This window comes from Hyaloscypha bicolor (genome assembly GCF_002865645.1).
Source record: "Hyaloscypha bicolor E unplaced genomic scaffold K444scaffold_183, whole genome shotgun sequence".
Lineage (NCBI taxonomy): Eukaryota > Fungi > Ascomycota > Leotiomycetes > Helotiales > Hyaloscyphaceae > Hyaloscypha > Hyaloscypha bicolor.
In genome coordinates, this window is record NW_020194685.1 from 3,152,110 (window position 1) to 3,290,628 (window position 138,519).

The window sequence follows — 138,519 nt, forward strand, 5'->3', positions numbered from 1 at the left end:
TAGGCTTATTAGAAATATAGAAAATATTAATAATAATAAAGTAATTAAAACTAATATTATTTCTTAGATTAAACTTGAATTATTCCGGTAATTATTCGAATTTCTGGTATTATTTATAGTATTTTATAAAGTATTTAAGGGCTTTTATATTAATATTATAGCCTACTTATTCTAGTACATTTTAGAGCTTACTAATAAATAAATAACTAAAATAGTAATATAGATATTATAATTCGACTTTTATAAAAAAGCAGGAATTATAAATAAAGAATTCGGAAATAAAGCTTTATAGTATAGTATTTTAAAATAAGAAAAAATATCTAAAATATTATATTATAGGTATAAAGTATCTAATAGAAATAATGAAATAATTAATAAGATTATTAAAGCAAATCCTTAGCTTGTTTATATTAGCTAAGCTAAATAAAAATAAAGTTTTTATAAGTATAATATAAAATTATACTTATTTAATTAGTATTCTTATTACTATAAATCTAATAGAAAATATAGATCCGATATTAAACTAGATATTAATTTAATTTTTAGTAATTTTATTAAGTTTAATACTATTATTAGTTTATTATAAAGCTTGAAATTAGTTAGAACTAGTAATTAAGAATCTAAAAGCTCTGGTATTAATTATAATTCTATAAAAGTAATAAGTATTATATCTTAATATATTATTAATTATAAATATCTGAGTATTTTCTATTTATTTAATAGATTCTAAAATATAGTTTTTATTTATTATCTAATAAAAAATTAAAAAAAAAGAGAAATAAGATTATTTATAAGAGTATTAGTTATAGAAATAATAGAAGCAGGAGTAATAAAAGTAGCTAGAAAGCTCTTAATAGAAATAAAATAAAAATCTAAGTAATATTTCTTTTCTTTATTTATTTCTACTAGTAAAGCTTTAAAAGCATTATTCTCTAGTTTGTTTTTATTATTCTTATTATTTCTTCCTTTTTAATTTCAGTAATATATTATATATAAGTATTATTAAAGCATTTATTAAAGTTATAGAAGTTTCGGAATTTAAATTAATAAATATTTCTATTTTTAAATCGAGTCTTTTTAGCTTTTTATTTCTCTAATATATACTTCTATAAATAGTATTCGGGTCTCTTATATATAAAATACAACTTCGAAATATAATTATTATAATTACGAGACTTGAAATAATTATTATAGATTCCGAAGTTATAGCTAGATTTATATTAATAATTTCCGGATAAATAATAATTTAAAGAATTTTAAAAATAGTATTATTAATTAATAAAAAGAATCTCGATATTAATTTATTATTTCTTCTTATAAATAATAATAAATAATTAAAGCTTATTAATAAGTTAGCCGAGATTAGAAAAAGAATTCGAAACTATATATTAATATATTAGTATATCTTAATAAAAAGTAATAATCTTATTATATAGGAATTCGGTATTTTATAGAATAAGTACTAGTCTATATTATAATTTATATAGGTTATTAATTAGTAATTAAATAAGTTTAAATATTTTTTTTTTTAGAATATTAGACTATTATAGTTATTATTATAATAAAATTTCATTTATTTAAATTTTAATATTAGAAACTAAACTCTTTAAAAAAGCTATAAATATTTATATAGGCCTCTTTATATATATATTAAGAGAGTTAGTTATTATAAAAGTAATCTTATATTAGTTTCTTTAATATAATAAGGAAAGATTTTATTAATATCTTTTATAAAAGCTTTATATATTAGTAAATATTAAGAAAAATAGCAAGTTTTTAATTAAAACTATTATTAGTTCTATTATATTTCTATATTTTAGTATATATTTTTACTATTTCTCTAATTAGTTTTATAATAAAAGAATTAGTTAAAGAACTATTTAAAGATAGTAAAAATAATAGAAATCTGTTATTATTAATTTTCTATAATCTAGTACTAGTAAAAGTAATTATAGGTAATAAAGAAATATAAGTAATAATTAGTTTAATATATTAATTTCTTATAATACTATTATTAAAAAATATATATAATAAGATAATAGAACTCGTATTAAGATCTAGTCTAGTAATAATAATATTAGTTATAATTTAGATATATTATTCTTTTTCCTAAATAGTATTAATTAAAAACTATATAATAATAAGTTTCTTATTATTTTATTTAATATAAATACTATTATATTATAAAATAGCTTGTAATTAATATAATATATATTAATCTAATTAATTAAATATTTCGAGATTAAAATTACTAAAATTATTTTTAAATAATTCCTAGAAATTATTATTAGTTAACTTTTCTACTTTATATTAGAATAGTCTAGTATTAAAATAATTTAGAACTTTCTTATTACTATAAATAATAAAATTAATATTATTTTTCTATTTCTTTATTTATTTTATAATTCTATTATACTAAATTCTTAAGGCTAAGCCCTTTCTAATATATATATAATTTATAATAAGAAAGATTTAAAAATAAAGTAATTTATAATAAGTTTATAAAAAGAGTTTAATAATAAAAGTATTTAGATATCTAGATATTTAATAAAGATATTAAATATCTAATTTAGATATCTAGTTCAGATATTATAGTATAATAGGCTATATTTTCTAAAAATTATATTATTTTAATAGTTTTAAGGTTTTATTTATATAGTAAAGGCTATAGCCTTTTATATATAACTTATAAGAATTATATAAAAAAGCTAGTTTTTCTATAATTCTAAAAAATAATTTCTTCTAAGTATTTAATTAATTAAGCTTTTATATACTATATACTATTTATATTTTACTATTTATACTTTTAATTTATTATTTTACTTTTAAGTTATATTTTATACTCTAGTATATTTTATATAGGTTTTTATTTTATTATAGTTTTTTTTTATATATTTTATAATAAGTAATATAAAGAAAATTAAAACTTTATAATTAAGGTAATATTTTTATAAAAATTTAAAAGATATTTATAAGGCAAATTATTAGCTTAATAAATTAAAGAAAAAAAGGGCTATTATAATACTTTAAGTCTAAGGCCAAAATATTAAAGATATATAAATATTAATTTTAGTATCTTATATTAATTTCTAATATATTTAGTAACTTAAATACGGGTTAGCTATAAGATATAGTTATTAGTATAATATATAGAAGTAATAAAAATAGAGACTAATTATAAAAAGAAAAAAATAAAGGAAATAAAATAAGAAATATTATACTAAAATAATATAAATTAGACTTTAGTTAGAAATAGATTTTAGTATTCGGAAATAAAGTTATACTATTAATTTATATATTATTTTTAGTTATAATAAAGATTAGAATAAAGATAGTATTAGTTTTAGTAAAAAAACTTATTTCTAAATGTGAAAAAGATATTTAAAAAAAAAGAAATATCCTTAATTTTAAATAAAATAATAAATAGAAACTAGAAATAAAAATTAAAAAGAAATCGGAAATAAGAAATTATATAAATAATCTAGAAAAGCTTCTAGAGAAAGAAAAGAAAAAGAATTCAAAAAAGTTAGAAAAATTAGAAAAATTAGAAAAATTATATTTATTATTATCTTTAATAGTATTATTAAATATATCTAGTTTAATAAAAATAAGGAAAAATACTATAGGTATTAAGCTAATAAAATAGAAAAAAAAGTATAAGTAATAGAAATAAGATTAGAAAAGCTATTATCTTATTATTACTAATATTAAAACTTAAAACTTAATTATATCTATTATTATTAACTAGTTTCTTTTTAATTCCGGTTCCTAAATTAAAAGATATATTTAAACGAGAAATTAGTTCTTTAGAAACCTTATTAATAGAAGTCTCAGATATAGAAACTCTATAATTAATTATAGAAGAAATTATTAAGATTAATATAACTAAAAATAAATATATACTAGTACCGGATTTAAATTTATTACTTATAAGAGCTTATAAAGTATTATGGTTTTAAGACAATAATATTTCTATATTCTTGAAATAGTATATAAATATATATAAGAACTATTATATTTCTAATAATACTAAAAGAGAAAGAATTATTTATTATATCTCTCTTATTTATAAGAATTAGATTAAGGCTATATTAAAATACTATACTAATAATTCAGGAAATTATTAGAAAACTAAATTCTTTAAGGTTTTACTAAAGAAATTCCGAGAATATAACTAGGAAATACTTAAAATTAGCTATAACTTTCTTAATTAGATTATTATATAAGTCTAGAATAAAGAAATCTTTTCTAAGTCTTATATTAATATATTTAATAAAGTATTAAAAAAGTTATTAAAAAAGTTATTAAAAAGAAAAGAAATAAAAGAAATAATTTAATACTAAGAATTTATAAGAGAATTATTTATTCTAATAAGAAATTATATTCTTAAAAATATAAACTTTAAACTTATAAATATTTCTATTTATAAATATAATAAAATATATAAGAAAATAGTAATATTTTATTAATATAAAGAAAAGAAATACTATTTTAATATTACTAATAGTCTAGATATATCTAGATTTAGATAAGAATACTTAAATATAATAGTTTATAATATAGTTTCTAAACCAGAAAATAATTACTTTTTACTAATTTTTCTTATTATACTTCCTAAAATAGCTATAAATATAAGTAAGAAGAAAACCCAGCCTATAGCTAATTATATAAAACTTATTAAAAGTAATAAACCTAAAAGAAATAATATTAACTAGTTAATAAGAAGTCTAAAAAAAACTATCTATTATTATTATAACTTAAAAGAACTTATAAAAATAATTCAATATAGCTATTATTATAATTCGGGAAGATATCTATAGCCTATTTATATAATCTAGTTAACTATAATAATATTAATAGTATTAATAGCCTAATAAATATAATTCGGGTTTTCAGAAAAAATATATTAGAAATTATAATAAAGGTTATAAAGAATATTATAATAGCTATAGTAAATAAACTAGAATAAATAGAAAGTCTAAATTATTATATTCTAGAAAAAGTTAGTCTTAAATATAATTAAAGAATATTATTTAAGTTAATATAGCTTATAATATAAATCCAGAACTAAAAGAATAAATTTATTATAAATACTATAATAGAAATAAGAATAATAATATTAATCTAGAATATATTTATATTTCTTAGTTCTATTACTTACTAATAAAAGAGCTTATAAATTATAAATATATTTACTAATTTAATAGAAAATAGTATAAAGAACTATTTAAGTCTAAATAAGAAAATAATTCCTTTTTCTTTACTAGTAAATACTAGTAGTTTAATTAAATTATTTTTTAAGTCTAAAAAGAAGAATTCAATTATAACTTAAATACTTGACCTAAAAATATCTAGAAATTAATAGGAAATACCTAGTTTATTAAGTAAGAAAAAGAAAAGGGAATTAGCTAACCGGAATCTATATATAGAAATAAATAAATTATATTTAGGAAACCTAAATAGCTACTTTGCCTTAAAAGAAATTATATTAGAATTACTAATATTTCAGGTTCTGGAATTAATAAATAATATTAAAATTTAACTATAAATAGTATTTCTATTAATACTATAATAAATTCTTTATTAAAAAAAAAGAAAAAAAGAAATAGAAATAATTAAAAAGGTTTTCTAAAAACGAACTAGAGCTAAAAAGAAGCTACTTTATATAAGAAGCCAAAAAAAATACTATTTTAAGAAATAATAAATAAAAGAATAGCCTAACTAAGAATATAAATATTAATACTTCTGGAAATAAATAAAACAAATTAGTAATCTAGTATATTTTTAATTATAATAAATATAGAACTTTTAAAATTAATAATATTCTAATAAGATTACTAAAGAAAGTAACTATTTCATTTCTAAAAACTTAGAAAGAAATAAGAATATTTATTAATACCTTAAAAATACCAAATCTAGCTATTATATTTTAGAACTAATAAATTAAAAATAATATTTCTTATTTTATTATTTTATAAATAGGAAATGTTATTATATTAAATATAATTAAATATATTAAAAGATCTATAAAACTAGTAGCTATAGCTTATATAATAAATAAAATATTAAATATAAAGAAATAATTAATACTAGAACTAAAGTTAATATTTTCCTTAAAAAGATTTTTAGAAATATTAGTAAAATAGTATATAATACTATAGATTATTAGGGCTAAATTTGAATTTATAGAAATAATAAAGCTTAAAACTGAAATTATAAATAGAATAAAATATAATAATATGTTTTTTCTAATTAAAAAAGCTCTAAAAATTCTATTTAGTTAATTATTTTTAGTAAAAATAAAAATGAATATTATATATAAAAGTAATAATTTATAAGATAAAAAATTTACTAATCCTAAAAATAATTAGAATATTTATATTATTATAATTATTCTATTTTTAAAAAATATTAGGAAATAGAAAAAAGTAATAGTTTAAAAGTATTAAGTTTCCAGAATTAAGGAATTAAATAATACGAAATAAGAAACTAAAAAAATAAAAAAAATAGAGCCTAGTATTATAACTAGTAGTAATATTAGAGAAAATAGGAAAATACCGGAATTTCTTATTAATTTTTTTATTTTAAGTTTAGAAGTTTAGGAAATTAATAATATTTTTAGGGAAACTAAAATAGAAAAGATTCTAATTAAAATATTATTAAAAATAGTTCTGGATTTAATAGAAAAAGAAATAAAAAGAGTATTAAATAAAAATATTTCTAAAAAAGAAATAGAATAATATCTTCTAATAATAAAGAAATATATTTCTAAAGCTAAGAAATATAGAACCCAAAATTAGAAAGAATTCTAGAATATATAAAAGCTTAAGGAAAATATATTAAAATACTAGATAAAAAGGCACTCTTTATATTTAAATAAGAAGAAGCTAAATAAGAAAGTTATAAACTTTAGAGATTAGATAAAAAGAATACTAGAGAAAATAGCTATAACTCTTAAAATAATAATAATAATTATAATTTATTTCTAGTTATAGAAATATATAAAATAAAAAATAAAAAGATTTAACTAATAAATACTAATAATAGAACTAGAAAAGGCCTTAGTAAATATCCGAACTAGTTTAAAAAATTTAAAACTAGAGAATATTTATAAAAATATATTAGGAAATATAAGAATTATTTTTTATTAAGAATATTAGTTATTTTAAGAGATTTATAACTTATTCTAGAATATCTTAAATAATTAGATATTAGTAACTAGCTCTAGGAAAAGAAACTAGCTATATTTCAAGAATTAATAATTAATTAAAAAAGTATAATTATATTTAATTAGAAAAAAATAAGAAAAGTCTATAAGAATATTAGTTTACCTATTCTAATTAAGACTATTAAATATAAGGCCTAGTAAGAAAAGAATTTCCTATATCCTAAAGCTCTAGTATTAGTAATAGTAAAAATATTATTAAAATATCTAAATTATAAAGTTCTTAAGAAATATAATAGACTTTACTGGAATTTATAATTCTTAGTTATAAAAAAGATTACTGGAATTTACTAACTAATTAATACTATTATAAAAATGAATTTAGTAATTCTATAAGATACTAATCTATTTCTATTTACTAATAAGATTTTAAAGAAATTTACTAAATATATTTATATTTCTCTAATTAATTTCTTTTTCAAATATAATTAATTTATACTAGATACTTATAATAGAGATTTAATTATATTTATAATATTTCTAGAATTATTAAGAATAACTATATTATCTTAGGGAATTACTAATTCTATTATATAATTTATATAGGTTATTATAACTATTTTAGAAAATCTATTTCCTAAAATTACTATATTATTTATTAATAATATTAGAATTAAGAAACCTTATATAGACTATAATAAATAGCTTATTTTATTTAATATTTGGTATTTTATATTTAAATACCTTTAAAATCTAGATATAACCTTAAATAAAGTTAAATAAGCTAGAGCTAGTATTAGAAAAAAATCGCAATTCTATTATAATAATATAATTATTATTAGCTTTATTTATAGAATACTTAGAAGAAGCCCTTTAAGTTTAGGAATTACTAAGATCTTAAAATAGAAATATTATAATAGTATAACTAAAAGCAAGGCATTTATTAGATTTATTATTTATTATTATATTTGAATTAAAGGCTTTATAATTATTACTAAACCTATTTACTACTTAATAAAAAAAGATATAATATGAAATTAGAGTAATAAATAAATATAAGCTATATAAATTCTTTAAGAAAAACTTATTATTATTTTAATACTCTATAAGTTATATTATAATTTATTAGAAAGTTAGGAAATAATTATATTAGTAATAAATACTAGTCTAAATAAATAAGATAGAACTTTTAGTTAATATAATAATAAAAAGAAAAAGAGAATTATATAATATAAGTCTGGAATCTAAAATAATACTAAATAAAAATATAATATTACTAAAAGAAAATACTATAGTTACTATTAACTTATATTAATCTAAGCGAGGTTTTATATTAAAACTCGGCTATAATACTTTTTAAACTAACTATAATATAAGGTTTTTATAGTAATTTTCTCTAAATACAATTATTAATTAGATTATTTCCTTTAATTCTATTAATTCTAATATTTATAAAATAGTATTACTATAAAGTTATATATGCTTAAAGTATAATATAATTATTTAATAGTACTTTTATATTAAAATTCGCTTAATTTCTTAGTAAAAATTATATTCTCGCAATTATAACTTTATTATATAAGAATAATTAATTTCTAGCTTATTTCAAATTATAAAAAAGCTTTATCTAGTATTAATTACTTAGTATTTATATTCTTAGAGAAATGTATACTAAACGGGCATTATAATATCTCAAGTAAAAGTAAGTAAAAAAGCTGTTTTTAGTAGGGTTTCTTCGGTTAATTAATATTAGTTACCTAGTACTATAAGGGCTAGTAAAATATCTATAGAAAGTATAATTCTAGTTATATAACTAAATAAAGCAGCTATAGATCTTTCTAGAACTCTAGTAATTTACTAGCTAGTATAAATTTAATTATTTAATTTTAAAGTCAAGTATATTAAAGAAACCAAATATATTACTACTAATAAATTATTAAGATACCTATAGTAAGAAGGTAATATTAAAGATAATAAGAATATTAATAAATAATTAGTAATAAAGCTTAATACTATTAGAATAGTACTTATTAAATAGAAAGTTTAATTAAAAAAAGTAGTTCCGGTTTAGTTATATAATATTATTTTAAGAAATTAGATTCCTAAGACCTTTATTAGATATTTAAATAATAGTATTTAGTTACTAGAAATTAATAATTAAAGCCTTATTATATCTAGAAGCAAATTAGTAATATTAAAAAATAATAATATCCGGAAATTATATAATAAAAGCTATAGTCTTTTATATATAACCTCTAGTAAAATAGTAAATAATAATACTAACTCCTATATTTTACTTAATAACCCGACTATTTTACTAAATTCCTTAAATAATAGCTATTCTAAATAATACTAGAATATTATATAATATCTTATAATACTTTCTAAACTAGAAAAAATATCTAGAACCGAGTTTCGAAAATTAAATAGAAAAGCTTTAAATTATAATATAAGAGATTAATTACTATAAAGAATTATATTTAAAATATATTTATTTTAATTTATTATTAATAATTAAAAATAAAGAGAAATTATTATTAAAGAATTATATAATAAGATTAGATATACTAGAAAAAAAAGTACTTTTTACTTAATAGCTAGCTATTATTACTAGAAAGATAATTATAATTATATATAAAAGTATATTAATATTTATAAAGTTTATTAATATAAAAGTAAAAGAAAATAAAAAGAAGTTCTATATCTAATAAAAGCTATATTTCTTTTCTATTATCTTGAGATTAATATAGTTAAATTACTAGATTATAAAAAATATAACTTACTAGTTATTACTAGAAATAACTTCTTAAGATAGATTAAAACTAGATCTTTAAAGAACCTAATTAGTAAGAAGATTACTAAATTTATTTAGAAAGAAATTATTTATAAATATAATTTATTTAGATAACTTAAGATAAATAATAAATTAGAATTTAAAGAAATAGTAATTTAGAAACTTAATAAGCTAGAAATTAATAGAATTATTATTTTAGCCTATAATTCTAAAAGAAATAATATAATTAAAAAAAGATATTAACTAATTATTTAAGTACTTATTATATTTATAATAGATAAAAAGAAGCCTTAAATGAATTTATTATTATATATTATATTTACTAACCGAGTTATAATATATAGTCTATAATAAAGAAACTATATTATTTATAGAAATATACTTTCTAATCTAGAGAATACTTAAATAAAATAAAGTCTATAATAGAGAAATACTTCTAGAAATATATATAAAGCAAATATAAATAAGAAATAAAGATATTAAAAAAGCTAGAATAAAGAAAAATAAAAAATACTAAAGGAAAAAGAAATAATTTAATACTATTTACTAGATTTATTTAAAGCCTATTTCTAAAAAGAATCTAGTTCTTATATATAATATTAAATTAATAAATTAAGACAAGTTAAGAAATATAAAGCTACTATATTACTAGCTTGGCTTATATAAAGTAAAATATATAAATTAACTAAAAAGATATTATATATTAAAAAAGCTTAATAGTATTATATTCCAAAGAATATATATTAGAATTAATTTAAGTAATTTATTAAAAGAAATAAATTCTAGTATTTCTCTAAAAATAAAGTTAATAATAAATATTTTAAAATAAATATAGAATTAGAAAAGGAAATAGTTATAGAATACTATAAGTAAAATAGTATCTAGAAAATTAAAAAAGCTACTAGTATTATTATATATATTCTAGAATTACTAGAATTAGAAAAAGTAAAATATATCTCTTTTATAAAGAATTAGGAAAAAGTATTTAATAATAGAAGCTTTTCTTAATCTAAAATAAAGCTTATTACCTTTAATTCTTTATATATTTTTTAATTTTTCCTTTCGACTATTATTTGTAGTCTTTAGAGAATATTATTATTAGATTACTATTCTAGAAATTAGATAAGCTTTACTATTATTTATTTCTTATTATTATTTAATTATTACTATTTAATTATTACTATTTAATTATTATTATTTAATTATTATTATTTAATTATTATTATTTAATTATTATTATTTAATTATTATTATTAGATAGTTTTCTTAATATAAGATTCTATTACTAGATTTTAGGAATTAAATATAAAATATTTCTTTTAATATAAAAATAAATAAAGAGTTAAGAAATTATTTTATAAACTCTTAATTCCGAATTATAATACTTTTCAAAAAGTTCTTATAATATAAATAATAACTATATATAAAGAGAAAAAAAGAAAAAAGAAAGAAAAGGGGCCTTTTATATATATTCTACTAAACTAGAAACCTTTTAAAAGCTCTATTTACTCTTTTAACTAGCTATTCTTGCGGCTTATACTAGTCTAAAACTAGACTATAATATCTATAAATCTCGATTTTAACTTGAATTACTATTATAAATTTACTTATAATATTTAAATAAACTTCCTAATTAGAAGTCATATATAGACGAAATAGCTAAACTAGAAGCCCTATAAGAGAAAAGAGAAATCTTATTAAACCTAATAATTATTTCCGAAAGTATTTAATAATATATAATTCTAGAAATTTCTTAGATATTAAATAAACTAGATCTATTTATTTAAAGCCTATTTTATATTTAGCTTATCTTAAACTAAGAAGTCTATCTTTCTTCTTATATAATTATAACTATATTTAAAATATATATTAAAGTTTAATTAATATATTATATATTCCTAATTTTATATAAAGAGAGCTTCTTTTATATAGAATCTATTCCCTAATTAAAATACCGTTTTATTACTAGAAACTAATTACTTCTTTAAAAAGCTAGTATAATTTACTAATTCTTGCTATTAATCTATTTTTTACTATTAAATATTATCTAAATAATTAAGAAAATACTTTTAATATTATATTCTTAATACTAATTCAGAATATTTAATTTTTCTATATTCTATATTAATTTTAATATTAATTATTTCAAACTTAATAATAATACTATAAACCTTATTTATACTATTTTATAATTCTTTTTTTTATAATCTCTAAAGCCTTTAATATTACTTTTATAAATATAGATATTATTTTAAAGTCCTAACTAACTAAATAGTTTTATATTATATAAAGTCTATTTTAATAAATACTAAATAAATATAATTAGCTTTTAGAAAAAATATAAATTAGTTTTAAAAGAAATAATATTTTATTCTAAATTATTCTTTAATTCTATTATTCTAACTTCTTTTCTATTAATACTTACTTTATATTTTTCTAATATCTTTAATATATTTATATATATATTTTTTTATATATTTCCTATATTATTTCTTTTCTTTTATATTATTCTTTAAGTTAATAGAAATATTTCTAAATAAATAAGAAATTAGAATATACTTATATTATAAAATTTTTATTATTCTTTTCTATATTCTAATATTTTAGATATTATTATTATATTTATATTTTTATTATATTATATTTTTATCTTCCTATTATTACTATTTAGTTTAATTTACCTTAATTATTTTCTAGATTATATTTTTTTAGATATATATATTTATATTCTTTTTTATAATAAAAGCCTAATTCTATATTTTATCTTTTATAATTATTTCTAATTTATAATTATATTACTTTAAATATATCTAATTATTATATCTATTTTCTCTATTATATATACTACTATTTTAGCTTTATTTTCTTATTAGAAAAAAAGAAAAAACTCAAATATATATAATATCTTTATATAATTCAAGTCTATTTTAATTCATTCTTTATTTTAAAAAGTATTTAAAAAAATTCTTATAATCTCGAAAACTTTTAATTTTATAACTTATAATTATTATACTAATAATATCTTTATAACTTCTTTAAAAATAATAAAATAGTTAAAGAATAGATTCCTTAAGCTAATAAAGTATAATAATTAGTTCTTATAAGCTATAGTATTATTAAAAGCCTATAGATTAATAGTATTAAAGTTTAGAATATTAAAGAAGCTTAAATAATTATAAAAGGCCTACTAATACTAGAAAAGATAGCTATAATTATTAAATTTAATACAAATATTCTAAATAAGCTAAATAATATATATAATAAACTCTTAAAATAGAAAACCTTTATTAGAAACAGAACTAGACTAGAATTAACTAAAGAGAAACTAAAGAATTACTAAGCTAATAATAGGAAATTCGAGAATATTATTAAAAGTATTTCTAAAGGCAAATAAGAAAAGCTTAATAAAATTAAAACTATAGTAAATAGTCTAGAAACCAAGAATTAGAATAGAATTATACTATATAGTAAAGCTTTTAGCTAATATATTAATAATATCTATAATAACTTTAGTAAAAACATTTATAAAAAATTATATATTTTTTTTAAAAATAAAAGCTTTAGTATATAAAGCTATTTAGTTAATTAATAAAGCTACTTTAGAATATATTAAGAATAAAAAGTATTAAAATACTAGTATATTTACTAAATTAGATATTATTAAGGTATTTAAGTATACTAAAGCTATTTTGGAACCTAGAGAATTAGTTTTTAAACTATTATTAGCTAATAATCTTAAAGCTAAATAATATATTTTTAATATTTCCGGAATTCTAATTAAAAGAATTTATAGTAATAAGCCTTTTTCTGCTTTCTAAAATAAGTCTAAAAAATAGGCCCCTATTATAATTTCAGCTTTAACTTAATTAGATCTAGCTAATAAGAATAAAGCTAATTTAATATAGCCTAGTAATAAATCTATTAGTAAGATTAGTAGAACTAGTATAATTAGATAAGAAGAACCTAGTAAGAAAGGAAAATAAGCTAAGCCTAAGACTTTTAATAAATAGTAGAAATCTAAATACTAGTTCAAGTATAAGGCTAGTAAAATAAAATAAAATAAAAATAAAAATAAAAAGAAACTTTCTATTTTAAAGAAAAAAATATTATTTAGAAAAACTCTTGTATTTATATCTAGAATTAAAAAGTAGAAAACTAAGAATATTAAGTTTAGAGAACTTAAAAGTATCTAATATATTTATAAAATATTAGCTAAATAGAAGTTAATACTTGCTTAATAAAATAAATATACTTTTAAAAAAATATATAATAGTATTTTAGAATCTATTTATAAGCGAGAATACTATAGAATTACTAATGAATTCCTTAAAGCTCTTTATATAATATATATTTAATAGTTTACTAATATTCTTTTTATTAATATAAGAGATATTAATAATATTAAAAACTCTCTAAAGCTAATTACTAAGGTCTATAAAGTTACTAAAGGCAAGAAATATATTTCTATTATTTGGATAAATAAAAAGATATGAGATTTCTTTTATAAGAACTAGGAAATTAAGAAATATAAATATAAGTATTATATTTCTAATTAATTCCGCTCAAATCTATAGCTTTAATTTAATACTATAGTTTCTATTCCTGAGTCTGGTATTATTAATCTGAATATAAATAGTTATATTTATAAAAAAGATTACCTAAAATAAATTAAGAAGCTTAGAATTTGAGAGCTTTTAATAAAAAAAATAGAAATACTATAATTCTATTTTTAAAAAGATAATATAATAAAGTATAGAGATCTAGATAATAGTTATTTTATCTTAGCCTCTTAATTCTTAATAACAGATTTATTAATATAACTCGGATTTTATAAGGTATTAAATAAATACCTTATTTATCTAGTTATTTATTTTTAGCTAGCCTAATATTATATTTCTGGAAATATTAATTATAATTAGTATAAAGATAATACTAAAGATCTAGCTACTATTAAAGCTCTAAATAGCGAATTCTATTTTAGTAAAGAGTATCGGAATATTAGCTATATTTTTCTTATAAATTATAAGAAGGCTATTATTTTTAATAAGAAGTTCTTTAAGAATATTAATTATTTCTCTATTTCTAATAATTTTAAGCCAGAAATAGCTAAGGAAATAAGCGAGTATTTACTAAAAGTAATAGGAAAAAAGACTTCGAATATAGTTTATTTAACTAAATAAATAAATACCTTTAGCTAGGTAATCTATAAGTCTGGAATTATAAATAAATAATAATTCTCGAATAATATAAAAGCTAAAAAATAGCTTAATAATAATTTACTATTTAATAGGCCTTTTACTATAATTCTAATAAGTCTAGTTATTATTAAGAACGAAATATACGAAAATAAAGTCTCTTATAAGGTTATTAAAGCCTTTTATCTAGAGCTTTCCCTTTTTATTAAAGGTTAATTTAAAGATATTATAGATAATATAAAATTCAAAGAAGCTATTTATTTAAAGTATATTAGTACGATTTATAATATGATTTACTATAATAAGTCTCCTTAATATCTAGTAGTAAAGGCAGAAATTAAGTAATAGTTAAAGGCAGATACTAATTAATATAAAGAACTATATTAAATTTAATATAAGAATATAATTAAACGGGTTCGGATTACTTTTAAATAAGTTTAAGAATATGAAATAAAACTATTTAAGAATAATAAGTCTTATTTTAGGTATATTAAAAAGAAATTAGATTAACTAATAAAAGAAAATCCTAATTATTTTATTATTTTAAACTCTAAATAGGATTTTTCTATTATTTTTAGTATTTAGGAAATAAGTATAAATAAATAGGGAATTAGATATAATATAGTAAGTTATACTTTTTAAAAATAATATTATTTTAATAGTTTTAAGATTTTAGTTATATAATAAAGGCTATAATCTTTTATATATAATTTGCGGGAATTATATAAGAAAGCTAGTTTTTCTATAGTTCTAGAGAATAATTTCTCCTGAATATTTAATTAATTAAGCTTTTATATACTATATACTATTTATACTTTATTATTTATATTTCTAATTTATTATTTTACTATTAAGTTATATTTTATATTCTAATATATTTTATATGAGTTTTTGTTTTATTATAGTTTTCTTTCTATAATACCTGGTTTAGATATTAGATATCTAGTTTAAATACCTGGTTTAAATACTAGATACCTAGATATCTAGAAATATTAAGGGTATTAAAGCAAATATTTTATTTATAATAAGAAATTTAGAAAGTAAAATATTATAATTCCAAGAAAGTCTAAAGTTTTAAAAAGCTTTAAAGATATATATATAATATATATTCCAGAGAAAGAGTTCTATAAATACAAGTATTATATAAGTAAAAAAGATAATTTCTAAGAAAATAGTTTTAAAGCTAAAAGAAATTAGTTTTAAAAAATAGTAAATAATTAAATAAATAGATAATTAAATAACTAATTACTTATTAATTAGTAAGAATTAAACTTTTTTTCTTTAGGCTACTAGATACTTTTTTATAAAATTAATAAGTAATTTCTTCTTTTAATAAAATAATTATTAGTTTTTAATAAAAGCTAGCTATTTTATTATTTAGACTACTAAATACTTTTTTATAAAATTAATAAATAATTCTTTTCTTTAATATAAACTAGTTTAATTTTATTATAAGCTATTAAATATTTCTTTAGCTTAAAAGATTCTATTCTCTAATCTATATATATAAATTAATAAGTATTAGTTTACTAGTAATATATAATATTATTATATAATTACAAAATATTATTTATATAAAATTAATAAAGTTATTATTATTTAGAAATAGAAAATATAATATTATAATATTAATATATAATCTCTAAATCTACTAAGCCTAATAGGATCTAGTTTACTAGTTAAGTTATTTATAAAATATAAGGTTATATAACTATATCTTATATTTTATATTCTATTATTTATATTTTATATCTTATATCTTATAATTATATATATAATTCCTAAAGAAATAGCTATACTAATAGTTTAAAATAATAATAAAATAAGAGCTTAACCTATTTAGCTTATTAAAAAAAAACTTTTTAGTAATTATAAAATATTTTAAAATATAGTAATTAGAATAGATCTTAAAGAAAATATTTTAAAGACTTTTTAGTTTAGTTTTTTATTTCTTTAATACTTATATTATAATAAGTATTTCCTTATTATATATATTATAATTAAGCTTTAATAGAAGTATAGTTTTAGAAGAATAAGCTATAGAATACTAAAAGTCTATTTCTGAATTCTATTAAAAAGTATTTATAGAAGTTATAAAAGCCGAAAAAGAATTATATATCCTTAATTATTTTTAGGAATTACTAGTTATATATTATTTTAATTTTATTAGAATTTATTTTAATATTAAATATAGAAATAATAAAGCTCAAATATTATATATATATAATTTTAAATTCCGATTTATTAATATTTATTTAGAGGCTAGTAAAACATAAATAATTTAGTATTTTTTATATATATTATTTATATTTTACTAAATTCTCTAACTAAATAAATAAAAATATTATTAAAATATATTATATAAAAGTTATTTAGATATTTAAAAAGTATATTATTTATATATTATTAATATATAGCCGGGCTATTTATAAGACTTTTCTAGAGAATATTATATTTATATATTCTATAATAAATATAGAATATTATTAGTTTCTAAAAGTTCGAATTTATAACTATATAATAGAAAGCTTAATAAATATTTAATTTAATATAAATTTTAGCTTTAAATAATTAATTTAAAATTTTATTAATAAATAAAAGAAAATATTAATTCTTTTAGATAATATTATTTAAATAATAGAAATTAATATAAAAGTACAAATCTTTATTTACTTTTTTTTATAAAAAGAACTAATAAAGTAAAAAAAGCTTAATTAGCTTTATAAAGGCAAGTAGTATTAAAAACCGTTTATTTATAAAAAAGCAAAAAATACTAAAATTACTATATTTAGAATATTATATTAAATCTTAATATAATATCTAAAAGTCTTTAAAATAGTTTTATAAAATAAAAAGAAAACAGATATAACTTTTATAGAATTTTTATAATTATTAAATATAATATGAAATTATAAGAAATTCTTATTATAAGAATTAGAATTATACCTGTATTTATTTAGTAAATTAGACGAATTTTAATACTATTTATCTCTAAAATAAAGCTTTTAGCTAGATTATTTTCTAAGAAATATTTAATTTCTAAAAGCTTTTAAATAAACTATTACTAAAGAGATTAATATCTAATACTTTTAGTTTTCTTTAGGCCTTTAATCTAAATCTTATAATTATATAGTTTATAGAAAAGAAAAATATTAGATTTATTTTTAGAGAAAATAAAGATATATTTCTTGAGTTTAGAAAATAATATTTTCTAGAATTATTAAAGCTCTATTTTTTCTAGTTATTAATTCTCTAAACTAGAAATAACTTTTTTTCTTAAGTTTTAAGCTTTTTATTAATCTTATAAATAGAAATTTAACTAATAATATTATTTTCTTTTTTAATTATATAATTAAATATTATAGAAATAAAAATAGCTAGATCTAATATTTATATTTTATTAAAGACCTCTTTCTACCTCTTTGGCTTTTATAATAGTACTAGCTAGAGGCTAAAGAGAGGTAACTATTATATAACCAGTTTTATCTAGCTAGCTAGTATTTTAGTAGTTTTAGCTAGTATTTCCCTCCTTTTATCTCCTCTCCTTTTCTTTCTTTCTCTTTTTTCTTTTTAGCTTAGTTTTTTAATATATGAGATTCTTGGATCTTTAAGCCCTAGCTATTGCCTCGATCCCGCTATTATATTATACTAAGCTCACTTGACTCGGCCTATAGAGGCAATATAATACTGCCGGTAAAGAACCTATACTTGTTCTTAGAAAGCAAAGACAGAATACCGCTTTTAATATTTAATAACCTCCTTGAACTATAAAGAACTAGAGAGCTTAGCTAGAAGTATAATATCTTCTATAACCTAGTCAATCTCAGAGTCTGGCCCTCGACTAGAGCAGATAATGCTCCCCTCCTAGTAATTAGTTCTTTACTAACTTAAAAGAAGAAAGATATGTCCTCTAAGACCCAGTTAACCTCGGAGTCTGGCCCTTAACTAGAGCAAATGACGTCCCTGTCCTCTACGACCTAGTTAACCTCGGAGTTTGGCCCTTAACTAGAGTAGACGATACTTCCTTAATATTAATAAGAGTAAAAGAACTGGTACCCCCCTCTAAGAATCGGCGATCCTCCGATTTAAAACAAGAGACAAGCTAATCGGTTTCGGGTTCCCGATTTAAAATGGAAGAAACCCGGTAATCGGTTCCAGTTCGCCGATTTAAAACAGAAGTAACTATCTCACGTTCGCCCCTTCCTCGCTCGCCCCTTTCTCGTTTGCCCCTCTCTCGTTTGCCCCTCTCTCGTTTGCCCCTCCCTCGTTCGCCCCTCCCTCGTTTGCCTCTCATACGGCCGCCTCTTATACGATACTACTTCTCTGATTTAGACGATTCGGATAATCCCACTCTAGGAAATACGATGTCCTCCTGCTAATAATTTATTATCTAAGGAGACCGAGAGCCAGTGTGGGCTCCAATAAATTATCGATCGGGATTATCGATTAGTAATCGTTATTAGCTAATTGATCGATAAACGATCGATATTAATAATTATCGTTAATAAAAGTGGGCCCCAGCTATTAAGCGAGCCCTATTACATGAATATCTCGCTTTCTAGTTTAATTATAAACCGATTAGTATAAAGATTAGTATAAAAGTAGACTATTATTACTATACTATTATATTTCTATTTAATAGTCTATTATATAATATAGATAATATAATTATTACTAATACTATTAATGCAATGGGGCTCGCTTAATGGCTGGGCCCGCTTTTATCAATAATTCCATTAATAAAAGTGGGCCCAGCCAGCCATTAAGCGAGCCCATTAATAATTCCATTAATAAAAGTGGGCCCGCCAGCCATTGAGCGAGCCCATTGATAATTCCATTGATAAAAGTGGGCCCAGCCAGCCATTAAGCGAGCCCATCGATAATTCCATCGATAATAGTGGGTCCCAGGGCCTTGGCAATACTACAGGGCCACTACAGGGCCACTACAGGGCCAATACGCTATATTTACAGGCCTTAGACCGCCTTTACAGTACTAAATCTATTAATAATAGTAGGTCCAGGGCCTTGGTAGTACTACAGGGCTACTACAGGGCTAATGCGCTATATTTATAGGCCTTATACCGCCTTTACTAAATCGGAATTCTGCTATAGTAAAGAAAAGGTGGTATGAGGCCTATAAATATAGCGCATTGGCCCTGTAGCGGCCCTGTAGTGGCCCTGTAGTATTGCCAAGGCCTTAGTTCGATAATTATCGTAATCGATGGTCGATTATCGATTATCGAAAAATTAGTGCGATTATCTAATCGTCGCTTATCGAGCTTATCGGAGCCCACACTGCCGAGAGCCGATAAGATCCTGGCAAAGCTAGCTCTGGGGCCGAGATTAAGTCGGATATAGAGACTGACTCTGCGGACGGTTCTATAGACGGTTTCCTGGACGAGCTCGGCTCTCTGGACGGCTTCCTGGACGAGCTTGGTTCTCTGAATAGCTCTATAGACGAGTCTGGCTCTGCAAACGGTTCTATGGACGGTTCTATAGACGATTCTGGTTCTGCGGACGATTTTGGGTCTGAGGCTAGTTCTAAGGCCTCAGGTAGAGATAGAGGTGGCTATTAGTTAGACAGTAACTATTAAAAGCTGGCCGTTTTGGGGGTTTTCGTCAAAAGCCCTATTTTCTTTATATACCTAAATAAGGGCATTCAGACTTGATTTTCCGGGGGGGGTAATATAACGGCGCTGGCTAGGAGCCAAAGGGGGATGGCTGTTACATGACCGGTTTTACCTAGCTAGCCGGCGTTTTAGTAGTTTTAGCTAGTATTTCCCTCCTTTTATTCCCTCTCCTTCTCTTTCTCTTTTCTTCTTCTCTTTAGCTTAGTATTTTCAATATATAAGATTCTTGGATCTTTAAGCCCTAGCTATTGCCTTGATCCCGCTATTATAGCTTTTATTTAAGTATTATATTTTAATTAGATTATAGAAGCTCTTTTTCTATAGTTTTATATAATTTCCTTTAATTAGTTTAAAAGAAAGAAAATTGCTTAAAAATAGAAGATTTCCAGAAATAGCTTATAATAGAATTTTATTAATTAGTATCTTTTTAATATTTCTTATTAAGTTATTTCTCTAACTATTATTAAGAAATACTAATAATATAATTAAATTATATAAATTTAGGCTCATTTTTTTAGTTATATAAATCTATATTTTCTATAATTAATTAGAATATTAATATATATAATCTATTTTCTATTAAAAATAATATTATAATTTCTAAGATTTAGAATAATTATAAATATATTAATATTTTATTTATTAATTAAAAATAAGACTTTTATATTTTTTTTAGTAAACTTAGCTAGCTTTTTATTAAAACTATATATAATATAAAATAATAGAAAGAATTATAGTTTTATTTCTAGAAATTACTTTTTAAGCTAAATAAGCTTTATATTAATAATAATATAACTATTAACTCTAGTATTAATAAGAGAAAAAAACTTGATTTCTAATTTATTTATATTAATAATATAAGATATTATAAGAGCATTTTCTTTTATTAGATAAATTAAGTTAATTTCTATTTAATTTATATAATAAATTCTTAAAATAGAATTTTTTTTTAAAAGAACTCGTTTTCTAATTTTATATTAAAATTAGAGCTTGAATCTTTTAAATACTTTACTAAAATAGGAACTAAGTATTCTAATAGAATAGAAACTAAGCCTAATTTAATTCTAGAAAGAGCTATTTTAATTTTCTTATTATATTTAACTAAATAATAATAAGTATAATAGCCGAACTCGTTATAATTAAAGTATTTAAAAATTAAGAGATCTTTAATTTTTATAAGATATTACTTATATTTATAAAAAAAATATATATTTAATAAAAGTAATTAATATAGGCTCTTTGAGTTCTTTTTTAGAAATATAAAAGAATATAATACTAGAAATAAACTTAGCTAAAATAGCTTCTATTTTTTAATATTTTTTAATATTTTTATATATAGCTTTAATTTATTAATTATTAGTAATATAATACTAAATAAAGCAAATAATATTAATAAAAGAATTATTATAATATATATATATACTAATTTCTAAAGCTTTAATAAAAGCTTCTTATTTAGTTTATATTTAATATTTTAAAAACTAATATTACTTTTTATAAATAATTATAAAAAAAGAATATAGAATTCCTAAAATACTTAACTAGAATATATTTAAAGTTTATTAAAGTTATAATAAATATTCTATATTTTATTAAGGTTAGAATATAGCTTTTTTAAATAGAAATATAGCTCTAAGAACTAATAATACTAATTCGAATTATTTTTATTTATATAAGAATTAGTTAGAATAAAAGTATTATTTATAAATTTACTAGAAATATAAATAATCTTAAGATTCTCTAGGATTTATAAATTAGTATTTCCTTATAGCTTATTCTTAATCTAAACTAGCTAGTTATTAAAAATAATATAATTTCTAATAAAGAGAGTTAGATCTAGAAGCTTAGTAACTCTAATATCTTTAAAGGAAATATAAAATATAAGAAATTCTAGATAGAAATAAATAAGAAATAATTCGAAATTCTTTTAAAAAAAAGTTCGAAATAGCCAGAATTATAAAAATAATAGAAATAAATAAAATAGAAATAGCTAGAGCTATTATAAACTAATTTATTATAGCTATATAGTATTTAATATTATTCTCGAATTTAGTATTATAAAGTTTAGTATTCTCAAAAAGGCCCTTAATATCTTTATAATTTATTTTATATAAAATAGCTTTCTTGAAATTCTTCTAATAACTAATAATAATTAAATTAATATTTAAAAGCAAATAATTATTTTCTTTAGTCTATTTATATAATTTTTTAATAGTAATAAGCTAATTAGTATATAGAAGCTTTTAATAAAAGAAAAAGCCTCTTTTTTATAAATTTATTTAAAAAACTACTAGAAATATTAATAGGATATTTAATTCGAAAAGAGCTACTAATAAGATAATCTAAACTAATAGAAATCTTAAAAGAAATAAATATTATTTCGAATTATATAATATTCTGAGAAATTAATCTATTATACTTTTTTTCTATTATATCTTTTTTAGTAATCTCATTATTAATATATATATATAAGGCCTATAAAGTTATAGAATAGAGCTTGAAAATAGTAATTAGATTATTAGTTTATAAATACCTATTATTCTAAAACTTAATTAAAGAATAGCCTTTATTAAAAGTCCTTTAATTTTCGAGCTTTTAGAAAGATTTCTAATATATTATTAATATATATTTATAAAAATATAAATATTTGATTTCTCTAAGAATTCTAAAGCTTTTTATTTCTATTATTCTAGAATCTATTATTTGTATCTCTAAGGTTCTATTATCTTAATAATATCTATATTTCTAATAGTTTTAAATTAGTTTATTTGAAATTCTTTATAGAATTAAAAAAAATAAGTTTTAAATACTATTATAAATATAATATTTAGGGTTTAGAAAGCAAAATAGAAAATTTCTTATAAAAATAATTTAAAGCTAAAAAAGAGAAAACTAGAATATAAAAGACTATAAAGAAATATATATATTTTATAATATACTAGTTCTAAAAAAACTTAGTTTTCTAAATATCTCTAATATATTTCAAGTATATTTTTTTAATAAAGCAATTATATTATATATATCTAGAAATTATAATATTATATATTTCATATATTTCATATATTTTATAAAGTTTTCTAATAAATTTAATACTTTTAAAATTTAAAATTATAATAAATTATTAGCTAAATTATAGGTTTTTTTTAAATATCTTTTATATTTCTAGTAAGTTCTTAATTATTTTATAATAAACTATATTTTATAAATTAAATTAATTAATATATAAAACATATAATAATAGAATATTATATAAAGAAATAAGTAAAATATAAAATATAAAATAAAATATAAAAATATAATTAATTTTAAGAATTAGGTTTAATAAATAAATTAATTAATACTTATTTTTAAAGCTTTTATATATCTTTATATATATTATTTAGTATTTTATTATAAGTATAAAAGTTTTAGTTTTAATTAGAAAATATAACTTTATATATATATTAGCCAAATTAGATTATTAATATATATATTATATTTAATATAAACTTTAAAGAAATATAAAAGCTTTTAAAAATAAATAAAGCTATATTTAAATAAATCTAATAGCTAAAATAAAAAAAAGAATTTCTATAAATTATATTAAGGCTTTAATAATTTATATTAAAAAATTAATTAAATTAGAGAATTAATTAATTAATATAATTAATATAATTCGGATTTTTTTTAATTAAATTAATTAATATTTAATTAATTATATAAAAAGAAAATTCCTTAACTTTTTTATTTTTATTTATTAATAATTAAATTACTTTATAATTTATTAATAATACTATAATAAAGAAGCTAAATTAAACTGAGAATTAATTAATTACTTTTTTTTTAAAAAAATATATTCTAGTTTTTTAAATAAGATATTTTCTTAAAAATACTTTTATTAAATTTAATATATAATATAAATACTAATAAAATTATTAAAGATTTTATTAATAGATATTAGAATTTATTATATATAATTTAAAATTACTAAAATTACGAATTTATAATTTTTATTTTCTTTTAATTATTACTTTTAATACTTAATATAATACTTATAATATATTATATTTAGTAAATTATATTTTTCTTTAGCCTAATAAAAGAACATAAAGCTAATATTATAAAGAAAACGCGATTTTATAATACTTGAAACTATAATTATAATAATAAATTAATATAATAAATTATAAAAGATTTACTAAATTTAAAAAGCTTTTAAAAGTTATAAAATTATATATTAAATACTTATTAATTTAAAGTAAAATTTAGTTTATAAATAAAATATTATAATATATTTATTTAAAAGAAATAATTATAAAGGAAATTAAAGAAATACAAATATATATTTATTAAGAAAATAATTTCTAATTTCCAATTTCTAATAAAAATATAAAAATAAACTAATAAAGGATTTTTAAAGCTATATATTCTTTATTAATAAAGTATATATTAATTCTATATTATAAGTAATTAAAAATATTTTATAAAAATAAAAATATTTTATAAAAATAAAAATATTTTATAAAAATAAAAATATTTTATAAAAATAAAAATATTTTATAAAAATAAAAAAGTATTATATAAATAAAATATATAAAATATATAAAAAAGAATAAAGAAGCTAAAAATATACTTTTATATTATTATTTGAGTTATTTAATAAAATAATATAAAGAAATTAAAGTTTTATAATAATAAAGAATTATATATTATTTAGTCTATAATATTTTTAAAATCTTATTAATATTTAAAAATTAAATTAGAAAATAAATATTAAGCTAAATTTAAGAATTAAAAGACCTAATAATTATATAAGGCAAATATTAAATTCTAAAATAATACTATAATATAAAAGTATTATAAAAAGGATTTTTTACTAGTTTATATTAAAGTTATTTATAAGGCACGCTTATAAAACTCAAGAAACTAGCTTTTATAAAAGAATAAAAATCTTTTTTATAATATAAGAAAAGAAGACTTAATAATTAAATTAAAAGAGAATTATTAATTTATTAATTTAAAGTATTTTAAATAGAGTCTTAATCTAAATCTAATTAAGGCTATTTGAAATATTATTAAATAATAATTATATTAAAGAATCTTTTTTTAAAAAAATAAAGAAAGAAAGTATTATAAAATAAATAAAATAATAATAATAATAATAATAGAAATATAAAAGTATATTATTTAAATACTTATATAATATAAGTACCTTATTAGAAATAATAAAAAGCCTATTAAAAAAGTATTATAATAATATATTTAATTAATTTTTAATTCTTCTAATTTTTTAATAAAATATAAGGCTATATAGCAAGTTCTAATACTTACTAATAATTCTAAATATTTCTTCTAATTAGAACTTTTTTATTAAATCTAAAGTATTTATTATTAATAAAAGTTAATTTTTAATTATTTTATTTATAATTAATATAATTTATAAGAAAACAGGGCGAGAAGTACTAAAAACTGGAGGTTCTAAATACTTTGCTTAGCTTAGTAGGCGGCCGCTTAGGCGGCCGTAGCCCTAATACAGTAAAGCGTACTCCTAATATAGTTAGACTAAACCTCATTTTGGCCTTATCTCGGCTTCTAGCCCTCCGACGTTATGGTGCTACTACGTGTCTAATCACGTGCTTCATTAATCAAATTAATCAATTAATAATTAATTAATCTAATTAGATTATGATTAGAATATAATTAATTGCGAAATCCTTTGATTAGATTAGATTAATGCCCATTAATCTAATCTAATCATTTGACACACTGATGCTAGGTGCGTTACAACAGGCAATTGGTCGCAAAGTCTTCATACGGCACCATCAGACAGCTCTTAGGTGAATTTTTGAGGTACGATGAGCAAAGAGTGAGACCAAATCCAAGTCGAACAGAATGGAAAACGAAGGAACTCTGCCTCGAGAACCCGAGGAAGTTCGAGTTTCGGGCTGTGGAAAAAGACATCGAGGCGGAGTCGTGCGCAGTCAAGCCTCTCGGAGAGAATCTGCCTCGTGATTGGCTGTCAATTCCCGAGCGTTTCCAATCGCTGCAACTGGAGGGAGCCTTGTATGGGATATTCCGCCCATGAAGATTATGCCGCAGGGGGATATTTCCGAGGCGGTGAGTCCGCTTATAAGAAGTGTCCGATCTCTCTCCCAGTATCGAAAAGAATCAGTCGTTGACTGTGCATTGTCAAAGTCCGTACAAGTGAACACGGTGCCAACAATTCCGAAGTAAGAAGCCAAGATCTCCCTCGAATTAGTCTAGACAATGCCGAGCGCGTTAGTAGCGGTAAGCGTTGTGGCCTTTGCATCTGTTTGTTCACTCATTAACGAACCGTAAAGAACGTCGACTGGAGGGTGTGGAAGCCTCCAAAAGATGAATCAGAGGACCCCACTTTGAGTTGCAGTAAGAAACATATCTTGAGCTTCTCAGGTCACCGGTCTGACAATTATATATCAAGGCCCTCAAGAGACTGATGGTGAGCGGGATCCAGACTATGGAAATTGATGTTGGATTCTCAGACTCGAAAAAACTTTGGAACGTTGGGAATTTGCGCCCTCGTGGTAATAACTCTTGAACGTAGGAAAAAGGGCTACGATTGTCAGCTTTCAGAGCCGTTTGTGTAAGATTGCATAGACAGAATAGGTTGGGATAGATAACTTGACCGTCCTCTCCTCAACATAGTCTGGGTTCAATAGTTCCAAATTCTGCGCTCCGATGATGCTATTGAATAATCTCAAATTGAAGAGCCTGGAGGGGAAGAAATGCCCATCGTTGTGGCTACCAGCTCTGAAGCTTACTGGGCAGGAGACTGCACCCTGACAGCCTCTCTGATTGGCGTATGCGAGCTGCAAGAGATCGAAGATTACAAGCCACCACCACGCCACAAATTCCTTCGAACGAAGACCAACCAGCTGAAACATGCTGGTGCCTAACCGCCTCAAATATCTTCGCGCCATTATTGTTCTTCAAGTTTAAGGACGCATCTTTGGCCTCGGGAACCAGTGTGACTCGAATTTCTTCCAAGCAATGCGCTGCGACTTATTCCACTTCTGAAACATTCACAACCTCATGCTTTCTCTTGTTCAGAAGGGACACGTCCTGATTTGACAGAATACGAGGCAAATTTCAGCATGGAGGACATCCTTGGTGTCACTATACTTCACGACCTGGGTCAAGAAGCGAGCTTCGAGTAAGGATGCACCCCTCCCGTCTTCCTTTTCTCTCGACGAAGTAGCATGACTGAGCGAGCTAGTCTAGTGGCAGTCCACGGAATTAAAGGTCATCCCTATCACACGTGGACCCACCCGAACGGAGAGAATTGGCTGGAAAAATACCTCCCGAACGATATCCCCAATAGTCGAATCATGACATTTGGTTACAATGCCCAGGTCTTCACATCCAGCAAAGGCTTTGTAAACGACTATGCGGAACAATTGCTACAGCACTTAACAAGCACCCGACGGTCAACAGACTCAACGGTCAGAGATACCCTTTTCTTCCTTGCAACAAGAGTGGCAAAAGTATTGACTTGATATAGCGACGCCCTATAATCTTCATCTGTCATAGTCTAGGTGGTCTTGTGTTGAAGAAGGCGAGCTGTCATTCTAGATAAAGTTGGAATTCCACGAACAGTTCTGACGATTTGTTACCAGGCTCTCCTTTTGGCTCAAGAGTCACACGATGCCGTTGACATCAGAAAATCTACCATAGCAGTGGCTTTCATGGGAACACCCCACAGAGGTTCTCCACTTGCTTCGTATGCAGATATAGCAGTAACTTGCATCAAGGCTGCCGGATTCAAGGCAAACACTGCGAATCTCCATCAATTGAGAATGACCTCCGACAGCCTTGACGATATAGGCTCACAGTTTGGATCGCTCTTGCAATTGGGGAGAATCAAAGTGTTGACATTCTATGAATTGAAGCCCATGAAAATCGCTGGCCTCGCGGAAGCTGCGGTGCGACGAAGACTTCCTGACACAACAAGCATCAAGCTAACCACTTGCAATTATAGGTCGTGCCTCCGTGGTCAGCTAAGCTAGGACTTGGCCCTCCGCTTGAAACGATAATTCCAGTTGATGCAGATCATCGCCAAATAGCCCAGTTTGCGAGCAGAGATTCTAAACAATATGGTGTTGTAAGATCGAACTTGTTGTTCATCATCTCCTCGCACAGCCAGAAGGAGCATAAAAATGGTAAGCCGACTTCAGCGACACGCAGGGGTGCTGCGTTGAGGTTCCCCTAACCCACTCACAATCAAGCGACAGTGGGATAGGTTGCTTCCTCATTGCTGCTAATTCTAATACAGACGCTAATGATTTTAAAGGCAACTCTTTGAAGGATGCGGACTGGAATGATGTTCTCTTATGGTTGGATTCGCTTCGGACCCATTTAGGATCCGCTCTACACAAGGAACGAGCTCAAAGCACTTGCCAATGGGTCCACGAAAAACAGCCCTTTCATCATTGGAGAACTTCGGGACAGTCCGAAGGACTCTGGATTTTTGGAAAACCAGGTAGAGTGACCCGAATCACTGACAGCACGTTCGGCTTGGATTAAGAGAGCTAGGCTGATTAGTTTGTGTAATTCAGGAGTCGGCAAAACAGTGCTCTCGAGTTACATTTCAGAAGCCTTGAAGTCCGAGAATAGCCAGATAGTCATCACCCTGCATTGTCATTCGTATCGTTCACTGAATGACCCCATCCACGCTCTTATCCGCGATATTCTTGTTCAGGCCTTACAAACTCCATTTCTGTCTGTCAACGTCAAACGCCGACTTTTGGATCTCAAATCGCAGACGACTGCCATGTCGGATATTGCCTTCGACGCACTTCTCGAGGTTATCCATGACACTTTCCATGGAGTCCCAGATATATTCCTCATTGTTGATGGTATTGACGAAATCGATCAACAAGCAGCAGAGCTCGAAGCTTTCTTGCACGAACTCGAGAGTCTTTCGCAATCAGCAACTCTGTGCAAAGCATTGATCGTGAGCCGCAATACACCAAAGCTGGAAAAATTGCTTACAGGTTGGAAAACAATGGCCATATCCTCTTCTGACTCCCTTCGCGACATCTCGGTGTTCTTGAATGAGAAGCTCGAAAACATGACACATTTGGGCCAACGCCGAGATGAAATCATCGAAAGGCTTGTTGAAGGTTCGAAGGGTTTATTTCTCTGGGCTGATCTGGCTGTGAGCGAACTTGACCATTTGAGAACTTGGAACGAGATCCAAAAGTTACTTGAGCATGGTAATCGTGGATTGGACATGATATATGCGACCATTATTAAGCAACTAGACACATCATCCGAAGGATTATGCCGAATACGAGCCAGAGCTCTTCCACTGGTCGCTGTTGCCTGTCGCCCCTTTCGGCTGGAGGAATTAACGGAATTGTTAGCCGTGGAAGTCTCGAGAAGGTTCGTTGATCCTGGAGATAGACTTCTCGGTGGCTGGACTACTTTGTCTCGAGCCTGCGGGCCGTTCCTTCAGATCAATGAACTTGGCGCCATCGAGCTTATTCATGTATCTGCCAAAGACTTCTTACTATCTCACCCGTCGGCGATGGCTTCGCCGCAAGAATATCTCCTGGATGGTTCGGCCGAAACCGAGATGGCATGCCTCTGTCTCTCATATCTCAATCTTACCGTTTTTGGTAGAATGCCAGGAGAAGATGCGAAAATGGATGCCAATACCCTAAATCAGCAACATCCATTGTTGGAATACTCTTCGCAATTCTGTGAGTACCGCTGCATCATCTGGAACCAACAAGAGCTGATTATAGGATAAATTTAGGGCCGGACCATTTCCTAAGGTCGGACACCATAACTTCCTTGCAGCTGGGGCTGCTATATCAATTTTTGAGCTCTCCCAACAGTGTCACCTGGACTACGACCTTCTATCCGCATTTCTCTATGAAATGCGGGGAAACTTTCGGAACAGTACTCAGTTCTCAACAATCAATCCTCGCAAATTTGCAGAAGAAATTGAGACTTTCAGTGGGCGTCGATGCATTGCTCTCTAAGCGCTGCATTGATAAGTGCGGTCGACTCTTGCTAGAGTCAACCCAAGATGCTCTGCGTGTGGAACAGTTTCATTCAGGGCCCGCGGCAAGGGAAACGCTTAAAAAGAAATTACGATTAGCAGAATGTTATTGCGCATTGGGCGAAATAGATGCAGCAGCCGAGATTTCTTCAGAAGCTCTTGAGGCTGTACTCGACACGTTTGGTCGCATGAATACCCTAACTCTGCATCTTCGGCGCATGACACTTTATGTGCAAGTGCGAATCCACCAGAGGTCATCTAGCAGGGATGCGCATGACGTGATTCCACAACTCAACGGATTGGTCGAAGACCACATCGAAGTATTCGGTCCAGATCACCACGAAACCCTGGGCTGCCGCCACGATATTGCACTTACACATCTTATACGACGGGAATTCACAGAAGCCAGGACAATTCTCGAGCCTCTACATCGAAGGATGGTTGAGATCCTCGGTCGAACTTCACGAGTAACCCAATCAGTTGCCAATAACTTGGCTGCATGTGCAAACATGCAAGGTGAATATGACTACGCAGAATCAATACTTTACACAATCCCAGGACTTTCGAAAGCTGCTGCCGAGCCTTTGGAAATCGACATCACAAGTGTTCCTTTGGCCACTCTCCATGCTCTGTCCATTCTTGCAGCGGTGCTCGGGGCGAGGAGCGAAGACAGGAGATCCGAAATTCTACACCAGCGTGTCATTGACGCATTTCTGGTTGTAGCGGGCCCCAAATCCAGGAGAATGTACGAGAGTGCAATTAACAAAGGGCAAGCATTGCGGGATCAGTACAAATACACAGAAGCTCGAAAGCACTATTTGGAGTGGCTGAAAAAATCAGATCAAAATTTCGGACCAGATTCAAAGCACTCTCGCGAGATGAGAAAAAGGCTGATCGACTTAGATCATAAAGAGAGAAAGTGGAAAGAGATGTCTAGGAGTTTGAAAAGTCCGGTTGTTCCGGGACTACCTGCTTGGAAGAAGTTCCCAAAATTTAGTGCTGTGGCACTTATCGTGGCGTCCGTGGTGGCTGTCTTTATTTCGATATATTTTGCTTAGATGGCGAGTTCTTGTTTTTGTTTTAGCCGAGTTAGGGCTTAGTAGTGTTATACCCGTGCCGGGGTCTTGCGACCTCAGACACTGCCACCGGGAGCTATATTACGGAGTCGAACCCCTTTACTAATATTGCACTATTATTAAGTTATTTCAGAGAACGAGTTATAAGAAGCTATTAGGCTTTTTATATGTCTTCTCTCGTATTTAGTAATTTAAGTACTAAAATTATTAGTATTACTACTAATACTTATTATTAGTTATAAGGTCTAAGTTAGTAATATAAACAAGTTTGCTTAAATATTTAAACTTGTATTTAGAAGACTTAACTAAGTAATTAATATATCTTTAAGATTCGATTTATACTTCTCAAAAACTTAGAGAATATTATTTAAAGAAATAAAGAATAAATTTACTTAAATATTTATTATTAAAAAACAAGTAAGCTTTCTTAATACTCGAAAATTATATAAGTTTTATTCTTATAAATCCTTAAACTTTAATAAATTATAATTTTTATTAAAGTATATTTTACTTATATTCAGAAATCTATTTATTATAATTGTCTTTTATATAATATTTAAGAATATTATAAATATAAATTTCAAGCTCTAATATTAATTTAATTTATTAAAACTATATAAAAGTAAAACTATTTATAAGTATTAAGCCCTTATTAAAAAGAAAACTTGTTATTTATATTTAGTTATATATATTTTACTTTTTAAATTAAGAAATATAAAAGCTATAAAAAAGTTTAGAAATATAAGATTTATTTAAAATATATCTTTTTTTTAAGTATTTTTATAATTCTCTTACTTTTTATTATATTACTTTTATAACTTTATATTTTCTTTAAATATAACTTTGAAAAATAAAGTTCATTTTATAAATAAAATAGTTTTAATAATATAATAAATTTTAAAAAATACTAGTTCTAAGAAAAGATTTATTATAAAAAATTATTTAAATTAAATTATTTATTTTATTAATTATAAGAATAAAATATATTTAGTAACTTATTTTAATATTACCTAATATATTTCTTTTATTAAAATTAAAAATAATTTCGAAGCTTAAATTTAAGCTAATATTAAAGCTTTTAAATTTTTTGAATTAAATTTATAATTATATATTATTATTTTATTTTAAAATATTTAATTTATTATTCATTAAAATTATTTTTAATATTTGCTTGCGAATTAATTTCTTAATTAAAACTAAATATAATAATTATTTCTTTAATATTTTTAAATCTAGTTTAGAAATAAAATTAATAATTAAATTTGAGTTTTAATTTATTTCTTAAATTATTTTTAATTATTTTAAAGTAAAATTATTTTTATTAAATAAAAAACTCTAATTACTTTTAATTATATGCGTTTTATAAATAAGAATTAAAAGAAAAACCTTTATTTAGTTTTTATAAACCTTATAGCTTTTTTTTAATAATAATAAGAATTTAGAAAATAAAGTTTTTTAAATTAAATTAAATTTTTAAAGTATAAAACTTAAAGCTTTAATATTTTTTATTAATATAAACCTTTCTAAATTAAATTAAATTTAATAATAATTAATTATTATTAAATTAATTATAATATTTATTAGTATAGCTATTCTTTCGGGAATTATATATATAATTATAGAACTCGAAATATAAATAATAAAATATAAAATATAAGATATAGTTATATAATTTTGAATTTTATAAATAACTTAATTAGTAGCTAGTTCTTATTAGACTTAGTAGATTTAAAAATTATATATTAATATTATAATACTATAATTCTTATTTTTAAATATTAATTATTTTACTAATTTATATAAATAATATTTTATAATTATATAATAATACTATATATTACTAGTAAACTAATACTAATTAGTTAGTACTTATAGATTAGAGAAAGATTTAGCTAGTTAAAAAAGTATTTAATAGCCTAAAATAAATAGTTTATTTCTAGTTAAAGAAAGAAATTACTATTAATTCCGGAAAAGTATTTAGTAGCCTAAGAAAAAGATACTAGATCTTACTAATTAATAAGTAATTAGTTAATTAACTATTTATTTATTTCAATTTTTATTATTTTTTAAAACTAACTTCTTTTAGTCCTAAAATTATCTTTTTAGAAATTATTTTTTCTATTTATATAATACTCGAATTTATAATATTATTTTTTTAAAATATATATATTTATATATTCTTAAAAGCTTTTTAATTATAATTATTATTTTTTTATTAAATTAAATCTTTTAAGCTTTAGACTTTCTCGAAATTATAATATTTTATTTCTTAAATTTCTTATTATAAATAAAATATTTATTTTAATTAATATTCTTATTACTAAATCTCTTTTATAAACTTATTATAAATTATATATATATATATATATATATATATATATTAGAAAGAAACTAAACTTAATTTAATATAAATAATAAAAAGGAAAAGAAGCTAATTAAGAAATAGAAAAATAGAATTAATATTATTAATATTATAAAAATAAATCTTTGCAAATATCTAAATATTAAGCTATATTAGTATATTTTATATAAAACTTCTAATAAGAATCTATAGGATCTATTTAAGAATAACTTTAAGAATTTTAATAATATAACTTTTAATTAATATAATTATAGTAAATTATAAGGCCTTTAGAAATACCTTTAGTATAATAATATTTGTATTAAATAGAATTATATATATTTTATTATAATATAATTTCTATTTAATATTATTTAGAAAAAAAACATATTTAATATAAAGCTAATATTATTAAAAACAGCTTAATTAGAATAAATTTTCTAAAGAAATCTATTATATTAGTTTATTTTATTTTAAAGGAAACTAAATAAAAGGAAATTAAGTATTCTTAATTAATTAATTAAATTAAGATATTTATTTATTTTTATTACTTTTATTAGATTTATTAAGTTTAAAGAACTCTTAGTTAATATTTACTATTATTACTAGAAAGCTTATTAGAGAAATATTAAAAATATATTTTAAAATATAAAAATATAATAGAACTAAAAGTAATTTTAATTATAAACTTAATATTTTTCTTAATATTTATTAATATATAAAACTTTTATAAAAGGTACTAATAAAAGCTTTCCTTATTATATTAAAAAAACTAGTATAAAACTACTTTTATAATAATTAGTTCTTTTAATATATATATAAAAAGATCTATATAAATATTTATAGCTTTTTTAAAGATTCCGGTTTCTAATATCGAAATTTAAATAAATAAAATACTATTATTTTAGTAATTATAATAGCTAAATATCCTGGAAAAAAATATTTAAGCTTATTTAAATACTAATTAATAACTTATATTAATTATAATATATTTTTATTTTTATTTTATAAAATATCGAATTTCTATATAATAAAATAATTATTTTTTATTAAAGTTTACTAATATGCTAATATATAGTTTCAGACCCTAATTAATAAACTCGGCTAATCTATTAATTAGCTTTAATTATTTATTACTATTTATAAAAAGAAGTAATAGATTAATACCAAAATTTATTTTATTATTTAATAATATTACTTTTAAATTCTTTAAGCTATTATTTATTCGGAAATTATTAAAATAGATTTAATTATAATTTCGAAACCTATAATAACTATTTCAAGTCTTATAATTATAATAATTATATTTCGAAATCTTGTTTTATATATAAAAGATTCAAATATTATTTCTAGAAATATATATTAAAGAAATAAAAGATTAAAAAGACTCGATTTAAGAATAGAAATATTTACTAATTTAGATTCTGAAATTTCTATAACTTTAATAAATACTTTAGTAATACTTATATATAGTATATTACCGGAATTAAAAAAATAATAATAATAAAAATAATAAAATCAAATTAGTAAATAATGCTTTTAAAGCTTTATTAAAGAAAGAAATAAAAGAAAGAAATATTATTTAGATTTTTATTTTATTTTAGTTAAAAGCTTTTTAGTTATTTTTATTACTTTTATAAAGTTATAATTAATACTAGAGCTTTTAGATATTTAATTACTAATTTCAACTAATTTCAAGCTTTATAATAAACTAATAATAATATTAAACTTAATAAAATTATTAAGAATTAAATTAATATCTAGTTTAATATCGAATTTATATTCTTTATTAGATCTTTAATAATAAGAATATTAATTAGATAAATATAATTCTATATTATATTTATAAAGACTTTATTTTTATTTAGTTTAATTAATATAAATTAGCTAGGGATTTACTTTAATAATTTTACTAATTATTTTATTATTTTTACTAAATATTATATATTTATAATATAATATTTTAAATGCTTTTTTTTGCTTTAAAATATTATATTATAAAGCTTTATTTCCGAATTCTTTATTTATAATTTTTATTTTTTTATAGAAATTAAATTATAATATTTATATTATTATTTGAATTATTTATTTATTAATAAGCTATAAAATATACTAGAATAAACAGGCTATAATATTAATATAAAAGCCCTTAAATATCTTATAAAATATTATAAATAATATTAGTAATTTAAATAATTACTAAAATAATTTAAAAAATAATATTAGCTTTAATTATTTTATTATTATTAATATTTTTTATATTTCCGGTAAGCTTATATTTTATATTATTAATAAAGGTACTAGATATTAAATTAGTTAATAGCTTCAAAATATTAGTATAATATATATTTGAAATATATTTAAATAAAACTAGATTAATAATTATTTAGGCTTTTTTAATTAAATTATAATAAATACCGGAAAGTAGTTTATTAATAAGAAATTTATTTAATTTATAAATATTATAAATATAAAAATTAAAATCGTTTTTATAAAAGTTTATAACTTTATTAAACTTATAGAATATTATTATAAACTAATTTAATATATTTATTTTATTATTATAATTAAAATTAATAAAGATATTATATTTTAAATAGCTTTTAAGGCTATTAGTAATTTTATAAAACTTAATAGTATTTTATTTCAAATAACTAAATATATTACTTTATTATTTATTATTTTATAATAATTAATAGCTCTTAAAAAAGCAATAATAGAAATTCAGAAGCTTTAAGCTAAATATTAAATTACAAATACTTTAAATACCTAAAATAATTCTAATATAACTAATATTCATAAACTTTTTTTAAATTTGAATATTTTTATATAATATAAAAGAAATATTAATTAATTTAGTAATTGAAATAAGCTATATAAACTAGTAGCTATTAATAGAAAGAACTATATACTAGCTTTATTATATAATAATAATATTTTTTATTTAATCTCTATAAAGCTCTTTTATATAAAAGATATTAAAATTAGTATTAATAGCTTTAAATCTAAACTCGAATTTTATAATAAGATTAAAGAAAATATAAATATAATTTCTTTTACTATTTCAGCTATTTTATTAAAGTATAATAAAGAATACTTTTATAAGAATCCTAATATTATAATATTTCTATAGAATAATAACTTATATAAGAAATTTTATTAAATTAAAATTACTGGCTTTCTAAAGAAATATATATATATTTAAAGCTATTTTTAGATCTCAAATATTAAAAAATATATATATTTTTAATTTCTAGTTTATTAATAAAATTAAAAATAAGAATATAGAAAAAGAGCTTAAGAAATTAAGACTAGTTATTTAAGCTTATAATAATAATAAGAAATATATAATATAAATATAATAATTAGAAAATTATTCTTAATATTATAGAATTATATTTATATAATATCTTATAAGCTTATATTTAATTATAATTTTTATATTAATTTATTTTATAAATTTATTAGAAAACTAAATCTAAAAAATAATTCTATTTTAAAAATTATAAAACTATTATATAATATATTAGAAACTAGAAATTATTAATTTAAAACTTATTATTTCTATTATATTAATAAGCTTTTTATAAAATAGTATTTTCGAAAATAAATCTATTAGAAATTTTATTATTATAAATTTTGCCTTAATAAATGAAATTAAAAAAGAAATTATTCTTTAGTAATAGTTAATTATATAAATATATTCGTAAAAATAATTCTTAGTATTTAAAAATTCTAAAATCAAATAAAAACTAGCTAATAATTAAATCTAATATTAAAGAATTTATTAAAAAGTTATTAGTAATAATAATAAAAATATTAGAAATCGGCTTTATCTTTAATATAATTCTTATTATTAAATTTATAATAAATTCAAAATCAAATATTAGAACTAGATTTAATTTCAGAAACTAGTATTTTATAATTATAATATTTAAGTTTTTTATTAATAATACTTTTTATAAAATATATATAAATATAAAATATTTAAAAAATAGCTATTAACTAATTAACTCGATATCTTACTTTAAATTATATTAAAGCCTTTATTAATTAGAGAAATTAAAAGCAAGATTTAGTTATAGAAATATATAATATTAAAAAAAAAAAAATTCAAATATAAATACTAAAACTAATAAGGTTTTAATTAAGATTATAAGAGAAATATATTTTATTAGTAATCTAGTAATAAAGCTTCTTATTAATATAAATATTATAATTTTTAAGAAATCTAAATATATTAAAAGCTATAATATTAATATTTTAGATAAGATTTCTTAAAAGAAAGATATTTTGAAATCTCTAGTTTATATAATAATAGGCTTTATTATTCTTGCCTTTATATTAATAATTATTTCTATTTATTATTTAAACTTAATAAAATACTAGTAACTTTATTTATTTAATTAATAAATAGTAATATAAAAATAATATTAGCTAGAAATAATTTAGTAAAGCTTCTATTTTTACTTTATAACTTTTATTCGAAAAATCTTATAAATATTAAATATAATAATAAATTTCCGGTTATAAATATAAAAATTACGAATTTAATAGCCTGTTTTTTGAAAGAATTCTATTATAAAGATTTCGAGATAAAAATAAAATATTATACTAGTATTATAATTATAATAATATAAAAACTACTGGAATGTTTTCTGATTTTCTAAATTAGTTTCCGAAAAATCTTTTTAATAATATTAGATTTATTAACTTATTAAAGAATTATTAAATAAAGATTAATTTATATTTTAATTAAATAAATAAAAATTTATAAAGCCGGAATTTATAATTAAGAAATTATTAATAAAATATATAAAAAGCTAGAAGCTTAAAACTAACTATATTAAATAAAATAATAAGTTCTTATAACGTTTCTAATATTTATTATTTATAAGTATATATTTAGATAAAAATAACTAATAAATTAAGTTATAATTAATATATAAGAATTAAATAATATAATAATTCCGGATATTTATTTAATGCTTTTATAAAAGAAAATACTTTAAAGAATTATAAATTATAAATTTATTATAATAATTAATATTACTAGCTTTTTTTATTAATAATAAACTTATTCGAAAAGCCGGAAATACTTATAATAGTTTTCTTAAAAATAACTAAATAATTTAAAGATAAAGTTTCTTTTTATATATATATTTCTAAACTATTATAAAATAAAAAGATTAAATTATTTAAATAACTTCTTTTTTAAATAAATAAATTTAAAGCTTTTATTATTAGAATTATAAAATAAATAAATAAAATATAAAGTTTAAAAAATACTAGTAATAAAGCTATTTTATAAAAAGCTCAAATACCGAGTTTAATAAAAAGAATAAAATTTAGATTTAGAATAATATTTTGTATTTTTATTAAATAATAGTTCTTTAGCTTTTTAAAGTTTTTATAATAAAAACCTCAAATATTTAAAACTGCTTTAAAACCTTTCTTATTAATTAAACTATATTAAGAATTATATAATATAAATAGAAATTCTTTAAGTTATATATAAAAAAAACTCTAGCTTTTAATATATAACTTATAACTTGAGAATTTAATAGAATTTATAAAGCTCGGAAATAAGCTCATTTTAAGAAAAGAAGTAATATTATAATTATTATAATATATAATACTAGTAAAGATTAGACTAGAACTAGCTAAATATATAAAATCGAAATCGAGAAATACAAATTAAGGTTATATATTATAACTTTGCTTAAGCTAATATATAGGCTTATATATAGCTTATAATTATTTAGATTTAAAGCTTTTTTAAGATTCTTTTCTTCTTTTTTAGCTTTGAATTATTGAATTAAAGATAGTTTAATTATATCTTTTAAGCCTTAAATCTTATACTTATAATAAGTTATATCTTTAAAAAGAAAAGAATTAGGAAGTTTAATTAAATATTTATTTTCTAAAATAAAGAAATCGAATATTAGCGAGTTAATAAATTAAAGAATAAGCTTTTTAATAATAGCTTTATTTTTTTTTATAAAGCATACTTGATTTCTTTTAGCTAATTATAATAGTTCTTATTATAAATAAAAATATTACAAGTCTTTAGAATTAGCCCAATAATTTCTTTATATAAAGCTTTTAAGTTCTAAAATAATTTTTAGAACTTTGCTTTTAATAAAGCAAATTTCTCTTCTTTTTTCTTCTAAAAGAAAATATTTCTTTTATTATAAGTATTAATAAAATACTCGAATCTCTTAAAAAAAACTTAATAAGAGGCTCTAGTTTACTTTCTGGTAATATACTAGTAATATCCCGTATTATAGCTTTTTTTAATTTATTTAATTATTTTAGAACTTGCTTTTTATAAATCTTTTTTTAATAATAAAATTATTAATTTATTTGCTTATTTGGCTAATCTAGAGCTTTTTTATTTAATTATTCTAGGGCTTTCTTTTATTTTAATATTAATTAATTAGTATAGAAATAGTTATAATATAATATATTTATATTTATTAAAAGTTAATTAAATAAATATTATTTAAATTCTTTATAAAATTAAGAAGTAAATAAGCTTTAAATTATATTATAAATATAAAATCTAGGGCCTTAAAGATATAATTAGATTGTTTTTATTTTAATAATTTAAAGCTAAAGAAAAAAAAAGATCTTAAAAAAGCCTCAAATTTAAATAATTATAAGCTATATATAGGCCTACATATTAGCTAAATAAAATCGTGACACGTAACTTCGACTTTATATATCTAGCTAGTTCTAGTCTAATTTCTATTTATATTATATATAATAATTATAATAAGAAGTATTAAATAATTTAGAAATAATTTAAACCTTAGTATTTTATTAAATATAAGCTTTATATTAATAATTAAGAGCTATATTTATAGCAAACTTGCAAGCTATTTAATTTTATTTAAAGTTAATAAAAAATAAAGCAAATATATATTTTGAATTAAAAATATTATAAATATACGAGCCGGAATTAATTTAATAATAATACAAGAAAAAATAAAACTAATATAAGCTATATTTATAATAATTAAAAGCTTGGAAAAAGAGCTCTAAAAAGATATTAAAGAAAAGTAATATAGTTAGAGGCTCTAGTATTAGTAAGAAGTAAGCTTTATATAAATATTTTCTAGAAATTAATAATTTGGGAAAATAATATATACTAAGTTTATTTGAATTAGAAACTAATATAGCTCTTTAAAATTTATATATTAAACGATTTTCGCTATTTAAAAGCTTTCTAATTAGATAAAACAAGTAGAATATAATAATTGTGCCTTTTTAAAATATGTATTATAATGAGAATTATTAATTTGGGACTAATATAATTGCTTTATCTAATTAGGATTTATATACTTATATTCTAGAGCTTTATACTTTACTTGAACTCTTTTCTAGCTAGTTTATTTAACTCTTTTTACTATTTAATACAACTCTCTACTCTATAATCTTTATATATATTACTTTACTTCTTACTATTATTAAAAGTATTACTTTTGAGTACTTAGTTTATTACTTCCTCTTTACTCTCTTCCACGCATTCAAACACCTATATATGGTCCGAAATCCATATAACAATCAAATCCCCATTATAATAGTAGTAATTAGCTAAATAAACGAGCATATGCAGGGTTTAATAATAGTGATTAGCTTAAGCGATAGTAGGGATCAATTAAACCCCCAAGGTCGACAACTCTCTTGCAAGTTCTTTCCTTAGAAATCAGCTCCTTCCATTTTCCAGCAATCCGCATAGAGCTTGCCATGAAACTGCACTGAGTAGATCGACTTCAAAATGTTGCCAGCCTAAAAACGGAGATTTTGGGGTCTGTCGACTCTGAATGGGAGGATTCAAAAATGAGATGCGATTGTGTACAATCATTTCTGTTGCCCGCTTGACTGCACTTATGCCAGAAACAACTCGAAAGTATGGCTTGGTGCTCTCTTCCAGAATAGTTGCCCGAGTAGTCCTTGTAGTTTGTGGCTGAAACGAATCCAATCTGGCTCGGCCGGCTACGACGACAACGGCATATAGTATCGGGAATACAGGGCATTAGGAGACTGATAGGCTCTCTAGCGTACAGATTAAGGTAGCAAACTCGCTATCCGTTACGCTGCCGCCAGCTTTACACTTCGTGCTCAATTATACGCGCAAAATTGCAGCAAATCAGAAGGCTCAAACCCGAATTTTGGCTCTCTGATTTGCTAGATTTCCTCGCTTAAAAGTGCACGGTCCAGTGTAAAGCTGGCGGCAGCGCAACGGATAAGGCCCTATATTTCCAGGCCCTTCCCTAAAAGCAGCATATGCGCCTTCGATAAGGGCAACCACACCCTTTCAGGGATTGTCCCCTGTACTTACAAGGCGGCCTTCGCTCAAGAGGCCTATAATTATTACTCGTTTAGCGAATATCTTATAGCGTCTCATTAAGTTGATTTAGGGTGCACTACCTTGTGTTATAGGGGCTTAGTTACCCATTTATACGTACTCCTTTGAACGCCAATCGATTACTAGGATGTTTGAAGATGTGATTCATTACATCCAAGTAAACGGCCCTCGAACTCATGTTGTAATAAACATCCGAAGAAAATTCTTCGTCATCCTGCACCATACCCAGGATTCAATAAACTCTATCTCTTGGGTCCTGGCAGTCAAAGTACTGGCAATATTCAATCAGTCTTCTCAGGGGTTGAGATTCCAGTTCTATCAGGTCGCGGGTTGTCCTGAATCCCTTCACATTTTGACATGCTATTCGCGCTGGATTGGGGACAAACAGGCGAAACCGGGCTCCTGATCCGTGCCAGCGACGATCTTCACCTGCAGAGATATAGGGCCAAGAAACATACGTAAAAATCCTTGACGATACACGTAGCACTATCGTAGCCTCATGTGTACCTATTAACTAATTAATAAACAAAATCTTATCAACAATATCCGCACCTCCAACATTCGCCAAATCAAGAAAACACTCCCAACAAACCTCCCCCCCAACAAGCACCCTATCATGCCTCTGCACACCCAAAGCCGCAGTCGCGATTCTCGCCAACCAATTTTTACTCGCCCTCACCACGGCTGGTCCCTCAGGCCGCTCCAAAAACTCCTCCCAGCTCTCAATAGCCGTCATCGGATGCATATCGCACAGATCCTTCGCACCCATCGTATACTCCCTATTCTTTGATTTCTCATGCTCGCATCGAGATTTGTAGTAATAATCATGATCGAATTGGCTGCATCCGCGCTTGAATGCCGAAAGGATGTCTAGATCCGCGATCCAGCGTCCGTTGTCGTTAACTTGGATAAACCCTTCCACCAGCGAAGCTTCCACATCTCGCCTTCCCTGACTGGAAGTCCCAACATCGATAGCAATGCTCCAATCCGAGAATCGCAAGTGCAAACTAGTATCTGAGAAGCAATTACTAGTGGTACCATCATAAGGTGCTCTGTTAATCACACGCCAGCTGTCGGCTGGCAGCTGCAGGACTTGGGGCTCAGTGGGCGGAACGATCAGGTTAATTCCCGGACGCCCGATGTTGCCGATTATGTGCCGGACTTCAGAGGGTTGGATGGCTTCTCCCGGGTCGCCGAGGAGAGAAGCGGCTACGTAGAGCGAGTCTCCGGAGGAGATGGCGAAGACATTTTGGAAGATTGAGATGGGGAGGTCGAGGGTGCCAGTCTCGAGCATGGTGATGCAGGCGAATGTCTGTTGTCGAGAAAGGGACTTTGAGAACAGAGTCCGGTCTACACCGAAGTGGTCTTTCAGCCATTTTGCATTGTGAAGCGGTCGTAGTACCACTTCGGTGTTGATTGTTGCGCTTGGGAGCGATTGATAGACGTCCTGGATCAGGGCCAAGGCACGAAGAGATTGGTAGAAGGGTTGTGGTGATTGGTCGCGGAGGAAGCTGTCGAGGCTCTGTGCACTTATTCCACCTTTATATAATGCGGTCTTCACATCGTCAAGGTCGATTTTCTTCTTTCGCTGGATCTTCTTGGATGCCCAGTAGGGTGCTCGGGCTTCCATTTGGTACGAGGCAAGGACCTCTGAGGTGACGTATAAGGCTGCCACTTGAGGATCTCCCAAAAAGTACTCGAAAGATGTGGAATGAATAGCTGGTTCGGTTTTCTCATCGTTCGGCTTCGAATTCTCATCCTTGGTCGCTCGAGCTTCCTGACTTTTCTGTTCGGACGTCCCTAAATCCATGAACAACCCAGGATCTTCAGCTACAATGGGATCTTCAAAACTTTCCCAGGAATCACTTCTTTCCAAGGAATGACTTGATTCCCAGTGAATGCCCTGTAGAGTATCGATATCCGTATCGTGGCTTTTAAGAAACTTGAGCACTATTGCCATGTGGTTCGGTAGATTTCCCAGCTGTGTCAGAGTTTCGCAGGTTGGTACTACTGCAGCCGACGAAACCAAAGAGTTTCCACCAGAATCTGTCGTCGAGGTAAAGTCCTCGAAAGGGTTGCTTCCCTCCTCAAAAGTCATCATATAATCTGAAGTAACCTCGGATCCAAAATTCGAGGGCAGCGGTTCGAGTTTTATCATTGCCTTTGTCTTATTGAAGATCTCTTCCACAGCGAATACCTCCGAGAAAGTAGTGGTCTCGACTAGAGGCCCAGGATCCAGTCTTGAATCAATCCACCTCTTATACCTCAGCATCCGCGGAAGATTTGTGGCGGCCGGGATCTCCGCATCAGGCAGACCAGTAGCATACTCGTAGGTTTGTAGATAATGCTTTTTATCTTTTGCAATTTCCACAGGCTCTTCTGAATCATTGAGAGATAATTTAGGCAAATTTTGATTTGCAGGCGCAGACGTCCCAGCCTCAACGCCATCTCCCTGATTCTGCTCAACCTCCTGGTTCTGAGAGGTACGGTCATTCGTAACTGTGGTTGTTTCCTCGGCAGGTACTTTCTTGGACTCTCGGCCTAAGTCTGGTCGATAGCGTATAATGACTTCCCAGGGTTTTGCGTCTGGGAAAAACCTCACAGCATACTTTCGGAGTAGTGAAACCCTATCCTCATCCCTCTCCAGAAGGGGGATAAAATTCTGGAAATCAGGGATACCAAAAACCGGAGGTGGGAAAGATTTAGGATCTTCGATGAACGCTGAACCTCGTCCATGTCCGAGCGCAAAGAGTTTTCTGTGAAGTTCATGATAGATGTCGGTTCCGGTAGCCATAGAAGAAGTGAAGGAGTTTGCCGCTTGTCCAAGTGATCGAACCCAATTTGACTCTGTTTTAAGTTTTTCAACCCATGCATTAGTAAGGAGTCGTTTCTTGGCTAACTTTTCTCCCGGGGCCATGAAAATCGATGATCTTTTGGATGCCGTCAACAGATTCTTCTCCAGAGCAATAATCACATCGATTGCATCTACCGCGTTGTTGACTTTGAATCCCCAGCCACGTAGAATGGAGCCTAGGGCTACTTGCATTAATTGATCTGCGGATAGCCTTGACGAAGTAGTTGCAATACTTCTTTGCAGGTGTACTGGAGGCCCATAATATCTGTATAAATCGTTAGTTTACTCTTAAGAGTCCAAGTTCATAATACTATATACCTCATATGGGCTAATGACATGACCCAGTAAACGCCACTCTGGTCCTTGTCAGAGTTTGCAGATCTTTCAAGTCCTAAAGTGAGTTTGCCTTCTGTAGGGACTAGCCGATCATTTTGAAAGGCCGTTTTATGACCTAATACCTGAGAAGAACTGTGAGTATATTTATCGTGCAAGGCGTAGGCTTGATTGTCTGACTTACAATCAGATCTGGGTATAGGTGCCAGCAGGACAAAGCTAGCAATAAGCTTCCATCTTGAATACCTTGTGGCTTTCCACTGAGCAACTCTTCCATCATATTCAAAGCAGTTGTCCAAGCCGAGATAACACTTGCATAAGTATTAATCTTCGCATTTACAGCAATGCTCAGATTATTCAAGATAAGCATTAGCCGAGTTTGCTCCTTATTCTTTGCTTCATCAGCTCGCCTGAGCCAAGCTCTAGCACTGTTGTCCCACTCAGCCAGCTGGTTACGCTCGATCACTACTTGGGCTGCCAACATATGAGCTAATTTGATTGGTTCATCTGTTGATAAGAGTGCCATCTCCTTCTTCCTCGCTTCGACAATTTCAACCCAGATTGATATTGCTTCCCCAACACTGAACATACGGGCTCTGCAAATCGATCAGCATGGTTAATTTCCGTTCCGACAGCGGAAGGCACTCACAGCATACATCCCAACAGATGGACAGATATAGCACTACTTCCCGAAGTAGCGGCTGCCCAAATTGACGTTCCGTCAGCTCCGGTATAATCTGCAAAAATTCCATCGCTCAAAGTAGCCCGTGGATTGGCGGTAGCAGAGTTCGCAATCTCAGAGACTCTGGTTCCATATGCGTCAATGAGATATGGCGTGCGGGGAATGATATCTTCGAACAGAGCTCCTAGTTTCCGCGCTGTCACGTGCGTGCTGCCAGCCTCAGCAATTTCACGGCGCGTCGGGGTCAAGGCTGCGCCGAGTCCTCGGAATTGAGAGGGCGCTTCCAGCTAGAGATCCTCAGTTGTGTCCTTCCTTTGTAGAGAAAAGGGGATAAGTACCTTGACGAGGCTGAAGTCAAAATTAAGTAAACCGAGAGTAGCCACAAGCTCTTGCGATCCAGACAACACCGAAGCTGTTAACTTTCCGATTGATGTCATTTTAGCTTTCTAGACCGGGCACAAAAAATTGCTGGGAGGAGAGAAATGGTCAGCGGATCAAGAAGGCTTAAGGTCTTTATGTGTGTTGTCCTGCTGCAAGCCGAAGCAGGATCGAAGCACAAAGGTTGCACAAGATACCGGGCCGCCCTATTAGAATTAGCACACGCAGCCCCCGACCCGGAATTTGCCGTGGCCTATCTTGTCCCCGAATAAAAATTCCTTATTGTCGAAACAGTTGCATTGCGAATTTAGGGGTCATGTGACCTCGCGTCACATGCGTGACTCAACCGGTAGATTAGTCCTAATTAGGCTTAGCAGATTTAGGGGAAGCATATCAACACCACGATACTGCACTCCCTACTTCTAAATAATCAACCACTTCACCAATTACGCAATCAGCATTCCGCGCATATTACGTGACGGTGCTACGCGTTACTGGTCAGTGTGTCAAAGGATTATTCAAGTTATTCGAGTTATTCATGAATAATTCATGAATAACTTGAATAAAATAAGAGTAACGAATATCTTAAATAATTTGAGTAAAATAGAATAATTATTCATGAATAACATGAATAACCATGAATAACCACGTGAAAGTCACGTGAAAGTCAATTAATTATAGTAAATTGACATATATTTAAATTTAAAAAAAGAAACTGAGGTATTTATTAAGCAGCCTTATATAAGCTAAGCTAATACTTATATAAGGCTACTTAAATACAGATTTTCTATAATATATAAACTAATTATCGCTAAGGTTCGATCCGCTTACCAAGCGCCACTACCACCTGATTGGGTAGCGAGGTGGCGCTAGGGGGCGCTAGGTGCGGGCCCTCCCGGAAGCCCTACCCGATTAGGCTAGCTCAATCACGTGCAGAGATCACGTGCGTCATTTAAATTATTCATGATTATTCATGAATAACTTGAATAATATATGAATAAAATAAGAGTAACGGCCGTTATTCTATTCTACTCTATTCATTTGACACACTGTTACTGGTGAACCGACACTTATATTACGTTTAATGAACCAGTATCGAGTTGTATTAATAGTAGTATGGTATGCTTAATATAAAGTTCTCTTTAAAATCTTCGGATTGGGAATGGATGAAATAGGCTTCTTGGGGAGAAGATGAGTTTTTATGTAAGGAGAAGAAAAAAGGGTAGTAATTGAAGGGTTTGACTATTCCCATGAATTACCATCAAGCCTATCGCTATGCGTGAATGGCAGCGACTTCTTGGTTGATACCTAGGGTAGGTGGGTCAGTGGTGAGGATCTTCACTTCGGAACAGTCATCCACGGCGTAATTGTCTTTATTTCTGTCACTATTTGATCTTGACCGTGAAACCATCCGCAGGATCTCCCGCGAGATACCGATGTCTCTCCAGCAGCTCAGGATTTCTGCTAATATCTAGCGACGTACCTCCCTCATGGTACCACAGAGCCTGCGAAGAAGTTTATGATCAATGTCAATATGGAGAACTTGATACAAAAGCTCAACTTCGTGTCCCGGACTATTCCACAAGGGCTAAGTCAACTCAGACTGTCGAATTTATAAAAAGGGTCCAAGCTGTGACATGGAATAGACGGATGGCGATCTTGAGAGATGGCTCTTTGGCTTTGGTTCCATCTAAAACTACCAAAGAAGACCATTTGTGTATTTTATTTGGTTGCGATGTACCTGTAGTCCTCAACCACATGAGGACGGCTTTTGGGTACTCTTAGGAGAGGCCTACGCGCATGGGATCATGGACGGTGAGGCTTTAGATCGGCGCTATTACGGGCAAGTATTTGAGATAGTATAATAGCCAAAGCAATGTAAGCCTATATTTCCGCCTCTTTTTTAAGGAAAACCTCGAGGAAAACGGAGCTCAGAATATGACTATCGGTTGCTTGCTTGTGAATACGAGATCTATGTTTTCTTATTCCGATATGGAATTGGTTGGGATTTTCCTAACGCTCTAGGTGAAGTAATAGATGTGAATTTGGTAATTTCTGTTCTGTGTGCTTATGGTTTGTTCTTGCTGCTTTAGGTCCAATACTATCTTGGGCTCCAAGAAGAAGGTAAGCTTCAACCTCTATGGGCTGTTTCTTTATCCCCTCTTCTTATCCCAGTCAACACTTGCGAATCAAACGAGGCTTTCCTGGATTACCCCAAATGAATAGCTACTAGGGAAGATTATGAGACGCTTCTCTATATTTCGTGCTCTGACACTTTTTTCTGGATTGGCCATATCTGATTCGCCGTATGCTTGATCCCCGAAAACGCATCATAGCTGCACAATTGGTTGACAATGTTGCAGTACTGCATGAGTCATGGACAAATTGACGGGCGAAATAAAAGGAACCCAGGTGAGACCGTACCTTCAAGGTTGAGTTTATCTACTTTAAGACTCGATGTGTCGCTTTTACTGTCATCTAAAGCCCAAAATGAAGCTCCTCAAGAAACGGAAGTGTATGCTTCAAGTTTCTGCGGTGTTTCGTTGGGTATCGATCAAGACATATGCAGAGAGCGTCGATCTAAAGAACTTGTTCCAATAGGATGTTTTGAGAGAGTTGACTGCCAGGTGAAGGTTAGGTTTCCATATATCTTAGTTCCGATGTAGGCGAACTGAGTTGTTGCTCAGTACCCCACAAGTAGGACATGGCTTTGTAGGCAACTTCTCGATGTAGAGACGCTGGATCCTCTCATACAAGCTTCCTACATTACTCACCCCAGTAGGACCGATCGACTTAATTTGTTGAATCTGGAATGTAGCTGAGGTTACCAACTGGACCCTACCAACCCAAACCCGGTCGTTGTTCAATGTGTATGAAGTGGTGGGAGTCAAATCTGGGAATTGGCGGCCGGTTTCTCTGCTGGAAGGATATTTACAACTAAGGCAGTTTCCGTGAACTCTAGTTCACACCCCTGAGATAATAAGGCTGTTGGAAGGGGGATGTTAGTCCCTCACGCACCTCCGGTTAGTCGTGGTACACCGAAATCTGGGCCGAAAATCAAACCCCTCATTACTTTCTTTAACACCCAGCACACTTGGGTTCCCTTGAAAATAACATCAATTAATGCGCAGTCCATAGGATTACCCTCGATAAAATTGTAAAATTTTTGAATGTCACTGCTATGGAAGTTGATATAAAAAACATTGATTTCCGGCCCGGATTTCGGTGTGTCACACTAACCGGAGGCGCGTGTCCCTTTGTTTACGAAGTACGACTAGAAGTATCCACTAGCCAACCGCCCAAACCCCCATCCGCCCACGCCTAGAAAATCGATTTTTAATCACACCTTCATTATAATTACAAATCCTTTAATATATTAACATCCCATAGTATTTTCAACATCCTGACAACTATATATATAATTTAATCTTATGGTGCGGCTAGAATCGCCTGTTAATATTAATTTTTTTGAATTTTGGGAACCCCCCCCACCTAATAAAAATTAGTAAGCCCGGCCCCGAACAAAAAACAAAAAAAAAAAATATTAACAGGCGATTCTAGCCGCACCATAAGATTAAATTATATATATAGTTGTCAGGATGTTGAAAATACTATGGGATGTTAATATATTAAAGGATTTGTAATTATAATGAAGGTGTGAATAAAAATCGATTTTCTAGGCGTGGGCGGATGGGGGTTTGGGCGGTTGGCTAGTGGATACTTCTAAGCGAGGGTGCTGGTTTTCAGTCAGCTGCATATACAGTACGACGACCAATAGGACAAGGCGTGGTAGGCCAAGTGCTTACCCTGTAACTTGGAGGCCGACCCGCACGGTATATAAGATAATCAAGACTCCCCTTCAAAATGCATCTTGAAGCACGAGTCAGCAATTCGCCTCGGTTGTGCAAAGCGAAATCTGCAGGTTTTGGGTCGCGGACAATGTGTTGATCCTCGACTTGAACGCAACACCTCGCTTAGGCTTCAGGGGGCTCATCCACAGCCTCAGCGGATATTCGAGGCATTCATCACACCTCTGTGGCGTCAGTGGTTCCTTCGGTTCAGGAGAGTGCTCAGGGGATCATGGCTCTCAACCCAGGCATCATCGCCATCGCCGTAGGAATCCTCAGCGTATTGTTCTTTCTCTGGCGCAAGGCCGATGCTTCCCTCGATCCGGACGAGCCTCCAATCGTCCTCTCCAGAATTCCATTTATTGGGCACATCTTAGGCCTTGTGAGGTACCAAATTGGATACTTTGAGAACCTGAGGTCAGTAGCAGCAATCTATGTATCTGTGTACAACCTGACCTGGACAGTCGTACTACCCACCCTGTCTTCACCCTCAAAATCTTCGACTCTCGGATTTACGTGGTGAAATCTCCCGAGTACGTTGCCCTTACTTTGCGGGAATGGAAAACCCTCACGTTTGATCCGTTCACTACCGCATTTGTCAAGAACGCCCTCGGTGCTCCCCCTGATGTCGTCGAAGTTTTCGAAAAAACGATGTACCTCACCGAGATCCACACGAAAATGCACGGCGCGCTTTCGATCGGTCCTGATCTCGCCAAATCGAATGTTCGGGTCCTCAACGTCCTTGCGAGGTATCTCGTTCCTCAAGAGACGAACCTGTATTCTCTCCTTCGCGAAGCATACACCATTGCTATGGGAGAAGCCTTTTACGGCCCTGACAATCCGGTTCCTGGCCTCATTGATGAAATTTGGTATTTAATAATCTTTTCCTCCTTCGCCATCCTCACACATTCTAACTTTCTAGGGACTTCGAAGATGACCTCGGTCTTATGATGATCGGTTTCTTCCAACGGATCGTAGCAAGGAAAGCCTGCCGCGGCCAGAAACGTGTCTCGAAAGCCTTCAAAGCATACTACGACGCCGGCCTCGACAAAAACGCCAACGAGCTCATCCAGGGCCGAGCACGAATCGCAAGAGCCTACAATCTCGACAACACCGCCCTCGGCATCTTCGAGATGGCCATCTGTTTCGCACCCATCACGAACGTCGTGCCCACCGTCTTCTGGATGCTGACCTACATCTACGCCGACGCCGACCTCCTCCGCGCCCTCCGCCACGAGCTCGCCTTCCTCGGCAACCCGCTTGATACGGACAAACTGCGCTCCTGCCCGCTCCTGATCTCCACGTTCCAGGAGATCCAGCGGCTCAAGCAGCACGGCAACGCCGTCCGCTGGGTGAGCGCCGATACGCGGCTCGACGGGTATCTCTTGAAGAAAGGCGCCGTCATGCAGATCCCCTCTTCGGTGCTGAACACCGCCTCGTCGGTATGGGGCCCGGACGCTGGGTCCTTCAATGCTCGACGGTTCCTCGACTTGGACGATAAGAAAACGCGGCAGCGCGGCTACATCCCGTTTGGCGGTGGCAGGAACCTGTGTCCGGGCAGACACCTCGCGTTTACGGAAGCGTTGGGGTTCGTGGCGGCGTTTGTGCTGGGTTTCGACATGCAGGGAGCAAAGATAATCGGAGCGAGGACCCACAAGATTGGGTTTGGGGCCAGGAAGCCGGAGCGGGACTTAAAGGTGTCGATAAGACGGAGAGCGGGGTTTGAAGATGCGAAGTGGAGCTTCAATGTTGGCGGAGAGAGGGATGCGGCACCTGAACAGAATGTATAAAAGGGGGGCAACACTTTAAATAGACCAAATAGAACTTCAATGACCTACACTAGCAGCACTCATTGCTCGGGGGTTGTAGGCTCCTCTTCTACCACCTTCACTACTTCCCGCCACACCTCATCAAATTCAAACATTGAACATCGTACAAACCAAACATAAGAAAAAGGGGTAAAAGTAGAGAGACAGGTATAATTTGATCATTATAGCAAGCAAAGGTTCCGCCGGCCGATCTTAGCCAACTATATATCAACCCTCGGGCGAGCTACTGTATCGTACTGTATCCTATGTCATTTCAAGTCCTATGCCAAGACGCCATGACCACCAAATAACGCCACTCTCCTCTCCCCTTCCTTCCCCGCCAACCCCCTTCTCTCCTCAGCGCTCAGCATCCAATCCATCCAACCCACCTCGACTTAAACCAACTCCCAAGAAGCCACGCCAGCAAACCCCATACTTCCCGGCTTCCCCTTCATTCCCAGATACTCCCTTCGGGTCATGCCCCTCATATCCCGTCCGTTAACCGTCGTAACCGCGTACAATGACACAACTTGTCCTGGCGCCCCAAGATCTCTGGCCTTAACATCGCCCCACCACCAAAATTCATTCTTCTCGAGCGCAACAAAATCTTCCTTGCGTCCGTCCACGCCGTGGATCTTGAGGATGAAGCAGTACGGTTTGCCCTGCCCGTTCCTCTCGTGGTCCCAATGCTCGCAGATCTTGGAGAACTGGAATCGAATAATTTCCTTGCTGTGAACCCGAATCCTCTTTTGGGGTGGGGAGAATGATCGTGCGGATAGGCCGTGGTCGTCCAGGTTGCTGAAGAGTTGTAAAGGCTCCTCCCGTGATGGACCGAGTATGTATTCTTCCCAAGTAGGGATGCGTCCATCGGCTCGGAAGAAGTTGCCGCTGTCTTGGGGGAAGTGCTTGAGGCCGAAATCCTCATTTGACATCGTGAACTCGCAGGGCGAGAAGTGCTTGTTGTATTTCTCGTCGCCGACATTGCCGGCACCCCAACAAGGGTCGACGAGCTTCCATTCTCCGCCGTCTATGCGTACTGCATTCCAAGCGTGACCGGTGGGATCCCGTGGTGGAGGGCTCTCGCCGGGTTTCAGGGCGGTGTGGCCGTAGCCTTTGCCGTGCCCGCCTACAACGCGGCATTCGAGGCCGGCTTTTAGAGCGATGGCGGAGTAAAGGCCAGCGTAACCAGCACATACAGCCAGGCCGGAGTTGATGGTGTCTTGAGGCTCGGCGCTTTTGACTTTCTTGCCGAAGAAGGCGACGGTGTCGTAGGCGATGTTGTGGTGGAGCCAGGTGAAGATTGCTCGGGCTTTGTCGGTGGCGGATGAGAAAGGGCCACAGAGTACATCTGCGAGGTAGTCCGTCTGGTCATGACTTCTGGGAAGTGATTGTCTGGGATATTGAGCCGCTACTCCGTCGGGTCCTTTGAAATCTCTGCAAAGTAAACATCCAGAAGTCGGTGGCGCTGCGGGAGCTGCTTTCGCTTTTATCGTCGCCCTGACTTGTGACATGGATGGCTTTGAAGCAAAATTGATAGGAGGTGGAACAGCACTTGGTTTTGGCAAGTGAGCACCATCGGCGACCCTGATGCCGGTTTGTTCTTCCAAGAAATCCGTCAATGGCTCCAGATCCCGTGAGTACTGATACTGCTGTGGTGTGGGGTCTGTCCCATCGAAGAACATAATGGTCGGGTAACCTTGGATATCGTATCTGCTCAAAAATGTCTTGTGGGCGTCAACATCTACCTTGGCAATGACCAGTCTATCAGAAGCAAATGCAAACGACTCGCCAAGCTGTTTCCATATTGGTTCCAGCTCAACGCAATACTTGCAATATGGAGCGTAGAAGTCAACGAGTGCAAATTTCCCAGCCGTCACACTATCGAAATTCCTTGCCGTCAGTTCCTGGACAGCTGATCCTACAGGGCGAGCATGTGTTGGTGCTGGTCTAGAGGCAGGGAGTGCCGGTCTCGATGAAGAGATTACTGGTTCATTGCTCGTTTTGTTTCCGAAGCCCATTGACAGTATTGACCTCTGGGCAGCTGGTGGTGGTATTCTCCTCTGCGGCTGTGGGTGGTGGACTTCGTCTTCGGTTATAGTGTTCGCAGCAGTTTTCACAGGTCTCGACGGCATTTTCGGTGGGCCAGTGGGTCTAGGAGGCATCTTGGGAACTAAATTGCGGTCTATCACAGGCGGAGCTCGAAGAGGCACCGTTGGCGCTGACTTGGTTGTAAGAAGAGGCGCCTTCGCAGCCTGTGCTGCCTCCCGTTCTCGCCGCGTCGGTGGTAGAGGTGGAAGTATCGCCTCTCCCAGAGCAGGAGGGAGTTTCCTCTGCACCCCGGTGTCCACGGAACCCCAACTTGTGGCGGAGGACTCTCCCGACTGCCCCGAGAATGTAGAGTTGAGCGATATCATCGACTCGTCCGATCCCCGTCGTACCAATTGATGGCTTGTGTTTCGGGGAGGAAGGGAAGGGGTGAGTGTGAGTTGTGATGACAGGGAGCCTTTCCGCCCTGGCAGTGGAGGAGGCACATTGTTGCGTTGCGGGAGAGGAGGTGTCAGAGAAAAGCCCGGGCTATTCGATTGAGGTTGGTCTCTGTCGATGGGAGGAGGAGGAAGAAGCGGCAGGTCATTGACACCAAGGGGGAGATTGTCCGTCTGTGGCAATGCTGAAGAGCCATATGTAGATATCGGGGGATTGTTCGTCGTCTGGCCGCGAGATGGAAGCGGAGGTCGATTCTTGGGCGCGGGAAGAGGTGGAGGAGGTCTTTTACCCGTGGCCGGTTGTTGTTGTTGTGCGTTCAAGCTCTTTCCAACACCCTGCTGATTCAACGCAGCTATTCTCGCCGACAGCGACGTGAACTGCGGCTCCTCCTCGAGTTCGGTCATCGTGGATGATCGTGATCAATACAATTGCGTAGGTTTTCGCAGTCTCTGATGGAGGGAGCGAGTGTGCCTGAGTCGCGGATGGGGCTGAGGTCGGGGCAAAGGTCGAGGCAGGAATACGATGTTGGCAAATAGTTTGCGTGAACTCTCGTGATGCAGGCAGCGGGGGACAAACAGCGGCGCAGTGAACGAGCGAAGGGAATAATCAACAATGAATGAAGTGAAGGTGAAGAGAGGCAGAGCGAAGCTAGAGCACTGGCATGCTGGAAATTGTCGATGAAGAAACCAGGCACAGAGGTCGAGATGTTGTTGGTCGTTGGTCGTTGGGTACGAAGCTGAGTGGCCAGTGGCTATGCTGCGGTGCTGTGGTGCTGTGCCGCGGGATTTCGCTGCTGGCTGACTCCGATCCTGAAATGGCGCCAAGGGCCCAAGAGGACGCCGAGCTCACGCCCAGCTCTGCGCTCCACCCAAAGGCACTTCTTACGTGGGACGTTAAGGGGCTCCTATTCACGCGGAGATTGTTCGCGATGTTGAGAGAGAGTTTCAATTAAGCAACTCGACGTGGAATCCGTGTTTCCAGATACTAAGGACTCTGCACGTAGTTTGGCAGGTCTGTGGGCTTCGGGACACGGCACGCCGCGTCACAGCCAACACGGACGCTTAACCGGGACCGAAGGGGAAGTTGTTGCGATGGAGGCTTCACGTGATTCATTGCATGTACTGTATAAATATACTGTATAAATATACTGTATAAATATTGATTTGTCTGGACTCTGGAGACATTCGCCGTTCACGGTGCATTCAAGAGACTGTGTCACATTCAATTGGCGTTATCTGATTCTTCCCGAAGCTTTTGTTCGACGAGACTTGCCAATGACGACTGACACGCCTCAGCGAGGCGAGGCGAGCCATACGTTTGGAGAAAGGAGAGTCTCAGATCTTAGACATTCTCCAAAAGGAATAAGGAGCCGCCAAGTAATTATTTTTAGCGGGCTTCTTGTTAGACCTGCCAAGTAAAAATTCTTCCGGAGTTCAGCACTGTCTCAAGAGACTTTGTTGGCCTATGAGTTCCTGGGGTGTAGTCGATTCGGCGGCATGGGTTATCATATTCAGGATGCTACTGTTACGATGCTCTCATATTTGGAGATGGACGTCATGTGTGCTACAATGGAGGATACAAGGGGACTTGGTGGACGTGCCTCGAAACCCAATCCTCCCAGCCGAAATTCTCCCCTCAGCGCCGTCATTAAAGATCATGCCCTCAGTGCTTACCGCCTTTTCCGCTTCCCTACTTCCCAATACCCATAGTCCACATCGTACCACCCTTGTTCCACCTCCACAACTGTTCCGTTCGCGGCCCTTCGACGCTTCCAGAATCAACCCTCCCTCTCCCAGAGCAGCATCGCAACATCATTGGGGTTGCTACCACAGCAACATATCAGAGTCTGCCAAACTCCATGGCCTTGTCAAGCCTCGTCCATTTGTATATTGTGTATGTGCCGTGGTTTCGCTCCACCGTCCTTGGGGTTTTCTGGAGGAGTCGTTTTCGAGGGGTAAGAGCATCATCCGCAGTCGCACATGCGGGAGGGTGGCGGACGAGTGTTGTGAAGGCAGATGGTCTGAATGCCCTGTATTGAGGCTGCCGTTGCAGCTTCGAGGGATCGGGAGGGTTTGTCGTACCGTTTTGTTGTTGAGGCAGATGTGCGGTGTTTTTGGAGGGTTGAACCTAGTTGTCGGGAAGAAAAGCCGAAAAGCAAGGCCAGCGAGGCTGATCTCCTTCCTCACCCTTCATCAACTTCAAACCGTCCCACCACCATGCCCTAAACAAGTATCAGTCTCCCAAAGGTCGGCCTTGCATCTTTGCAAGATGTTCCATCTCTCCCCACGGTTGGATCGCGGAGAGGGTGCTTGCGGACGACTGAATTCCCGGTTCGTCACGACAGACGTTCACTGCTTCAGCCCAAGTGAAGCTTGAAGCTCATCGGCGTCATGTTTCTACTCCAATTGTGCAGCTTGTGGTGGTTGATCTGGTGAAGATGCCATGCATAAGAGTATCAGAGAGGTGAGAATGGATGCTCTCCGTTTTGAAAGCTTTCGTTCTTTCGACTGTTTTGTTTCATACTCGTTGCCCGAGTCATAGAGCCTGGTTAGTGCTGGAGATCTTCGACCTTGTTGTTTTCATTCATCGCCTTCCGATTCATCTTTCATTGTCATTGTGATTATCTATTTGTATTGAATTTCAGGAGATTTCCCCAAATTTCCTAAATCACGCGAGTGGCTTCATAGCTGCCGGAGAGGGGCTCAACTGTGGGTTTCTTACGATGTCCACTTAAGTGGGAGGATTTCAGTCAGCGTGCATATACGACGACCAATAAACGGTGATGCATCTCTCTCTTGTGTGACGAAGGCTGACAGCCCAAATTATAAAATGATCAAAACATCCCTTACAGACTGAATCCTGGCGTTTAACTCCGTTCGCTCTTTTTTTGGCTGCGTACTTTGTAAAAGTGAGGCATCGTGAACAAGAAGATCGTCTTTCGTGTTAGCGAACTCTCCAGCATCTCGTTTAAGATTCAGGGGTTCACGAGCGGTTGTAACTACCAGTACTCCTTGTCAAGAAGTGGCCGCCGTCATTTGAATGTCTTAAGCTTCGAGGTCGAATCTTAATAAGTGATCTGCTCGAATCTCCTTTTCTTGGAGAGCAATGTCTTCAGAGACGGAGCCCATGGGCCTTTGGCCGACTCAGATTTCAAATCAGCAGCTGCTCGGATGGACGAACCTCGCAGCTCTTCTCGGGCTCTACTACGTCTGTAAAATCATCTATCGTCTGTATCTGAGTCCTCTGTCTCATATTCCAGGCCGCAAACTTGCCGGTATGTCTTATACTTTTGATTCTTCCCCCCAATCAAAGTTGCCACCCTCCCCGGTCTGCATCCCCCCCTGACCCCGGACAATCTCTGATTCCTTCCTCACAGCTGCATCACATGTCTACGCTTTCTACCACAACGTCGTCTGCCGTGGACAATACATCTGGGAAATCGAGAAAATGCACGCCCAATACGGTATTTTCCTTCTCTCCTTCCTCCCTCCCCCGTTTCCCCTAACGTCAATGGCTAGGTCCTATAGTTCGAATCGGCCCAGACGAAGTCCACATCAACGACTCCAACTTCATTGACACCATCTTCGCTGGTCCCGGCCACCGCCGCGAAAAAGCGCAACTCACCATAAATGGGCTCGGTTCCTCGCCCACCGCCATCGCAACCCGCTCCCACGACCTGCACAAGTCTCGCCGCGCAGCACTCAACCCCTTCTTCTCAACCAAGAACATCCGACGCCTAGAGCCCATGGTCCACGAAGTGCTCTCGCAAATATTGCAGCGCTTAGAAACGGCGAAGAAGGAGAAGAGGTCGGTGAATATGAGTTTGTTGTACAGAGCAGCGACGCATGACTTGATTGCGGATTATGCCTTTGGACAAGGCAGTATTTCCTTCAGTAGAGAGGATCTGAATCAGCCTTATTTCCAAGCGTATCACGAGATGGTGCTCACTTGGCATTTTGGGTGTTATTTTCCCTGGTTTACGCATATCATGCGGAGGCTGCCGATGACGATTCTTACGACGATGGTGCCGAGCGTGAAGCAATTTATCTCAATGATTCAAGTAGGTATCTCTCATCTGCCTCCTCCTCCTATGCCCTTTCGTTTTAATTTAAGAAGGACGGGGTTGATAATTAATGCAGGCAGCTATGGTGAAAATCGATAAAATCAAAGCAGCAGCTTCGACCGAAGAGCCAGAGAGACCAACAATCTTCCACGGACTGCTTTCCTCCTCCCTTCCCGACTCGGAAAAGGACTCCACGCGCCTAGCGGAAGAAGCGAACGTCCTTTTGTCTGCAGGCACAGATTCTTCCGCCAACACATTATCGGCAATCACCTTCCACCTCCTATCAAACCCGCCAATCTTGAAAAAGCTGAGAGAGGAATTGGAGAAAGCAATTCCGGATAAAGATGAACGCCAGTTCCCGAGCTTCAACCAGGTCGAGCAACTCCCTTACCTCTCCGCCGTGATTCAAGAAGGGCTGCGCTTGCACCCAGCCGTGATAAGCCGCCAGCAGCGCGTTGCTCCCTCTGAGGACTTGGTCTATGTCAACCCTAGTACCGGTACAAACTACAGACTGCCCAGAGGGACGGTGATGGCCATGAACCCCCTTCTGCTCGCGCGCATCCCTGCTCTCTATCCGAACCCAGGCGAGTTCAGACCAGAGAGGTTTCTGGAGGATAAGAGGTTGCGGGGGTATGGGCTTACGTTTAGCAGGGGCAGCAGGATGTGTCTTGGGATGCAGTTGGCGTATCAGGAGATGTATGTCATTCTTGCGGGGCTGTTTGGGAGGTTTGATTGTGCGGGGGAGAAGGGAGAGGGAGGGGAATGGTTGGAGTTGTATGAGACGGATAGAGGGGATGTGGAGATGGTGAGGGATTTGGTGACAGAGGGACTTAGGGATGGGAGTGTGGGGGTTAGGGTGTTGGTTAAAGGGCTCTGAATCTGTAAGAAGATGTTTGTTTAAAAGACGTTATGAGCAGCTACTCGGTGGAGACATATCTAATTCGATTTCGGGCATAACATTAGATCAAAATTGGCTTGTCGGTAGTTTGTTTGACCCGTAAGAGCTTTATATGGAGTTGTATTAGTATGTTACTCTAATGGGTCTCATTCTGTGGCTCCCGTGTGCTCCCGTGCCTGTTCTATGTTATAGTTTGGTTGAATAGAAAATCAGTGTGCCCCTGCTAACCCCTGTATACCCCCTTGTTCTGCTCGCGTAGCATTCCCAAAACAGGGGTGTCCGCCCAAAGTAGTAATTTTCGATCTCAACCCTCTTTAGGATACATGTAAGCACCCCAGGGCAGCCCTGGAAGGGTGCTTATGCAATTGAGATTTTCATTCCCTTCTAAGCCACTTCCCCCGCGCTTAGAAAGCTGATTTTTGTAATGTTATTGTAAAGTAAGGTTTTGTTTTTCGGCTATTCTTTAGCCCCACGCACGCGCACATAAGGCGGGCAAGAAGCAGGTCCCTCCCTTCCCTTGCTCTTGTAATCGCTTAAGAAATATATCCTCAAAGCACACACGTCCTGGCCTGCTCGGGCACGTGAGTGCACTCCAATTATAAATGCGCTTTGCACGTGACTGGGTGCCCCTAACCTATTAAGGTCCCAGTATTAGTAGAGATAAGCTTTAGAACTCCCAGAAATTAGTATAATGGCTAGTTCCAACATTTGCTTTTGGAGCGAGCATAACCTTTTCGGCGTTTGTTTCTAAGTATAGTGCCAATCTTCCTCCTCTTTGGGGAGAAATCCCCCAACCAAACATGCTTGGTAAAGTCATTGGGTCGCATCTAGTGAAGCCTTGTCCAGAGCGAGTGCTGCGGTAACACAATCCACGTGATGCTCTTTTTCTCTCGGAGATGTCAGGCTCCAGCCTCGATGTGAAAGGTAAATCTCCATCACCTTGGACTGAAACGCACATACTCCCGAATCTTTTTGAAGACTCCTATTTTTTTGCTCCCTTAGGCCCAAGATGGGCGATCTACTAAGCGTCAGGGCCAGCATCGTTGCTCTGGCCCATATGAGCGAGGCTGTGATTTCATACCTTCGCGAGGTTAAAGATGTCCGCAAAGAATGCAAAAAGCTTCTTCTTGATCTCCACTACATTCGCGGGTTGTTGGATATCCTCCAGGAGACCGTTCAGGATGTCACAAATGGCGGGGAGTGGGGACCAACGATGAAGGTGCTTGCGGGTAACGGCAGCCCACTCGACTCTTTGGAAAGGATTCTGGGACCTTTTGAAAAAGAGCTGGAGAATCAATCGTCCGCAGAGGGCTTGAAAAGGTTGGCGAAGTCGTTACTCTGGCCGCTGACAAAGGAGAAAACGGAAGGAATCCTTCAAGCCGTGGAGAAGCAGAAATCTTTACTTCTGATAGCACTGGAGAATGACCACTTACTTCTTTCCGCCGAAATTAAGAAGGACACTACAACTATTCGTCAAGACCTTGGGTATGTACAGAAGGATATCCAAGGCGTCGCAGACACAATTTCGTCCCTTAACAGGAACCTGCATGGTATAAAAGCCTATTCAACCCCTTCACGACAGCGGTGGTATGGAAAGAGAGCTGATAGAAACTTTGCAGAGGATACGGTATCTAAGGCCTTCAACTGGCTCTCTCCTCTTCAATACGAATCAACACAAAATGATACGTTTAAGCAACACTTTGCCGGGTCATTGGCTTGGTTCTTTGAAAGACCCGAGTTCCAGTCTTGGTTATCGGGAGACGGCAAAATTCTGTTCTGTCCCGGCATACCAGGAGCAGGGAAGACTGTTCTCGCTGCAACTGTTGTCCATTATCTGCACAAGCATATTGCGCCAGATGCAGACAGCATCGCTCTCTCTTGGACTTATTTCAGCTTCAAAGCACGAGCATCGCAAACTCCACAAAATGTTCTAGGGAGTATTTGCGCCCAGTTCGCGCGCAAGAGAATAGATTTGACGGATAAAGTTGTCGCTGCCTATAGAATAGCCATGTCCAAAAACGAGAAGACGAATCCGGATACCATTCAACTTCTCCGCGAATTCCTTTCAAAGTACACCAAGGTCTACTTGATCATGGATGCAATGGACGAGTACAGCGAAGACGACATGGGATGGTTGGAGGTTTTCGATCCGCTCCGGAAACTTACTGGGCATCTCAACATCATAGCCACTTCAAGGCCAATTGCTAGTATCGAGAGGGAGTTTGCCGCAGCGTTGAAGGTGGAGATCTCGGCTCACGAAGCCGATATTCTTTCATACGTCCATGCGGGTTTGGAACAGCGTGTCTTTAAAAAGCATACGAGCGCTGATAGGGGACTGGAAACATATATCGAACAAACGCTACTGCAGAAAAGTCAAGGAATGTAAGTCTCCGCCTGTATCCTCAAAAAATTATATCTATTAATCCAATCAGGTTCCTCTTGACCAAACTCCACATGGATACTCTGATGAAAAAGGCGAGATATAGCAAAATGGCTATTCGTGACGCGGTGGACAAGTTGCCCGAGAAGTTGGACCAAACATACCAGGATACCTTGCAACGAATAACCTCTCAGGACGACGATGATGCGTTGTTAGCTAAGCAGATTTTGGCCTGGATACACTTCTCGCATGCGTTCCTGTCCACGCGAACACTTCAGCAGGCTTTGGCGAAGTTTAGAGGGGACGATCCAGAGAACGATGATTGCTTAATTGACTCGGATCTGCTCGTCTCGGTTTGCGCTGGTCTTGTCGTCATCAATGAGGAAAGTCAGGTTATACGGCTAGTACACTATACAGTCGAAGAATATTTTCGACGATGCTTCGATACGTTCTACCCCAATGCCGCAAGAGAAATCAATTACTGCTGCTTTCGTCAAGTACAAGAGTCCAGACAACTTGCAGCATGGATGGAATGGAAACAGTTGCTGGGTGAAGATTGGTGGTGGTACTTTGAATTCGAAGAGGAGAGAAATATGAATGAGCATGGCCGACAGTCACACTTTGCGAAAGTTCCTTTCTCTCGATATGCCTTGTTTCACGTCGAGTTCCACGCACCGGACTTGATCCTGGGATTCCCAGATTGGCAAACGCCAGGCAGCTTCCATCCACGATCAAAGATTCAAAATTCGGTGATCGAACTGTCTTCGACAAATCTCGAAGTGGCGTACAAACTCCTTTTTTGAGGTGTGCGGCTCCGACAACTTGAATCTAAGAGCGGCAGTATTCTTTGGAGACACAGCTGAAGTTGGCAACGTTCTGAGCTCTCAAGACTTCACACCCTTTTCCGATCTGAGATCACGCTGCCGTGCCTATGCCACGTTCAGAGGTAGCAACGGAATAGTGAAGCTCCTTCTTGGATTGAATGCGTGTGCCAACTCGATGTATCAATACACAGTTGATTACTATGGGCTGGCGAGTTACCCTACAAAGTGCAACAGTTAGGAATTATAAGTGCTATCCTTACCTAAAGAAAACCGGACCTTTGTTTCAGGGGGAGCTCAATGCGATAAAAGCAGAACTCGAGAAATCTATTAAGAGTCGAAACTCAGAATTATATCTAGTAGTCTAAGTAAAAAGAATCTTAGAGCTATAGCGAGTACTACAATATACTACTTCTTTTTATTATTATTCTATTTTTATAAAGGCTAAAAAAAGATAAAAGTAAAATAAACTTTATTACTTATAAAAATCTTATTAAAAACCTCTCTAAATAGTAAAAGCAACTTATAAACAAATTTAGAACTTAATATTTAGAATATCTTTATATAAAGTATAAATATAAATATTATTATTAATATAATTTGTAATTTTAATATATTTTATTTTTCTTATTTAATATATAAAGAAGGAAATTTTAATATAAATCTCAATAAAAGAAATAATACTAATAGTATTATTATATTAAGTGTTTAAAATCTTTTATAGTAACTAAATATAGCTATATAAATACGTTTTCAAAAACGCTTTAAATCCGCTAACTAAACTATATTTCTAGTATAAAGGCCTTTCAGATTCCTCTAGGAACTATGCAAGTAAATTTGAGTAATGCGGACTATAAGAAGCTAACAATGGGGTCAGGGGGATTATCGGGAAGCGGTATTGGGAATGTGGTTCACGATGCGTTAATAATACTACGAAATGACTTTCGAAAAGTATGCCTTCAGAAATGAAATCCTACTCCTATTATACGAATCTGTCGCGACTATTCAAGATTAAACATTTACTCATGATTTCATAAGGTCACTCATAACGGTACAGAAAAGTATAACCGCTATTCACTCTTTAATAAAAGGGCTATGGCAATGATTGGGCGTCAAATTGCTGCAGCGAAGCTCGCTGAACCATCTTTATTAGCGGTAGAGGTGTTGCATTTCCGATAAATTCAAGCCATCGGTCAGCAAAGGTGATTTCGAGAAAATTATCGAATGGATGGAGGAATTTGGTTCTGAGGGCACTTAATGCTTTCAAGTCAACCTGAGGGAGGAAACTTCCAAGGCATGAAAACTTTCAGTGGCGCACCTTAAAGGTAGCAACAGGACAGGACGGCTCTCAAGAAGTTAGGGCCAAACAAGAAATACAACTTTACACAATGCCGAACGATTAACAATACTATTTACCCAACACCCTCCTTGGATGAAATGATTCAACTCCTCACTTCCTCGTCGAGTCATTAGAATTCCCCATCTTCATGGTTTCTACAGACAGTGCCAAGCCGGAGCTCAAATCAGCGACCGGAACTCCGCAAGGGGAACATCCACCCCGCCCCGGTCTTAGCGTATAATAAGTGGAGCTAAAGTTGCTTCTAAGCACCAAAACATTCGGATCTTCAACCACGGTCTTGGCCTCTGAGCGGTGCAGCCCTGACAGACCGCCTTTTCCGTGTGCCTCCGGAGACCGAAAAGATTGACCAACCACTGAGAACGGAGGTAATTGAAGTCATTATTGCCCGAGCCTCGTATCTTAAGTTAGAGCTTGCCTTGTGCCAAGTAGGTCGATCCTCGCCAAGCTCCTGAAAATAAGCGAGTCGGCTGTAGATCCCCCCCTAAACCAGACACCTTGCAGCTGTTGAGACCTCCAAAAGCCCACGACAGGCTTACGGAGCGAGGCTCCATAATCTGATCATCTGGTTCCGGTACAAGTGGGGCGCTTGAGGCATTGCTCTCGTGTCTGGTATGGAGTCTTTGGTAACCTTATGCTGCCATGCACTGACGTTTGTGGGTCCTGCAGAATTGCAGGTCAACCTTAATTTTCTTCTCTCATCCGCGTGACGTGGGAAATGCCGTTCGATGCATATTTTCAATAGCACCATGTTCATTTTCAACCTTCCGGATCTTGGGATGGGTGGTAATTGGTGGTCGTTGTGCTCCTGTTACGCTCGCCACAGCTCATCCCTACAACCTATGGGTTCCGCCACTGATTCTCACTGCCTTATTTGCTGTAGATTGTGCTCCAATGGCGCAATAGGAAATGTTGGATAGTCACGTCAAGAATCTCTAGGGCCTGGGACCGCAATTGGCTACGAACGCCAACCGGGTTTGTTTGGAGGGCCACGATGCAAAGTACATATACCAAACCTCATCTCGGGCTCATTCAGTTGATAATCCTCAAAAGATCCTTTCTTTTACTTTACCAAGTCTGGTCTTTCGTTCACACAGGTTTCGTTTGATATAATTTTAATTTTAATCTCGACCTCTTCCCAACTTCGGTCAAGGCACTCCTTGACAGCATGAAGTTGACAATCTACCTGACCAGTGTTCTCGCCGGCACCGTTCTTGCCTTCCCCGGCATGAAAAATTTAATGAGAGAGCTCGCCAAACGACAAGCAACAGGAGCACCAGCGCCAGAGATGATCGGAGACTTGGTTCAAGGAGCAACAACTCCAGTAGGGAATCAAGTCAAAAACTGCTTGCTTGGTACCGGAGCTTGTCAAGATCTGACAACCAAAGTACAATCTGCACTCTAAATACATTGATCCAATTCAGCTGATAGCTTAATAATAGACATACAAAGCTCCAGACTTGCTCAGTCTCTCATGCCTTCAAGATACCTGCTGCGTCTGGGACTATATCTCAAACGATCTTGTACAAATGTTCACCAATTCCAATGGTACTTGCAATGATGCCGCCCGGGCAGCCGTCCGTCTCGGCTTCCACGATGCAGGTGCATGGTCCAAGACCTCTGGATCCGGTGGTGCAGACGGATCCCTCGTCCTCAGCATCGACGAAATCAATCGCCCCGAAAATAACGGAATGCAAGATATTCGTCTCAAAGCCATTGCTTTACTCGCCAAATATGCAGCCTGGAGCGTCGGAGCTGGAGATCTCGTGCAATTCATGCACAACGTCGCCACCGTCGTGTGTCCTCTTGGCCCGCGAGTCTTGACGCTCGTGGGACGTAGCAACAATGTCTTGAGTAACCCGGAAGGACTGCTTCCAGACACGAATTCGTCGGCAGGTCAATTGATCGATCTATTTGCGGCGAAGACCATTAATTCCAAAGATCTGATTGCACTTATTGGAGCGCATACAACCGCAAAACAGCGCTTTGTTGACACGACTAAAGCAGGACAATCGCTGGATTCGACTCCTGGAGTTTGGGATGTGAAGTTTTATAGTGAGGTTACGACAACAAGCCCTCCTCCGTAAGTCCTAACCCCGGGATTTAGCTACGCGGGATGTAACTAATACGGCATATCAGTGGGGTTTTCCGCCTTCCTAGCGATCAGGCCTTCGTCAATGATGCAGAGACAAATCCAGGCTTTGGAGTCTTCTCGGTATGTTATTCTCGGACATTTCGTAACTTTGTGTTTCGCTATTACTGTGGGTTTGCTTGTGAAATCTGAGCTGACAGAGCCTCCCGCAGGATCCAACGAATGGGCAAGCAATATGGAATGCTGCTTACTCCACGGCTTATGTTCGCCTTTCTCTTCTCGGAGTAAATAACATTAACAAGCTCATTGATTGCACGAAAACTTTGCCAAATCCAATCACGAGTTTTCCTTGAGTAATGGGCATAATGTTTAAGGAGTTTTTTAGGCGTTAGTCGTTGCAAAACTCGATGGCTCTGGCTACATTATATGTGGAAGCAGACGTTGGGTTGAATGGGGGATAGTACTACGTTATTGTATAATGAATCTATATAATTGAGCCTGGGCATACATTTTACCATATTGAGATCCGGCTTTTCGATTGACGCAGCGGCCATTTCAGCGAGAGAGTAAAAAAAGAAAGGGGGGTCTCGCTTAACCGCCCGGAACCAGTGGGGTCCTTCGACCCCACATTACCCCCCAACTCCCTGTAAGTTGCGGCCTACTCGTTAAATGTTTGTAATTATACTCCAAATCACAAGTGTGGGGGTTGAATCTACTCTCGAAATGCCCGTGACTAGGAAAGTATTAGCTGCTATTAATTGTGCAAGCGTGTATATACGAGAGCCAGATGATGGGCCCCGATGCCTATTAAGCCCAAACTATGAATGTTATGCGAACGTGTTCGCTCTTCGGCAATCCTCAAACATGGGGTTCTCTCCGCTATCATCAACTCCAACTCTCGAAGGAACCGTAAGTCGCTGAGTGCGAGTTGCCGTATTAACAGTTCCGAACTTTGGAACAATCCTCGTACGAGCGGCCGGAGAGTTGGCAAACATGAGCACACATTCCTCATAATCAGTTCAAGAATCTGCCATGTTGCAGCACCATCAGCTGCTTCGTCATCCCATGTCGGGTATATCGTCTCAACAGCGGCCTTCAAAGTGTGCAGGCGAAAAATGGAAAGGTGCACACATTAGACTCAAAATTGGCAAACCAATCCAGAACAAAGCCTGTAGAAGAGCTTACAAGAATTCAATGGTGGAAATGCACATCATTATTACCCCTTGCCTTAAAGTCAATTGCAGCTTGTGCAAGATCGGCAGTGGAAGGATGAAAATTCCGATCTCGGTCATGCTTTTCAAGCTCGAGGTAGTATACTAGAATGTTAAGATTGAGAAGCACCTTCCGTGTATGGTATGCTGGTATCCCAGTATGCTTGAATGAGAATACAGGTAAGGATTGCGGATGAAATATCCCAGAGTTCGTAGACGGATATGAATGCAAGTGCTATGTAGCACTTTCTGTTCTTTCGTGGTGCCTCGGGGATTCGCAGATATTGGAGGAGAAGTGAAATCTTGACGAGAATTTCGGAGGTATTGTACAAGAGAATCACGGTGTATAAGAGCGGTGCAGGTTAGCTAGCTAGGTCTAGACTGAGGCTTGTGTGCAATGTTCACATTTAGACCTGGCTCAACATGTGACACAGGAACGGTCCAAACATGGCGACCAAGTCCAAATTTAACCCCTTGAGAACAAGTTCATCAAGAATTGTATCCAAGGGTCTCGAGATATATACTGAAAGCTGATATGATGGAACGGCCCAGGGCAGTTATCTATGTGGATTGTTAGTGGGAATCCCACATCAGTCTACTCAAGAGGACCTACCCCTGCAAACAAGATGAACCAATCTTCCCAACTAACAGAACGCAAGACAATCCCACGGGTTTATAGCCGAAGGAATATAAAGGATGCGGTTATGTCCATCGAAGAGATACATATCTCAATGATTCGCGCGGCTTTCGATTCATAATTCAAATAGGCGGGAAGCAAATGTGGACGGAAGCTCCGTAATCTGCCAAAGTGGAGATCATTGTGTACTTATGGAAAGCTGCAAGGTCTATTATGCAATGGATGTGGTATTGCTGTAAATGGTTAAGGTGAAATCAACCTTTGACGTTCAGTAGATAAAATGTATTGTCGGTTCTTGGTTCAGATTGGGGCTCTGGCTTGGACGAGTGACGCTATTTGTCTGGAAGGTTTTGGTAACCTGGAGTATCGGTTTTGAAGCTTGAAAGCGGATCCATACGGCAAGCATTTGGCCGAGATAGGTACGGCTAAATTGCGCCATCATATGTCCCGTATTTACTGGGGGCGGTGCTCGTGGATTTTCTTGCCAATGATGGTAATGATGATGATTATTATTTTCGTCTGGAAAAACTAGAAGAAACTAGCTTTCTACTAAACCTCCCATGGGGCATAGGAACGTGCTAAGCTTATAGGATATTTATATACAGAGTCCTGCTTATAAAAGAAGCCAAAAACCACGAGGGGTAAAAAGACGTCCTTTACAAGTAGCCCCGGATCCCTAATCCCGCGGTGTTTCAGTACCCCCGTAAACCTTATAGAAAGCATTTCTAGTATAAGCGAACGTACCAAAGGCTTATAACTGTAAACCTCCCACGGCCAGTTGGGGTGGTAACCAGGTTTCCTTCAGAGCACCCCAGGTAGCCCAAAGCTCCCTTAGACAAGTGCATCGACGCCGTACGAAGGCGCAATATCAAGTCTCCTCTACTTCTCCCCCTCTCCCCCTCCCCTCCCCCCTCCCCCCTTCCCACGATCTCCCCCTCGTATCCGCCACGTCGCATTATTAGGCCTGCCTCTGCAGGAGGATTCCTCCACCGTATAGCCCCCTCAAGAGAGTAGGCAAGTCGAGTAGGCTATGGTATCCACCCCGATTTCCCTCCATAATATATATAGAACGAGTCGTGCCATTGCGCGTCGAGAAGAAGGAGGAGGCGGAGGAAGAAGAGAAGGAGTCGTAGAAGATCGTCGATAAGGGAAAATCTCTTCGTGCAATGCTGTGCGAGCGTTCGAATAAAGCATCGCTTTCATAGCGTATCGATAATTTACTCAATCTTGGCCCTATGCTCGAGAGCATAGGTTGACAGCCTGTACCACGAGGAGGTGTTGAGTCGACGCAGGCCGATTTTCTTGCCAAGGGGCCTCGGGACTCACATTTTCTGTTTGAAAAGCGAATTCTTCCCACAGATCTAAAACTCAAAGTCATTCTTCTAGGCAAGCTGTAGAGGAAACGTCTCTGATACATTGAATCTTGCAATACTTCAATACTTCAGGGATGGGGAAGCTCGAAATTAAAGGCCATTGTGGGAATACGCTAACGGTTTAGGGAGAAAACTTCAAAGGTTCGAAACAACAACTAGCTTTGTGGTTGGAAAGAGATTGTTCAATGCAAATACTAGGCATCTTTGTTTTGATTGAATGCAATTAAGAAGGCTGAAAACAAAGTTTTGTTTGAATCTTTTGAGGCGTTCCAAGCTTGCCACAGCAGATCCCGTGCCGCACTCCTCCAGATGTCGAAAATTTAGATATAGGGAGCTCATATTCACTGTATCTGCAATAATAATTCCTTCATGAAAAATTGGCTTGAAGAATAGGTTAAAATTTAATCCTCTTTATCGAGCCATTATATTTATGCGGGAAAGTGAATACGGGTGAGAGTCAGAAGTGACCACTCAAAACAAGAACTCCAAAGACAACACTAGGAGACCAGAAGTTGCTAGATTTCATGAATTGAAGTTGTAATAGGCTAATACTCGTGTAAGAATTATTTCCAAACCAGAAAGGGTTCTCAGTTATAGTGTGTTGACGGGAAGGCGAAACCATTGCGTTCTCGCTGAGCTTGTCCATTGTTTACTTCGTCCAGCCTCGCTTCGCACACACAAGCCCGATTTTTGATATTTCTTATATTTCCGAACGTCCATCTTTTCCCCACAATCCAACTTGATCACTTAAAGACTTCCGTCCGACAACTCGATCCACCCGATAACAGGTGGCGCACTCAACATGAAGGAACAGGTGATGAAGACCGCGGAGGCTCTTCATATGGGTACAGGTACAATACAGCTCTTCAAACGACCACTTGCGGGCGTGTATACTGACGCGCTTTGTAGACACCGATTCACTTTCAGCCCCGTCGATCTTTGGCAATACAGCGTTCGAGACACCTTTAGCCATGGATGGAGACACTTCCACACATGATGCCGCTCCGCAGCAGCTCAGTAAGAAGGGAAAGTTGGGTGTCGGAGGAGACGTAGCATCTAGAGCGCAAGATGCTACAGAGACACAAGACAACACCATGGGTCAAGGAGCTGCCACGCGAGGAGAGAACGATGTCGCCAATAATATAGAGCCCACCCCCGTCCGAATACCTTACAACAACGGATACGGCGATTTCTTCTTTGGATGTCTCCCGAAGTGGAAAAAGCCGAAGATCACAAAGGATATGTCAGAGGATCAGAAGTTGGATCTCATGGGAATCACAGGTAGTAATGGAATCCCAGTAGTTGAATTGGGTAACTTTCAGAGGTATGCAGGAGAATACTCACCTTTAAAGGAAGTGAAAAGAATGTCCCAGCAGCTGTTGGACATTCCAAATTACTGGAATACTTTATAGAAAGGATTGAAATTATGAAAATAGAACATCAACACTGACAACCTGTATAGATTCGGAACGTTCCCGTACGATAAACTACCTTTCGAGATACGCGAAAAGATCATTCGAATCCTTCTCCAACCAGTCATCTCCAGTGACAATGATCAGAACAAAGGAATTGAGTACACACGATTCCAGCTAGAATTCCTACCGGACCCTTTCTATCACCATTACATGTTCTGTTCAACCAAATGGAGTTATGTACTCTGTGAGGAGACCGCAGAGCGCCTATGGAAAACAGAGTGTTATCCAGGTCGAGAGAACCTGTATCTGCTCACTCTTAATCCTGTCAGGACCCAATACCACTCCGGACCTTCAAAGGATTGGGTGTTTCTCGGATGGCTCCGTCGAGTCTCTCACGTAAGCGCCTCTTTCCGGCACGAGCTGTGTAAAGTTCTATGGGCCCACACCATAGTTGATACTGAAGGTTATGAAGAACCAGAGGATGACTGCGAGATTTACCGAAATTACCGTGAAGGAAAGGAAAATACTATTCTCAGAGATTTCAAGACGTTTCTTACCGAGAGGCCTGCAATTCTAAGGGGTATCAAAGGATTCTCCATTGAGCTCAGCATATCGAGACCTCAAAACCTCAATAAATACGACAAGTTCTTTGAATGGTGTGATTACATCGCTGAGAAACTCGAATTAAGATCGGCTTGGTTCAAGATTGCACTCAGTGAGCGAGATCTGCAAGAATATGTGCATGGAAAAGAGGATGGCTTGCATGATCTGGCAGCAACTTCCAGATTGCGGGTCAGTCATTACTTTGGCTTGGAGTTGTCGCGATTGTATGACGAAAACGACTCGAGTGTCGACGACTGGGATGAGCCACTGGACCCGAAATACCAGACTGCATTGCTGGCGGTTATGAAGCCGTTTAGCTTGAGGAGTCAGGTTAAGGATCCCACGACCGAAGAGGGGAAATACCTCCAGGCACGAGTTGAGGAATTTGGGGAGACTGATAAGGTGGAGGAGGCTAGAGAGACTGAAGAATTGAAATCGACTAAGGCGGACGTAGAAATTGAGGAAAATCAATAGGCTGAGGAGACTGCTCAGGAGCTATCTGAGTGATCGTCTCGAATGGCTGCAACGGTTACTGAGATTGTGGATAGACTGACGCATCTGTGAGTGAAACTGGTTGGCAGTTCGGTCCCTTCAACTTTGATCTTCACATCTTAGAGTGTATGATGTACTCCGTATCCCGTGCTTCCGGGGCCAAACTAGCATGGAGAGATTTATCTTTTAGTATGATTACAAATGAACCAACTCGACCCTTATGGTGAACCCTTGAAGCTTTTTCGGATTACTTTGCTATTTCTAATTATTGAATTACTGCGGAGATGTTTCCGCCGTATGTTTGTGTAGTAATATGGTAAGTTGTGACTCTGATGGCAAGTGACAAGTGGCTTCGGAGGACATATCGAGACAAAATGCTGCTTCTCTGGAAGTTTCAAGCGAATGACAGATAAACCTTTCACTCATTGCAGCTTCGGAGAGACAGCGAAGGGCGATAGAGGCGGGCCTTGCCCTAAAAGGTAATTATCGAACTGATAAGTGCTCCAGGAGGGGGCGGATGATCATTGTCACGTGATCCTTTAACGTTCGTCTCGACATTACGGGCGCAACCATCTTCTTTATCGGTCTTCGATTCTCCTCTTAGCATAGAATTATTATTATCAATATGTATTCCTTTGAAGGGAACACTTCCAATCGTCCAGAGACGTTCAGAGTGCTAGTCACGTGGATTCCAAGCAGTTCCACACGAGAATTTATAGGGAGCTGACGACATTACATTGAAGCTTCATTGAGCGTACTGCCGCCACCCAACGGAGGCTCCAGACTAAACAAGTTGGTACTCGTCTGTCTTCATCCGACAGAGGCTTTCGAAGTTTCTACGCGCTGCGCGGCAACAAAGCTGGAAACAAATAAATGCCGATCTGATCTTGTGGGGTTTCCTGGAGGTGGCGTCGGCCGATTTTTAACATGCCTCCTCCCGTATCATGGTTTTACTGTAATTTACCCCTGTCGCCGCCGTATTACGATGGGTAAGCTGGCCAATTAGCCAACCACGATTTCACCAAGGCTTTATCGCCTGCGAAGACTCAGCACCTCCTCGTGGTGCAGGCCGTCAACCTGAATCTCTTAGGAGTTCAGGGCTAAGACTGAGTCACGAGCAAACGCAGGGAGAATTTCCTTTACTGCCCGATCCGGTTTCACGCAAGCCAGCGGTATAGCGCCTCTACGGGAGCTCAAACTTCTACTCGACGAGACTCACGATCACGATATCGACTCCGACTCTTCCTCTCTCGCTCGATCTACTATATACTTGGGGGAGATATATCTACGGGAACGGCGAGGGAAATCGAGGTGGACACCGTGGCCTTTCCGACTCTCTCAACTCACTCTCGGACTAGCTATACGGTGGAGGAATCCTCCTGCAGAGGCAGGCCCGAGGACTCGGTATTTCTACGGATATAAGGGGGGGTATAGGGTATTGAGAGGATAAGGGGAGGGGTCGGGCTTGGATATTTGGATCGTGGGAGGACTTGGGTAGGAGGAGAAATGGTCTGGTGGCCACCCCACCTGTCCGGGGAGGTCACAGTTACAAGGCAGTTTGGTTATATACAGAGAGTAGCCATAGGCCCCGCAATAGCAAGAAATGCTTTCTAAGGCAAGGGCACTATAACACCGCGGGATTAGGGACCCGGGGCTAGGAGGGAGTCTTTTTGCCCCTTGTGGTTTTTGGCTCTGTTTTAAATAGGACTTTGAGTTCTGAGGAACGTCCTTAGCTTAGCACGTCCTCATACCCTTCGGGAGGTCTCTCGGACGTAAATTAATACTACTACTACTACTACTACCAAGGCTTTATCCATCCGCTGCTGCCAGGAATGTCTTTCGCTAAAAGTTAAAGAATATTAAAAAGTCTCATACTGCGAACTTATTTTACCTAGTTAAATATTTGTACGAATCAAAAATATAATACAACTGCTTTAAAAAAGGTAATTTAGATATCCTAAAGATTCTATTATTTCTCGTAGCAAATATATTAGATTATCAAAGAGAAGATCGGCTTACGAGAGTCATTTCCGACGGGCAACGGAACGGATAGGTACCGGTACATCCCGGGGCACGTATCACCGCCTACCGCGCACTAAACCTTAATTTAAAGCGTGTCTCACTACATGGCAAATCATACCCTCCGTACGGAGTAGATGGAATCACTTACTACGAAGGCGCGCGGCTTTAAAAACCGTCCATTTCGCTAGGCGAGAGTTTTGAAAATCGCTCACTCGCGTTCAAAAAATCGTAACAAAACTCCCTAGAACTTTAGAATAACAAAGCCGTAGGAAAAGATACTTTGACTTCTTATCTATCACTTAAAGCTTAATTCAAAGCATTCGGACTTCGTGGTGCTCCAATGCGCAATTTTCAGAACCTAGAGATTTTGGTGTTCCTTGCCTTAGCGAAAAATGGACGGATTTTAATGCCGTGCGCCTTCGTAACTCCTACTTGGCCGGGGGTTGTAGTTGGGGTTCGCCGGGGGCGCCTGGAGGCGTGAGCCCTCGTATAATTACCTTTAAAAAAATCTAGGACAAGGAAGAAGCCTTGAAATCCAGCGTTGTGCTCGCTAATCGTGCGTATCAGCAATACGGTCAAAAGTCAGCGATACGGTCACTTTTTTTTCCCCTAATAAAAAAAGCCTAGAATTTTTAATAACTTCACAACGGAACACAAGATCCTAAAAAAGTATATAGGTACGCCCGATAATTGCGCAATTTTTGGCTTCTTTCTATTTTTCAATTTTGTGAAATTATGGAAGTTATTACAAAAATGACCGTATCGCGGATTCAAGGCCGTATTACTGATACGCACCAAACCCGCAGGGACGTAAGGGCTTTGGTGCAAGTCGTGGCGCACGATTATTTTGTGTGTAATGCCGTTTTATTGGCTCAAGTAATACGGCGTGCAGGATGCAGGAGGTCAGGTTACGGAGGTACAGCCCATAATGATAGTAATAGCGCTAGCAGGGGTCCGAACTTTTCAACCTGGTGTCGCAACAACAACGTATTGCAAAAACTTGAAAAAAGGTAGTACTACTATACGGCACTGTTATGGATATTTACAGCGTTTAAATGAACTTTTTATGTTTTGTATAGCAAAAGTTATCGAGTATTGAATTCACGAGTTTTCTATTGACCCCTGCTAGCGCTATTACTATCATTATGGGCTGTACCTCCGTGAAACAAAAGATGGAGGGGAGGGCGTAAAAGGAGGGTTGCCTGAGGCACCAAGTTATCTTCTCCTAGGCACACATCACCAATTCTACATCCTCTTTCTCCCACTCCGTTTTATTGAGGGATGTTCAAAAATCGGTGCTGGCGTCCCTGCTCGCGACTTGAGTCGAAATCCACTACTTACTAGTAGGTCTCGGCTAGGGATGTAAAAATCATATAATTTGGACCGTCGTTATATAATAGTGTAATATAATGGGGAAAATACGTTTTTATATTATTTTTACACGCTAACCTATTATGGAAAGGCTAGCGCGCAAGGGAGCAGGGGGTACTTGTGTACCCTGCCCTTAACGAATAGAGACGCCCAAATTTGCTTAATTTATACCTAACTTATGCGTAAATTATACTTGATTTCATAAATCATAATAACAGCGAGACCGTTATTATATAATTACGCCAATTGGCATTATTATATAAATTATATATTACAAATCTGACCATCCCTAGTCTCGGCAGCTATTTCTGTGGAGGGTGTTCTCCGCGCTTGTATTCAATTTGAGTTTCGCTTGTTGGCAACTTCGCTAAGCCTTTTCAAGGTGGACAACGCCAATCGCATTCGTTAGCAAGCCCTGACCCCCTGCGCGGCCGTCCAAATCGGGATAAGAGGCCGATAGTTTGTGTCGATCATTCTCCGCCCCTTACCCCTTTGTGGGAATTGCGCGCGGATTGGTGTGGCACTTGCCGCGCCAATCTGGAGAGTCCAAAACCCGCCCAGAGACGATGCGATGGACTGATCACGTTGCATACCATTGCAAGGGAGCACCGAGGCCCATCCATCACATGCACTTGTAGCACTCACTTGTGTATATCAGGCCTGCTCCACCAACTCTTAAGAGTTTCGAAAAATTTCAGCTTTGCTCTTACCGCAAGCGTCTGTTTTTCGTACCTTTTGTGCTGAATTGTTTGCCTCGAAACCGACCTTCAGTCACACCATGGCGTCCCTTGAGAAGCAACACTCCCCCGAGAGCCAAGTTGGTGCTGCCCACGTTGAAGATGCTACACGCGTCCAGTCGCGCTCGCCCTCCGAGAAGAGAGAATTGGGGGCTCTTGAAGCCCAGACCCCCAATGCCCAAAACAAGGTGAGTTTAAAACAAGCTACAACAGAGACCAAGTATGATGTCTTAGCTGACGGAAAAACACGTCCAGATTACCTTTACTTTCTTCATGGCAATGGTGGGACTCAGTATGGCATTTGTTGCGGCAGAGGTCGTGCCACTCTTCCTCATCACTCTCTTCACGGTCATTGCATACGACCTCAATGCCGGCTCTTATGTTATCTGGATCATCGTTTCGCAATTCATCGCCATTGCTGCAGTCGCGCCTTTCGTTGGCACTATCGCCGATCTCATCGGACGAAGATCGGTTGTTCTTGTTGGTCTCTCCTGCACTGTTGTTGCTATGATCATCATCGGGACCGTCCATAATATATCAGGAATGATCGCTGGGCAAGTGATGGCTGGAGTAGGAATTGGTATTCAACTCCTGACCACGGTCGCCGCCGCTACGGAACTCGTCCCCACCAACAAGCGCGGCTCAACGATAGGCTACATTGTGTGCGGGTTCACCCCTTTCGCTGCTGCGTCTCTCTATGGGCAATATCTCGCGTCACACAGCTGGAGATGGGTCTCTGTACTTGTTGGCATCTGGGCCGTACTCGCTTTCATCGTCCTGGCGATCTTCTATCATCCTCCACCGCGCGTCAATTCTGAGGGTCTCTCGAAACGGGAAATCGTCAAACGCATCGATTTCGTTGGCAGCTTCTTGTCCCTCGCAGGAATTATTCTCTTCCTGACAGGTCTCAACTGGGGTGGCCAGAGTTATCCTTGGAAATCTGGGCATGTCATTGGCACAATGATTGCTGGCGGCGTTACGATAATTATATTCTTCCTCTGGGAAAAGTTTGGTACCAAGTACCCCATGTTTCCCATGGCACTAGCACGAAGCCCCCGGCCGTTTATTGCTGTGAGCATCCTTGCTTTGACATCTGGAATCAAGTAAGTCGCTCTGGACTAGTTCTCCAATCGTCCAGTTTCTGACTCTTAGCAGCTATATTCCCCTCGTCGTCTTTTGGGTCATACAGTTGTACACTGTCTATTATGCGTCCTTCTATCAAGCAGGAGTGTACTTGTTGCCAATCGGCTTCTGCATTGCGGGTGGAGCTGTGATCAGCGCCGTACTTATGAGCATCTTCAGCAAAAGAATTCCCCTGATTCTCATGGTCTTCTGCATCATTCAAACTGCCGGTAAGTCAAACGAACCTACTTTGTTACTTTTTGCACTAGTATCTCACATGAACTCATTAGGCCTCGGCTCAATGGCAGCGATTGACCCAGAGAACATCAAAACTGCATGGGCGCCAATGGTGCTCGGCCTGATCGGCGTCGGTGGAGTCCTCCTCCCCTGCCAAGTAATCTACTCCATCATCACTCCCGACGAGCTTCTCGGCACCGGCGTCGCGCTCTCGATCGTAATCCGAATGATCGGGCAAGTCGTCGGCGTCTCCATGTTCTACAACATCTTCCTGCACCACGTGCACGAGAACGCCGTCAAATACTTCGCTATCCCGGCCATCCAGGTGGGATTTACCTCAGTCGAGGGGATCACCCAGCTTGCGACGACTTTGACGGCTGGTCCGTTGACGAGTTATGCTCATTATTTCCCGGAGCTGGACTCTCCAGAGAAGATTCATACAATTGTTGTGGCTGGACATGAACTGTTCAAGCGTTGCTTCCCGATCTTGTATTTGATCTCGATTGCCTTTGGTGGGGCTGCTATTATTTCATCCTTCTTCTTGAGCGATATTAATAAGTTTATGAATGATCACGTTGCTGTATTGATGTAAATCTTGTCTGCACGCAGGACTAAGATAGAGAGAGTAACGAGTAATGCTAATTTTCATGGACGAAATCGTCTCAACGAGGTTCAGTTGCGATGTGCTGCCACTTCAGATGTTATGAAGCTCTATCTCGCACTTTTCTTCCATCTGCATTAGAGTATGATTCCATTTCGGAGATGTCTAGTGACTGTCTTGGGCTAGTTGGGTGTGGAGTGAATAATGCCCGGACCACAGTCACTTTGCGAGGCGCTGAAGGGAGACTTGCCTCGGTACGCAGATCACGGCATAAAGTGACGGGATTACAGGGCATAATTATATGCAGTCCACTAAAGTGCCCTGTAAGGTCTTACTTGCCCCCTGAAGGCTATTTCGCTTAAAAAAAGGGGCTTGCAGGTGGGGTAAATCACCTGATAAAATTGATCATATTTGAAGATATACTTTAGCTATATACTGCTTCTTTCTCTTGGCCCTTCTTTCGCCCTTCCTTATACTCCTTCCCTCCCTCCAATCTAATTACCTCTTTTACGTAATGAGGAATTGCCTCAATCCACTCTTGAATTTTTCTTTGAGGAAGATCCTCCCAGCATTTCTCCCACCTTACCCTTAGCTTCTTTCTATTACTCGTAGGTCCCCGCTTTATAGTTTCTTTCTTTATATAAAACCACATAGGCTCAATAGCATTAAGATTAGGTAAGTTGCTTGGCCAGAGCATTTTCATGATCCTCCAAAGGTTATAAATCCCTTATTAGTAATGAGATTTGTAGGCTAGTGTATTGTCCTCCTGAATAATAGTATTTGGATAATCCTTTAGGCATTCCTTTGCAAAGGGCAAGAGCTTTGTAGTAAGGATTTCCCTTTGGTATCGGTACCAATTAATTCCTCTACGTCTATTCTTTACTACAAAAGCTCCGGTTTTCTTATTATACTTCCATGTTTTTCTCGTTCCACCAGGTTTCCTGCCATAGACTTTGATCCAGTCCCTTAGCCACTTCCTTTACTCTTTCTCCCACTTCTGTTTATTGGCCTTCTCAATTAAGGAATTCCTTATATCCAAATCAGCTTTTCTCTCTCGCTTTTACTGAGCTGTCTCCTTTTCCTATACGTGGCATGGCCCTTTTTTGTTATATGAGAATGATCCCCAAAACATGAACTCAGAAAAGCCTTTCCAGTATCTCCTTATATAATACTTGTTATAAGCTTCCCCTGGAAGCCTCCAGACCCTTCTTTTCCTTCGTATATTGCCCAATTGCACTGCTATTTCGTCTGTAAAAATCACATTTTTCCAATTTTCAAGACTCTAATACTCGTACTCCAAATACCAGTCTAGCCTCTCCTTTTTACTGAACTTGTTCAAACCAGGCTTTACTATCAGTTTGTACTGAGAATAGCCAGCTGCCGTAAGAACCTTCCAAACTGTCCGGGGGGCAATCTCGTAACCTCTTTTCCTTACTTCCTTTGTAATGACAGTACAGGAGAAACCACGAGTAGTCGAATTTTGAAGTACCACTTGCAAGATATACTTGATTATAGCAGGCGAGATTACTGGCCTACCAGATCGAGGTTGATTGAGTATATAAGAGGTTTCCAGGGGCATATTCTCATACTCTCTCTATCTATACTGCCTAGCAAGGCTTGCAAGCTCATAAATACGAGTTCTGGATACTCCTGTAGCTTTCTTGATATCACCTGCAGATCGTCTTTGCTCAAGTATATAAATAGCTTTGATTCTGGCACCAGTAGAATGCTCTTTGCATACGATATCGGGCATAGTAAAAGCTGTGGAGGTGGCTGTGGAAGGACGAAGAGGGAGGGTAAGGCTTGGTATAATTGAATCATCGTCTTCATCTTCTGAATCAGATAGTAAATTATACCAGGCATCCTCTTCATCTTCAGTAGCTACGCTACAGGCTGATTCGTCTGAATCGGAGGAATCAGGAGGAGAGGAGAGCTCTGATTGGTCATCTGATAAATCAGGGAAGTCAAACAAACCACCAAAGGTAGCCATAATTGCTAAGGGAAAGTGAGAGTAAAGAAGAGAGTGAGTAAAGAGCTTGGGGAGGGGTGAGAAGGGGGGTAAAGCTCACTTTACCCCGCTACCGATTGCGGACGCACGCCTAAAATACAGGGGCTAAGGGCCCTATCAAAGCCTGTGGCTTAATGTAACCTCCCAATCGGGCTACATTATGTTTCAGGGAGCTTTCAGGGGCCTTACGCCTCTATTGGAAGGTAATTACGGGGCTTACAGGGCTCGCTGAGACACTGCAGGCCCTATTAGTGGCCCTATAATTATGCATGCACCTGTAATCCCGTCACTTTATGCCGCGTTCTCCGTACCCCGCTTCGCAAGACTGGATGACTTCAAAATTTCCCGAGGAACCACGCTACCTGCAATCGAGAGAAAGCCAAGTAAATGCATCCAGGTGCTATTTGTTCTCGCTTTAAAATTTAGGGCAATAAATTCTGGGCCGATGAACGGAAGATAATATATTTATGAAGTGTTGGAAGAAGCTTTCATCTAAGCGAAATCGCTTGGTTCAAGGGACGCTTCCGGGTAACCCGAGCACCTTCAAAATTTGGCAATCGCCGCCATTATTTACCGACTATGAGTCGATACATTCAAGGTGTACACGACTCAGACACTTCAATGTATGGCTTTCCTAACCATTTGGCTCCCCCGCTTATGGCCTTTAATTGCTTGCTGGTGTCTATCTCTTCCACTCTTCATCCAATCACGGAACAGGAGAACAAGATAAAAACTACTATTATCGATTAAGAATACTAGTAATCACTTCGTAATGACCAAACTCGGGAAGAACCCCGCTCGACGGGACTCACAGGTGACAAATCACCAACATTAGCAGCTTGGTTCTCCCGGCGCACACGCTCCAAATGATTGTGAGCACCTTCTTGGCCCCTAAGCCTGTTAACAGCCGTCCTCTCACTGCACAAACTCCCCACTTCAGTCGCCACAACGGAGCTATACTCCGGCGGAAGATGGCCCCCATTCCCACCACCAAGCTCTACGCCATCGCTCCCCTCAATGAGATTCTTGGGGAGCTTCTTTGATTTTCTATGGATGAACCAAAAACCAAGCGCTTACAAAGTAGCTAGCTTTGCTACTCCGATGCCGAGCTTCGCATTCCAGTAAAGCCCAGTGTGGGGCTTCTTGGCGGTACTGGAGCAGCTGTAATCGCCGCTGGGAGCGTGACGAAGAGTGTACGCTGTTGTCGCAGGGGCGCAGTTGACGGGCAGTCGCTGTCGATATGTATCTCTTCCACGCTATGGAGAGCAGGGGATTCGAAGCTGCTGTGGTCGGTGAACAATAGGAGTGGACGAGGATTAATCGCTACCTCGAGATATTTGTGCTTAGATTAATAGTTCATTTAGCGAGCTGGTGCATCCGCATAACCCCCTTTCTAGAGCAACTACATTGAACTTGAATCTTGTTCAAGGCTTCAGACTTCTACAAGATATGTAATGGAAAACTCTCTATTAAAAAAAAGTTCTAAGCACATAGTTTGCATACCTCGCCCAAGTTTTGTCGGCACGAGAGTTGAAGCAATTGACTTACAGGTTAGGCTATGCCAAGGTCAAACCTGGGGATATAATGGCGAATGCGCGGCTTGGTTTGTCAGGAAGTGGGAGCCGATAGGACAGGTGTGGCCAGAGCAAACGGGGAATCCACTTCAGCGATAATTAATGATAATGATAAATTTTGACGCCGCACCAGAAGATATTTCCTTTCCAAAATTGTCAGAAGGGATAGGTCATCCTGACAGATTCACAAAGGCCCCCCCCCCCCCCCCCCAAAAGATTCAACTTTTTCTTGAAGCCACAAGTTCTATTTCCTCGAGTCCGAAATCTCAAGCAAATCCCAGAGTTCTGATGCAAGGACGAGGACAAATACAGTGTAGTTGACACCCTCTGGGAGCATATCACGTGATTAAGATGCTGGTTCTCACTTCGGCAAGCACGCGGTGAATCAAGTTCGTTTCGTACGAGAATCCATATTCAGTATCGCAGTTTTCCTTACGTACTTAGTGGTGATACTATGTAGACGATTAGAGAATAAAACCGTCCAATTTGAAGCGCCCCTTGCACGCGACCTGCGGGAAAAGGGGGTTGTTTACATAAGGCAATTCTCACATGCAAAGCTTCCCCAATCAGAAAACTCTGTCAGTATGTCAGCATAACTTCCACATAGTTTTCGCCTTAATATTTCTCGTGTCAACAGTTTTCTCTCTTCGTTGGAAGGCAGCATCACCTAATCCGGGCAGATCCTCGCTGAAGTCGCAATCTCAACATAAAGGAGGAACGCGCTGTTATTTCACAGCTTCATCGACCATCTTAATCATTTAGACAACTCGGATGAACATCTTCGCACTGCCGGTGAGTGCCGTTGCGGCTGTCTCTCATCCTGACTCGCAGACCCAAGCCACAAGTGACCAACGAGCCAAGCCCGTTACAAACGCGTCACATTCACAAATTCCGACTGCTGGAAGACTGGAAGTAAACTTTAATGTCACGTTTCCGTCCTCCTTAGCTCCTACACTGGGTTGCTCCAGGTCTCAGTTGAGGCCAGGTTATTGGTTGGTTCCCCTACAAGCGGGAATCCGTGCGAGTACAAAATTTGTATCAAAACAGTGGGCCCGGGATTAACCCAGTGTAGGAGAAAGCAGCAAGAATCTGTGCGCATCCCATGATGGCTCTATGGAATTTCCCGCCTCCGTGGGAAGGGGAGATCGGAGTTGCATGATCCCATTCGGGTATGGTGGACGCGATGAACAAATTGCAGAGCTCGGCGTCATTTTGTTCCCGTTTGCTTGGTCCCCAGCCACCCTGTGCGTGAGTTCGCGCAGTGGAGTCTCCCCTGTAAAGATCACAAGGTTGATCTCGATCTTGGCTCTATTTCTTTCTTATCCTTCTCTTTCTGGAGGCCCAGAGACGGGGATGCCGGCGCGGTGTCCAAATCTGCTCGAGATTTTTGCACACACGGTACATCACCAGGAATGGCAAACCTCACTCGAATAGAAGCATCCTTCCCTCCCTGTTCAGTAAGTCTCTGAATCCCATACTCTTTTTGCCGTGCTGAATTCCCCAGCTGTCATGCATCTCAACAGCCTTACAATCCAGCCCAGACCTCCTCTCCAACCCCATCACCTCATGCCAGAACACCACCCTCTTAACACCCCTATGGGCCTGCCTCCAACGCTCCTGCAGTTTCCAAGAACAATCGCAATACTACACCGCCACTCAGCCCATCTGTTCCAGACAGCCAGTCCCCTCTCGCGGCCTGCCAGCCCTGATCGAACCCGCTGTTCTCGGTCCAGTAACGCTGCTTGCTGTTGGGGCGCGGCTGTATTCTAGATATACGGTTTCGAAGACGTTTGGCACGGATGATTATCTAATTTTTGAGGCATCTTGCATTTATACCGGCACGATTGTGCTTTACATTTTTAGTGCGTTTCTTTTTAGAGTGTGGGGTAGACAGGGGTACTTGCTGATAAGGGGCAAATACAACGCTTGGATTCGGAAAGCATACCTGGAATATCGACCCTCTGGATATCAGGATTCTCTTACTGGTATGTCTATGATTTCGACTGCCTAATTCTGCTAATGCAGGGGCACAGATATTTTACATCGGAGAATTGTCCTACCTTACCTGTCTGACGCTAATTCGCCTCTCCATCCTCTTCTTCTACGTGAGCCCTTTTCCGTTTTCCTCACGTGTAAAGCTCTGATACCTGTTCATAGCTACGGATATTCATGAAACGCCGATTCCGAGTCACGGTTTGGATAACCATCATTTTCGTCGGAGCAAGTGGTCTCGCGTTCCTCATCGCTGCACTCCTGCAATGCGTACCAATCAGTCTGGCCACTCCCTCATCTCCTTCTTTCCCCCACCTACGATAACTAACCACCTCCAGGCGGTGTCTTCGACCGCAGCATCCCCTCCACCTGCCTCTCCCTGAACGCCGTCGCCTTCTCCAACGCAGGAATCGGCATCACCCAAGACCTAATAATCCTCTTCCTTCCCTTCCCAGAAGTGATCTATCTCACCATGATGACCCGCAAGAAAATAATCCTCATTTTAATGTTTTTGTTGGGGAGTTCTGCTTGTTTGACTAGTATTATAAGACTCAGGTATCTGAGAGCTTTTGCGACGAGTACGGATGAGACAGTACGTTACTTCTTTTCCAATTTTCTTTCTTGGGCTTGAGGAGGGATTGAAAGTGAGGGGATGAGTGCTGATTTGAGGCAGTGTAAGTATCTCCAGCCTTGAGTTCGAAGGAGCGAAGGAAATAATGTTAAAAAGGGGACGACCAATTCGGCTCCCTGTGGCCCTTTGCCGAAGAATCCGTAGCAATAATATGCGCCTGCATGTCAGCAATTCGAAAACTGCTCTCAAATTATCTGCCGAATATATTCGATATGGGCGGTAGCAGCAACAAGAACGATGTACTACAATTCTCGACCTACGGCGAAACTCGACCTGCTTCACTATACCCGATGTCGATTGTGTCTGTGGAAAGGAGATCAAAGAGGATTTCAACAATCCTTACGGGTGATGAGAACTTGAGGGCGGATGCTGAGGGGATTCCGTTTCGATGGAGCGTTGATGTTTCTGCTGTGAGCACAGCTGTTTCCTTGAGCTTGATTGCGCTAAACTATTTTATTAAAGGAACCAGAAGCTTTGGCTTGAATATGGGATATGAGCCGCTCTCTCAATGCTCGAAATTACTCTCCAAGGGTTGCTCAGTCCGGTTGGATTGGATACGAAGTAAGTCGGCAACATTGATTGACGTCGATAGCCAGCTTACAAAGCGTAGACCTGGTGGAATTCCATAACCCTGGAGGGACCGAAGCTGAATTTTCCACCAAGGTGTAAACATCTTCAGATTTGTTTCAACCCCAAGCACGGGGCAGGTTTTGGCGACAAGACTGGCAGATGGGGTGTTTCAAATGCTGCCCACTTGGCATTCTCTTCCAGGAAGCACCGTTGGATATTCTGGAGCACCGAGACAACGTGGGCAGACTTAGGCGATGAAGCTCCGAGTGCCGAGAGTTGGGAAAGAAGTGGTCACTTTCATCCCCGATCATGAAGCGACAATAATAATATACACGTGGGCTATGAGGAGCAGGCCGCTGACCTGCCAGTTAAACGCTTGGCACACGGCACTTGGCATGTGGTGAGGGCACAACGAATCTGATCATGTCAAAAGATCCTCATTTTGAAAATCAGTGTTTTCATTCTTGAGCAGCTCAACTTTTGTAAGGAGCGACACTCTGACCCAGAGTTGGTGACTATTTTTGTGAATGGAGAACCCGACCGCCTAGGACTAACCACCATTTTGTGCGTTGAAAAACTATGCAGAGTATTCCCTCGAGATCCGCAGTCCAACCAACCAACGACTTCACGACGATACCTAGGTTAAACCTAGTGCCATCTACCATCTCTGCATGTGACGAGGAGGTTCGTATTGGTTTCTGTTGCCCATTAGCTCATACCCTTCCAAACCCTGCCTTCAAATCCTGCTCTCCAAACCAGAGAGCAAAAATGTGGAGCTTACGGATCATATTGATCGGCACCCTGTCCTCGAACATAATGCTCATCATACATATGCTCGGCATTCTCCTTCGCATGGCGCTTCGCCTTCTCGCGATCAATGTAATCCAGGCCCTTGGTCTCGATGAGCTTGTCGACTTCGGCACCAGCAATGCCAACGAGGAGTTCTTTGGCGAATTGGTGGGAGACTGTCTTGCCTACAGTTACAAAGTACCATTAACTGGTGTGCCAGTATGTAGAGAAGGCTATGGGGAGGAGAAGAGAGTGGAAAAGGGGCGAGGTTGGGTATAGTGGGGTAAGGTAACGCACCCTCCTTGCGTTGATGATCCTCGAAGATCTTGAAGGCGCCGAAAGAGGCAGCTCCAGCAAGAGCCTCATGTCCGAAGGAAGATTCATGGTGCTGACCCTCTTGAACTTGTTGGTAGGAACGCTCGCTGTCCTCTGTTCATAGCTGTCAGCTGATGCTGGTATGGACGTAATCCGGAGAAGCCGAAGCTGAAGGGCTGAGGAGCTCCAGGATTTGTGAAATAAAGGGGCGAAGAGGCTGGTACTTACCCCATCCAAAAGGCATTTTGGCAAAGTTAATTTGATTTTGTGAAGAGTTGTGTGAAGATTTGAGGTTGAGGTTGAGCTTTTCCGCTGATGGTATGATAGTGGGTTGAAGTTGAAGGTCGGTGATGGAAATGGAGGGGTAGATGATGTTACCCCGTGGATGACTAAGCCGCATAAACCCCTGAATTCACTATTCTAAATCTGTCATCCGGCGTCATACGCTCTACCAACTAGACATGTCCTCTCGATTCGTGCCCCTTTTATAGGAACAGCAGCTATTCTTGTCCCCAAGCACGACGCGAGGCAGTTGTATCTTCATTTATCTTGTTAGAGTACGTTGTTCTCACGATGCAGCACTGGCCATTTTGCCTTTCCCTGAAACGCCACCTCCAGAGGATGCTGCGCAGCATAGCCAGAATAGAGGCATCATTCGCCCCCAGCACTCTAATTTCAGCCTGCCTCCTCAGTGCCGGGCAATGGCGCAGATCTCTGCACAGGAGTGGGACGGCGGCTGCAAATCAGACAGATCTGTGGGAGGGCGGATTCTCGCCTCTGCTTGGCTGGTCCAGCACGCCCATGTTCCAGGTAAAACCGCACCCACAAACTTCAAACGCGCTTTGGTTCTTGGCCAATTTGCACAGCCCTCTCCGGCTCGGTATCCTCACATTGCGAGCTCGCAAGAACATGAACTCTCTTCCTCATGTTCGTTTTACTGAGAGCCGGATCTGGACGTCGATGATATAGATTGGAGAGACACCGCGAGACAAATCTTTGACCAACGAAAATTTGACATTGGAGGGGAGCGCGCGAGTACAGGACAGATCGCGATTCAGCCATCGATCGGGGCCAAATTTTGCCGATAAAACAGGAAGCGATAGAGACTGAAATGGCCGACTCTCCACAAAAGAAATCGATGAAATCCCAGGCGGACGACGATGTCGAGGAGTATGAATACAAGACTGTCAGGTACAAGGACTTCGTCACGAAGCCGAAGTATATACGTGCGTCTCCTGCCCGTCCCTAGGCCCAGCCTTGTGCTGACGGAAAAAGCATGGTGGATTCTGGCGGTTGTGGTTGGGGTGCTCACCATATTATTTGCGGTCAATCACGATAGAATTGTGGAGGTAAGTTCAAATTTTCCCGCTTACAAGACGAGATTTGAAGGAGTGCTAATTGAGTTAGGCTTTAACACCTATATCTAAGAAGATCAGAGCCATTCCAGGAGGCTTCATTATCCCAGTCGCCATTTTGATTGCGATTTCTTTCCCTCCACTATTCGGTCATGAACTCGTTGCTTTACTTTGCGGTGTCGTCTGGGGTCTGTGGATAGGCTTCGCCATTGTAGCAGCGGGGACCTTTGTAGGAGAAAGTGAGTACTCTCCCTTCTCCTCCTGAGATGTTGCTAACCAATGCAGTCGGCACATGGTACGCATTCAAATATGCATTCCGAAGGAAAGCCGTGAAACTGGAGCGTACGAACCTGAATTACGGAGCACTAGCACGCTTCACTCGCGACGGAGGATTCCTCGTGGTGCTCATCATTCGCTTCTCCATCATCCCCTCCCACTTCTCCACGGCCGTCTTCTCAACCTGCAACGTCGAATTCTGGCACTTCGCCGTCGCCACCTTCCTCACACTGCCCAAGCAAATTGTGATCGTATATATTGGCGTCCTGCTCGCGCAACAGCAATCTAAAAACAACACTGTCAACAATGTCGTGCTGGCAATCACCATCACCACCACCGTTGTTGCCGGAGTGTACGTCTACCGCAAAATGGGAGCAACGAAGAAGGTTTTGCTTGAAGAACAGGCTGCGAGATTAGATGCGAAGGCGAGAGATCTGAATCTCAATCGCACGAATTCGAATTCGAGTTCGAGTGGTGAGCGCGAAGGGCTGTGGCAGAATAGGAGTTATAGCCCGGAACGAACGCCACCGAGGACGTATGTGCCGCCGAGGGGGGGAATGAATTATTATGAGATGGAGAATCGGTCAAGGGATGTGGTGTATGGCGGGGAGCAAAATGGGAGGCCGACGACTGTGCCGAGGGATTTTATTTGACCGTGCATGCATTGGGTCGTGTAATGATTTTACGATATTGAGGCATTGGGATATTGGAGCTTGTAGATTCTTTGTATTATGATAGACACAGGGAGGAATAACTTCAAATTGGGAAACAGGCGTTTTCTGCTTCATCGATTTCCCTCAGATGATCCGACTTGATTCTGCCTTTCGATCACTACCAATGAACTTGACTTCTTGCTTTCACTTGAAAGGGTTTCAGAAGCCGTTTTCCCTGTCTAGGCGCTATTAGGGCCATCGTTACCAGACAGGAGGCTACTCGACGCCAGGCTCTTTGCGTGCTTGGGCAGATGTTCCACTTTGAATTGTAATTCAATCAACTTCAAGAAGTGGTTCCTCGCCGATTCCTATACAACGAGGCACTCAATTTGTATCGGTGCTTCGATAGTGAACAGTTTATTCTCGCGTCTTGTTGAGTTCTCTAGGGTGGGGCGGGGAAGCAGGCGGAGTGTTGGAAATCCTGGATTTGAGGGTCGGGTCAGCAAGTCCATGTTTTGTGATAGAAGCAATACAAATGCAAAATCATCTCCAATCAAGGAGTTGAATTGAAATTATGCTGCCATCATCATCGCTGCTCCAGTCGCTCCGACGGTCTGCAGCGCTTCTCTGGGTTGCACCATCTGTGTTGCCGCCAAGTTGCAATTCCCCATCCTACTCGTATTGAGAACAAACGTGGATGCAACCACAAGGAGGGGCAAGGTTGCCACGCTCGAACCACGAAGATTTCGCAAGCGTGCCAAGTGCGTGGGGATTGTGGGAGTTCTCTGGGGAGGTGCCGAGAATGGGGAACATGGTTGAGCTTTCGGCTCTAGGTTCCCTCCAGGTGTCGATTGGGGGTGTTGATTGGGGGGCTAATGTAAGATTACTAACCAAAAGTAAAGGCGCTCGAACAGGAATATTTAAAAATCCAGCCTTTTCTTTAAATTTGATTTGCTTTATAAAGAATTAATAAAATTTAATACTTTATTTTATTTTATTATAAAACTAATTAAAGGCTACTCAAATATAATTTTTTTATAAGCTTTAATTAATAATTAAAGTAAGCTCTAATAAACTATTATTATATATTTAATTAATAATTAATTAAAAAAAAGTAAGTTTAATTCTTTAGTAATAATTATAGGGCTAGTATATTATATTTTTGGTAATTTTATTATAAAAGTAATATAAGAACTGTATTACTAGAAATATAATATATTAGTTTTATAATTATTAATAAAGAAATTAAAGTTATTAGTTATTAAGCTTATTAGAGCTTATTTTATTAATAATAGATTTTTAAATTAAAGAAACTAAAAAGTTAATATTTTATAATCTAATAATAGCTTTAAGAAACTTGACTTAGAAATTAAGTCCTTAAAACTAAATATTAGAGCCTTATAAGCTTTGATTTATAAGGTCTTATAAAGCTTAAAAACTAGAACTTAATTAAGTAATATATAAACTTATTTAAATTATAATTTTAAGAAATCTTTTTATTATAAGTTAAAAAAGTATATAGTTGTATTATAAGCCTTAGAGTATACTATAATAGTATAGTGGGGGTTTTTCTTTCTTATCCCGTGACTACTATCACGTGTTGTACTCTCCAGGCATGCTGGCGCTAGTTTAGGGGGTTATATAAGACTTCCATTCATACGTATAATTAGACTTCCCAATACATCACATCTTGGAGCCCCTTATTTTTCACCTTTACTTTACTTCTTTATTACTATTGAGAGTGTTACTTTTGAGTGCTTAGTTTATTACCACCTTTTACCCTCTCCCACGCATCTGAACGCCTATATATGGTCCGAAATCCATATAACAATCAAACCCCCATTACAATAGCTTATACTTATATTGAAAAATCTAACTTAAGGTCGTGAAAGGGCTTAAGTAGCCAATTATAAGTCGTTAATACTCTGGCCCCTATTCGATACCCCTATTCGACACCTGAAGGCGTGTCGTTTTACTTCCCCCTCTCCCAGGTTCTGGGAGGTCCTCCGTAAGCTAAGCCTGATTGGTTGCTAGCTTCACTAGCTCAAGCTGCAGAAATTACTCCAGCCAACTCTATTTTTACTTCTTCTCGAACGGTTTTTTTTGGTCCCCTCTTGTTCTCTCTGCCAAAATTGCCTCCTTCATACTGATCTTCGAGCATCCTGAGCGGGGTTACAGCTACTCACATGCGAACGACTCCAACTAACGGGATGGTCTTGACCACCTCATGAGATCTCAGCCCCAGGAACCAAGCTTGGCGGAGCTTCTTTGGGGAGCTTGCAACCCGAAGGTTGGTATTTCTCGCTGTCAGATTGGACAGGCCCGCTCAAATCACTTTTTGTATTTAGGTCCCTGTCATTGTCAGCCGGGCCCAATATTGCTTGGTGCGTTGTTCAATAATACGGGAAATGTCACTGACGTCGAGCGATAGGGATGGCGCACAGGCGACTAGTCAACTTTGAGCAGTTCCTGTCACCCCACGAGATTCCTCACAAAGCCTCACGAAAATCGCCCATGGAGAGCCACACAACTATTCTCGTCTGGTTTCTGCCAAGACCGCCAAGTGCCAAGAATCGAGACGAAGAGGTTCCGTTTATTTTGATTCCGTGCAATTGCAAAGTTGAGATATGAACTCAACAGGTTTTGTTCCTTGCAGTTTAATTTGAAGTTTCCAGCGCGGGAGAAGAAGAAGATTGCTGAAGATCAGGGGAGTTCGTCAGGTACCATGCATGTCTCAGTGAGCTTGCAGAGCAAGGGTCTTCACATCCCTCAAAATCTATTGGACTAGGCCTCCCCAAAGTATGGTGATATTGCTGGAAGCCGCCGCCATACCGTCCGAGGCACGGTAAGGCTTGTCTTTGTGTGTATCATCAAAAGCTTGATTCGACGCCTTCGAGGAAGCTGAAATGGCCGGGCCGTTGCCGTAAAATATTGAAATTGTGTTACACAACACCCGTACTCCGTAAATATAGAGCTTCTGTCTTCCTCTGAGCTACCTCTCTATGCCGTTCTTTCTCCTGTCAATTGCTTCACTCGTTTCCTCGCAATGAGGTGGTTACCGTTCCTCGGGCTAGTGGCCCTACCAGCTGTTCGTGGCGTTGCTCCTACAGACTTCCTGCAGGACACCGTACGTATCAGATTCCAAAATAAGCAATCCATAAGCTGATACTGCTGCAGGACGCAGCGCAATCTGGTTATTTGCCGAATCACAACATATCCCCCGCCATTGCGAGCACATTCGTTCTCAACTGGAAAATAGCATTCAATACAAACGAAGCATTTTATGCCAAGCCTCTCGTTTGGACACCGCCAGGTGCTTCGAGCGAGCAAGTCATCGTGGTCTCCAATCAAAATATCATCAGAATTTTGGATGGATTGACTGGCACCGTGATTAACCAGAGAATCCTTGATCCTCCTTTCCAGGCAGCCGACTCCAGCTGTGGAGATATCCCGTTTACCATTGGTATAACAGGCACACCAATTATTGACCCGGTAGGGCTGATACTCATACTAAACTTCTGTCGAAATTGTACAGTACTAATTTCCTCGGCAGGGTACAGATATCATGTACCTTTTTTCGAAGGGATACAAAGGAGGTCAATTTCCAACTTCTGGCGGAGAATTGATTGAACATTACTGAATCACGAATAGGTGCTACTGGATCTGGAACTCTCAACGGTACATCGAGTTTTTGTTTACTTCTAGACTGCTTCGACGCTGACTTGTTACAGGGCAATATAAGTTCTATGCTATCCAACTTCCTAGTCTCAACGATGTTTTCCCCGCAGTCATCATCGATGGGCACTTTGCAGACAACGACCATACCCGTTATTTCGTCGGCGGTACGGTACTTAACCGGCCTGGTCTAGCAATGATTGGGAACACGGTTATTGGAGGCTTCGGTGGGCACTGCGATAACTTTAATTACACAGGCATGCTTGTTGCTATGAGCAAGACAAAGGGAGTCGGAGTAACTAGCATTATGGCAATGGAAGCTAATCCCGGCGCGCCTCAACCCCAACAATTGGACTATACGAAACAAGGTGGTGGTAAGGCTGGAATCTGGCAGTCGGGATTTGGAATTGCAGCCGATACTGCCAACAACAGAGTTTTCTTTGTCACTGGGTACGTTATCCGGCAAAATAAAATTCTCGTTTTATTAACAACATGTAGCAATGGAGCGGGTGGAGCTGGTGACAACGGCAAGGGAACTCCAGCTAGTGGAAAGGTCCCGATTAGTACTCTCCAGCAAGCAACTGTCGACATGGGGTTGTCCGCCGCAGGTGTTTTCTCCCAACGGGACTACTTCGAGCCCTTCGAATATGCTTCTCTTGATGGAGGGGACATTGATTTCGGGTCATCTGGAGCTGCTCTCCTAGATCCCATTTTCTCCGGCGGAGGGGTTAATCGAGTGGTCGTGGCAGGGGGCAAGAGTGGCAAGATCTATTTCATGGACGCCGACAATCTTGGAGGATTTGCCATGGGGAGCGGCGGATCAGATGCTGGTACCTGCTATGTAGCCAACTCTTCTATGTGAATATGCTGACTGAGACTAGTTTTACAAACGATCACGAGCTCGAACAAACTTTTAAGTGGTGTTGCAAGCTACCCAGCAGAAGGCGGATATGTCTAGTTTGTGCAGGCTTTCCTCCACGATTTTCTTACGCTTACAATACTATCAGTTATTGCCCTACTTCACAGGGCGGTACCGGAGCGCTTCTCACTGCCTACAAATTTAATGGAGGTGGAGGCAAGCCTCAATTTACGCTTGCAGGGAAATCTGCCATTCAGTTCGCCGGTGTTGGAGCACCCACAGTCACCAGTCTGAATGGACAAGCTGGGACTGGAATTGTAAGTTCAACAGCGGGAATGAGAACAGAATCTAACATTGCTATAGGTATGGCTGGCAGACGTCAACAACGGCTTAGTGGCTTATAATGCGATCCCAAATGGGAATGTCTTGTCGCCAATCTCCATGGGTTCCACTGGACGTCTGCAGAAGTACCAGCGCCCCTCATTCGGCAATGCAAGAGTGTACACCACCGAGACGAACCAAATCTTGGGAATAGGGCCATCCACAACACCTGCAATCACGTGTACACCCAGCCCAGTTGGCTTTGGAACTGTGGTCGCTGGTGTTACGAAAAATATCAACGTCAAATGCACAGCTGGTGCAAAATCCCTAACACTGAACGGATGTTCCACCAACCTAGACGTCTTCCAATGTTCAGGGGTGCCAGCTACCGTGGCCGCGGGCGGATCTTTCACCATGGTCGTTACACTCAATCTGACCTCGGCTGCGATCGAACTGACACGACAAAACCATAACATCGATGTCAAGCCCGGTGCTATCGCTGGCTCTCTCGCTCTCAATGCTCCCAGTGGAAACATCCCACTTGCTAGTCTCTCGCTGACTGGAACGGTTTCGGCTTCCGGAGGATATATCGATCTTAGCGCCGTTCAGATCGACTTTGGTGGACTGACGATAGGTAGCTCGTCAACAGCCACTCTGGTTGTGAATAATGATGGTGCTGGAACATTGACCTTTACCGGGTTTGCTTACCGGAGTGCCTACAATGCCCCATACACAAATGTCACTACATCTGGAAAACCCGTTGTGGTTGGAGGTGCATTTACGGCGACGGGCTTCCCAACAAATGGCGCCACGATTGTAGCAGCTGGCAGCACTACGATCACTCTCACTTTCACGCCAACCACTACCGGATCCTCGACCTCGATACTAACTTTCTGGTCCAACGGTGGATGGCAGGAGGTCATGCTGGTGGGAACAGCGTCAGCATGCACAACGTCATGCTCTACCACATCAAGTACGAGTAGTTCAGTTATCTCCTCGAGCATTTCATCAAGTTCCTCTGTTTCACACAGCAGCACAACGTCCTCCTCCACTGGCCCCTCCACCATAAGCGCCACAACAACCACCTCCTCATCTACCCTCGTCACCGTAACCTCCTCTTCCAGCACCTCAACGGCAACAGGCTACGCATACATGGGCTGCTTTTCAGACCTGTCAACCGGACACGCACTGCCCCTGCTCCTAGCAAACAACTCCATCACGCCGCAAGTCTGCGGATCTCTCGTCTCCTCTCTCGCTTCCAAACCAACACCTACCATTTACCCCTTCTACTACGTAGAGTATCACCGCGAATGCTATGCTGGGAGCAGTTTTGCATTTGGCACGAGCGCTGTGACGAGTTTGTATGGAAGGCACGCTTGTACGGATATTTGTTCTGGGAGTGTGGGGGCGACGAGCACGGGGACCGCAATGTGTGGCGGTGCGAAGCAATTTAATCTTTATGCTACGAAGAGTAGTGTGCCGTTTGCCGTGGCGACTACTGCGAGTGTGTAATGGCTCTGGTGTTTATTGTGCAGTTGGTTCATGGAGAGGGAAATTTGTATACGATATACCAGTTCAGAGTTGGAAACACCATTTTAATGAAGATATATTCCATTTCCATGTCGTTTGTGGAGCACTAAAGCAACTTGTAAAAACTTCAGATTTTTGCCTGTACGCACAGTTTTCGGCTTTTTCCCTTCGCACCTCTTCTATCAAGTTTAACTCCCTTATATCTTTGTTAATTTAAGTCTAATTATCATAAAAGGTGAATTAAATTACTCGTATAAGCTAGAACGACTAAGATCCTTAAGGGTTTATATTCCTAAGGCTTAAAAGTAGAGTTATAAAAAGTGGCCCAAAGAATAAGATATAGCTCGTAAAACGGCCAAAAAAAACGCTTGTTTTTATTATCTTCTTGTAAGAGGGATTTGACCTGCTATAGATTTATAACTCCTCTTCTAGAGTTTATATAAATCCTTTCTTTATTCTTGCTTTTAAATCCCTTTTACTTGCTTTATTATATTTAACCCTTATTTCGGGGAAAAGTAAAATGGTATTCTCTTAATACTAATAACTTATAATTAGTTACTTTAACTCTTTAAAAACTTTAAGTTAATATATTATAAGATTTATAATATAAATAGGCGCTTTTTAACTTATAATAAAAAATATCTTAAAATATAATTCTAATCTAAAAGGATTTATATACTAATTAATTAAGTTCTGATTTTTAAGCCTTATAATAACTTATAAATTAAGTACTTATAAGGCTCTTATATCTGGTTTTAGGAAATTGTTTACTAAATTCCCAGGCTTTTTTAAGCTTGCCTTTAAGTTATAAAATATTAACTTTTTAACTTCTTTAATTTATATTTTTATAAAAAGCATATATTTAATTAGTTCTTAATTAGTACATAAAATTTTAAAAAATAAGATTTATTAATCCCTTATAAAGTAAATTAAATTTAAAGAGAAAGCTAGATATTGGGTATTCTTACCCCTAATCGTGAACTCGGGGGGGGGGTCGTTTTACATTTTCCCCCTAGGGAGGGCATGAATTTGAAGTATGATACAGAAGTCAATAAATAACAGATAGGCAGCCTGGAAGCTAAAGTTAGGTGGCTGGAGGAGTGCGCGGAGCTGAATAAATTGAAGGGGGAGAAGACGTGGGCTGAAAATAGGAAGAGCTCGGTATCCTCCAAAGTACAATAAGGACGGGGCGGCGTGCTAGCTTGGGAAGGAGGCTGCCTACCTTGCGCATTTGAGCTTGACAGTCGGTAGCTTGTGGAAACTCGCTGGACAAGTGGGAGTTAAAACGGGCTTCACAATTCCCGATAGATATTCCTCTGAATTGATGATAGATTCTCATAGTTGAAGGTGCTTCTATTCACATATGCCAATGCACATAAAAGATATTCCATATCGCATATGGCTTAGAATACGAAGATTGCGGTATGATGTGACGGGATTGCAGGGCATTTATGCGCGCGTAGGGGTCTTAGCGGACTCCAGGGTGTGGTTTAAGGTACTACGCCCGCTAATCGTTCGGCGCTTCCCACCCAGTTTCTCGCTTAGCACGCTTAATGGGTGAGGGCAGCAATACGCAAAACACACCAAAATCAGACCAAAATTTGTATGGGGAACTTATACAGACTACGCAACGATAACGCCTTTATTTTTTGCCTTTCAAATTTGACTTACGGAAAGGCCCATATCTTATTATTAATTGCCACAACTTAAGTAATTATTAATTGTGTTAGGTTTTGAAGGGCGAGGCGGACGATTTTGGTGTGTCCCCACTAAAATTTGGATTTGCGCATTGCTGTGCTTTGCGTATTGCTGACCCTCACCCATTAAGCGTGCTAAGCGAGAAACTGGGTGGGAAGCGCCGAACGATTATCCGTTCCGCTGCTGCCAGGGACGACTTTCGTAAAGCGAATTTTCTTATCAGTTTAATTTGAAATAATTTACCACGAAAAATAATGAAACTTAATTCCTCTTCGGGATTCCTAAAGCACCCTTTTGAGATATTTAAATAAAGTCTTCTTTAATTCCTATACCTATTTAGCCAAGTGAAATGGATTAGCAATGTGAGGTTTTGTGATGTTCTTGACTTTTCGCGAAAGTCGTCCCTGGCTGCAGCGGAACGGATGGCCTTGTAACTCTAGGCCTAAAGCCCCAAATCAGGGCTGTGAGAGATTTACAAGGTCGTGGAAGATCTTCAGGGGGTATAGACTGCTGGCAGAGCAACCGTAGCGCTCGGACTCTATGAGAGGAGCTAGGTCCCTTTAGCGACTTTGCCCTTATGTACAGGGGATATGCCTTCTAAAGGTGTAGTACCCCTGGTTTATAATTTATAGCGTGCTTATAGGAGAGTGTCCTGGATATATAGTGGGTTTTAGTGGGTTTTAGGGGTAGAAAGTGGCCTGAAAGTGAACTTGCGGTACAGTACAAATGCCCTGTAATCCCGTCACTTTATGCCCCAATCTTCGTACAATGACGGCCCCCTCATTTTCCTACAGCAGCGAAAGGACACTTAGTCACTGCTCGCATGGATCTTAAAATGATTCACACACCAGCAACTGCGTGTCTATTTAAGCCTCGCATTTCTCCTGGTCGGCCTTCATTTCCATCTCGAACATCTTCCAACTCTAGTACAACCACCAACACCAGCGATCTCACATCAAACCTTGAATTAAAATATCCAAAATGAATTCCTACGTCTCACTCCATCTCCTCCGTACCACGCTCGAAAATCTCCGTAGTGAAATCAACTCCAAGTCTTCCGAGCAAGGTAAGGAATACGCACGCGAGCTTGTAATTAACGAGCAGGCCATTGCAGCGCTTCAAAAAGAATTCCGCGCCACAGACAAGGAGACAGATGCCCGGATCAGGGAACTGAATAAAACGCTGAAGTTGGTCATTGATGCAAGTGATAGGAGACGGGAGAATATTGAGAAGTTGGAGAGGGAGGTGGATAGGCTGGTTCGTATGGATAGAGAGAAGGAGAATAGGATTAGGGAGTTGGAGAGAAGGTCGAGGTATTGATGAATCTTGGAATAAACTCTTGCTAGCTTCTAGAAAATCAAAACACGTTAGACTTTACCTCGTTATCAAAGAGATAATCATATATTCCCTAGATGTGACAAGTATAGAGTTTCGATGCCTCAGTAGACTCGATTCACGGCCTTAAATCACAGCCTCTCCAAGACAATACAATCACACCTTTCCATATCAACATTCTCAACTCTACTTAAACCCCGATCCCTTCCCAGCCCCTTCAGCTTCAAGGATAAATCAACACTACGAACGACCTCCAACTTGAATTATCTCTCAAAACATGATTAAAACTTGAGAAAGGGAGAATCATGTCCACTCAAAAGACCCCGAAGCAAAGTTCCGTCTTCTCCGTTATCGATAGCCCCTCGACCCCCTTTCCACCCTCTACCGCTGCCAGCTTCTCAGAGCGCCACCAGGAGCATCGACACGGGGACCTTGAATCTGCAATAAACCGTCTATCTGACGACCTTTCTCAACAACGAAAAGCATTTGACAAACTAAAAAGGACATTGGAGGATGATAAGGACCATCAATTGGCTGCAGATCTAGACAAAGATAGAATGATCAAGGCGACGGAGCACGGGCTTAAACATTATTACCGTGGAGATTGGAAGGAGTATCTTAGGGGATATGGAATATTGGACAGGAAGTGATGAGATTTGAGGGAGGGGGTTGCGTGGTTCTGGCTGAGAATGAATATTGACAGCCCACGAGCGATGAGTTAAGAGCAGACAACGTATAAGGTAACCTTGAAAGGCTCGAGTTAGTGGAACATCCACTGGCGCCCCTGGTTTTATTGCCTGCATCGTCCTTTGTATAATGATGATTCTAGATTCAAAGCTTAGGTCAATCACAAACAAGTAAGATGACATTTCCAAATCTATTTAACACCCAAACCCCCCTTTCTCCTCCCATTCTTAGATCGAATCACAAACTAGCAACCTTGTCAACCGCAAAGAAAATCTTCTCTTCTCTTCCACCGACAGGCGAACATGACTCGCACCAAATATTCAAACCCACCCATGTTGTCGGAGTGCGCCCCATACCATCGCCACGGCGATCTGGAAGCAGCAGTAACAGGCTCTCTAACACACTCGGCAAGCTAGCTCGAAAGCCAGAGGAGGATAAAAAACAGCAGGCAGAGAAACTCACCAGCTAACTCGGAAGCTGGACGAGGACAGAGAGCGGCGGCAGGCTACCCATCGGAATTTAAATAATTTGATCACGGCGGTTGGGTATGCACTCATATCCAACCAAGATTCGTGGAAGAGCTATCTTAGGAAATATAGATTGATGAGGTGATCTAACCGCAGAGAGAGACAAACCTAGTTTGGCTGGGCGTGATCGAGAACGCGATATTTGGAAGGTTTGAGTTAATATCACGGTCCACGTCACCTTACTTTATTCTACGACTTCTGTCGTGTCCTGAATAGTACTGAGCTTCGAATATGTGAATCACGAACAAATTACCTCGTCAAAACTACTGAACTACACATTTTCCCTCTTAGACCGCCAAAATCTATTCCCTGAATACCTCATATCCTTTCACCCGACAAACATCTTGGAATACACCAACTCAATCCAACCAAATCCACATAAATCAGATTCACAGAATAAAGACAGCAATAAACATGGGCTACGCTTGAGTCAATTAAATCACGTTGGACTTCCCGTGAATCTCCTGAATTATTTTGGCATGGAGAACGATGCTACCCATAGTTTATATATTCACGAGCCTTCGTAGCAGAGAATCTACTGCACCATCTCATTAGAGCTTCTCCAAGTTTGAATCTCCTGCCCACTAATCTCCCTCAATTTATTGACCGCGGGCGCCTTCCCCGTAACCACACCCTGCGCCATCTCAATTCCCCTACTAACAGCATTCTTCCTCGTAACCGCATAAGTCGCCGTCTTAGCCGTGACCCTAATGACGCCAATCCTTGGGTCCTCCGGTCCACCGTCATGCTTTCCATCACCCAGGTCACCCAGCCATGCTTTCAATGCTGGAGAGTAGTACTTCTTGACGACAGTGCGGTCGGTGACGATCTCCGAGGTACCGGACACGGAGGCCCATTCGCCGGCGGAGTTGAGGAAAGAGATGTTTATGTGTGGGTCTGAGTCGATGTCCGAGGTCTTGCCGGACTCGGTGTTGGTGTGGAAGATGAGGTCGATGCCGCCGTTTTCCTAGTTGAAAAGTTAGATGTGAAGAATACCTGAAGTAGGAGAAAGGGGCGGACCTTGGCTGCTAAGGCCATGCATCGCGAGGCCAAATCTCCAGTGGAACCATCACGGGTGGTCATCATGCCAAACTTGCAGGCAGTGACGAACTCGCTGAGATCCTCGACTTTGTCTTTGATGGAGGCATCGTCGAGGTTCTTTTCCTTGTAGGGGTCCGCTGGTTTATCTCCCGTGTTTGTGTTTGAGAAAGACATTGTGTAATTTCCGAAGAGCTTGGTTTGGGGAGTGCTTTCGGTTTGAGTTCCTCTGGAAACAGTTGTTGTCAATAGACGTAGGGTTCTTGCAGGTGGCTTGCGGGGATGGCCAGGAAGAGGTCTGAAGGAAATACAACGTTTCATAGTTTTATTGAAGAGGTACAAACTTACATTTTATGGATTTGAAGGCGTTTTCAAGTGGAGCGAAAGGAAGAATAGAAGCATCGTCATTGATCTAAGTAAGTGATGGCGGGGTGAGATCTTGACGTCACTGGAAAAGCCCCACGTGTCACCAGTGTGGTCAGAGCCAGCTTAGGTAACGGAGGACGAGGGGCACAAATTCAATCACTGATGGAGATCAGTTGAATCTCGCCAGGAGAACCCTCGACATCGTCGAGCTTGATTACTAGTCAGGTGTTAAAAAGGGGCGAAGTAAACAATGACGTTTTGGCCAGGTCACGTGGTGCGGGGTACTTCGCGCTCTAAATTTATTTCTCGCGACTTCGCGTCCTGGCGCCCGCATTCTTTCCCTCCTCTTCATCAACACAATTCGAGAGCGAAGAGCGCCTCCCTCTGCGTTCGACCTGTTGATATCCCAAACTAACATCCTTCAATACACTGACAGACTCTGTCCTTACAGCTTTCGTTCTCTCTCCCCTTCTATTTTCTACGATCTCTCCTTGATAGGCCCAATTCACTCCGCAGGAGCGATCGCTCCGCCAAAGAGAGACACCCGCGATAGCTCTATCTCCAGACAGCCTCCTCCGCATCGGTGAGAACAACAGGCTCCCTCGGGCACGTTCAATCGGCAACGGTCTGTCGTAATCGACGTTATCAAGTTAAGATGAGCAACCACAATCACCTCGGCATGCCTCCGGCCTTTCGCCATGTAAGTATCAATTCGAGAACAAATAGAGGTAACCAGCTAATCAGAGTCTGCGACCAGGTCTGCATGATGGAAGGCCCCGATCCCACCGCTTCCCTGGCCTCTCGTCGCTATGATGCCCTCGAGAAGGAAAACAGGAACAACCTCGATGAGATCAAGCGATTGAAGGCACTTCTGGCAGCGCACAAGATCCCCTGCGAGCCGTCGGTCAATTTCGCCCTCCAACCTCGCCGACGATCCGCCCGCCGTTCGATGCAACTCCCAAACCGACCTCTCCCCCAACTCCCCACCGAGATCCAGCTTCGAATTCTTGGCCATTCTTTGACAAGCCCAGACCCCATCATCGATCCTTTCTACAAGATTCGCAGAGACAACGTTACGAAGGAAGAGTGGTCGCGAACAAAGCAAATCAATATTCACTTCCTCGCGACGTGCAAGGCATTTCGGGTCGAAGGATTGCAACTTCTTTTTACCAACAATTCGTTCATCTTCACTCAAGCTGCTTCTCTGGAGAACCTCGCCAAGCTTCCACATCACTTGCGTACCACAGTGAAGCAAGTCACTCTGCGAGTCGTTGGTCGATATTATGATGAAGCTGCTGGCAGACGTGATCTTACCGGCAACGTTGATTACCATTCTTCAATCGATAAGCTGATGATCCCCATCATTGCACGACCTCCTGGGATGATCAAAGACAAGGGCATCCAGGCCTATTGCTGGGAGCAACTTGCAGATTTCCTTAAAGCTCTTTTGATGCCTACCCCAGCCTCGGTCTTCCGTCAAAAGTTGCTTCCTGGTCTCGATACGATGCGAATCGACCTCGTCAACTTCTGCGACCACCTCCCTTACGGCGGCTACCAGTTTAGCGCTCTGATTCGTTGGCAACTCGGTAAACTGGTTGATGAGTTGCTGATCACCGGCGCACCGGAAGGAGACATCACCGACGAGGGCTTCACGAATGAGGAGAGAGTACTTCACCAACTCGTGCGAGACGAAGGCCTGATTGGATCGGCAGTTCCATTGTTCGTGTCAACCCCCTCGGGTCTTAGGCCTCTCAAGGGACACGGAATTGCTCAACGAGTCGTTCGGGCTGACATGGAACCCAAATTCAAGTCTGCCAAGACTCTGATTCACCCCAAGGGCGGCGAACCCCCCAAGTCTATGTACAAGCCTGGCAGGACAGTTTGGAAGTGGACCTCCGACTCGCTCACCAATCCCGAGAAGAAATGGATAGAGTTCGACCGACGAAGTGGTATGCCAGCTGAGGATGTTTGTTACGATTCGGATATGTGGTCGGATATTGAGAATTGATCACTTCTCGAAATGTCGCGACAAAGCATACATTTCTCGGCAGAGGCCTTCGACTTGTTCTTGACCACGAATTGACATACATGAGAAATGTTTTGGTCAGGTTCGCTCTCGCATTCATCACCGGCGCCGTTTTGGTGTCATCCTTGCTCTCTCGAGCCACGAATATCATGATTTCTTTCTTCTTTTGATGTATCAACTATGATGCGACGATTACATCACGGCGTTTGGCGAATATCACAAAGCCAGAGTGGCTTCTCATGTCGACGAATTTGATACCCTAGACGCGATGGTCTCAAATGACCTGGATGGCGTTGGTGGATATGATGCATACCTTCCTTTCTCACTGTACCTGATTACATACTTGCACGGCTTGCTTCTCGGGAAAGACTATGGCTTCAGAGGTTTAGCTCCTTTACAATTGACCGTCACGTCATGCTTGCATCTCCAATTGCCTTCGATATTTTGCGACACGTGGTTTATGTACAGTACAACAATTGCATACAGCTAAGCGAGCAAAGATAATCTTTACTCCCTTTCTAACTTCATTTCTCTCCCCATTCATAGTCACTCCCCTCCATACGAAGTAAACCCTACCTCAAATCATCCGCTCATACCACTCCACTAGTGCCCAATAACCAAGCTCACAGGTTCGTTGCAATTTCGGCATCAATTTATAGCGGGCTAAGCCCTGGATTTATAGGCTTTCGTGCGCTGTAAAGCGATGACTTTAGCGGGTCATGAGCCACGAATTTTACGCTGAGGGGTTATTCCACCATGTTTTACTCATAACGCCCACTTCTCTGACCTTTGCAAGAAAGAGGTTTAACCTTATAGCCAGGTGTTTGCACGACTGAAGATATTTCTTATGCTAATGTCTATTCACCTTGCCGTCCCGATTTCCCCTTGCTCTTCAATTCTGACACCAAAGCTTTCCTCTCCGCATCCAAGCTCCTTTCAACTGCTACCCACAGCTCCCACACGCTGCTCATTGGGCACAAGGACATCCTCATCGCATTCCCCATCATATAATCAACTAGGCAAACTCCTCCTCATTTTCCGCACATTTGTCCCATTCTGAGAACGCTTTTTCAACCGCACATTTCTTCGTTCGAGGCCAGTGCTCCCACCAGAATTCTTACTCTTCGGCGCCTTGGGCGAGAAGAAACTGCTGCCAGGTCGAGCGAAGAAGACATTGCATGCCGTAAGCGAGGCACAGATTAGTCCTATCGACGTGTCTGCGGACCTACACTTTATCAGCACATACCCAAACTCCCCTTGTAGCGAAGGATTAGAAAGTAGTCTTACCCCAATAAATCGAACCTCAGAATACTAAACGTCAAATCCGCATCATTCCCACCCTTCACGACCATAACCAATCTCGCCAAACCAGCCCAACAGAACCTCCACTCTGCCGGCGGCCAGAAAGCTCCTGGCCGTAATCTTCTTCTTGACCGGTATGTGCAGTCCCCAGATCGCTGATCTGGAGATAACCAGCACCGCGAGATCAGTGCTTGCAGACATGACCGTGTTCCGATGAATCACGCGTGTTCACTGAAACATGTACCTGCGATGTTGCGGTCCCGGAATGACGGGATGGGAGCGCAGATTTGTATTTTTATGACGACAATGGTGAGGTAGTAGATGAGCATTGAAAGCATGAAGAAGTACGGAGATCGCAGCCATAAGTCTTGCAACTACCAGCGTCGGCGTCACTCCTCGCTGACGTAGCAGGGTCGTTGCAACCAGGAAGCGCTGTAACTACAGGGCCTTACAGGCTTTCCTGGGCTAAAATATAGCGCACAGGCCCTATGAACATCGCTAAACCTACTATTCCTACAGTCTGTCGAGCCCCGGAGGTTCGTTGCTAGGCCAGTGGCATGTGGCGTCCCGAGGCTTGGCATACATCCCTGCCGATTGCAACACTTATGGCCGCGACCTCCGTAGATTGTGTAGGTTATTTTTCGAAGTGTTGAGAAAACCCGGGTAAAGATTAGGAGGAGAGAGACTTGATGGGTTATGCTGTGAGGCAGTAGATTATGGAGCCGCCGTAGTCGAAGTATTGGCGTTGCTGTTAGTTGTTGTGAGGTGTCCTGTATCGAGTCAAAAATAGGATTAGAGAGGAAGAAGAAACGGTACCTTGAGGGAACTGTTCATATCATTATTCGCCACTTCCCACTGATGAAGTCCTCCAAAATGGCCTACTGCGGCTTATAAGTCCTTGGCACATAACCTGTCAGAGAGACTTATTCCAGGTTGCACTAGTGCTATATCAAGAAGAATATCTACGGCATTAGACATCACATTAGTGGCGGAGCTCTGATGAATGGTTTTTGAAGATAGTGGAGGTCTCCCAAGAGGGGGTGAACAGTATGTTAGTTGATGTTAATGTACGTCGTTCTGTAGATTAGGTTTTCTATCGGTCCCTGCGCGTTATGCGGGTGTGGAGGCAATCATGTTCTTCATGTATGGGAAAGTTTTCCCTTGAAACATGAGAACTTTATTGGCAGCTTAAACATTAATACCGACCATGCATTTCAGAGTCCTGGAGTCGAGGGCTGTCCTCATTTTGAAGTGTGCGAACCATAAGCTTGAGGTTTACACCAAGGTGGATGAGGGTCTCAGATCGTGCATGCAATAGGAAATACCATCCTGTTCAAATCTTGCTGATGGCAGAATCCATGCGAATGGTAGTTCGCGACCGTGTAGTGTAGGGGACGAATAATCGGTTTCAGAGGTTGTCCTGACTCGACATAGGGGGTCCTTGCCCGTAATAGGCATTCTAAGCGAGATTCAAGACACACTTCATCTTCACCCAAATCATATAACCCTGGCACATTGGAGATACAACCGTAAGAGAAACAGATCTTTCGTTGTAGCGGGGTGTGGTGCCTGGACGTGCAACATGATTGATGGAGTCCAGTCCTCTCTTGTGCTCCTCTGATCCTGAGCGGCCCGAACTCAATGTTCTCCTAGCGTATCCGAAATGGTTCTTTTCTGACAGGTTTCACCCCTGCCCGAACACGTCAAACCGGATCGGAATGTTCTTCTTCTCCTTATTCGCTCGCAACCCAGAATCGTTTCACCACTTACAGCACCGACCATAGAATGATTCCCGTCGAACCCTCAGATTTTGGGACCAACTTGAAGCTCGCATCGCTAAAATAAAAGGACCTCTATCAATCATACTCTCTTGGCAAGAGACATCAACTTGAACATATATACAAATATAACTTGCTTCTTTCTCCTCGAAGGGCATTGAACCAACTGACATCGAGATCTTCAATAACATGGTCAGCATCCACTCCTCATCAACGACCGCATTGAATATGGATGTTCCCAGAAAAAGGAACGGAATTCGACTTGGGGCTGTCATTCCGTTTACCTTATCAACAGTTGCTTTTGCCCTCACCCTTCTGGCTGTTCTCTCGGGCTCACATCCCAACATCTTTGAAGATGGCGACATGGTCACTGTAAACTCTTCCGTCCTCTTAATTCGAGCTGCACGCTGACTTGAATAAGTTAAATACATCGAATGTTGGTCAGAACATTGTCAAATTTACTCCTGCTACAAAAACACAAAAACGAAACTCTATACTCGACCCATTTGGCTTAGCTCCAAGTGCAAGTGCGGCTCAATCCGCGTTAGCACCGGGGCGACTTCGACGGCTGGAGCTGGTGGCTTTCTAAGCTCACTTCTAGGGCCTGCACAAGGCATCCTCGGAGATTTGGGCAACGTTTTCGATGGCATTGTTTCGAATCTCACAACAGACCTTGATAGCGGCCTTACGAACTTGGAAAAGGGATTGGCAGCAAACATTACCAAAGAATTAGGTATTCAGCAATACTACAGTCTCTACGTCAATGGGATCTGTATGGGCAGCTTTGATAATGGTAGCGACCCGAATTCTGCAGCCAACAGTACCCGCTGCACGACATATCCGAATGCTGCCTCTGGTATGTCCAAGTCTAAAGTTCTAACTGATTTTTCATTGAGTTCTAGACTAAGCGGCATCCTCCAGGCCTCTCTAATTTCAGTATTCCAAATTCTATCACACTCGGAACAACAAATATCAGTGTTCCTATCTTGGCCTCCGTGTCTGGCACAGGCGGTACCATCACCAGTGCCGTTACAATTTTGACCAAGGCTATTCTCGCCTTCTTCATCCTCAGTCTTATCCAGTGTGAGAAATGAATAGATTAGATTAGATTAATGGCTATTAATCTAATCTATTCATGAAATTTTCTCATTAATCATATTCTATTCACGAACTAATTAAGCTAATCATGAATATTCATGAATACCTTGATCAATGTACACGTGACCACCACACGTGATAGGCTAACCTAATTAGATAAGGATCTGGCTCTAGTGCTACCTTGCTCCTAGAGAGAAAAGCTCGCTAAGGCAGTGCTAGAGCAAGAACCTTACTTGATTAGGCTAGTTCATTACCTAATGCGGTCACGTGTATATTAATCAAGGTATTCATGAATATTCATGATTAATTATTCTAATCTAATCAAATTACATAAGTATCACGTTAATCAAATTCTATTCACGCTATTCGTGAATATTCATGAATTAATCAATTAATCAGATTAATTTTTTCGCACACTGGTCTTATCGGAAGTGCTATGACAGCAATCGGCTCTGGTGTTGGTTTCCTCCTCCCGGGGAGCTCGATTGCCGTCTACTTGAACTTAAGTTTTTCCATATTGGGCTGGATCTTCCATGCCGTTGGGACAGCACTGTCAACAGCTGTAATCGCTACTCTGAACCTAGTAGCGAGCAGTATTGGCAATAGCGTGGGTGTCTACTCGGCGCAAGGCACCAAGTTCCTCATTTTTGTAGGGATCAGCTTTGCTTTCCTTTTGATTTCTAGTTTCTATTGGGTTGCCATTTGGTTCGTTGAGTTTCGCAAGTTTACTTTGAGGGTGCGCAAACGTAGTTCAGATGAAATTGGCAATTGGAGAGGTATTGTCACGTGCTGCGCTCAGGCGTACATATAGCTTCTTCACCGCCCTTAGGGCACCATCATTCATACATATTTATACCAAAGCATACCACATTCCACTTCCACAGCTTGTTCAGGCCGTGACATGGTAGCAATGCCCTAAGGTCGACCTCCATATTAATACCTTATCCCTAAGATCTCGACCTCCATATTAATACCTTATTGCGAGCTCTTAATTGAGTCCTCACCCACACACGCCATCCTCCAGAATGGCCCCAAAGAACCTCCCAGTATCCAAAAGAGGCAAAGCCCTTGCCAGACAAGCCTCTGCCTCCGCAGACAAAGACGAAGAAGAAGAAGACAAAGAACAATGACCCTCTGTTTCTCTTTCAACGCAGACCCCTTAGCAATTTAACCAAAAGGATGGCTTTAACGATACCGAATTATAATAGATTATATAGCTCCTTTAATAAATGAACTTGCGAGAGACCCCGGATCCTGATACCCCTCCTGCTCGTCCATTTCCAATATCGAACCCTCTTTTCTCTTGCTTATATACTACAGATATTAGTTATTTTAATCTAGAGAATACGAATATAATAGGAAAGACGGTAATTTATACGGACGTATTCGCATTTACGAATATACTCTTATATTTGGTAGAGACTCAATATAACGATATTTATACGGCTTTCTCTTTTTGCCTTTATAATACCGCTTTCTTTTAGTATTCAATAGAACTTATACCCCTAGAATATTATCTTCTCTTATCCGCTCTAGTTTCTGAGCTTTATACTTCTCTTATTTTACGATTTAAGAAACGTTCTAGTATTACCTTATATATCCTGGTCTCCTCTTAATTTACTTTTTATAATATTCGCTCTAGTAAGAATATCCGTATATATATAAGAGATACTTTACTTTACTTATTCTTCTGGTTTTGAGTCTGAGTTTAATACTCTTCTCTTAATATATAATTCCCTTAATACTCCTTTATATAGCTATATTAATAAACTAATAGAGATAACTACTCTTGGCTAGTTCTTAACTACTATTAACGGAAAATGGAGCCTCTGGCTAAATATGGCCTATTAAGCCCCTTAGCCAAGATAAAATCAAAATCTTCTTTCTAATCTTCCTAACCCCCTTACCGGTACTATTCTATTTCTCAATTCGGCTTCTAAGGACTTCCCAGCTCCAGGAAACTACTCTTGCAAGCCTTATAAGACTAGAGCTTACCAGGTTAAACCAGAGTAGAGTAATCTTAGTAGCTCTAGTAGTAGCGGCCCTAGTCCGGCGAATTTATAGTATTAGAATTTTAATAAACAGGAGGAGAAGAGAGTTGAGGAGCTAGTTAAGGGTATAGGCTAGGCTCAAACAGGGACATTTTCTTCTTTTTAAGGGAGGGCATATCACGTGCTATATACAGGCGTATATATAGCTTCTTTACCGCCCTTAGAGTACTATTATTTATATATATTTATACCAAAGTATATCACATTTCACTTCTATAGCTTGTCCAGGCCATAACAGGTGTTCCAAGAGAGATTTAGGGTGACTTGAAGGCGGAAAGTGTTTTGCTTAAAAGGAAGGGGAATTATTATTAAAATAAAAAGTTGAGCCCGGAATAATATAAGATATTTTAGTATGAATATTCTAGGTATACTAATAATCTTTGCGTTTTAACGGGCGTATACTGCCGGGGACAGAGCTAAATCGCAGAGCGTTGCATTTAGTAGAAAAGTTTATATAATTGATATCGTAAACCTAGATATTAAAAAATCAATTTCCTCTCTCTTTTACTTCTATATAATTACTAAGCTTGCTGCTCTTACTCAAGTACTAATTATATTGAATTAATAGTATACTAGATTGGCTAGCTTACTAGCCCTTTTAGTACCAGGTTCAACTACTAATTTAGTACTCTCTACTTTCATTTATAATGCATTACTGCGGAGCTTACTAATATTTACTAATATATAATTATTTTAGTTATTTGCTTTATTAACTAATTTATAATATATTAAAGAAAGTAGGGCTTGGAATTACCCATATTGCTAATAAGTAATAGAAATAAGACTTATACTTTGAACACTTTTCTCTCTATTTTCAGACTTTACTCTGCTGTATCTAGTCATTCTACGCATTGTCAACTCTCAATATATCGCTTTTGCATTAATATATTGCTCCTATTCCTATAAATTACCCCTAGCTCACCCAAGCTTAATTTTACAAGTAACCTCAGTAACTTACTCGAGTACTTTAAGTACCTTAAGTAACTTACCTAGGTAGGAGGTTCAGATGCAGTAGCATGGAGTCTTGTTGAATAGACCGGCCAATAGTAGTGGACCATGATGTGGAGTCGCCAAAACGGTCGGCATGGTTGTGGACTATGGCGTGGCCGTTGAACATCATTGCGAGGGATATTAAGCTAGATGTTGATTAGACTCCTGGGGCATTGAGACGCAACAGAGAGCGACTGGTGAAACTCCACCAGTTTGCTATAGCCTTGGCATTCTCTATATTCAAAACTAGGCGCCACAGCTAAAAACCTTCGTACAGCTGTGACTTCGTGAAACCTCCTGCACTTGCACCTTCGGTCAGCATCTTTACAGGATGAAAGTCGCGTTCTGGGAAGCACGCGATCTATTTTGGGAGCAAACTTAGTGCTTATATTCACGCCATGAATTCAGTTACTTGAGACTATTTACTTCCGGCTGCGCCAAGTCAAAGATGCCTTGCGGATCGTGTTTTCGCTTCATCTCTAAAAGGGTTCCATAGTTGGACCCAAAAATATTTTCGAAAGAGTTAGACCCAGGTCGCGTCACGGAGATGTAAGTGCTACGAAGAATGTTCCCGGGATCCATTTTTCTTAGCTCGCCGATGAATGTGTCCGCCCAGTCTTCCGTCCTCTTCAGATCCGCCTGTTCGACGACTGTCTCGATAATCTCCAGCACCATATGCGGCTCTCTTGCCCCAAATATGGACTCGGAATTAGGAGCAGCTGAAGGCCCGCGAAGCTCGTGCATGGTAAATTTAGCTCCATTAATTGAGGGCATTTTCTCAACGTTTCGTGCTATAACTGCGATAGCCTCGGGGTTCAATTCGCGGATAGAAATCGTTTCCATAGATCCATAAGCACTCGGAGGTACGACGGTTTTCAGGTGTTGCAAGTAGCCAGCGACGGTGTTCGGCCCGACGGTGTTCATCACTACGTTTCCCAAAGCTGCGATCTTCGCGAGATAAACCTGGCCTGTCTCAAAATCATCAGATCCCCAGATGAAAGCGCAGGCGAAGACTTTCCCATGGGGCGAATTCATGACGAGTTGCTGTGCACTCAACGCGGGCGGAAGTCCTTCAGTTGAAAGTTTCTGGTAACCGAAGCCAAAGTTTTGGGCAGTGACAACGATGTCTGTCGAATCGTAAATTATCATGCCAGCAAGAATCTGCCTGGATGTGAGTTTCTCCTGCATCATTGCTCAACATGGATTCTGCTTACATTCATCAGAGGGTAGAGTTTAATAGTTAACTCAACAATAGGCCCAAAAGCACCGCCTGCACCTCGAATACCTCTCAGCATATCTGTGTCCGCCTCGACCACCTCGCCCTTCCAATTGACCACTTTCGCTCCCATGATATTATCACAACCCAGGCCGTACTGAGCAGAGAATGGCCCATACCCGCCATAGGTCGACCAACCAACGTAGCCAATAAAGGGAATTGTACCAAGTGCAGTTGCAAGGCCCTCTTTGGTCAAAACCTCCGCAAGGTCACTGAAAAGGATACCTCCTCCAACAGTAGCCGATGTCTTCGAGTCGTTTATGTTGATATACGCAATATCGCGCATGTCGATAATAAGAGCGTCTTGAATCATGGATTTCCCAAAGAGACTATTTCCTCCTGATCTTACGACGGGCTTGATCCCATTTGCTCTGGCAAATCTCACGGTTGCGGCAACTTCCTCGGCATTCTTGGGACGGACAATTGCGAGAGGCACTGCGTGGTTATCAAGGCTGTAAGTAACTCTAAGGGTCGAGTAGTTAGGGGAATTCGGTGTCGCATACTGGATTGTTGGATATCCTTGTAGGAAAGACCCGAGACTGGCTAGCCTTGGGTCAAGTGAAGAGGCCATAGCTGGATAGACGTAGCTAGGGAGCTTACGGTCTCGTTTCAAAATTGATACAATTTGAGTGAATGATTGCTGGAGAGGAGAATTCTCCAAGACTCATACGAAAAACACACCACAAGCATGCACGCTTAGTCAGCCCTAACTCTCCTTAGCCAAGGTCTCTACATAAGGACCTGGCTCAATAAAGGTTTGACATCTGGGTAATGACTATACCCATTTCTTTACTAAGTTGCAGTAAAAAAATAGTATTAATTAATAAAATAAGAAGGGCCATTAAATAGCCAAAAGTGCTTTATTGAGTTATAGTAAAGAAGAGCCAAGAGCAATTAATTAGCCGAAATAGAAGAGTAATTAATCGGCCAAATTAATTAAAGCAATTAATTAGCCAAAAAATAAGTATAATTAATCGGCCAAATTAATTAAAGTAATTAAATAACCGGAAGTGCCTTATTAAAAATATAAATTAGTCTAATTTAACTATATTATAAGTAAATATACTATTAATATTAATAAAGCTCTTTTTCAAAAATTTATTTGCATTATATTTACTAAGCTAAAACTATATAAATAGTAAATTTTCTTAAATAAACTATTATAAATATTATAAATATTATTATTAAAATTAAAATTTAATATAATAAAAAGCAATTATTTTTCTTTATAATTAAAGAATAATTAAAATAAAATAAATAAAAATAAGGCTTTAAAAGGCTAGAAAAAGTTATAAATAAAAAAATAATTAAATTAATAAAAGTTTATATATTAAATAAAACTTAAAGAAAGAAGCTTTAATATATTATATTATAAAAAAAAGCTTCTTTAAAATTTATTATAAATATTTAAGAAAAAGTTATATATTTATAATTTTTATTAATAACTTTTTTAAAATAATTAAAGTATTATAAAGAAATAAAAAGTTATTTTTTTAATAAAATAATAATAATTATTTTTATTAAATATAAGATATAAAATATTTTATAAATAATTAAAAAATTAAAGAAATATTATTTTAATTATATTAAATAATAATAAAATTATAAAAAGCTATATTATATTTATTATTTAAAAAAAAGAAAAAAAAAGAAAATAAAAGAAATAAAAAGAAATAAAAAGAAATAAAAAGAAATAAAAAGAAATAAAAATAAATAAAAATAAATAAAAATAAATAAAAATAAATAAAAATAAATAAAAATAAATAAAAATAAATAAAAATAAATAAAAATAAATAATAAATAAAAATAAATAAAAATAAATAAAAATAAATAAAAATAAATAAAAATAAATAAAAATAAATAAAAATAAATAAAAATAAATAAAAATAAAATATTATATAATATTTAATATTTAAAAAAAGTAATTAAAAAAATATATAAATTAAAATATTTATTAAAAGAACTTAATAATTTATATTATATATATATATAAATTTTAGGTATTTATTAATTCTATTTTTATAAGAATTTAAAGTTTAAATATAATATTCTTTTATATATAAATAAGTAATTTAAAAAGAATTTAAAAAGAATTTAAAAAGAATTTAAAAAGAATAATATTTTAATATTTAAATAAAATATATTAGAAATATTTTGAAAATAAATCTTATAAAAGAAATTTAAATATTTTTAAAAATAGTAATTACTAAAAAATAAAATATTTCTTATATAATAAAATAAAATAAGCTTTTATATAATTAACTATATATTTTAATTATATAATAAATTATAATAAATAATTTTATTATAAAGTTTAAAAAGAAAAATAATAGTTTTTTTAATATAATAATAAATTCGCTTATATAATTAATAAAAGATTCTTTTCCTTATTATTTTTATATAATAAAAAATAATTAAAAGTTATTAATTAGTTAAATTAATTAAAGTAATTAAATTATTAATTAGCTAAAAGAAAAAAGTAAATAAATAATATAAAAAAAAACTTAAATAATTAAGTTTTTATTCTTGCTTTTATTTTTATTATATTATTTTCTTATAAAATTATAATAAACTAAAAACTATATTTTTAATAAATTATAAAGCTTTAATTTATCTAAATATTTAGGGAAAGTATATATTAAATACTTTATTTATATAATTAATAAAAGAAAAATATAATATTTATTATAAAGCTTTATAAGAAAATTCAAATAAATATTATAATATTTAATATAAGAAAAAACAGGAATTTATTAAACTAATAATATAAGAAAAAAACCGCAAATTATTAAAATAAAAATAAAAATAAAAATAGTAATATATTAATTAATAAATATAACTAATAAATTATAAATACTTTTATTTTTATTATTTATAATTTTATAATTATAAAATATATTATTATAAATAATATACTTTTAAACTAATTAAATTATATAATATAATTTTATAAAATATATTAAAACTTTATATTAAAGAAGTTTAATATATTATTAAATAAAATAAAAATATATATTATAAATATAATATTTAAGTTATTAATTAAAAGAAATAATAAAAATAAAATAATTACTTTATATTATATTATTTAATTACTTTTTAATAAAGATATTATTAAGATTAATAAGCTAATTTTATTTTAATAATATAATAATTTCTTAAAATAAAATATTATTAATTTTCTTTAACTAAAATTATAATAATAATTCGAAAAATTTATAATTTTAAATATATATAAAAAAAGAAATTATATTTTAAATAAATTTATTAATTTACTAGTAATATATAATATTATTATATAATTATAAAATATTATTTATATTAAAGTTAGTAAAGTAATTAATTTAGAATTAAGAATTATAATATTATAATATTAATATATAATACTAAAATCTATTAAGCTTAATAAAAATTAATTTACTAGTCGAGTTATATTTATAATATAAGATTATATAATTAGTTATATAATTAGAAAATTTATATTATAGCTATTTTAATAAAGTTAAAATAAAGAAATATTATTAATATTAATATAGCTATTTCTTTAAAAGTTATATATATAATTATATAATCTTATATTTTATAAATAACTTAATTAGTAAACTAGACTTTAATAGATTTAGTAAATTTAGAAATTATATATTAATATTATAATTCTTATTTCTAAATATTAATTATTTTACTAATTTTAATATATTAGTATTTTATATATATATTATATAATAATATTATATATTACTAGTAAACTAATCCTAATTAGTTTATATATATATAGATTAGAGAAGATTTTAGATTAATTTTAAAAGTATTTAATAACTTAAAATAAAATTAGTTTATTTTATATTAAAAAAAGAAACTATATATTAATCTTATAAAAGTATTTAATAATTTATAAAAAGAATATTTAGCTTTTATTAATTAATAAATAATTAATTATTTAATTAATTATTTAATTAATTTCTATTATTTTTTAAAACTAATTTCTTTTGGCCTTAAAATTACTTTTTTAGAAATTATTTTTTCTATTTATATAATACCCGAATTTATAAAACCTTCTTCTTAGAATATATATTCTATATATTTTTTTTTAAAGCTCTTTAATTATAATTTCGATTTTTTTATTAAATTAAGCTTTTCGAGCTTTAGATTCTTCTAGAATTATAATATTTCACTTTTTAAATTTTATATTATAAACGAAATTTTTAAAAATAAAATATTTATTTTAATATTCTAATATTTTTATTACTGAATTCTTTCTCTAAACCTATTATAAACTACTTTATTTTTAAATTCTTTTTATTATAAATTATATATATATATATTAGAAAAAAACTAAATTCGGTTTAATATAAATATTAATAAAAAAAAGAAACGAATTAAAAAATATAAGAATAATATTAATTTAGTAATTATAATAAAAAATAACTTTTAGAAATATTTAATTATTAAAATATATTAATATATTTTATATAAAAAAAAGAAAATAATTTATAAAATTTATTTTAGAATAATTTTAAGAATTTTAATATTATAGTATTTAATTAAATTAGCTATATATTATTATAAAGTTTTCGAATCTAATATTAATAATAATAATCTAATTAAATTAGATTTTCTTTAGGAATTTATTATATTAGTTTATTTTTTTTAAATAAAACTAAATATAAAAAAACTAAATATTTTTAATTAAGAAATTAAGCTATTTATTTATTTCTTCTAAATTAGAACTATTTATTACTTTTATTTTTATTTTTATTATTATTAGAAAGTTTATTAGAGAAATAATAAAGATATATTTCGAAATATAGAAATATAATAAAACTAATAATAGTTTTAATTATAATTCTTTTTTTAATATTTATTAATATATAAAGTTTTTAGAAAAAATACTAATAAAAGCCTTTTCTATTATATTAAAGAAACTAGTATAAGACTATTTTTATAATAACTAGCTCTTTTAATATATATATATATAAAACCTTATATTAAAATTTAAATAAATAAAATACTATTATTTTAATAATTATAATAATTAAATATCCGAAAAAAAATATTTAAGCTTATTTAAATACTAATTAATAACTTATATTAATTATTATTAGTTTACTAGAAATATATAATACTATTATATAATTATAAAATATTTTTTATATAAATTAGTAAAGTAATTATTATTTAGAAATAAGAATTATAATATTATAGTATTAATATATAATTCCTAAATCTATTAAACCTAATAGAAACTAGCTATTAGTTAAGTTATTTATATAATATAAGATTATATAATTATTACTTATTATTTATATCTTATTATCTCTAGTTATTTCTATATTATATAATTATATTATATAACTATAGCTATACTAATACTAGAACCTTTCTAAAAACGCGAAAAATAATATTTTCTTCTAATTATATACTAATTTTCTAATCCGGCCTAATACCAGATTTTCCCAAATACTTTATATATTTATATTACTTTTAAGGTTTTAGTTATATACTAAAGGCTATAGCCTTTTATATATAACTTTCTTTCTTATAATATTTTTCTATTTTATATATTTATTTCTTGCCCTATTTATATTTAATTTATTTCTTTATATCTAATTATATTATATTTATATTAATTAGATATTTAAGAATATTTAATAGCTTCGATTTTATTTTTAAATTTATAGAATTCAATTCTTCCTTAATCTATTTAATTTCTATAATCTCTTATTATTTATATATCTAGTAAAAATATATTATATTAATTATTAGATATTTCTTTCAAATAGTATCTAATTTAATAAAGTACTTATATAATAACTTTAAATCCGTATAGATTACTAATAATAGTTCTATTTCTAGTATTTTATTAATTATAGATTTAATTAAAGTACCTATATTAAAGCTATAAGCTATATTATAAAGTTCTAAAGCTAGAATACTTCTAGTAACTTTCTTATATTTAGTAAAAAACTAGTAAATAATATTAGTATATCTAGTTCCGTTTACTAGAAATAAAATATATCCGATTTAGGAAAAGAGATCTCTATTATTTGCAAATAAAGTATCTATAAAAATAATTAAATATAAGAACTTCTTTACTAGCTTTATAAATTTTAGTTTTCTAGTAATATTCTCAATTTACTATTAAATATACTTATTAAATATCTTTATATTAGTTTCCGAGAATTTAATAGCTTAAATAATAATTAATAAATTATATAAAGCTTCTAGTTAATAGACTAATATAATATATATTTCTCTAGTATATTAGATAATATATTAGACCTTAATAAAGAGATTTTAATAAATAGTACTTCTATTACTTATAGTAATAATATTTTTTATAGAAATAATTTAGAGGTTTTTATACTAATATTTTTATATAAAAGTAATTCTAGTAATATCTATATAAATAATACCTCTATTAAACTTGAGATTATAATTAAAAGTAAAGTATTTATATTCCTTAAATAAGAACTTAGCCTTTTAGAACTTTAGTTATTTTATATTTATAAAATTATTAGTATTAATAAATAATATATTATTAATTTAAAGGCTAATAATTCCGAAGAATTACTTATTATAGAAAAGACAAGAATTATAAGTTAACTATTTTATAGAAAGCTTATTAATATAATAAAAATAATAAGTTTTAAACTAGTAATTACTAGCTTTTAGTATATTATATAATAGTTTTATAACTTTTAAAATAGAATTATTTTTTATATTTAATTTTTTAATAAGCTTATAAAATAAGTTAATATAAAAATTATAATTAAATAAAGTTATTAATTAGATATAAGTTTATAAAATATTATATAAATATAATTCTATAATATTTATTATTATAATAGTAATATTAAAAATAATTCTTTAGCTAATATATTAAATAATAGGTAATTATATTAATATTATATATTTTTTACTATTATTATAGGCCTAGATAACTAGTTTCGATTTCTTAAACTCTTTTTTTATATTTTTATTCTTAATCTTATTAATAAACCGGAAATTAAATTAAATTTTTTTTTAATATTTAAGATCTAAAAATAACCTTAAATATATTCTTTTCTAAAAAGCTAATAATTTTAATTTAATAGAAATTCTTATATAAGTTATTATTCTATAAAAATACTATAATATCCGGATTCTTATAAGGGCGTTCCTTATTATACTTTAGTAAAATAGTAGGAATAATAGAAAAAATTATATTTGTATTATTTTTAGCTTTATTATAAAATTTAGAAATAGATTTAGATTTAGAATTATTAGTAATAATTTCATAAAAGTTAAATAAAAAGTAATATTATTATATAATAAAGCTAGTATATAATTCTTTCTATTAATAGTTATTAGCTTATATAATCTATTTTTATTATTAGATTAATTAGTATTATTTTTATATTAAATAAAAATATTTGAATTCAGGAATAGTGTGACGGCTGGTGTCACATGGTTGGTTTCAGCCAAAGGGGTTGGTTTCAGCTAAGGTTCCAAGCTATGGTTCAAACCAAGCTCGCTTCCAAAGCTCGGCGTTTCAGTGGTCTTGGCCATACCTACTTATCCACTGCCACACCTCACTCCTTCTCTCCTTAGCTTTAGATTCTGTAGGACATTGGAAATCATTGATCTTTGAGCATCGTTCCATTGCTTTGTTCCTGCCGTCACAAATAGTTTATAAATATTAATAATACTAGAACTATCTCGGGTATTTAGAATATTTATAATTTAATATCTAGTTTAAAGCTTCTAAATCTCTATTATTACTTTCTTAAATACTACTAATTACTATAATATAATTAGTAATAAGGTATTATATTTAGTTATTTAAAATAAAGTATTATAAACTAAAAGAGTTAGAATAATACTATTAGGTTTTATAGAATTATTAATAGCCTTAAAAGCTATTTGAAATATAATATTCTGATTAATTCTATTAATTTTGGCTATAATAATAAAATAAATATATTAAATTAGGCTATAATAGTATTTTATAATTCTAATAAAATTATAAGTTTTTATAAGAATAATTTTAACCTTAATTCTTATAATATTTATAAATTAAATAAACTTCTTATTAGTAAACTGCTTTCTAATATTTATTATAATCTAATTAAAAGGGCCTAAATAAGTATTAATCTAATATTACTTTAAGATATTTCAAATATATAAAATATTAATATTTTAAAGCTATTAGCTAGCTTAATATTAAATAATTTTATTAATAATATAAAGTATAGGCTTACCGAAAATATAGAAAATATTAATAATAATAAAATAGTTAAAGCTAATATTATCTTTTAGATTAAACTCAAATTATTCTAATAATTATTTAAATTTCTAGTATTATTTATAATATTTTATAAGATATTTAAAGGCTTTTATATTAATATTATAGCTTGCTTATTCTAATATATTTTAGAGTTTACTAATAAATAAATAATTAATATAGTAATATAGATATTATAATTTAATTTCTATAAATAAAGAATTCGGAACTAAAACTTTATAATATAATATTCTAAAGTAAGAAAAGATATCTAAAATATTATATTATAAATATATAATATTTAGTAAAAATAATAAAATTATTAGTAAAATTATTAAAATAAATTCCTAGTTTATTTATATTAGCTAAACTAAATACAAATAGAATCTTTATAGATATAATATAAAATTATATTTACCTAATTAGTATTTTTATTATTATAAATCTAATAAAGAATATAAATCCAATATTAAACTAGATATTAATTTAACTTTTAATAATTTTATTAAATTTAATATTATTATTAGTTTACTATAAAGCTTGAAATTAGTTAGAATTAATAATTAAGAATTTAGAAGCTTTAATATTAATTATAATTTTATAAAAGTAATAAATATTATATTTTAATATATTATTAATTATAAATATTTAAATGTTTTCTATTTATTTAATAGGCTTTAAAATATAATTTTTATTTATTATCTAGTATATAAGGAAAAGAAAAATAAGAATCTAAGTAATATTTCTTTTCTTTATTTATTTTTATTAATAAAGCTTTAAAAATATTATTTTCTAATTTGTTTTTATTATTTTTACTATTATTTTTTTCTTTAATTCTAGTAATATACTATATATAGATACTATTAAAGCATTTATTAAAGTTATAATAATTTCGAAATATAAATTAGTAAATATTTCTATTTTTAAATCGAGCTCTTTTAATTTCTATAAATAGTATTCGGGTTTCTTATATATAAAACACGACTTCGAAATATAATTATTATAATTATAAGGCTTAAAGTAGTTATTACGGGTTCTGAAATTATAGCTAGATTTGTATTAATAATTTCTAAATAAATAATAGCTTAAAGAATTTTGGAAATAGTATTATTAATTAGTAAAATAGGTTTTAGTATTAATTTATTATTCTTTTTTATAGGTAATAATAAATAATTAAAGCTTATTAATAAGCTAGCCAAATTTATTAAAAGAATTAAAAATTATATATTAGTATACTAATAATTCTTAATAAGAAATAATAATTTTATTATATAGGAATTAAGTATTTTATAAAATAGAAATAAAACTATATTATAATTTATATAAGTTATTAATTAGTATTTAAATAAATTTAAATATTGTTTTTTAAGGTCTTTTATTATTATAATTATTAAAATAATAGTATTTTATTTATTTAAAAAATTTAATAATAGAAACTAAAGCCTTTAAAAAGCTATAAATATTTATATAAGCTTTTTTATATATATAGCTCGAAAGCTAATTTTTATAAAAGTAGTTTTATACTAGTTTTTTTAATATAATAGAAAAAGCTCTTATTAGTATCTTTTCTAGAAGCTTTATATATTAATAAATATTAAGAAAAATAATAAATTTATAATTAAAACTATTATTAGTTTTATTATATTTTTATATTTCGAAATATATTTCTATTATTTTTCTAATAAACTTTCTAATAATAATAATAGATACTAATTAATAAAAGTTCGGATTTAATAATAATAATAGTAATAAAAATAAAAGTAATAAATAGATAATTTAATTTCTCGACTAAAAATATCTAATTTTCTTATATTTAATTATATCTAGAATAAAATAACCTAATATAATAGATCCCTAAAAAAGGTCTAATTTAATTAGACTATTATTAATAATATTAGCTTTATTTTATATATATTTCAAATAAGATTAATATGGAATTATATAATAGTAAAGCTCTTATAGTTTTATTTAATATAAATATTATTATATTAAAATTAGATTTAAAGATTTTATAAAAGTATATAAATAATTTAATTAAATATTATAATATTAAAGTTCTTAAAATTATTCTAGAATATATTCTATAAATTATTATTATTCTTTCTATATTAGATATATTAATATATTTTAATAATTAGATATTTCTAAAGATTATTCTTTATTATAATTATTAGATTAATATTATTTTTCTATTTCTTAATTAGCTTTTTTTTTTATATTTATATTAAACCGAATTTAGGTTTTTTCTAGTATATATATATAGTTTATAATAGATTTATAAAAAGAATTCAATAATAAAAATATTTAGATATTTAAATATTTATTAAAAATATTAAAATAAATATTTTACTTTTAAATATTTTATTTATAATAAGAAATTTTGGAAATAAAATATTATAATTCTAAAAGAATTCAAAGCTTAAAAGACTTAATTTAATAATAAAATCAAAATAATAATTAAAGAGCTTTAAGAATATATATAAAAAATAGTTTCTAAGAAAGTAATTTTGAGACTAAAAGAAATTAGTTTTAAAGAATAATAGAAGTTAAATAAATAGATAATTAAATAGCTAACTACTTATTAATTAATAAAAGCTAGATATCTTTTTTATAAACTATTAAATACTTTTATAAAGTTAATAAATAGTTTCTTTTTTTTAATATAGAATAAACTAGATTTATTTTAGGCTATTAAATACTTTGGAACTAATCTAAAATCTTCTCTAATTTATATATATAAATTAATTAGTATTAGTTTACTAGTAATATATAATATTATTATATAAATATAAAATATTATTTATATTAAATTAATAAAATTATTACTATTTAGAAATAAGAATTATAATATTATAATATTAATATAAAATTTCTAAATCTACTAAGCCTAATAGAATCTAGTTTACTAGTTAAATTATTTATAGAATATAAAATTATATAACTATATCCTATATTTTAAATCCTGTAATTATATATATAATTCCTAAAAGAATAACTATACTAATACTAAAATATAAAAGAGAATATTCTTATAAAAACCCGGATATTATAATATTTTTATAAAATAATAACTTATATAAAAATTTCTATTAAATTAAAATTATTAGTTTTTTTTTAAAAAAAAAAAAAATTTATTTTTAGATTTTAAATATTAAAAAAAAAATTTAATTTCCGATTTATTAATAAAATTAATAATAAAGATATAAAGAAAGAATTAAAGAAATTAAAACTAGTTATTTGAATTTATAATAATAATAAGAAATATATAATATTAAATTTAATTATTTATTATTTAATATATTAGCTAAAGAATTATTTTTAATATTATTATTATAATAATAAATATTATAGAATTATATTTATATAATATCTTATAAGTTTATATTATAATTTAAATAAACTATAAAAGTAATATATATATAAATAATAGTATTTTAAAAATAGTAAAAAAGCTATATATATATTTATATATAATATATAATATATTCTTTTAAAAAAAGAAAAGAAATATTTTTATTTCTAACTAATACTATTTAAATAAGCTATTTATTCTTTAATATAAATTATAAAAAATAAATAAATAAATAAAGCTTATTATAAGAAATAAGCTTATTAGAAAAAGAGAAGTTTTTATAAAAATAGAAATAAAGAAACTTATTATAAAAGCAAAAATAAAAGATTATTTTTCGTTTTTTTAATTTTTATTAATAGAAATAAAGGGGCTTATTACAAGAATAAAAATAGAAATAGAAATAGAAATAGAAATAGAAATAGAAATAGAAATAGAAATAGAAATAGAAATAAGAAAAGTAGAAGCGGGAAAAGTAAAAGCGAGAATAGAATCTTATAATAAAAGCTTATAAAAAAGCTAAATAATTTATTAAAGTTAAATATCTAAAAATAGAATACTATTATTAAATAAATAGAAATTAGTTTTAGAAATAAAAGCTATTTTAAAAAATAATATATATATAAGTTAAGGATTTAATTAAGAGCTTATAATAAAATATTAATATAAAAGTCGAAATATTAGAATATTACTATTATATTATAGCCTAAATAAGCTATAAAAGGAAAATATAATATATTTCAATATAAATATATATAAATAATAGTATTCTAAAAATAATAAAAAAGCTATATATATATATTTATATATAATATATAATAGCTTATATTTAATTATTTTTATAAATACTTTATTTATAAATAATAAAAATTTCTTTTTCTAAATTAAATATATTCTAATTTTAGTAAATAAAACTAGATATACTAATATTATTTATTAGTTCTTTATTAAATATAAAAGAGTTATTAGAAGTATTTTAGTTTTAGAATTTTATAATATAGTTTATAGCTTTAATATAAGTACTTTAATTAAATCTATTATTAATAAAATATTAGAAATAGAACTATTATTAGTAATTTATATAAATTCGAAATTATTATATAAATACTTTATTTAATTAGATATTATTTAAGAGAAATATTTAATAATTAATATAATATATTTTTATTAAATATATAAATAATAAAAGATTATAAAAATTAAATAAATGAAAAAAGAATCGAATTTTATTAATTCTATAATAAAATTTAAGCTATTAAATACTTTTAAATATTTAATTAATATAAATATAATATAATTAAATATAAAAAATAAATATAAAAATAGAAAAAATAGAAAAAAAATATATATATAAAATAAAGAACTATTATAAAAAGAAAAATAATATATAAAAGACTATAGCTTTAATATATAACTAAAATCTTAAAAGCAATATAAATATATAAAATATTTAAGAAATCTAATATTAGGCCAAATTAGAAAATTAATATATAATTAAAAAAAATACTATTTTTTATATTTTTAGAAAGGTTTTAATATTAATATAATTATTTTTTTAGGAATTATATATATAGTTATAAAACTCGAAATATAAAATATAACTAATAAAATATAAATAATAAAATATAAATAATAAATTAATAAAATATAAAATACGAAATATAATTATATAATTTTATATTTTATAAATAATTCAATTAGTAAACTAGATCTTATTAAGCTTAATAAATTTAGAAATTATATATTAATATTATAATATTATAATTCTTATTTCTAAATATTAGTATAGCTATAATTATTAATAGTTATATAATATAGTTATATAATATAAAAGTAATTAGAAATAATAAATATAAATAATAAATAATTATTATATAACCTTATATTATATAAGTAATTTAATTAGTAGCTAGTTTCTATTAGGTTTAATAAATTTAGGAATTATATATTAATATTATAATATTGCGATTTTTATTTCTAAATAATATTAATTTTATTAATCTTATATAAATAGTATTTTATAACTATATAATAATATTATATATTATTAATAAACTAATACTAATTAGTTTATATATATAAATTAGAAAAGATTTTAGATTAGTTCTAAAAATATTTAATAGCCTAAAATAAATCTAGTCTATTTTATATTAAAAAAGAAAACTATTTATTAATTTTATAAAAGTATTTAATAATTTATAAAGAAAATATCTAGCTTTTACTAATTAATAAGTAATTAGTTATTTAATTATTTATTATTTTTTAAAATTAATTTCTTTTAATTCTAAAACTATTTTTTTAGAAATTATCTTTTCTATTTATATAATACCCGTATTTATAGAACTCTTTTTCCGGAATATATATCCTATATATACCCTTAAAGCTTTTTAATTATAACTTTAATTTTACTATTAAATCGAGTTCTTTAAGCTTTAGATTCTTTTGGAATTATAATATTTTATTTCCTAAATTTCTTATTATAAACGAAATTTTTAAAAGCGAAATATTTATTTTAATACTCTTATTAGATATCTAAATATCTAATATCTCTATTAGATATCTGGTATTTCTATTAAATATCTAGATATCTGAATACTTAAATACCTTTACTATTAAACTCTTTTTATAAACCTATTACGAATTATTTTACTTTTGAATTTCTTTTACTATAAACTATATATATATATACTAGAGAGAACCTGAACTCGATTTAGTATAAATACTAATAAGAGAAAGAAACTAATTAAGAAATAGAAAAATAGTATTAATTCGGTAATTATAATAAAGAATAATCTTTAGAAATATTTAATTACTAAGATATATTAATATATTTTATATAGAAAAAATAATAATAATTTATAGAATTTATTTTAGGATAATTTTAAGAATTTTAATACTATAGTATTTAGTTAAATTAATTATATATTATTATAAAATCTTTAAGTCTAATTTCGGTATAATAGTCTTTATATTATATAGAATTATAAGAGTCTTACTATTATATAATTCCTTATTAACCTTATATAAAAGAAAATAAAAAATATATAAAATAAAGCTAATATTATTAATAATAATCTAATTAGATTAGATCTTTCTAGGGATCTATTATATTAATTTGTCTTATTTTAGATAAAACTAGATATAAGGAAATTAGATATTTTTAGTCGAGAAATTAAGGTATTTATTTATTTTTTCTAAATTAAGACTATTTACTACTTTTACTTTTATTATTACTATTATTATTATTAAACCCGAACTTCTATTAGTTAGTATCTATTACTATTACTAGAAAGCTTATTAGGGAAATAGTAAAAATATACTTTGAAATATAGAAATATAATAGAACTAATAATAGTTTTAATAATAAACTTATTATTTTTCTTAATATTTACTAATATATAAAGCTTTTAAAAAAGATATTAGTAAAAGCTTTTTCTATTATATTAAAGGAATTAATATAAAACTACTTTTATAATAACTAGCTCTTTTAATATATATATAAAAAAGCTTATATAAATATCTATAACTTTTTTAAAAGCTCTGGTTTCTATTATTAAAATTTAGATAAATGAAATACTATTACCTTAATAATTAAAATAATTAAAAACCCTAAAAAAAGAATATTTGAACTTATCTAAATACTAATTAATAACTTATATAAACTATAATATAGCCTTATTTCTATTTTATAAAATACCGAATTCTTATATAATAAAATTATTATTTTTTATTAAGGCTTATTAATATACTAATATATAATTTCAAACTCTTTTAATAAACTTGGCTATCTTATTAATAAGCTCTAATTATTTATTACTATTTATAAAAAGATTAAAAAAATTAATACTAAAACCTATTTTACTAATTAATAATATTATTTTTAAAATTCTTTAAGCTATTATTTATTTGAAAACTATTAATACAAATCCGGCTATAATTTCGAAATTTATAATAAATATTTCAAGCTCTAATTCTTATAAATAAAAGAAATATAATAAATAATTCTCTCTCTTTTAGTATTATCGGAAATATAATAGTTCTTATATATATCTATATACTATTTCAAGAATATAAAGATATTATTTCCCTAAAACTATAGTATTTCAGAAGCTTTTATAAATAGTAGATTTAAATCTAATACTAGTATATATTTATTTTTAGCTATATTAATCTTAATAACTTCTTCTATAATTAATTATTGAGTTTCTATATCTGAGACTTCTACTAATAAGGTTCCTAAAGAACTAATTTCCCGTTTAAATATATCTTTTAATTTAAAAACCGGAATTTGAAAGAAACTAGTTAATAATAATAAATATAATTTAAGTTCGAGTTTTAGTATTAGTAATAATAAAATAGTAGCTTTTCTAGTTTTATTTCTATTACTTATATTCTTTCTTCTATTTTATTAGCTTAATATTTATAATATCTTTTTTTAATTTTATTAAACTAGATATATTTAATAATATTATTAAAAGTAATAATAATAATAATAAAAATAATTTTATTAATTTTTCTGACTTTTCTGAATTTTCTTTTTTATTTCTATTTAGTATTTTTTTCTTTCTTTAAAAGCTTCTTTAGATTATCTATATAATTTCTTATTTCCGATTTCTTTTCGATTTTTATTTCTAGTTCCTATTTACTATTCTACTTAAAATTAAAAGTATTTCCTCTTTTAGATATCTTTTCCGGATTTAGAAATAAGCTTTTTTACTAAAACTAATACTATCTCTATTCCGGTCTTTATTATAACTAAAAATAATATATAAATTAATAATATAATTTTATTTTCGAATATTAAAGTCTGTTTCTAACTAAGGTCTAATTTATACTATTTTAGTATAATATTTTTTATTTTATTTCCTTTATTTCTTTTCTTTCTATAGTTAGCCTCTATTTCTATTACTTCTATATACTATACTAGTAATTATGTCTTATAGCTAACCTATATTCAAGTTACTAGATATATCGGAAATTAATATAAGATACTGAAATTAATATTTATATATCTTTAATATTTTAGCTTTAGACTTAAAATATTATAATAGCCCTTTTCTTCCCAAACTTACTAAGCTAATAATTCGCCTTATAAATACTTCTTAGAACTTTATAAGAATATTACCTTAATTATTAAATTTCGATCTTTCCTATATTATTTATTATAAAATATATAAAAGAGAAACTATAATTAAATTAAAAGTATAAATAGTATATAGTATATAAAAGCTTAATTAATTAAATACTAAAGAGGAATTATTCTCTAGAACTATAGAAAAACTAGCTTTTTTATATAATTTCTATAAGTTATATATAAAAGGCTATAGCCTTTACTATATAACCAAAATCTTAAAACTATTAAAATAATATAATTTTTAGAAAGTATAGCCTACTATACTATAATATTTAATATAATTATTTAAACCCGAATAAATTTATAATAAATAATACCTGAAAATAGAAATATTAGTATTTAATAGCTCTAGACTAAATATATTTAAATATTAAAAAAATTATAATTTTAGGTATTATAATTATAAAGATAAAAATATAAATATTCTTTCTTTTACTAACTTATAAAAGCCAAAATATACTAATAATAATTAAACTATATTCGACTTATATAATTAGCTAATTTATTATACTCTACTGCTTTACTAGTAAATTTAGCGTTATGTAATTACGTAATAACGCATATAACTAGCTAGTATTTAGAATACTAAAGCTCCTGTATATACGAGCTTCCTTTCTTAGTTTAGAATCCTCGGATTAAGAGCTACTCTATTTTGCTTTTCAAGTTCAGAGCCCGGTTTCATAACATTATTCTAAACTCATTCTTGTTCTTATAGAAGAAGTAAACCACTCTTATATCTTATATACAAGTGCGATTTTATAGCAAATTTGACGATAGTACTATTAATATATACGGTTACGGAACTATATACCCTTTAGAGAAATTAAGAGCTTATTAGGCTTTCTCTTACTTCAAGTTTTTACTATAGAGCAACCTTTATAGATCCAGATCGCCACTGCAATTACCGAGCTTTAAACAGAGGTTTAATGCCAAGCTGAGCTACTTTAATAGTAAAGCAATTAGCTCTCTTAGTAAAGCAACGAACTCCTTCTCTTACGAACTCGCCCCTCCTCTACGAAACCGAAACCCTTCCTTCTATATCCCGAAAAATTCAATAGCCAGGTTTACAAGTTCGATTCCTGGCTCCCGTTAATTAAGGCCAAGCTACGAGTTAATAGTAAGGCTATTAGTAATACTACTACTCAGTTCTACTACGTCTACCTTAATCTAGAATCTTATATCCAAGTAATAGTTCTTCCCCAGCTTTCCCAGGCTAAAGATAATTAAACCTGGTCCTACCTCTCGATTCTCAACTAACTCTCTCGTATCTATTCGAATCCGAATAAGGTATAGGAGGCAGAAGACAAGCTATACTCTCTCAAGCAAGGCACTAATTCGCTTTATGCTTTTATAGCTAAATTTAAGTAAATCCTATATGAGGCACGTGAATAAGACTGAAACGACATTAATAAGATTACAGCTTTCCGTTAAGGACTCAATACTATAATTAAGAACAGACTAGCTTAATAGCTGAACCTCTCTCGTACCTATACCAAGTTTATTAAGACTATATAATAACTGGCCGGACGCTCTAATACATACGAATATCCAGTTTGCAACTCTGAGAAGAAGCCTTACTATTTATATGATACTATAGATATATTAACTATTAATACTATTAGTGCGATTACCAAGCCTCCGTAACCCTCCTCTCTATAATACTTTCCTCTACGACCCTCCTCTTCTTTTACGAATAATCGAGTACGATCTACAAGCCCGGCAGAATACTAGCTACTCCGAAAGCAGGGCAAGTATATATGCTATAGAAGTAACGAATACTGGGTAAAGGACTATAATATTTAACTATATAAGGAAACAGGAAAGAAGGTGCCTCCGCCAGGACCTAAGGTTATAGTAGGCGAGAACGGTAGAAAAGTCAGAATCTGTATGGTTAATAATTCTGATTCTGATAGTAGCTATAATTCTGATTACTCAATTAGACCCTATGGCCCCGATTCTGATTCAGATTCAGATTTGGAGGAACTGGCATATTAGGAACTATTGGATCGCATGGATAGGAGACGCCGGAAGTAGGGTATACGAGGAGATTATACGATTTTCGAGCGCTCGGGACAAGCTTTCCTGAAGGGGGGGGTAATATTACGCTCTGCCGCTTCACTGGTAAATTTAGCGTCACGTGATCATGCGATGACGTATACGGCTGGCTAGTATTTAGAACACCAAAGCTCCTGTATATACGAGCTTCCTTCCTTAGTTTAGAATCCTCGGATTAAGAGCCACTCTACTTTGCTTTCCAAGCCCAGAGCCCGGTTTCGTAACATAATTTATTTTACTAATTATAAATAATTCAAAATAATTTAAATTTCCTTAAATCTCTATATATAACTTATTATATATACTTCTATATCTCTATACCTAGTAATATTATAATTATAATTTTTAGATAAAAAGAATTCCCTTATTCTAGTATATATAATTATATTTATTTCTTATTTTTCGAATATATAATTATTAAATTAGAAAGGCTTAAAAATTCTAAATAATACTTTCTTTTAAAAGATATATATCCTTAATAAATACTAAAAGTAAATATGGAATTATATAATAATATAACTATTCTATACTAATACCTTTATTAATACCTTTATTAATACCTCTATTAATATTAAGAGCTAGTATCTAACTATTTTATAACTTTTCTCTCCTTCTCTAAACTCCTTTTCCGAATTCCTTCTCTAAACCCCTCTTCCGAACTCCTTCTCTAAACCCCTCTTTCAAATTCCTCTTCTAAACCCCTCTTCCTTTAATACTTCTACTATTAATACTAAGAGCTAGTATCTAATTACCTTATAACCTTTCTCTCCTTTTCCAAACTCCTTCTCCTTTAATACTTCTACTAATAATACTAAAGCTAGCATCTAACTACTATTTCCGAATTACTTCTATCTAGAACTTCTATATTATAAGTCTTTAATCTATTTACTTCTTAGAAAGCTAAATTTTAGATCTTTTTTCCTCTTTTCTAATATCTCCTTTTTCCCTTTTCTAATATCTCTTATATTTTCGGGCCCTTTAGAAATACCTTCTCTCGAACTTCTAAAAAAGAGGCTAACTTCTATTTAGATCCCTTTAAACTTTAATACTTTCTCCTCTTTTCTAATACCTCTTATACCTTCGGGCCCTTTAGGAATACCCTCTTTTAAACTTCTAAAAAAAGAAGCTAACTTCTATTTAGATTCCTCCGAACTTTAATATCTTCTTTCCTTCTTTAATACTTATAAAAGCCTTTAGGCTATTATTAAATACCCCTATTTTTTATCTTGAAATATATACTAACTTATTCTTATAGGAAATAGCCTTTCTCTTTCTAATCTTAACTCCTTTAATATATATTTCTTGCCTTTAGGCTATTTAGATATCTTCTTATTTACTTTTATAAAATATATACTAATTTATTTTTTAGTTCCTCTTATCTTACCTCTCTTTTAATATTACTATATATATATTTAGTTAGTATTAGTTCTTATAATCTATAATTAGGCTTTCTATTTATTAAATATCTGGATATTTTATTTTATTTTTATTTTATATATTTTATTTTATATATTTTATTTTATATATTTTATTTTTTTATTTTATATATTTTATTTTATATATTTTATTTTATATATTTTATTTTATATATTTTATTTTTCTTTTATTATAGATTAGAATTCAAATAATATTTACCTTAAATATTTATACTCTCGGATATATAAGACTTTTATAGATCTTTCGGGATTATAAACTAGCCTATTTTAGTTTAAGGAAGCTTTCTTGAAAGTATTCTAGAAGTTATAGTATTTATTATAATTTCTTTTAAAAATTAATATATAGTTAGTAGCTATATATCTGTCCGATTCGCTTAAATAATTGCGCTTTTACGTATTCAACCATCCAACCTACCTACTAATACGTGCTCCAGGAATACTATGCCCACCCTTAGGGGAGGTCTCTCCTAATACAAGATCTCGAGTAGTAAGTGCTCGCGATTATAGTATTAAATTTGCAGCGATTAGGCGCCTAGAAAAGCTTGCGGACTCGATATACCGGAAGATCTACAAAAACGCGTCTTATTAGATCTCCTATATTACTCCTTCTTACAAAAGTATACCCTCTGTCCTTACTATTGGGGACCACCGGCTTATATAATATATAATTATAATTAATCCGAAGATTACTGCCCAGTAGCTTTTTGTTTCCTGCATATTATACTCCTCCAAGAAGACAATCTACCGGTACCTCAAGAAATCGGGTATTCAGAAGTGACATATAAAGCAGAGGCCATTTCTTACGGCAGAGTATACTCTCCTATATATGGAATAGGCTATAAAGTATAATAGGAAGCCGGTGGAATATTAGAGAAGGTTACGGTAGTCTAATAAGTACTTAGTTGAGCGTGGGAAGGGGAGTGCTATCGAGTGGGTATATTGCCGGCGGGGTAAATCACCCCCTCCTTTATATCTAATATACTCTTACTAATTATATATTAATGCTTATAGGTAAAGGCCTAGAAATCTGGGTAATTCAAACCAAGCCTCTAAAGGGGAAAATATAGATATTCTAGGTAGTATTCGGTTTTGGGTATAAGAGTAACTTAGTAGTAATAGAGGGGGACCAGAAAACAAAGAGGGGGGGCATTATAGCTAAAGTATATCTTGAGGTCCTTGCCGAATACCTTCCTATAATACTTAAATATAATAGTATCTTTATATAAGATAATACCCCTATCTATAAGGTATATAAGGTTACGGAGTTCTTTATAGAGATGGGAATAGAAGTTATAGCCTGGTTACTATATTCTCCGGACTTGAACCTAATAGAAAATCTATAGAAGATACTAAAAGCGGAAATTAATAGAGTATATCCTGAGCTTAAGGATATAGGTAATAGCCAGGCTGTAATGGACTTTATAATATAGTATATATAGGAAGTATGGGAGACATTGATATCAAAGCTCTTAAATAAGCTAGCTAAGGGAATACAAAAGCGTATGAATACTATAAAGGCCGCAAATGAATAGTATACAAAATACTAAATTAGTAGAACTATTAATTGAGCTCTTAGTTATTATATGCTTTAATTAGAATGGGAATAGCTTCGATACTGCCTAATTAATAGGATAAATACTATAGTGAGTTGTGGTAGGGGAATTGCGATTTAAGCAAGTCGGATAGATATATGGCTATCTACTATAATATAAGTAATTCTGGTTTATTCTTTTTCTATAAAGTAAACTGCTATTCTAAGTTTATATAAAAGTTCTAATTATTTCTTAAATTAAAATATAGGTATTTTTTATTTTTATTAAATTAGATATAAAGAATAGCAGGTACCTTTAGGCTAGACTATAGTACTAGTTAAATACTAAGACTTCTTATATCTTATAAGATATTACTTATAGCTCGAGGTATATTATATTTAATAGGGCTTTAATATTTAATTATTTTATATTATAATAAAATATTTTAATATTATAGTTAGGGAAGTTCTATTTTATAATCTTATTTACTATTTATAGATTTTCTAGCTAATAAGTCTTAGCTAATAGCTAAGAAACTTATTAGCTATTTTATCTAAAGCTTTTAGAAATAGAAAGTTATTCTAATAAAAACTTAATATTAAAAATAGATTTAACTAATTAATTTAAATAAGAAGTTTATAGTAGAAGTTTCTATATATAAATAATTCTATATAATAAACTCAAGTTCCTATTTCTGGTTATATAAATCGTAATATATAATAAACTCAAGTTTTTATTTCTAGTTATATAAGTTATAATATATAATAAATTCAAAATTTTTCTAGTTTATTAAAATTTGGGTTATTTTTAGAAGAATTAGTAAGCTTTTCTAGATAGACTTATTAAGGCCTTAGTTTTCAAAGATATTAATCCAGTCTTTTTATTCTTTCTTTAAATAATAATTCGGCTCTTAGAAATTATATATAAATATCGGAATAAATAAAGAAATATATTATATATACTTTCTAGATAGATTAGAATAGAATCTATAGAATTCCTATAATAATATTAAATCTATAATACTAGCTAATAAAGACTTTAATAACCTTAATAAAACTTGAATTATAAGTCTGGCCTTTAGATTTCCTATTTAATTTAAAGATTAAATAATCTATAATAGGTTATTTATTATAGAATATATTATATTCTTTTTCTAAAAAATACCGGATACTAGTAATAGTTTAGAAGCCCTAAAGCCCTTAAGACTCTTTATAAGTTTCGGGCTTTAGGGCTTTTTTATAACTAGTTAATTATATAGAGTTATATAACTATATAAGTCTAATATTAATATAAAGTAATTAGTAACTTTATATATAAATATAATATAGTTTTTAGTATAGCTAGTTTAATATATTATATATTTATATATAAATATCTATAATTTTATTATTATAATATAATATATCTTTAATATATCCTTAATATAAAGATCTTTTTATAACCCTAGACTTTTAGAAGCCTCTTTTATACTAAAAGTAAAATATATAATATAATTTAGGTATTAAACTTAAAAGGTAAAGAATTATAAAAGCCCTAATAATTATAAGACTTTATAAACTTAAATAGATTTAAATATTATAAAAGTATTAAATTTAATAGCCTGATTTTTAAATTATATAAGAATTAATTAAAGAATATTACTTTAAAATATTAATTATAAATTTCAAATATATATATATTTATAAAAAAATAAGACCCAAAATAGTACTAAGCTAATTATAAGATATAAGAAAAAGTATATTAGATATTAGACCTATTTTTTTTCAATTACCTTAATTTCGATAAATATTTATATATAATTTATTAGATTTTATATAATGGGTTTATTTAGGAAAAATAAGGTTAATTAGTTTAGGAAATTTAATAATAATAGTTAGATTTCTGTTTAGTATAATAGGCAAAATACTAGTAATAGCCCGGGTATTTTGGGTTTTATTTATAAAGCTAAAGATATTATATTTATTAATTTTTTATATTTAATAAAAAAAAATATATATATTTATATCTTTAATATATCTATTATTATAGAATAATACTTATATAATCTATAAGATTAATTATAGTTTCTTTTACTAGAAAAGAAAATAGTAAAGTTAAAAAAGAATCTAATAGCCTATTACTATTATTATTATTAATAGCTTTAATATTATTATTATTATTATTAGAATTAATAGCCGGTGCCCCTCCCACGCGCTTCGCTTGTGGTCGGGATAAGCAAGTATCTCGTTTAACCAAGTATCCTATCGAGAAAATACACGCCCTAAAATTTACATATAATCCTTACCAAAAAACACGTCTTGTAATTACGCATTTGGCCCAACTTATTAACTAATTTATTATTTAATTCATATATAAAGATTCCAAAAATAGATATATCTTTATTTAATTCTACTAGGATTAGAGAGATATCCTGGGAGTATTTCTATTATCCACATACTACGGAAGCTAATTACTACCATATCTTTAATAAGGCCTGCGAATAGTGCCTTGAGAACAATAATAATTCAGTAATTACTACTACGAGAATATATTATATTAAGGAAGCTTCTTTGCAAAAATCAGTACTCCGCAAGCATAATAAGAAGAGGAACTTCCAAGGACTCTATAATACGTATAGTAGTAATAATAAGATCCTAAATAAGGCACAGGAGAAGGCAATTCGGCAATATTACTACGAGCAATAGGAGGCTGGTTTGGGTACTATATATCAGATAGTTCAAGCCGCAATTGCCCACTTAAAGGCTATAAGTGCTTCTTTTAAATCTAATAATATATCTAACGTAATTAGACTAAATCTCCCCCAAAACCACCCCCTTCGGCCACTTAGTTTAGCCTCTGGATACGGAACCACAAGATACTTCATATGATTAAAACAAAGCCAATTACATATATACGACTCGAGTCCTATATAGAAAAGAATATTAGAATATGGTTTCAGAAATATTATAATATCCTAGAGAAGCTTTATATTATAAAGGAGAAGAACGTTCTGAATATAAACGAGTCAGGAGTACGTATTAGTTACCCTACTAGTAAGTATGTAATTATACCCATAGAGATAAAAGAACTATATACGGCCAGCCCTGAGAATCGCAAATCAGTTATAATAATCGAGACTATTTATACGGATAGTCGTAAACCTTTTCCGCCATTTATAATTACTTCTGGGAAGAAGATTATAGATAATTAGGTATTAGAAAACCTGATCGGAATAGAGTATATTAAGTATACGCCTACCGGGTATATAAATAATAATATAGCTATAAAATACCTCGATTATTTAATCAAGTATTCAAGAGCTAGGCCAGATAAACCTTGGAAAATCCTTCTCCTAGACAGTTACGAATCGTACGTCTATAAACTATTTTAATTAAAGGCCGGGAAATATAATATCAAGCTATTCTAGTTTCCCTCTTACTTAATATACGTCCTTTAACCACTTAATATTAGTATATTCCGCCCCTGGAAGTACTATTATAAAATAGCAATTTATACAGCCCTCCGTTCCCTTAATTTTAAATATATAATTACCTTCTTTTTCCGTAATCTTACCCTAATTCATACGCAAATAATACAAAAGTATATAATTAAGAATGCCTTTAAGAGCTCTGGTATATAGCCCGTTAGTTATAAAGCTGGAATTAAAAAGATACGATTATATAAAAAGAAGAAGAGATTAATTAAGGAGGTTAAGGAAGAGAAGAGCTTAGATCTTCCCCCTTTATTATCTACTCGCCCCAATAAAGTATAAAATATAGCCGCAACCCTTAGGGCACTTGCAGATTATAATCCTACTACTTTTTCAGAAAATTCAAAGGAAACTTAGATAGCTATAGTTAAAAAGGTTAATATCTAACTACAAAAAAGTCATCTCCAGATAATAGAGTACTAGGCTCTCTAAACAAAGCTTTATAAGAAGTATAATCGCAAGGCAAAGTCCCGTAAAAGCTCATATAAGAGAGGGCCATCTGCTAGTATAGCAGAGCTTTATATAGAGATTAAAGAAAAGAAGGAGAAAGATAATAGAGAAGCTCTTTGCAAGGCTAAAAAGAAGCTCGCTACTACCGTAAATCGAGCTAAAAATCAGCTCAAGGATACCGGGATTCAAGCTCGCAAGAATAAGAAAGCTAGACTAGCTAGAATCATAGAGTATTAACTAAAGAATAAGCTAATTCCAATAGAGGATATAGTACCAATTCGCAAACCTAATAAATACCCTACAATTATCGAACGAGCTCGCTATAAGAAGGACTTTTACCCTAATTTATAGCTCGTAATTCGCTAGCTTACGGCATCCCTCAGTAATCTAGCCCCCGATCGGCTAGAGGCACCAAATACCTTTATTAATATTAACGGGGATGAGAATATAGTAATTAATACTACTAAACGGAAGTATTAAAAGAAGAGGATAGGAGAATATATAAACTCAAGTCTACCCTCCCTTATTATTCCAGACTCTTCAGATATAGAAAGTAATACGGGCTCAATTAATAGTATACAAGCAAATACCAATTTTGTATAGTTCTAGATAGCTTTATATTTTTTATAACTAGTATCCTTAAATTCCATTACAAATATACTTGATTTTATATATAATACGTACCAAAAATCAAGAATCGGCTAAAATCTCGATAGGACACTTGGTTAAACAAGACACTTGCTTATCCCGACCACAAGCGAAGCGCATGAGAGGGGCACCGGCTATTAGCTTTAATAGTACTTTCTGTAATACTTTTTATATTATTTTATAGCTTTCAAAAGTTAATAAATAGAGAAGAATTCTAGTATATATAAGTTAATTAAATCTAAAAACAAAAAAGAGTCTATAGAAGAAATAAAGAATAGAAGCCAGAATTAAAAGAGAGAATTATATATTATAGGAGAGAAACTATAATAAAACAAAAACCTATATAAAGTATATTAGAGTATAAAACGTAACTTAATAATAAAATAATAAATCAAAAGTATAAATAGTAAAGTATAAATAGTATATAGTATATAAAAGCTTAATTAATTAAATATTTATAAAGGATTATTCTCTAAGTTTATAGAAAAACCAGTTTTCTTATATGATTTCTATAAGTTATATATAAAAGGCTATAGCCTTTACTATATAACCTAAACCTCAAAATTACCAAAATAATATAATTTTTGAAGAGTATGGCTTGCTATACTATATCCAATCCCCTATTTATTTATACTTATTCTCTAAGTACTAAAAATAATAGAAAAATCCTATTCAGAATCTGAAATAATAAAATATTTAAGATCCTCTTCTATTAGTTAATTCAATTTCTTTTCTATATACCTAAAATAAGACTTATTATCCTCAAATAGTCTTATTTTATATTTCCGAACTTATTTAAAAGTAATTCAAATCTATTTAGCTATATTCTTATACTAAATCCGATATAGTTCTCTATATTAATTAGTATCCGCCTTTAACTATTATTTAATTTCCGCCTTTACTATAGGATATTAAAGAGGCTTATTATAGTAAATTATATTATAAATCATACCAATATATTTCAAACGGATAGCTCTTTCGAATTTTATATTATTTATAGTATTCTTGAATTAACCTTTAATAGGAGGGGAAAGCTCTAGAT

At 33.4% G+C, this 138,519-nt stretch overlaps 28 protein-coding genes across 28 annotated transcripts; 19 read left to right on the forward strand and 9 right to left on the reverse strand.

Moving 5' to 3' along the window:
- Positions 1-27,222: 27,222 nt before the first annotated feature.
- K444DRAFT_277318 (uncharacterized protein) lies at positions 27,223-27,862 on the reverse strand. Its single transcript, XM_024871533.1, has one exon. The coding sequence runs from the start codon at positions 27,720-27,722 to the stop codon at positions 27,372-27,374; it is 351 nt and encodes a 116-aa protein (XP_024727730.1). The 5' UTR covers positions 27,723-27,862; the 3' UTR covers positions 27,223-27,371.
- Positions 27,742-28,867, forward strand: K444DRAFT_622175 (uncharacterized protein). Its single transcript, XM_024882046.1, has 4 exons — positions 27,742-27,955; positions 28,019-28,244; positions 28,304-28,357; positions 28,419-28,867. The coding sequence occupies exons 1-4, from the start codon at positions 27,897-27,899 to the stop codon at positions 28,806-28,808; spliced, it is 729 nt and encodes a 242-aa protein (XP_024727731.1). The 5' UTR covers positions 27,742-27,896; the 3' UTR covers positions 28,809-28,867.
- Positions 28,868-29,114: 247 nt separating this feature from the next.
- K444DRAFT_277367 (uncharacterized protein) lies at positions 29,115-30,660 on the forward strand. Its single transcript, XM_024871534.1, has 4 exons — positions 29,115-29,281; positions 29,358-30,186; positions 30,306-30,506; positions 30,563-30,660. Exons 2-3 carry the CDS (start codon positions 29,573-29,575, stop codon positions 30,424-30,426), a joined length of 735 nt encoding a protein of 244 aa, XP_024727732.1. The 5' UTR covers positions 29,115-29,281; positions 29,358-29,572; the 3' UTR covers positions 30,427-30,506; positions 30,563-30,660.
- A 12,409-nt stretch (positions 30,661-43,069) lies between these two features.
- On the reverse strand, positions 43,070-46,758 carry K444DRAFT_576542 (uncharacterized protein). The gene is made up of 4 exons (XM_024877538.1): positions 46,439-46,758; positions 45,974-46,385; positions 45,775-45,914; positions 43,070-45,721 (listed from the first exon to the last, which is right to left on the reverse strand). Exons 1-4 carry the CDS (start codon positions 46,441-46,443, stop codon positions 43,117-43,119), a joined length of 3,162 nt encoding a protein of 1,053 aa, XP_024727733.1. The 5' UTR covers positions 46,444-46,758; the 3' UTR covers positions 43,070-43,116.
- A 4,171-nt stretch (positions 46,759-50,929) lies between these two features.
- K444DRAFT_546739 (cytochrome P450) lies at positions 50,930-52,487 on the forward strand (the record flags this gene model as incomplete). Its single annotated transcript, XM_024876252.1, has 3 exons — positions 50,930-51,114; positions 51,162-51,566; positions 51,620-52,487. The coding sequence occupies 3 exons, from the start codon at positions 50,930-50,932 to the stop codon at positions 52,485-52,487; spliced, it is 1,458 nt and encodes a 485-aa protein (XP_024727734.1).
- A 413-nt stretch (positions 52,488-52,900) lies between these two features.
- Positions 52,901-54,637, reverse strand: K444DRAFT_547701 (uncharacterized protein; the record flags this gene model as incomplete). Its single annotated transcript, XM_024876322.1, has 1 exon — positions 52,901-54,637. The coding sequence occupies one exon, from the start codon at positions 54,635-54,637 to the stop codon at positions 52,901-52,903; it is 1,737 nt and encodes a 578-aa protein (XP_024727735.1).
- A 1,677-nt stretch (positions 54,638-56,314) lies between these two features.
- Positions 56,315-57,730, forward strand: K444DRAFT_277421 (uncharacterized protein). The gene has a single exon (XM_024871535.1). The coding sequence runs from the start codon at positions 56,454-56,456 to the stop codon at positions 57,363-57,365; it is 912 nt and encodes a 303-aa protein (XP_024727736.1). The 5' UTR covers positions 56,315-56,453; the 3' UTR covers positions 57,366-57,730.
- A 308-nt stretch (positions 57,731-58,038) lies between these two features.
- On the forward strand, positions 58,039-60,067 carry K444DRAFT_622181 (cytochrome P450). The gene is made up of 4 exons (XM_024882047.1): positions 58,039-58,263; positions 58,366-58,452; positions 58,508-59,049; positions 59,129-60,067. The coding sequence occupies exons 1-4, from the start codon at positions 58,095-58,097 to the stop codon at positions 59,927-59,929; spliced, it is 1,599 nt and encodes a 532-aa protein (XP_024727737.1). The 5' UTR covers positions 58,039-58,094; the 3' UTR covers positions 59,930-60,067.
- Positions 60,068-60,901: 834 nt separating this feature from the next.
- On the forward strand, positions 60,902-63,223 carry K444DRAFT_277437 (uncharacterized protein). The gene is made up of 3 exons (XM_024871536.1): positions 60,902-61,500; positions 61,570-62,332; positions 62,383-63,223. The coding sequence occupies exons 1-3, from the start codon at positions 60,960-60,962 to the stop codon at positions 63,131-63,133; spliced, it is 2,055 nt and encodes a 684-aa protein (XP_024727738.1). The 5' UTR covers positions 60,902-60,959; the 3' UTR covers positions 63,134-63,223.
- A 2,346-nt stretch (positions 63,224-65,569) lies between these two features.
- Positions 65,570-67,103, forward strand: K444DRAFT_576558 (class II peroxidase). The gene is made up of 4 exons (XM_024877539.1): positions 65,570-65,895; positions 65,951-66,591; positions 66,648-66,723; positions 66,813-67,103. Exons 1-4 carry the CDS (start codon positions 65,677-65,679, stop codon positions 66,951-66,953), a joined length of 1,077 nt encoding a protein of 358 aa, XP_024727739.1. The 5' UTR covers positions 65,570-65,676; the 3' UTR covers positions 66,954-67,103.
- An 821-nt stretch (positions 67,104-67,924) lies between these two features.
- On the reverse strand, positions 67,925-68,164 carry K444DRAFT_546674 (uncharacterized protein; the record flags this gene model as incomplete). Its single annotated transcript, XM_024876246.1, has 1 exon — positions 67,925-68,164. A coding segment is annotated over one exon (240 nt), but the record flags the coding sequence as incomplete, so codon positions are not given.
- Positions 68,165-70,623: 2,459 nt separating this feature from the next.
- On the forward strand, positions 70,624-72,507 carry K444DRAFT_711043 (uncharacterized protein; the record flags this gene model as incomplete). The annotated part of the gene is made up of 3 exons (XM_024888230.1): positions 70,624-70,672; positions 70,731-71,145; positions 71,284-72,507. The coding sequence occupies 3 exons, from the start codon at positions 70,624-70,626 to the stop codon at positions 72,311-72,313; spliced, it is 1,494 nt and encodes a 497-aa protein (XP_024727741.1). The 3' UTR covers positions 72,314-72,507.
- Positions 72,508-76,734: 4,227 nt separating this feature from the next.
- Positions 76,735-78,412, forward strand: K444DRAFT_547432 (putative major facilitator superfamily transporter; the record flags this gene model as incomplete). Its single annotated transcript, XM_024876306.1, has 3 exons — positions 76,735-77,564; positions 77,617-77,813; positions 77,874-78,412. 3 exons carry the CDS (start codon positions 76,735-76,737, stop codon positions 78,410-78,412), a joined length of 1,566 nt encoding a protein of 521 aa, XP_024727742.1.
- Positions 78,413-78,875: 463 nt separating this feature from the next.
- On the reverse strand, positions 78,876-79,328 carry K444DRAFT_711049 (uncharacterized protein; the record flags this gene model as incomplete). Its single annotated transcript, XM_024888231.1, has 1 exon — positions 78,876-79,328. A coding segment is annotated over exon 1 (249 nt), but the record flags the coding sequence as incomplete, so codon positions are not given.
- Positions 79,329-81,284: 1,956 nt separating this feature from the next.
- Positions 81,285-81,714, forward strand: K444DRAFT_622184 (uncharacterized protein). The gene has a single exon (XM_024882048.1). It carries the CDS (start codon positions 81,296-81,298, stop codon positions 81,470-81,472), a length of 177 nt encoding a protein of 58 aa, XP_024727744.1. The 5' UTR covers positions 81,285-81,295; the 3' UTR covers positions 81,473-81,714.
- A 1,402-nt stretch (positions 81,715-83,116) lies between these two features.
- K444DRAFT_638152 (uncharacterized protein) lies at positions 83,117-85,109 on the forward strand (the record flags this gene model as incomplete). The annotated part of the gene is made up of 8 exons (XM_024884214.1): positions 83,117-83,251; positions 83,508-83,988; positions 84,029-84,108; positions 84,161-84,275; positions 84,334-84,587; position 84,669; positions 84,723-85,036; positions 85,089-85,109. The coding sequence occupies 8 exons, from the start codon at positions 83,117-83,119 to the stop codon at positions 85,107-85,109; spliced, it is 1,401 nt and encodes a 466-aa protein (XP_024727745.1).
- Positions 85,110-85,490: 381 nt separating this feature from the next.
- Positions 85,491-86,715, reverse strand: K444DRAFT_622186 (uncharacterized protein). Its single transcript, XM_024882049.1, has 4 exons — positions 86,529-86,715; positions 86,283-86,414; positions 85,978-86,170; positions 85,491-85,894 (listed from the first exon to the last, which is right to left on the reverse strand). Exons 1-4 carry the CDS (start codon positions 86,542-86,544, stop codon positions 85,855-85,857), a joined length of 381 nt encoding a protein of 126 aa, XP_024727746.1. The 5' UTR covers positions 86,545-86,715; the 3' UTR covers positions 85,491-85,854.
- A 696-nt stretch (positions 86,716-87,411) lies between these two features.
- Positions 87,412-88,584, forward strand: K444DRAFT_547053 (uncharacterized protein; the record flags this gene model as incomplete). The annotated part of the gene is made up of 4 exons (XM_024876276.1): positions 87,412-87,526; positions 87,576-87,649; positions 87,708-87,894; positions 87,941-88,584. 4 exons carry the CDS (start codon positions 87,412-87,414, stop codon positions 88,582-88,584), a joined length of 1,020 nt encoding a protein of 339 aa, XP_024727747.1.
- A 3,046-nt stretch (positions 88,585-91,630) lies between these two features.
- K444DRAFT_670454 (uncharacterized protein) lies at positions 91,631-95,031 on the forward strand (the record flags this gene model as incomplete). Its single annotated transcript, XM_024887626.1, has 9 exons — positions 91,631-91,711; positions 91,762-92,076; positions 92,138-92,180; positions 92,236-92,262; positions 92,316-92,709; positions 92,758-93,089; positions 93,141-93,216; positions 93,267-93,435; positions 93,482-95,031. 9 exons carry the CDS (start codon positions 91,631-91,633, stop codon positions 94,949-94,951), a joined length of 2,907 nt encoding a protein of 968 aa, XP_024727748.1. The 3' UTR covers positions 94,952-95,031.
- Positions 95,032-97,648: 2,617 nt separating this feature from the next.
- On the forward strand, positions 97,649-97,987 carry K444DRAFT_638156 (uncharacterized protein; the record flags this gene model as incomplete). Its single annotated transcript, XM_024884215.1, has 1 exon — positions 97,649-97,987. The coding sequence occupies one exon, from the start codon at positions 97,649-97,651 to the stop codon at positions 97,985-97,987; it is 339 nt and encodes a 112-aa protein (XP_024727749.1).
- Positions 97,988-98,307: 320 nt separating this feature from the next.
- K444DRAFT_638157 (uncharacterized protein) lies at positions 98,308-98,652 on the forward strand (the record flags this gene model as incomplete). Its single annotated transcript, XM_024884216.1, has 1 exon — positions 98,308-98,652. The coding sequence occupies one exon, from the start codon at positions 98,308-98,310 to the stop codon at positions 98,650-98,652; it is 345 nt and encodes a 114-aa protein (XP_024727750.1).
- Positions 98,653-99,635: 983 nt separating this feature from the next.
- K444DRAFT_657620 (uncharacterized protein) lies at positions 99,636-100,798 on the reverse strand. The gene is made up of 3 exons (XM_024886174.1): positions 100,603-100,798; positions 100,237-100,483; positions 99,636-100,183 (listed from the first exon to the last, which is right to left on the reverse strand). The coding sequence occupies exons 2-3, from the start codon at positions 100,429-100,431 to the stop codon at positions 99,752-99,754; spliced, it is 627 nt and encodes a 208-aa protein (XP_024727751.1). The 5' UTR covers positions 100,432-100,483; positions 100,603-100,798; the 3' UTR covers positions 99,636-99,751.
- Positions 100,799-101,157: 359 nt separating this feature from the next.
- K444DRAFT_277668 (uncharacterized protein) lies at positions 101,158-102,771 on the forward strand. Its single transcript, XM_024871537.1, has 2 exons — positions 101,158-101,320; positions 101,378-102,771. Exons 1-2 carry the CDS (start codon positions 101,276-101,278, stop codon positions 102,626-102,628), a joined length of 1,296 nt encoding a protein of 431 aa, XP_024727752.1. The 5' UTR covers positions 101,158-101,275; the 3' UTR covers positions 102,629-102,771.
- An 886-nt stretch (positions 102,772-103,657) lies between these two features.
- Positions 103,658-104,149, reverse strand: K444DRAFT_638160 (uncharacterized protein; the record flags this gene model as incomplete). Its single annotated transcript, XM_024884217.1, has 2 exons — positions 103,658-103,871; positions 103,986-104,149. The coding sequence occupies 2 exons, from the start codon at positions 104,147-104,149 to the stop codon at positions 103,658-103,660; spliced, it is 378 nt and encodes a 125-aa protein (XP_024727753.1).
- Positions 104,150-105,954: 1,805 nt separating this feature from the next.
- Positions 105,955-107,668, forward strand: K444DRAFT_711065 (uncharacterized protein; the record flags this gene model as incomplete). The annotated part of the gene is made up of 4 exons (XM_024888232.1): positions 105,955-106,110; positions 106,249-106,582; positions 106,648-106,807; positions 107,257-107,668. 4 exons carry the CDS (start codon positions 105,955-105,957, stop codon positions 107,633-107,635), a joined length of 1,029 nt encoding a protein of 342 aa, XP_024727754.1. The 3' UTR covers positions 107,636-107,668.
- A 2,568-nt stretch (positions 107,669-110,236) lies between these two features.
- K444DRAFT_670457 (D-lactate dehydrogenase) lies at positions 110,237-111,771 on the reverse strand. The gene is made up of 2 exons (XM_024887627.1): positions 111,080-111,771; positions 110,237-111,026 (listed from the first exon to the last, which is right to left on the reverse strand). The coding sequence occupies exons 1-2, from the start codon at positions 111,710-111,712 to the stop codon at positions 110,274-110,276; spliced, it is 1,386 nt and encodes a 461-aa protein (XP_024727755.1). The 5' UTR covers positions 111,713-111,771; the 3' UTR covers positions 110,237-110,273.
- A 17,103-nt stretch (positions 111,772-128,874) lies between these two features.
- K444DRAFT_546494 (uncharacterized protein) lies at positions 128,875-129,114 on the forward strand (the record flags this gene model as incomplete). Its single annotated transcript, XM_024876225.1, has 1 exon — positions 128,875-129,114. A coding segment is annotated over one exon (240 nt), but the record flags the coding sequence as incomplete, so codon positions are not given.
- A 7,232-nt stretch (positions 129,115-136,346) lies between these two features.
- Positions 136,347-136,529, forward strand: K444DRAFT_547251 (uncharacterized protein; the record flags this gene model as incomplete). Its single annotated transcript, XM_024876294.1, has 1 exon — positions 136,347-136,529. A coding segment is annotated over one exon (183 nt), but the record flags the coding sequence as incomplete, so codon positions are not given.
- Positions 136,530-138,519: the final 1,990 nt, after the last annotated feature.

Coding starts and splice junctions, on each gene's coding strand:
- K444DRAFT_277367 (XM_024871534.1), top strand. CDS start 29,573: ATGTCGGATATTGCCTTCGACGCACTTCTCGAGGTTATCCATGACACT. Junction 30,187..30,305: donor GCCGTGGAAGTCTCGAGAAG/GTTCGTTGATCC, acceptor TATCTGCCAAAG/ACTTCTTACTATCTCACCCG.
- K444DRAFT_277421 (XM_024871535.1), top strand. CDS start 56,454: ATGAGTTCCTGGGGTGTAGTCGATTCGGCGGCATGGGTTATCATATTC.
- K444DRAFT_670457 (XM_024887627.1), bottom strand. CDS start 111,712: ATGGCCTCTTCACTTGACCCAAGGCTAGCCAGTCTCGGGTCTTTCCTA. Junction 111,027..111,079: donor AACTCTACCCTCTGATGAAT/GTAAGCAGAATC, acceptor ACATCCAGGCAG/ATTCTTGCTGGCATGATAAT.
- K444DRAFT_622186 (XM_024882049.1), bottom strand. Junction 86,171..86,282: donor GGATCATCAACGCAAGGAGG/GTGCGTTACCTT, acceptor TTGTAACTGTAG/GCAAGACAGTCTCCCACCAA. Junction 85,895..85,977: donor GGTGCCGATCAATATGATCC/GTAAGCTCCACA, acceptor AATGGGCAACAG/AAACCAATACGAACCTCCTC.
- K444DRAFT_277318 (XM_024871533.1), bottom strand. CDS start 27,722: ATGGCGCGAAGATATTTGAGGCGGTTAGGCACCAGCATGTTTCAGCTG.
- K444DRAFT_277437 (XM_024871536.1), top strand. CDS start 60,960: ATGGGCGATCTACTAAGCGTCAGGGCCAGCATCGTTGCTCTGGCCCAT. Junction 61,501..61,569: donor CCTTAACAGGAACCTGCATG/GTATAAAAGCCT, acceptor GAAACTTTGCAG/AGGATACGGTATCTAAGGCC. Junction 62,333..62,382: donor CTGCAGAAAAGTCAAGGAAT/GTAAGTCTCCGC, acceptor TAATCCAATCAG/GTTCCTCTTGACCAAACTCC.
- K444DRAFT_622181 (XM_024882047.1), top strand. CDS start 58,095: ATGTCTTCAGAGACGGAGCCCATGGGCCTTTGGCCGACTCAGATTTCA. Junction 58,453..58,507: donor GAAAATGCACGCCCAATACG/GTATTTTCCTTC, acceptor GTCAATGGCTAG/GTCCTATAGTTCGAATCGGC. Junction 59,050..59,128: donor AATTTATCTCAATGATTCAA/GTAGGTATCTCT, acceptor TAATTAATGCAG/GCAGCTATGGTGAAAATCGA.
- K444DRAFT_657620 (XM_024886174.1), bottom strand. CDS start 100,431: ATGTCTTTCTCAAACACAAACACGGGAGATAAACCAGCGGACCCCTAC. Junction 100,184..100,236: donor GCATGGCCTTAGCAGCCAAG/GTCCGCCCCTTT, acceptor CTTTTCAACTAG/GAAAACGGCGGCATCGACCT.
- K444DRAFT_622184 (XM_024882048.1), top strand. CDS start 81,296: ATGATTGTGAGCACCTTCTTGGCCCCTAAGCCTGTTAACAGCCGTCCT.
- K444DRAFT_622175 (XM_024882046.1), top strand. CDS start 27,897: ATGGAGGACATCCTTGGTGTCACTATACTTCACGACCTGGGTCAAGAA. Junction 28,245..28,303: donor GACGGTCAACAGACTCAACG/GTCAGAGATACC, acceptor GACTTGATATAG/CGACGCCCTATAATCTTCAT. Junction 28,358..28,418: donor GTGGTCTTGTGTTGAAGAAG/GCGAGCTGTCAT, acceptor ATTTGTTACCAG/GCTCTCCTTTTGGCTCAAGA.
- K444DRAFT_576542 (XM_024877538.1), bottom strand. Junction 45,915..45,973: donor ACCTATACCCAGATCTGATT/GTAAGTCAGACA, acceptor AGTTCTTCTCAG/GTATTAGGTCATAAAACGGC. Junction 45,722..45,774: donor ATGTCATTAGCCCATATGAG/GTATATAGTATT, acceptor CGATTTATACAG/ATATTATGGGCCTCCAGTAC.
- K444DRAFT_277668 (XM_024871537.1), top strand. CDS start 101,276: ATGAGCAACCACAATCACCTCGGCATGCCTCCGGCCTTTCGCCAT. Junction 101,321..101,377: donor TGCCTCCGGCCTTTCGCCAT/GTAAGTATCAAT, acceptor GTCTGCGACCAG/GTCTGCATGATGGAAGGCCC.
- K444DRAFT_576558 (XM_024877539.1), top strand. CDS start 65,677: ATGAAGTTGACAATCTACCTGACCAGTGTTCTCGCCGGCACCGTTCTT. Junction 65,896..65,950: donor GTCAAGATCTGACAACCAAA/GTACAATCTGCA, acceptor GCTTAATAATAG/ACATACAAAGCTCCAGACTT. Junction 66,592..66,647: donor ACGACAACAAGCCCTCCTCC/GTAAGTCCTAAC, acceptor ACGGCATATCAG/TGGGGTTTTCCGCCTTCCTA.